This window comes from Corvus kubaryi, unplaced genomic scaffold, assembly GCF_017639235.1.
Source record: "Corvus kubaryi isolate FWS band 111438036 unplaced genomic scaffold, C.kubaryi_AGA036_p1.0 37392, whole genome shotgun sequence".
In the NCBI taxonomy this organism is placed as follows: Eukaryota; Metazoa; Chordata; class Aves; order Passeriformes; family Corvidae; genus Corvus; species Corvus kubaryi.
Genome location: NW_024581131.1, coordinates 4,244,073 through 4,379,970, shown reverse-complemented (window position 1 = coordinate 4,379,970; position 135,898 = coordinate 4,244,073). Strand labels below are relative to the sequence as shown.

Genomic DNA, 135,898 nt, shown 5'->3' with positions numbered 1-135,898 from the left:
ATTAACACTGTTCCCCCTTATTTTTATCCCCTTCAATCACTGGATTTATCCCATTTTCTTTCCCCTAGCCCACTCCCTCCTCCAGGGAAGGCACCACAGTTATAGCCTGGCCACTGACTGGCGCCATGGGGAAGTCAGTAAAGGCTGTGGCAGCTGGAGGTGATATTTAAGAGGCACGTGTGAGCCTGCAGACCCTTCCTCTTGGACACCTTTCATTTTGTCATTCCTTCATGACAGTTGACACAAGGCTGATCCAGCTTCCCAGCCATTGCTGTGCTTAATGCACTTGCTCACGCTGTCTCTCCAGCAGTATTTGCTCAGGTATGTACCATGTGCAGCATCACCCTTTGGACTTTGAGCCCTGTTCTCCTTCATCGCCTTCCCTGAATGACCGGCACCTCTATAGGTGTTTGCAAGCCCAACCCCAGAGGTGAGCTTACAAAGCAAGGCCTGGCCCCTTTGAAGAGGTTGGCAGCGTTCCCAGGGACGTCGGCAGGGTCAGAAGCCCATTTCCCGGGAACAAATCAGAGCTAGAGCCAAACCCATTTCCGCTGCGAATCACTCATCCGCTGGAGTATGGGGCCACGCTTTGATAATTCACGGCAGCGTGCACATCTGTGGGGAGGGTCAGAAAATAGGTGGGGGCTGTGTGATGCTCCCGGGGTTGATGAATGAGGCAGGAATGGTTTGGCTGAGCTTTTCAGGGAGGGATGGGCTGGGAATTGCTCTGGGAAGACCATGGTGGCCGTCACTGCTTGTGGGGTAGGGGAGAGGCTGCAGAACATATGTGGAGCTGTGCCCTGGCATGTGAAGAGCTGCAGGCTTTTCCCTGGGAGCCAACACTGTATCTCACTTTTCAGTGTGATTTATTTAGTTTCAGTGAGGGGACCAGCCCAGACTGATTTACAATTAGGCTGCACATCTACATTTCCAGGGCAGATGCTGGTCTGCTCTGTTAAACAACTTTCTGACCAAAAGGCCCTGTAAGAATAAGGGAGCTGGAGCCAACAAGGAGCAGAGCTGGATGTTAAGCAGAAATCATTAGGATATTTTTAATTTGGCCCCAAAATGAAACAGGGAATGGTCTTTATGCACAGGAAATGGGACACCACTTCAAAAAGAACAACAAAAAAAAAAAACAGGCAGCAAGTCAGGAGCATACAAGGAACATCTGGAAGAAGGCTCCTGGTGTGGAAAGGCTGCAGGACTTGGCATGTTTGTGCACACCTTGCTTCAAAAGTTCCAGTAAAAGAACCTGAATTTCCTTTTAAATGAAACTTGTGTTTGTAGATGCAGGGTCAGCAGCCCACTTTTTTCTCTGTTTTTCTGCTTTTGCTTTCATCTGAGTGATTTTTCTTGTGCATTTTTCCATCATTTTGAAATATTTAAAGCCTCCCTCAGCTGTCACCTCAGTAAACTTGCTTTAATGCTGGCCAAATTAGAAAACTGCTAGGAAAAAAAAAGAAAAGGAAAAAAAAAAGTGAAAATATTGCTCACAGTGGGGAAAGTTAGGTTCTAGCAGAACAGGAACCCTACTTTTGAACATACATCCATTGTATGAAGGCTCCACTTTTTTACCTAAGGTGGGGTAATTAAGTGGATAAAAGAATAAAAAGGAAGTCCAGTACATTAAAGTACCAGAATTTTAGGTCTCTGCCATTGTGACCATGCAGAAATTCTGTAAAGTAGATTTTAAAATTTAATTACACTCACTGAGACAGAAAGCAAAGGTGACTGCAACTGAATATAAAATGGGCAGCAGAGCCGAATCACGAGCAATCTCCTACAGGAACATTTCTCAGGAAAGAACAGAGAGCTGCAAGGAGCTCAGAGCAATCTGGTCCAGGAAACGTGGCAATTGCTTACAAATAAGTAGCACAGCCCTAATCCTAATGCATGCCATGATAGCTGGTCACTGCTGATACAAGTATATAGCGTTAGTTTTGCCTGAGGAAAGAAAAAATATTTATATTGCCCTATTTTTTAAATAACAAGGGTTAATACCTTAGGTGAAGAGCTGACAGCAGGGTGCTGATTTCATCTCAGCACCTGGGGAGAGGGGTAAGAGATTTGGTGCAGCCCTGCATCATACCCTGGCACCGAAGCTTGGGACAAGTGTCACAGGGTGGTGTGAGGATGTGTAGGTACTGGAAGGCTTTGATCATTAAGGGCTGTGAGCAAGCTGCAGCTAATGGGAGCTCTGGGTGATTGCAGCTCAGGTGCTGCTGCTGTCTCTCTCCAAGCTGGGGCTGGCAGCTGGGAGGAATCTGTCACTCCCTTTGGTTTGGGTTTAGTTGTGTTACCAGTGAGAGAAAGAGAAGGGATTTTTTTCTTGCAGCCCAGCACATCACTGTGGCTGTGCCTTGACAGTGTGTGAGCTCCCAAACACAACCACCACGGCTGCCTTTGATATAAAATCATCAGGCACCGACCCTTCCTTGCCCCCCAAATACAAGACATCTTCAGGAATCTGAAAAATGTGGGGATTTGTCTCTGTTCGTAGAAAGAGGGGGGAAATAACGCAGTGGGGCATGTGAAGCAGGGGAAGGTGATGGGAAATGGGCTGACATTCAGTCACAGGAGCCTCGTCCCACATGGCCATGTCCCTCTTCCCACGCTCGCCAGGGGTGCTGCCGCCACCCCCTGCTTTGCCCCAAATCCATTTCCAATCTACTAGGGGCATTTTTAAAAGCCTACGTGGCAATTTGGCATGGAGGTGTGGCTTCATGCCCCGCGCAGGAGAAGGGAACAGCACTGGCTGCTGAGGGGAATGTGTTTACATGTGTATGTGTGCTGTGTATAGGGATTTTTTTACAGGTGTAGGATGGGATGGCCACACTGAGCCTCATGGATGGGCTGGTGGTGCCAGCTCTTGCAGGCTGCATCAATGGCTTTGCCATGACACATGTCTCTGAAGTGAGTGCCTGCTCCAGAGGAGGGATTTGATCATCATTTCCGAGGATGAGGCATCATGTACCCTGCTCCTGGCAACATCGGGTTGCCTTAGCTACGTGAGTCATGGTAACAAAGCACAGCAGCCATGCAGGCACTGCCAGCAGCAGCCCATGTTTTAAGGTCAAGGATAAGGATGGAGAGGGATCACACTAAGGAAAAACGCAAAAAAAAAGGGTTTTTCTCAATTTAACTGTGCAGCAACTTTCCCCACATGCCCATTGGTGGGACCTGCTGGCCTTTTTGTGGGATTTAGCCGTGCATTTATCCTGCTGAGGTTTCCAGCTGGCCCCAACATTGCATCTCCCTCCCAAAAGATGCAGGAGCTCAAGCTGCAGCTATCAGCCATTGCAGGGTACTGGCATTCCTGCAGCTGTCTTGGGTTTATTCCCATTGTCCCTCTGTAATCCTGGAGCTGTGCATCTCCTCTCCCAGGGGTCTGTCCCTGGAGAAGAACGCTTAATTTTGCCAGCTTTAATGCAGGCTTCTCAGCAGCAGAGGGAAGTGGAGATTGAAGGCTGTAAAATTGCTTTTATTATAATGATTTCAACATGACATCTGTAGGGGAAAAAGCTGGTTTACAGGACTGACATTGTAATCCTGGCAGCTGAAGTCGATTAGTAACAGAGAAACATATGGTCTTGCATTGTAAATTGCTGCCCTCCATGTTTACATTAGGGTGTAGCTGTATCCACAGGCACTTTTAGCTGGAGCTCACTATAGTGACCACTGGGTCTCCTAGGAAACTTCTACTCAAAAAACCCTAAATAGCTGTAAACTAAAAGTGAGGGTTGTTACTGGGGAAGGTCTGTGATGAGTGGAGATTTTTCATGTTTTTCCCATTTTATTCCATTTTTTCACATCTTTATACTCCTTAAAATGTTTGGGGTTTGGGTTTTTTCGGTTTTTTTTATTAGACTGTTCCAGAGTATATCTGGGAAGTTTTTGGTTATAGTTCCTTATTATTCTCTTCCTTCAGAAATGTCTTGGGACAAACTGGTGCCATTGGGCCCCTCCAAACTCCTCTGGTGGGTGCCAGTCCCTCTGCAGGCAGCAGCTCCTGGAAGGGTGTGGAGCACATCAGGGCCAGCTGCTCATAATGGAGATGCCCCATGAGGGGGCTCAGTCTCCCTTGGGGGTGTTCAGGTCTTTCCATAAATGCAGAGGGAGCTCAGGTAAGTCGCTCCAAGGTGGCAAAGCTCAGGTGAAGAAGCTCTTCTCTTAGGGGCAGTTCACTTGGAAAGGTCTCAGCCATGGGGAGGAAGGCCACCAAGGCTGTTTGTTAGGTGATTACAGTAAATGATATGCAGCAGGGATGGAGCTTCTGGGTTAATTTAAACAAGGGCATCAGAGGAAGCCTCTTTGCTCAATCTGTGAGATTCTTTTTTTTTTGTACCATACACAATCCATGGATTAATCAGCAATAGCACGTAGCCCAGCTTGCTCAATTTACTAATATTTATATCTGACTAAGACTCTTTTTTCCTGAGAAGCTTGAAATGTCTCATCCCACTGACTCAGTGTGTTACCATTACATGTTGTAAACTGCTGCAGACAGTCATGGAGCAGTTGTGAGGGGCTGGGAAGAAAAGATGTCATTTCCCGTAAGCCAGTCCTTGGCTGTGCTCGGCAGCAGACAGCCAAATAAGGGTGGGAATGTGCCAAATCAAACCTGCTTAGGAGGACTCCAGGCCCTTAAGTTCTATACTGGGATTAAAAACTGGGGGGAGAGGGGCTGTTTTGCTCTCTCTTCCCAGCAGCCTGGGCATGACTGCGTGTGTCGTGTGTTCTCCACTCTGGGACAATGTGTACGTGTCTGGTCTGGTTACTAAAAATAAAAATGAGAAAAGAAGTCTTGTGTTATCTGGTCTTTTGAGGTGTTGGTCCCCCTCCTAACACATGTATCTTTGAGCCTCTTGGTCCAATTTCAAGCCCATTTGGCAGAAGTACAACAGGTAGAGAGTTGGTGCAAGGTCCTTGTGTAGCTTGACCTGGCTTGGAGGAGCCTGGATGCATCTTCATGCAGGTGAGGAAGGTGTTGACCCCACAGGCTGGGTTTGGTCCAGGACTGCTGTTTAGATGCTGGTAGACCTCGATACAGCCGGTTCTCACAATCATCTTCACAAAGCAGCTTGCTGAGCATCATGGTGGATCCATGAATACCCTGAGATGTCAGTGGGGAGGAGAGAGTCCCATAGCCTGGCTGCCGTGGGACCCACGGTGACTCAGTACTTCCACTTCTGCCAAGGGACTGGAAAGCCCAGCCAGTGGCTTGCCAAGCACTGCCCTGAACTATGAGGTAATTTACTGACCCCTCTGAATGCCATCAACATTTTCCCATGTCCAGTGAGCTCAGGAGATGGTTTACACTACAGCTCAGAATTTTAAAATGATGGGACATTTCCCCGCTGAAGCATTCAACTTCCCATACCAAGTCTGTTGGGACAAATATTTGGGATATCTTTATTTTTCAGCAGCAGTAACAAATGTCTGAGACCTCAGCCTGGGCTGACACTGATGAGCTCTTTGCATAGGAAGGCCCTGGTGGTTTCAGCTCATGCCATTCAGCCTGACATTGCCTGCCTGCTGCCAGCCAGATTTTATTACCCTGCTGTGCTACAGCAGTGGCTTTTAACAGAGATTGCAAAGGGCCAAGCCTTGCAGAAAATGCTGACATACATACTGAAGGTCACTGCTCCACATTACCTGTCCTTTCGAAGTCTGCCAAGATCCGGGAAGTGACTGTTACCCGGCTTTGTCCCGTCTTTATGCGTGTGTGGAGGCTGTGGCAGGTCCAGCGCTGACAAGTGCCGGGATGTCCTGTGGCACACAGGCGTCAGCGTGACCTGTGTCCTCACGTGGCTGTCCTGACAGCACAGGATTGAGCTCCCAGCTCGGCGCATCCTGCTGCCCCCACATTCGGATTTTTGTCTTTTTTTTAAACTGTGTATAAACTTTTAGAGTAAACACTGAAAAGGATCACAGGACTGCCTAACCACAACATGAGCAAACTTTAGGGAGTTGGGGGGAATATAAGGTCATGGTACTGTCCAGCTCTGGGATGTTTCCTGTCTCCAGGAGGGCTGGGAAGCCATCACAAACTCCTCCAGTGCATCATTCCCAGCAGTGGCCAGGGCTGGGCTGTGGGAAGTAGCTGAAGGGGAAAGAGCATCCCTTCCCTCCTGGACAGCTGGGGTGTGTGCGGCAGGCCAGGTGGTAGAGCTGTGTTTCACCTTGTGCTTTGGCTGCCAATTTTTCTTTCTGAAGCCAGGACGCTGCACTGTGGCAGGTGTGAAGGGAAGCAGATTGATGAGGGTTTAGGATTTTTTTCTGTCTGTCCTCTCCCGAGGCTTTTACCTCCTTGCCAGTGTTTCCACTGCTGTGATCTTTACGTGCTACCATTACCCTGCTGCTCCCCCACTAAACCTGTGCCCAGGGCCAGGTCTCTGCTGGTGCAGCCAGTGGGAGCTGAGGATGCCCTGTTGCCTGGCTGGCAGTGCTCAGGAAGGCTGGAGGAAATGGGTGTCTGATATGGTGGATTAAAATGCCAAAAATACTCTCTAGGCATCAGCTTCAGGTCTTTCAGTAAAATCTGAAAGCCATGGGAGAGAAAAAAAAAATCCTAAAACCATGGGATAGAATGGGGAACAGGAATCAGCAATGTGTATATTTCCAGTTCTGACTGGTTTTCCCAGGTCTAACCTGTTGCTGATTTGTTTCCCCACTCCAACCACCAAATAAAAGGGTTTGGGGTGAGTTCAGCAGTCCTGAGCTGTGGACGTCAGTGCTTATAAACTCCATGTGCCTCCCAATTTGTACCTGTCCTTTTCCTCGTGGCTCATGCAGTGGGGGATAGCAGCAGTCTGCTTGCTCCTCAAGTTAGTATTTGCCAATGGGGCTAAAATGTAAAAGTCAAACTTTCTTCTTTCCTGCTGGTTACTCAGCCCACCTCATGCTCAAACACCTGGCCCCACCTGGGCAAATATTTGCAATGAGTAGCTCACGGCGTGTCCCACCATGCTGAGAGCTGGGGCTGGGGCTGGGCAAGCATCAGTGATGCTGTCATTCTCCTCCTGGTGGCCCCTGTGCCGCTTGGCTGAGCCGGGAGGTGTGAAAGGGAAATCCTAAGCCTTAAAAAGCTGAGGATTGGATATTTCTTTTCTGCTCTGTTAGAGAAACTACAATTTGGTGGCAGGGAGAAATGGGTTTGAAGAAACCTCCGTGTGTTTTGTGGAGGGAGCAAAAAGGCAGCGTTTTAGGAGATGGGTTTGAGCCTGGTGGCCTGGTGGCCCAGGGCAGTGTGGGAGCCCAGTGACTGCAGCCTTTACGAGTGGAAAAAAAGATGAAGCGAGAAAGTTTGTGATAAAGCAGGGAGGCAGTTAAGAGGAGGAAATGAGGGTGCTTGGCACTTAACCTTGGCCAGGCTCTGCTCCCAGGGACAAGCCAAAAATAGATTTCCCTGGAGGCAGGACAGCCAGCACCCAGGGTAAAGCTCCTGAATGATGAGCTAGGGGGAGGCAGTCATGGCACAGAGGATCAAGAGGGAGCAGGACAGAGATGTTATGCTCAGCCAAGAGCATTCTGCTGCTTTACTGTGGGCAGCTTTGTTCTCCATTCCCAGGGGTTTTCCCTGGAACCTGGATCCCATACTTTCTCCTTTGCACGTCCTCTGTCAGCTCAGTGGGGCTCTCCAGTGTCTGGTACAGCTGCAGGGGGGGAAGTTATTTGCATTGATCTGAAAACTCAGGACCTTTCTAATGCTGTGTGATAGCTTAAAACACAGAAACCCCTTTCCTGTGGGGTAATCACTGAGAGCTGGCCGGGGCAAATATCACAAAAGTTTAGCTATTAATCCCAAATTACCGGTGTCCTTTAGAAGAGGGGTCTTTTCTTCCGCCAAGGACGGTGGCCCTGACTGCCGTTTACCACCCACGACGGGTTTATCTGAGCTTCTCTGGAGGTGTTGTAACCAGGGTTGCTACAGCAGGGATAAACTGCTTTAAATTCCTTGTTTCCTCAGTCCATTTATCGACTACCAGACATTTGAAGTGTGGAGCCATGCTGGCCTTTGGAGCCCGGAAATTACCTCCAAACGAAGCAAAACGAGTTAACAGGCTTGGCAGGCAGCCAGGATGACTAAGTCATTCTTCCAGCCTTACTGGAGCAGGAGTCAGGCATGGAACCGGACACATTTCCCATAATTGGAAAGCCTTGGTGAGAACTGCAGGATCCGTGGCTGCAGCAGAAGCCCTGGTGGGCTGTGAGTGGCCGGAGGGGCCACGGGCAGGGCGGCTCCAGAAGGGAGGTGTGTGGCCATGACTGTGCCTGCTGTGCAAGAGCAGTAAGCAAAGGACACAAATAGCAAATCACACATTTGGCCAAAATACTGGAAAACGAGGCTGGAGTTTCCAACACAGACACTGCCAGCCCCCTGTCATTGCCAAGGCCTTCTAAAAGCCTGTTTGGACTCCCACAGGCACATCTCCAGCCTTAACTTTCCTCATGAGACCTTGAAGTGAGAAGCTATGTGAGAGCAGGAGGAAAAATGTTTGATTTCAGTGAGTTCATCTCCTTTCTTCCTGCCATGAAGGACAGGACTTATCTGTGGCCACTCCAGCAATGTGTGACAACAGCCGAGCGCGCTGTGGGAGCCGTGTGGGTGCTGCAGCACCCACAGCTCATTTAACCACCCATTTAACCACCCTGTCAGCGCCACTTGGCCCATGGCACCACTGAAACCCATCATCACCACTGGATGCTGCCGGGAAATGGGCACTGGAAGAAGAAAAGCAGCACCCCCTGGGCTGGTGCCCTGGGCGGAGGTGTCCATGGCACTGGGATTTTTGGCTCTGGCTGGCCTCTGAGCACACTTCTTTGCAGCACACTCAGCCTACAGCCTCTCCCACGGCTGATAAAGAGCTCGACCTTTATCTTTGGTGACTCACAGCTGCTCCTGTTTCACTTGCCTGTCAAGGGCTGGTTGCCTCCTCCATGGGCAAACTCTTTGAGTGTTGACCAGGGGCAGGGGAAGCACAATCACACCTGCGCCCAGAAATCCCCTTTAGCCACAGCTATTCCACCACTTATGGCCCTTTGGTGCCTCACTCGCTGCATCTGCTGCTCCTCTCGTGGTGTGAAGCCAGGCTGTAATGATGATGGTTGCTCACAGATGAGGATGAGGATGGCCTGCCCCAAGGGAAGGGCAGCTGCCTAGCGCTGCTGGCACCCAGCACCCTGTTCCCCAGCCTGAACTGCAGGAAGGCGGGTTTATTTTCATTCTCCACAAGCAGTTGCTGCATGTCATCTTGGATCAAGTGATTTCTCATCCAGCAGTAATGAGGGAAGAAAGGAGGAAAAGGCCTTCATCTCGTGAGAAAGCTGGGTACTGGGATGGAGAAGCAGCTGTCCCCGTGGGAGCAGACTGCATTTCTCTGGGAGATAACAGGTTGTGGGTCACTGTAAAAGAGTCCCCTCCACAAACCAGGCTGTGATGGATGATTGCTGGGCAATGAGCTTTTGTCAAGCGTCTGGGACCCCAGGGCAAAGGAAGTGGGAAGGCAGGGAGGAGGTTTGTGCTTGTAGGGGGCTGGCAGGGAGCCTGCAGCGGAATCTTAGCCCCGACCTTCAAAGGGAGGAGGCTGCTGGCTCAGTGCTGACTGTCCCAGCTCCCACCCGGGTGTTTAAAAGGGCAGGTTTAACTTCTCCCTGGGTAAAGGCGACCTTGTTCTCCCATCTGGCACGGGGCTAGGGCGGCTGGCCGGCAGCAGGGGTGACTCAGCCTGCCCACGCAGCAGCCGCCAGCCAGCTCCAGCTATATCTGCCAGCAGGTGAACTGATCCTTGCTCACAAGGCCCTTGGACCTTGCCCCCTTTCCCTTTTCTTCCCTTTTCTTTTGCCCTTGCCCTCCGTGGAGCCACACTCTGAGAAGTGGCCATAGGGCAGCCCTGGCCACCTGCCTGCCTGCGGCCGCTGGTCTGTGGGCACCGATGGCCTTGGGCAGCCCGGCCATGCCCAGCCAGCAGCTCGGTGGTCCTGGGGCCACCTGGCCCTGCAAGCCAAGGGCAAGCCTGGCAGCGGTGGTTGGGGCAGAGGGAGCGCTGAGGGCGCAGTGCAGCCGCAGAGCCGCCAGCTTTTTGTCTTAATGATTTTTTATCTCTGTCAAGAGGAAGTCATAAAGCGATTACGTTTTATTGAAACACGATGAGGAAGGACATCCCAGCACATGGAACCAAGTCAAGGCCAAAGCTCCGGCTTCCTGGCTGCCAGAGAGAGCAATAAAACAGAGAGACTCAGCTGGCATCTAGGGCCCTGCAATTATCCCTGCTTCCCAAGGCAGATTTCTACCATGTGCCTCCATTTTTCCCTCTCCAGTCATGCTTTAGGACAGACAGACAAGGTGGTGTCTACAGGAAAAATGAACACGTGAGCTGGGTGGGTCAGTCCCACCTTGGTGCTCACTGCGTGGGGTCATAGGGAAGGTGTTCCTATCACAGGGCAGCTGCCTACTGCTTGGCATAAAATAAAAAAATGAAATAAAATAAAATAAAATATGAAACCAATTGTGGCTCTGCTTTAGCTTTCAGACACTCATCCCATCCCTGCAGCTCCTCCTGCCAACAAGCACCCACTACTTTATCCAGGAGGCGTTTCTGGCTGGTGCAGTATGTGGGGAGGGCTTGGTTTGGCTTCGGAGGGCTTTTTGGGGTTGGGTTTTTGTCGGGTTTTTTTGTTTTGTTTTAAGCTATTTGCTGCCCCTTTGATCTGCTGGCTCTGACACAAAAGAAAAAAAAAAGAAAAATGAAAAAAAAAAAAAAAGAAAAGCTGATTGCAGCTTGCCTGGGGGTGCGGGGGCAAGATCTACAACTGCCAGCAGCGTGGCTGGGAGGCATCTGGCTTCCATCTGCTCCCGCCAGTCAGCCCCCATGAAGACCTCCCAGCCCAGGGGGATGAGGGAGGAGCCCCCCGAAAACACTACTGCACCCCATACCCAGAGATCTCCCTTTGTGCCACTGACAAACTCGAAGGGGGTCGGTCCCCCCTCCCCTGCACCACCACCCCCTTTAATTAAAAATTGAAATCATGTAATTGCCTCTTCATTAAAGCCAATTAAAGCCCGGCTGACAAGGGAGGAGGCGGCACATTTTGCAACTTGCCGCGGAGATGAGAAAGCGCACACCGCAATTACGGTGTCTGTTTGCTCTGCCTTCCCCCAACGTCTTCATCAGGGCTGGCTTTGAAATCGGACCCGCAGTGGGATGGTGCTGGCGGGTGCCTCGCACCCAGCAAACCCCGCGTACTGGTCGGGCTGGGTGCCGGGAGAGGCTGCCGCACATCGCGGTGGGAAAGGGAGGTCGGGCTGCCTCCTCTCCTTCCTCTGTCTCCTCTGTCTCCTCCTGCCCGGCACCCGCAGAGGACGCCAGGTGTGGAGGAAGGAGATGCTCAGGGGGATGAGGGGTGGAGAACAAGACTGAGGGGCAGCATTCCTTGTGCCAAGCTGTGCCAGGGGCTTGCTGGAGCTGGATGACTACTGCAGCTCTGTATTTTGGTCTCCATCTCCCAGGGATGTTTCACAGTCATGGCCGGCTCTTTGCCAGGGCCAGGAGCACCCACAAAGGTGATCCCCACTGCTGCTTGGTTTGGGAATGGTGCTGACCTCACGCTGCGAGGTGGGGCGAATGTTCAGAGTGCTGCTCCTTCGCTGTCCCCAGCCATAACAGCAATCAGTTCCCAGGGGTTCTGTCCCAGGGTATTTATTTGCAGCCTCTTCGGCCTCACTGGGGGAAAGGGACCGAAACACCTGTTCCCCAGAAGGCACAAGATAAAGCTGGGAGTGGAGGGAATGAGGGCTCTGTCCCCTCTTCTCCTTGGCTGGGAGATCCCAACACCAGCCAAACCATCTTTGTGACCGCAGGAGTTTCCAGCCAAAGCAGCTCCGCCAAGTCTCCGAGTGCAGAGCAGAACACCCGTGGAATGCTGCAGTGCTGCTGCTCCAGATGCCGGCTCCGTGATTTACCCTCGTGCTGCGCGCCTCTGAAACGCCTGAGCAAGCAGCCCTTGCAAACGCTTTGTTGCACACATGCACTTGCCTACGTTTTGACCTGAACTGTGCTTATTTAACCTCTGTCTTTTTTTTTGGTGTAATAACAGTCCAGTGTTCTTTGTAGGCAATCTGTCTTCAAAGATCTCCTTTTTGATCTTTTCATAGGCTAAGCAACAATTCATCCTATATAAATCTCAGATTGAAAGTACATAATTTGTTTTTCCCTGCTTTTTTGAAGCGGTAAGAGATGAAACGGCTCAGGGGAATGTCAGCAGCAGTTATATCTTAATTGTTTTTTCTCTGCATCAAAACGCCTTGAACTATTCCCTTGTGTGCAGGAGCTCTGCATGACCTCTACAGCAAGTGCTGTAACTCCCCATGCAAGTTATATCCCATTGCCGACTTCAGCAGTTGGCTTTGGTAGGAGCTCCAATACTCACTTTTCACCCAACCTTCCTTCTCTCATGCTCTTTCCGTTCAGGCAAATCAAAGAGTTTGGAATGTGCCTTAAGTCAGGAGCATGAAAAGGAAAAAGGAAGACCAGATAGTTGGGTTAAGTAAAAAAAAGCAAAAAAAAAAACCCAACCTCCGTCTGAGTGTGACCTTAACAGAGCTGATCAAATAGACATTAATGCTGCAAACACCTAAGCAAGTTCTCCTTTATCCCTAAAAGGTGGATTTGAAAACCAGAGTGAATTTACTTTGTAGAAAGATCAGTTTAACAGCTCACTATTTGTGAGTGCAAATTATTTGCATCAATGATAGACCAGACCATCCATTGCTGTTTGGTTTCTGCCCCAAACAGGGGCAAATTATTATTTTTTTTGTTCCACCCTTTGGGTCATGATGAATAATGAGTAAATTCATTTTCTTACTGTTTCCATTCTCTTCAGCCCTTTTTCTCAACCTGGGGTGGGTCTAGTATGGGTTATATCCACCTTGCAGATGCTGGGGGCAAGCAGGGACACAGGGGTGAGCCAGCAAGAGGCCACAGCATCAGTGGCGATGCTCTTTTGGGAAAGGAAGCTTTGCTGGGAGGGATCCTTTTTGCAGTGGGGGACTGTTACCAGGGAAGCTCACAGAAGGCAGGAGGCTGTGAGGAGCAGAGCTGGCAACTGCAGCACAGGCTCACTGGGTTGTATTAACCTGGTTTGGCATCCCCACACGGTGTCCAAATTCCCACGGTAAAATCCGGAGGGTAAGGCAGCTTGTGCAAGAGGCGAGCACTGCTGGGTGGAGCGAGCGTTTTCGCTTGTGTAATGGTGAGGTGAACAAGCAGAGAGGAAAGCCAGTCTGGAAACAAAAGCTGGCACTTGACAAACTGCTCAGTCTTCATTCACATGATGCCTCATTAACAGTGCACAGGCTTGGATTTTTTTTTTTTTTTTTCCCCCCTTTTCTTTTTCTTGGATGCTTGTCAAAACCAGAGTGACTTAGGGCATCTATTGTTTAGGATTCATGGCCCTGGACTGTGAGAGGCTGGTGGTATTTAGGACAGCAATATGAGCAAATGGAAAAAAAAATCTTCCTGCTATTAGTGTGATGACTGTAAACCATTTGGGACAGGGAGAATGAAGGTTCTTCCATGCACAGGTCGCAGCTACTGCAACAGAGCTGTTTGCACACAGATTTGTAGTGAAAAACATGGAAAACAAAGGTAAAAACTGTGAGGACTTCAGCTCCAGGGGAGGAGTCCTGAACAGATATTGACACAGCTCCCCATGGACTATAATTGGGGAATAATATAGGTATCTATCCTTGAGAGGAGGCAGACGATAAAGAAGCATGAATGCAGCACTCTTTTTTTTTTATACATTGCCATTTATCATAGACTCAGAATGGTTTGGGTTTGAAGGGACTTTAAGGACCATCTCATTCCAAGCCCCTGCCATGAGCACTAGACCAGGTTACTCAGAGCCCCATCCAACCTGGCCTTGAACACTGCCAGGGATGGGACATCCACAATTTCTCTGGGCAACCTGTTGCAATGCCTCAGCACCCTCACAGTAAGGAATTTTCTCCTTATAGCTAATCTAAACCTGCTCTTTCAGTTTGAAGCCACTGTCCCTTGTTCTGAGTATATGTCTTGTAAATAGTCCCTCTGCATCTTTCCTGTAGGCTCAACTGGAAAGGCTGTTTGCTGAGCTAGAACTGTGTCCAGCAGGGCTGGAGCAAAGATGCTTCAGAAAGAGGTGCACATTTCAAGCACAATTTCATGAGGTTGTGGTACCTCAGTGCAACGTCAGGCAGCCGGGCTGCGTGTCACATCTTGAACTCACCTCTGCATCACCGAGCTCACAGGGAGCAAGCAATTTCCTTGTGCTGAACTAGTCTGACCTCTTCTTATATGTCCCTCTGCAGTGTGGGGCTCCTCTGGACTGCGCTGTGCTGAGCTGGCTTCCCAGCAAGACCTCATTTGCTTGAGGAACTGCCGGCAAGGCAGCATTTAACTGAGCATGAATCTATTACAAGTCTCCTTTATTTTAAAACAGGAAAAGCTTGTTTAATGAGGAGAGTGGAAACATACAGAGACCATCTTAATTTTTCCACTTACCACAACTCCTAACCAAATAACAAACCCCAAATAACTGAACATACTGAAATTGAACTGAGAGCTGTTATCCCAAATACCAAACTTTCAGGAAGGTACTGATGCTGTGCTTGAAGACTCCTGAGAAACCACAGGCTGTCCCTGAGTTTCAGCTGGCAGCAGACTATTTGCCATTTGTTCCTGTATCAGATAGGGCAGCAGGACAGTACCTCCAAGGCTCTCTTCCTAGACAACCCAGGCACTGAGAGGCTGTTAATCATGCTGCATCCTGAGCAGGCAACATGCCAGATGAATTTCTCTTGGAGTGTTTCCACCAGCTGCTTCAACTTTCAGGCCCAGAACTGGCATTTTTTCCTCCGTCAAATGAGAAGCCACCAACATGAAGGCTGCATCACCAAAGCATGTTCCCATGGACTGAACTTCAGGGTTTTTATCAGGGTGCTGAGATGGCAATCAGGCATGGATGCACATAGACTTTTCACTATCACTTCACCATTTAAAAAAATTCCCACTAGCTCTGCATGGGGAGTTCGTGTATTTGTCTCAAGGCCCAGTCTTCAAAACACACCAATATTAAAAAAAACCCCCTTCCATTCAAACAATAACTTGTGGGTTTTTTGCACACCCACACTCCTTGTATTTACCATCCAGCCTGGATTTATCTGGCCATGACATTCTGCCCACCACCTCATCAGTTCTTCATACTCTGTTCTGTTAGAGGAAGGAGCTGTACAGGTACCAGTTTGTTTCCTGTAGACAAAGTCTGTAAGTGAAAACAGAGAAGTCTAAGAATTGCTCATCTCTGCCCTTATCAGTGAGATCTTCAAGGGGAAGAGCACGGCTGGGTTTTGACAAGATCTGTTTTCTGTTAGGCTGTGTCAACCAGCATTAACTCTGCTTGAATGAATCCCAGCTCAGTTTTCCCATCGCTTTCCCTAGGATGAACATCTTGCTAGGCAGCTTCATTACCCACCCATCTCATTTGGCTCCCTAGATGCTGGCACATTTGCTCCACATGTTCTGGAATTTCCCGTTTTCTCAAAATTAAAGTCAGCCTTTCAGGATTCATGCACATAAATTACTTTGGTGTGCTAATTTGCAGATGTTTATCTCCAGGTAGCAGCACTCCCCTTTAACCATATAGTGGAAAGTACTGCTTGAGGATGGGGAACTATTATTCAGTTTCTTCCAATATAAAGAGAAACAAACCAGGTCAAATCTCGCTATTTGAAGTCCCTGACACTGTGCTGAGCCAGTCTGTGCATGGGTAAGCTCCATTCGTTATTCCGGCCCTCGCAAGACATGTCTTCACACTGCTCTCCTTGCCTGCCATAGTCAGAGCAGCAGGTTACAAAATCTCATTTTTAAAATAAAGCCCAGAACCTATCCCTATTTCTGCCTTCTTTCCTCATTCCTGCCTTAACACTATGGCACCTGAGCATTAGTGTTACATTTTCTGACTCTGAGGTCAGATGTGGGAGTACCTTCCCATTCATAAACCTGTTTGGCCCCCAGCACCTCATTCAATCCCTGACCAAAGTGCACGGATCATGTGGAATCTTGTAATGATGCTGCCTCCCTAAAAACCCCAACTCCTACAAAAGATGCCAGACTGTTTGCTTGCAAATTGAGCAAGTTTGTTCTGATTTACATCAAAGAACTGTGCACTGCAGTATTTACAAGGGCTCCTGTTTTGGCTTTTGGCAAAGGCAGATGTTGAGCCAGGAGCTGTATGGCCAAACAGCTGGAATGTGCTGTGTTAAACACTCCACCATTCACAACGAGATGTGCATTTCTCCTGGGAAGCATTAGGGACCAGACAGGCACCACCAATCATGTTTCACAACTTTAATAGAATATTCTATCTATTCTGTACAAATTGAAAACACTGTATTAAGTTACAAATGTGTAAGGTAAGGCTGGAGCACTCTACATGCCTGGTCACAGTGTTGATACAGCTGCTATTCAACTGCTGCCAGAGGTTGGCAATGGATGCTGAAACTAGAAATGTGTACCTTAAGTGCCACACAACAACAAAAGGTAGTTTTGAAGACTTCAGAACTTTAAATAAAACAAATTGTGGAATGGAATAATTTCAGTGTTGCAAGTAAGACACCCAAACTTCAGATTTATTGAACTGATTCACTCTGATAAGTTTCCGTGTTCATAGTGAAAGGTCCTTTCATGCTGGACACTAAGCAATAAGACTACTGGAAATTGTCTGGTTCTTTGGCTGCAACCCACTTCCACCAACAGCAACAGTTTGGCCTTTGCATTTTGATCTTCATCCAGAAGAGTTGTCATTTTGATGTGAGTTTGTTTCTTCTGTCTAGACTACTACATTGAGACCACTTTGAATTACCTGTTTTACAAGTACCCATATTGTATGCAAAAGAGGAAGATTTTTCAAGTATATTAAAAACTATTAAAAAGCACTAATTCTGTCAAAGTACTTACAAACATGAATAAATAAATAGTAAGATGAACAACTAAGTCTCAAATATGACACCCTCTTCAATGAAGTAAAATTACTTCAACTCAACTGGTTGTACTGAGATAATAAATATGACATTTAAAGCTGCTCAAGCACTAGTTCAATTTGTAGGTTGCGAGAAACATTAAAAAAGGGGGGAGGGAACTAGCAAAAAAGTCATATTGCTCTATCTGTTTCAGCTACCATACATGTAATCCATTTACTTTAGCTTCTCAGCACATTGCTATTCCACGATTTTCAATGTTTAACAAGAAAATGGATAATCCTCACATGGTAGTCTGGACTATTCCCCTATGCATAGGGCAAAAGGCTCTAAAGGCCTATTGACATACTGAGCTACAGTGTACCAACGGCTGTAGAGTGTGCTTTATTTAAACCTCAGATTTCCCAAATGCATTGAAGTTGCCACTGTACATGTTAAGCAATAAAGTTAGTGAAAATCATGCATTTTAAAACAAATTAATTTTAAGCATTGTTAATAAGATTGTGCTGCAGCAATAAAATATCCTGAACTGCAGGCCAGGTATCCAACTATTTGTTACAAGTTGTTCAAATATCACTTCCAAGTGGTATTTCCTTATTACTGTTGTTTGCATTCAGCAGGTTGGCTGGACTCTTTCTGTATAAAAGGAAAAAAAGAAAATAACCAGTTAAAAATCAAATTGGCATAAAAGAAAACACTCCAACAAATAAACAGAAACTGGCTATGCAGTTCTGAATTAACTAGGTATCACTAGCACGTACAAAAATGCTACATGCAAACTCAAGCTACATTATAAAGGTCCAACAGAGTCACCACATTTACTGGGTTTCCCCTTGCCCCCAGCTGCTTGGTACCCCATAATTTTTAATCTTCTTTTGTGCTGTTAACACTGCATCCTGTAGACCAAGGTTCACACAAACAAGAAAGCAAACCACCACCTACTCCCCCCAACCACAGGCTCTATTTGACTTCCAGCCCTCTTAAACAATTTTAACAACCAGCTGCCACCTCCTCCAGCTCTGAGGAGGGAGGAAGGCAGGCTGCTTATTCTGTAGCACGTCTGAGTTTTTCCTTAGGAGCCTTGCCCTTTCTGCTAAGGTGATAAAAATGTAATTAATGTGTTGATTTCTGCTAGGTTCTGCATCACCAGCAGGTAACTATTCAACAATTTAACACTGGGCAAGAACTCCATATGTTAATCTGAATATGTAAAAGTAGAAACACCTTCATTAAGTAGTAAAACAACTTCCCCTTTGGCAAAAGGAAGTGTATTTGGGAATGAGAACAAGTACTCAAACAGCTAAAAACTTCAGATTTACACTGCACTTCTTGCTTTTTTTGCAATGTAAAACAGCATTCTTAGAAAGCAGAATTTATTCAGTGAATTTCCACTTTGCTTCTCCCCTTACCATTCTTAATATAGTTTATTATACACAAACAGCAGTAACAGAATCCTGCTGAACTCTAATAAAGAAAAATATAGGTATAAAACACAACACCCAGAACATCACTCATGCAAAGTAAGATGTTTCTTAGTTACTATCCTAAAGAGGAGGTTTATGTGTTATAAAAGATGTACTCATGCCAAAGTTCAGTATACATCAAGTAACCAAGAGCTAAGACAACTGACGCATTTTGCCTCTAGTGAGGAAGAATAGGTGCAACTAATTTAAACTTCCTTATCATGAAGTTTGCCCTTGATAATCTGCACTAAATCCAGGATATTTTTCTGTTCCTCACCTAAACTGCTTTAGGGTCAGAGTGGTCACTATCATTCCCACTGCAAGTCAGGATTAGGGCCAAATGCACAGATATGTCTGAGACCATTCAGATTTCCTCCTTGTGGTATTCCTCCCCCAGCAACCTGGCTAACTTTACCTTTGTTCTCTCTCATCTGCCTGAAGTTCCAAGTAACACTGATGTGAATTAAACTGCACTAATTGGGGACTAAATACAGGAAAAGGGATATGTTTGCACAGAACACAAAATTAGCATTCTTGCTCTTGAATTAAAATTTAACTGCCACTGGTAGTACATTGCATGCTATTCGTTTTTTTAGGGGCAGGCAAAACCGAGCAGCATGTTACCAAAAGTTTTCTAAAGGTCTGTATTTTTCTTTTAACTGCTTGGTATTTAAACATGCCCAGAGCAGTGTGAAGCATCACTTCCTCTCCCTCCCTGCATTCTGGATAAGAGCCACGATAAAATAACAAACTATTTAAAATGCTATTTAAAATGCACTTAAAAATCTTTCCATCTCCCTCCTTCCTTCCTAGTCACCTGGTATATTTAGATCAAGGCACACATAGGTTGACCACTGCAACCATTTCCGCCAAATTTTAATGATCAACCAAAACACTTGTTATATTTTCTAATAAACTTCATTATCTTTTCCTTATTTCTGTAAACACTTAAAACATATTTATTGCATGTAACTGTTTATCCTGTAAAAACTGAGTCACAGAGATCACAAAGTTCCTTTTTAAGGACCTTCCAGTGTTGATTACTGCTCTCAGATAAAAAAAAAATAAATACAGTTTGAGGGGTTCCCGGATCTGAGTCAGCTACTGGAGGATTTTGAGACAAATATGGCTATTTTATGCTATTTTTAGCTTACACTTGAGGGTGTATCTGTGTTGGCCAAACAAAATGTTTAAGCAGGCCCTAAGTATCAAGGCAGTATTTCAGACCCAGACTCCAACATAACCCATATTCTCCCACCATTCTAACACACAGCACGGCCCTTTCTGAGGAAGCCAGCACATGAGCTCCACGCTGCCTACAGCTACCTTCAGCCTCATGCAAAGCATCTCACAGCCTAATCCCAGAGGACACCAGCACAAAGAGACCACAACTCCCTTCCAGTTACAGCTGCTCCAGCAGGCACAATGCACACTGAAACTCATCTCTGGCCTCTGCTAGCTCTGGTATCAGGGGGCCAGACCCCAAGCTGTGAGTGTGATGGAGAACTGACATCCACACTCCCTCAGGCTGGGCTTTAAAGCCTGAGCCTGATCTCCCTGCAGAGCCCAGACTTGGTGACACTGGGTCAGCCAATCACTATCACTGATCTGCCTTAGCCCCTGTGCCATTTATCACCCCATCCCGGCAAGATTTCCATTCATACTCTACTTCCCTAAATTAATTCCCCATGGTATCTTAGAAAGGTAGTGAAGTGCATCAGCCAGGCAATAAAGACCAAAGAGACTTCAACTGGCAAAGACAAGGAGGAATTGCATCTTATTTTAAAATAAATTTAACAGTAAACACACATACTGAAGATCACTACCAGGGCTACAGAGACGAGAATTCTTCTTGTTGTGAACAGATTCTCTACAGTAACCATAAACAGACTTAAGTTCATCTTAAAATTGGTAGAATTTTAAAATTTTTATAACTTTAAAGTATTTCATATTTACTTATTCTGTGCAAGGAGTTTAAACTACTCTGGGCCTTTAATTTCAGTTTGAGATGCCATTCTAGTGGATATGAACAAGCTGAGTGAGACTCCCCCTATTTTTTCTCTTTTGCTAACAAAAATCAATATAAAGCTTTTTGTTACTGCCACTCATTTATTGCATCACTTGCTCAGAATTAAAAATTTCCCCTAAAATTTGCAAGAACAGAGGGCTAAAACAGAAGAAAAACAGGTCTGAGTTAATACTGCTTTCATGACTTTCCTACACAAACCCCACCATGCCTACTCATCCAGTTAAACTGGTATCCTAGAGGATGGGGATGCAAGTCCAAAATACCAATACCACTTATTTTAGCGATTTTGTTTTTCAAAACAGAGCCTGCTGAAGAAAACACTGAATTTCTATTAGTATTCAGTGTTTATACACACTAGGCAAGATACATTCCTAGGTGATTCAAAGAGCAATCAAGTCTCTATCTCCTTACTTTTCCAATTCAGTTTTTGGAAAGCTTCCCATCTGCTAAAGTAGCCATGCAGGAACAGGCATCAAGATCTCATCTGACCCCCCAAGAACTCTGCTGCCAACAGCGGGAACAAAGCAGGCAGCAGGCACTAAACCTGATGTCCTTTCCAGTGGAGAAGGTAGAAAGCCTTTCTGAAACATCTTTAATGAAATAGTCCAATCATAGGACCTAAAGCTGAACCTTATCTTTATTTCCTATTCTATGTTACTGAATGAGAAAAAGCAAGGATATCAAATATATACACAGGATGTAAACCCAGAGCTAACTGGAGTTAAGTAAGCAACCCTAACCCTAACCTAAACTGCCTTCTTCCACAACTGGTTCTGGAAATGAATTTGCTGCTGACAGGTCCTGCCACTATAACTCAGAAGACAAAGCTCCTTGAAGCCCATGCAGTCTCACACACAGCAGCTCTTTTGCTCATAATTCAAACCAGCACTCTGCATTACCCTGTCAGCTACTCCTCAATTTAAGCACAGCCTCAGCAAGGTGAAATAAAGGCAGCTAAAGGAATGTGACATGCAAGCACATAGAAAAATACAGTAGACAAAACAAACTACATTGTCCAGTTTTGTAGCAACTTCTGAAGCTACTTCAAATCATCTGACTGCTCAGTCATCCAAAGCCACAACTTATATATGGCACAAGTGCTTTGTGTAAGAGATGATAATGATCTGGTTGTATCTGAACAACTCAAATGTACTTAAAACTCACAGGAAGGAAGGAGGAAAAGTTAACAAAGCAGAAAGTGTTGACATGCAGCAAATGTACTACAACAATAAAGGAGGAGGTAGTATGGAAATGACTGAAAAGGAGAAACCGGATTTGAAAGGAAAACAGACCAATTATTTTTGTGTACGTGAAAAAGAAAACTATTCTAGGTAAGAATAGCAGGGGGTGGGAACTAAAAGGCAAAGAAAGGCAAGGAACAAGGAGAAACAGGACCAGAAAATGGCATGAGCAGGAGAAAGAATAGAAAACAGGACTGGGGTATGAATGTCAAAGGACAAAATAAAAGAATTCCAAGTTGACTTGAAAAACTGGAGCCAGTGGCTGACAATTTTTAACCATAGGGAGGGAACACAGCTGTGTGAGAGACTGCAGCAGGACAACAGACAAGCCACTGTGACAAACGGATGTTCTGCTACTGCAGGTGAACCACCCGCACCAAAAACCAACACAGAAGCACAGCTCCATTTTGAGTTTAACAAAGGCAAAGAAGGGCATTATCTATGCAGAGGGAATGAGCTGGAAGGATTATAGCTTCTAAATAATTAAAATAAAAGGACAGAAGCCTAAATGTGGGGGGGGTTGGGGGAAGGGCAGGTGGGGGAAAGAAGTATGGAGGCTGTTGCAGGCATTGTTCTCTGTGAGGAATGGGATGGAAGGTGAAAGATGACAGTATCCAACAAAGAACTTTTTCTTTCTTCTTTTAAATAAAGAGACAGATGAGCAGAAGAACAATATCTGTGCAGAATCATGAGATCAAGAAAAGGCTTCTAAGAGTGACTGCCTGCCTTTATCAGGCAGCATAAATAAGATGCTGGAAAAGTCATACTAAGTAAGCTGATGTTACAAGATTTTAAGAAGAGCAGAGAAGATATTAAAGAAATAATTTGCAAGTGCATTAGAAACAGTAAAGAGATGCAACATCAAACCAGAAACAAAGAAAAATGAAGTCTGACAAGTCTCAGTATCTTTTATCATGTGTATATGAAATACAGTTTGATTGCTATAAAGGCAAAACAGAAAGTGTGCCAGGAAGGCAGAGTGTCATTCTGAAAAATCTACTTTAATTATATTATTTAAAGGCACTCATCTCTACACCCATTTCTTCCTATTTTTTACTAATAAAACCTAAACTCTGAAGTAACCATTCCCCCATTTCTTTTCCCCATACAAGGAAAAAAAAACAAAACAAAACAGAAAACCCTAGAAAACAAACCACATTGCATGACTACAAATGGGACTCTTGGAAGTTACGTATGAATGGAATTCCACCTTACCTAGAAATGTATGAATGATAAACAGACTTATATTACACCTAAATGGGAAAAAATTGAAAGGAACTGTCAGCATGGATGAAAAGTGAAATGTACAAAATAACACAGGAGGCAACAACCATAACCTTCCAAGATAACTTAAACTTTTTTTCCCTACAGAATTCCAGATCCTCTAGAAGCATATTTGATACTTCACACAAACATATGTTGATATAGAACTAGCACTGTTTCTCAGCTGTCCAACTTTTTCCCATAACAGGTACACCACTGCATCTTGATCCTACAGAGCAGTCAGAATATTGATTTCTGCCCATCTAACCCTGTTTGATCGATCTTTGTACAAGACAGACTTTCTTTAGTATACAGAATTTATCATTAAAGAAAACCAAACTTGATGCTTGATAGTGACAAAAAGCATTTACTAATGATACAATGATGTGCATAAAACTACACCAGAAGAATGACATGTCAAGCTGCTGTTAAGACTTTCATCCAAAGATCAAGCAGTTTTGCATGCCTTTCATTTGTTCATCTGTCTTTATAAAAAATTGAAAGCTGATGTTTTAAGAACTAAATGAACACAAGTCTGTCATCACTATCCCAGCTTCACCAAATATAAGTGTTTACCATGACTGAAGAACTGCGAAATACCTGTCAGAAGGAACACTAACCCTTCAAGGCTGAATTTTAAGCCAGGTATCATAAAATTTAAAATTCAAAGTTGAGGACTGATTTTTTTTTTTGATTTCTAACCAAGTACAGACGTGGAGTCTAACCTGCAGCCATCAGGACAACGATAAAGAACAATTCTAAGGAAAAGAAAATAAACAAACAAGCTAGTTGAGATTTGTCAGACTAATTCTAACTTGAAGTCCAGCCAAAGAACATATGAATATGACCTTTCTAAAGGAAAACTATATATCAGCACTACACAGAGATGCCATTAAGATGCAGAGGCACACAGTTTGGAAATTATCTTAGTGCAGGTTGTTGGAAGTCAAAACCTACATTTTCTCAACTGACAGAAACATTAACTTCTTTTTTAAGAGCAATTTGAGTGCTGAAGATAATGAAAACACTGCAGAGTCAGAAGTTAGGGTGTTTTTGGGAGTTTCAAAATATTTATTGATCTCTTCACAAACTATTATACCCTTAGCTACACTGCTCATAATTATAGTCTGTGTTATGACTAAGCATACAAAGTCCTTACCTTAGGATCACTCTCTGCATCTTCCTCCTCTTCTCCCTCCTCTTCCCCCTCCAACTCCTATGACAAAATAGAGATAAACTAACAGAAATTAAAACAGGTTAAAAGTGCAACTTTTTGTAATGGATAAAAAGCAAAGTAGCAGATTAAGTTATCACTGTATTCCAGAGTGTTTCAGATGTCAACATCGGGCTGATTTAAAAGAATTCCAAGTTTTAAATGCAAAATCTTCAAAAGATTATATAAAGGTTTCACTATGTCTTAAGGCAACCTTCCTATGTAAGCTGCTGCTGCAGTCCCACAGCAATTTTAAAACTTCTACCTAACAAATTATTTGGAATTTTATTCTGGTAATAGGTATATATGTCTGATTTTGTTCTTTGTTTCGGTCTCCCTCCAAAGAGTGTTTATTTAGATTACTGTGGACAGGCTATGCATTTCTGTGCAGGATTTTTGCACTCAGTTTTACACACAACCACATCCAAGTGATAACATCTGGCACTGGAGACTGATGAAAAATACACATACACACTTCTATCAATACCCAGCTTAAAAAATAAAAATATGAAAATGTTTAGCCACTTAACAGCCTAAGCACAGAGAAAAAAGAGACTGCATGCTGAAGGCTGCTAGCTCACATCAGATCAGCAGCTTGACAACTTCTGATGTACTCTGGTGTGGTGAACCTGACAGCCAGGGCTGTACCTTTGACAAATTAGCGAGAACAGCACAGTAAAAGCAGTTAAGCAAAAAATGCAAAGGATATTAGTTCATTTAAGTGTGGTAACATTTAGAGATTTTGTGCAAAGCCTTTCACAGTGTGTTTGTATTCAAGCAACACTACTGCAAACAGACCAGAGCTCTTAGTATACGAGAAATTCCAGCCTAAATTGAGCTTTTATACTGAGCAGTTACACACTTCCCCTTTTTACTTTATATTTAGTAAGACCCAGTCTTCAAGCTTATGACAACTAAAAGCTGACAGCTGAATTCCACTACCACCTAAGGAACAGATACTGTGCAGCACTCTAGAAAAAAACCCTTGTCTATAATTTTTGACTCATCAGAAAGCAGCTTTCAAAATACTAGAAAAAACATGGATAAATGCTCTTGCAGAAAGTACTTTTCTGAAGAGGAAAAACCAGCCACACTTTTGCAAGTCAAGAATGCTGAACTCTTTTGTAAAGAAGTACCATGCACAAGGGCATTTATGAACAACTGTTTTCTGCTCCATATAGGAACTATTCCTGGCGCTGGAATGGAATAGGTAATCAGTTATCTATAAAAAATACAGTGTGCATCTCACCTCCTCTTCACCTTCTTCATCTTCTTCAAACTGAAAAACAAACCCAAGGTTTAATTAGCTCTGCTGGTATTTGCATAAAAACTTCTGCAGTAATATGTGTAGCATGTTCAAACACTAACTGAAACAAAACCCCTTCCAGGTGTAGATTAACAACTTACAGCAAGTTGAATGGTTCTTTCCTGTCCCCAAGTAACAGGAATCTCTTCAGGGTTTTTTTTGTTATTCTCATGTTATTAATACTTCCCACTAGTCTAATCAGCAAAGGAGGAGAATTTTTCTGTCTATGTGCTGACTACTAAACAAAATGCTAATTGCATACATACGTTATCATCATCCTCTATAGCTTCCCCAGTGAAATACAGCACAGCACGAGGGACTATCCTTTCACGGAAGAAGTGTCCAATTTCAAAATCTGCTGCTAAAGTGAATTCTGAGTCTTCATCCTGTAAGGCAAGTCAGTTTGAGTTTTCTATTGCAAATGTGATGTGCTACACAGAAGCAGATGAAAATATTTCAACCTAACAGGTTTGGGAAAACATCACCCTGTCATTATCAACCTTGAGGTCACAGGTACTTTCAGTATACTTAAGTTTGTAACAATAAAATCTGAAGTCTAAATCTAGATTTGCAGAATTGAGATTTTCTGTACAAGTTTCCTACTTTCTATATACACATTACTGTCCTGCTCAGGCACCTTCTATTAAAAGCTCAAAGACTTGGCTGGCTCTGGCATCTGACATTACAGAACTGTTCAGAATGCTCCAGACTGATTTTTAAAGAAGTCAGGTACCAGCCATGCAGGAGTGCTGCGTGGGCAGGGAAAATAATGACCTTGCCAACAGCAACCACTGGAGATGTCTTGGATCAGCAAGTCGGCTAACAGTGAACTGTCAACGGATTACTTGGAGAAGTCGACAGTATCCTTTCACTTTATCAAGGTGAAGCCCAGTTTAGTCAAAAGCAAAAATAACAATAATAATACACAGTACTTGATAAAAGAACTCTATAGTCACTATACAGTGACTTGGCAAAAAGGATGTGGCAAAGCGCAATTGTGCCATTTCAAAAACTTACCAATGACTCTCCATCACCAGATACTGCAAAAAGAAAAGACAACAAATTTAAGAAAAGCCTGTATAGTATCACCCACCTCAACATTCAAGATGACAAAACACAGTATAAAGACCTTCTCATACCAGAAAACACTGAGGTTATAAAGGCTTCACAAGGTAACTATTAAAACTATAATGACAATTCAGATTAGTATTAAGTTAAACCTAGAAACTGTACTTTTAAGAATTTCATATGTTGTAGTTAGAGCACCAAAGCTGCCATTTGTACATCAAAGATTTTTGCACAGGAAATACTCTTTCTACAAGGATGGGCTCAGAGGGCATGTGGATCAACATATTTAGTTTCTATATAAATACTGTAATTACAGTAACTTCATGTGGCTACAGCACTACAAATCGTCTCCTCTCCCCCAAAACAGTTATTAGCACCAAGCAGATGAACATTTTGACAAGAATCTGCAAAGCATCGTTGAGAGGAGGCTCAGTACCATAACCAGCAAGGAACAGGGTGGGTGTTTTGTTTGTTTAAAGACAAAACCAACCAACTAACCAATAATAAAAAAAACAAATCAATGCAAAAAACCCCAACACAAATCAAAATGTATTTCCCTTCTCTACACTACCATGGGATCTACTGTAAAAGTGATCATTTGGTTTAGTCTGTTCTCAAGTTGAAAATGCAAGTGTCAACTGCCAGCAGATGTCAGTGTCTTATCTCATACAATTAATTCCGAAGTGTACCCTTTAAGTATTTAAAGGAACAATATAACAACAGGAGACAAATCTCCATCCCTTCCTCAAAGCACCAACAAAATTTAAAGGGTATTTCTGTACCAAACCACCTCCAACTTTGGAAATACATATCATCCTGTGTTTCTTACCCCATGTACATGAGGATTTGCAGTGGTAATTAGGAGGGACAGCTAGTTCATAACAGCCCACAACAGAATCAAGAACCACTCTGTTCAGTACAACTCTGGAATCACACAATGGTTTGGGCTGGAAGGGACCTTAAGGATGACTTAGTTTCAACCCCTCTGCCATGAGCAGGGAGATGTTTCATGAGACCAGGTTGCTGAAAACCTGGTCTCATGAAACCATCCAGTCTTGAACACTTCCAAGAATGGGGTATACGTAACTTCTCTGGGCAAGCTGTTCCAGTGTCTCACCACTTCCACAGTCAAGAATTTCTTCCTATTATCTAACCTAAGCCTGCCCTCTTTTGGGATAAAGCCATTCCTCTTGTCCTGTCACTACATGCCCTTGCAAAAAGTCCCTCACCACCTTTCTTGTAGGGCCCCTTTAGTCCACAAAATAAACTACTTCCTTCATCTATGTTCGCAGAAGAGGATGATGAAAGATGTACCAAGAAAAAAAAAAATGGTTTTGGAATCCATCTGAATTGTTTAATATGTGAGTACACATCTAACATCAGACAAGGAAAATGACAAAATTCCATGTGGAGTATCAGGAAACCCTAATTAATCACAGAAGAAACTACAGGAAGTTCTGTCACTTGACACAGAGGTTTCGATCAAACTGCTATGCTGTAACTTGACCAACAGTGGAATACATTTCTTTTGCATGTTAGAAACTGATCAAACTGATGCATGGAGCCATCCTGTGGTAAAACGTGTTAACTTCTTTAAGAGAGTCTACATGAGACTCTTTTCATACTATGAATCCTGTTTACCCTGCACACCTACTGGCCAAATTCTACAGAATAACATCAGAACAAAATAATCTGGATGGGCAAGAGTTTGCAATCCTCCTCTAGTAAGCAGACAGTTTACAATGCAGCAGCATAAATAGTTTGAATGTTTAAGCCACATAAATACAAATACATATAAGCAAAACACAACCTATTTTAAGGATCCTAAATTCTTAATTTCTAAGCTTACCCTTTATTGGGCTGAAGAAGTTAAAAAATGAATCGTTAGGTACTTGTTTAGTAATTGTCCGAACTGTGCCTCGGCCCTTGTGTTTCTGTTTCTTCTTGATTGTTTTAACCGTGACATTTTTTCCTTTTTTCCAGTCAATAGTACACCTAGAGACAGCATGTGAGAAACAGCATTTTAACACAAGGCACCACGGAAAAGAAGGAACTGAGCAGCAGAGCAGCAACATCAAGGCCAAGATGGCTTATCACTCTCTAGATAAAGCTACTTGACAAGATATGAAGTGGATCATAGGCCTACAGATGATGGATATTTGGACATATCAAATATTTCCCTAAATGAAAATGCTATACAAGTTTGTCTCGGCAGAGTAATCACTGCCCCCACTCTACTCATAATTCAATACCTCTTTGGCCCAACAACTGGACTTCTGCCACCAAGGACAGGATTAAACTGTTTCAGAAAAAATCACACCAGTCAGACCATTAGGAAACAATGCATTACATCCTCTCACTACAGGTCAAGGAAGTGTCCAGTTACCCTAAAAATGCGTGTCCAAAGAGTGGCCAGGGAGAGCAGTGTCTGAGCTCTCCAAAGAGCAGTGCTTAGATTGATTTGGCAGCCAAGCACATCAAGCTGAAAAGAGCCTAATCTCAGTTCCATTCTGCTGCTGTACAAACTGACACTCAATAAAAAAAGTCTGTCTCCATTCAACTAAGTTTTACCCAAAACTGCACATAGCAAAGAGTGAGGGGCAAACACAGCTAATTCACCTGTAATGGAAATAACAGTGTCACAGTAACCCTTAAGTGCCTCAAAAATATCTTGTCCTATAGACAGCTGGCCAGTCACCAGTTTTACACTTAACCTGTGTAACAAGTCACAGAAACATTTTCCTGCTCTACTTGTACGATATCTAACACCTTCATCAGGAAACATCAACTGAAATCAAAGTTCTGACAAATCAGCAACCTAAGAAAGCGTTCCTTTGTAATACTTTAACAGAAAATATTTTGCTATAATGAATTAAGTTTTCTTCAAAATGGAGTAGTCTGTTATTTAGGCACAACTTTCACTAAACATCCAAGCAGACTTTTTGCCTCACTGCAGGTGAATGCTCAATTCAATGTAGCACTAAAAGTCAAGAAGTTTTGAGGTTGTCAGCATGCATTCAAAAAACCAAGTATTTGGCATTTCTTAAGCGTGAGTTAGAAAACCCCCAAAAAACCCACCAAAACACATCCTTGAAGGAATAGAAAAAAAACCCCAAAACCCAAATAATCACCAACAGAAAAGAATACTTAGATGCTGAGAAAAATAGAGTACAAAAGCCATTTTTCATTTGTGCCAGCTCTGCTCTGGTGTGGCATTGAAATTTGGTTATAGAGCAAAGTTCACGGATGGGAAGAGAAAGGGTTAGATTAGATGGAATGATTCTTTCACTCCCAATAAACTCTAATGTGGTGTTCAACTGAGACTTTCAGGACAGACATGAGAATTTACCATCCACAGCTGTTTTCTGAACATGTTTTGCAAAAACAGTAAAAATAAAATTCAAAAAATTTGCTGCATTAGCCACAGCTGCCAGAATCAAACTGCATGGTCTTTATGTTCCAGCCCCAAAACAAGCTGAAAGAGTACATGATACATATGACCTATTCCTGCCTGATAATAATAAATCAATTCCTGCTGGAATAAAAATTGCTGAGGAGATGATAAGAATCCAAGAGAGTCTAAGGCCACTTACCAGACTAAGGAGGGGAGTAGTCTGAAAAGTAATGACTAAAAATAATTTACCCAGTTATCTGGAAATAAAAGGTTTGTTACCTCAATTAGAAAGCTGTTAAATTTGAAAGGTGTCCAATTTAAAATGTACACTATGTTAAAATACATCTCCATCTATGCATCTGTTACTTCTGCATGCTGAGGCTAACATCATCACTATCCCTACAAACATTCCCAGTTTTGAAGTCAGTAACAATTTTATCTTCACTAATTATTATCACAGTAAGCAAAAAAAAAACCCACATTTTTACTTCAGAAGCTTTTTTGAGTTTCAGTTTTCCTTACCCCTCACAATCAACTATTTCAGGTCCTTCAAATGAAAAGGGATCTGTCTTGTCTGGCTCCGACTTCATCTTGTATGTTTTCGTCAGGACTGAGTTAGAGAAGTAGTCATTGGGCCCAAAGTGGAACTCTAATGAGAAAGACTGGAAGAAATTTTATGTTACCACTAACTTTCATCTATGAAATAGTGCATCAGCATAATTATCATTAATCAAACTCTGAAAATACAAAAAAAAAAAAAAAGATAATTTGATGATTTGATGGCAAACATATTTCAAACTACAGCAGAAGCAGGAAATTAAGAATGTCAATGAATTTCAAATGTAGCAAGAAGCTACAACAACCTTGGCTTAGATTTAAACAGGTAATTAGTACATTTCATTCACCTTCACATATAGAACTGCTGTCTTAAAAGCAACCTTAGAAATAAGTATTTTGAGAGAAGTCTTGATTTCATTTCCTATGGAAGCCTCTCATCATCCTTGCACTAGGGATGAAGAAGTTGTTATTCTGAAGTCATTTTAACATTAGAACAATACCAAGTGGTTCCACTGGTCCCCCAAGTCTGATCAATACCATGATCTTAAGAGAGTGAATCAGATTTTATATCCAATTAAAGCACAATTTAGATTGCAGGAGTCTATTTAAATAGTACACTCCACCAGGAACCAGAGGTGTTTTTTCCATTTGGTAATAGGAAATTCTGCAAAAGAACACTGACTTCATAAACTGAATCCTATAACCAACATGTCTCAACAGGTTACAGCCTGAAGCAGGTGTTTCTATTTACGTTTGAACTTCCTCTGGCACCCAAAAATTGTCTGCAGAGATTCAGTTTCTTACATGGAGAACAAAAGGCTCCAGTTACAGAAAACCACAGCATCCACAATGCATCAATTTTCAGATCTGTAAAGCTTTCTAAACTGCTTGCACCATGCTCTCTTTGCACTCAGGACCAACTATGAACTTTTTAAAGTAAACCAAAACTCAAGCTGTCTTGGAACAGGGAAAACAATAAAGGATAAAGGTTTTTGGCAGCATTGATTTAGTGACTTGAAGGGGAAAAAGCCAGCGGGTCAGTTCAGCACACTGGAAGGACTGAAAGCCAAAGCTCCCAACATCACTGCCCAGCCACAGCATGTGTAACAGTTACCTTAAATATTTTTACTCCCCCAGTAATATGCCTCAAGAATTAGCCCTAATCTGCACACAAAACAGACTACATAGCTGCCAAAAGACTGGCCCTGAATATACTTCCCCAGGCATTCTTCACACTCAGGCCAGAAAACTGTCTGTTATCACCAAGGAGGATGCCTTGCCATCCTCTTTTTCAAGGCTATTCATGCGCAGACAAGATAAATAACTCGGGACAACAGCTTGTTCATCAAAGATATTTATCTCTCACTCATCTCCCAAAGGCCCCTTAATCTTCCTAAGACTCCATGAATCTCCTCACATGACTCAAATCTGCAAAGAGAGTGGTCAAGGAGTGATGGAGACCAATGGCAACAGCAGCCTTCCCCACCCCCGTGCTCGCTGTTTAAAGACAGGAAGCCACTGGCACCCAGCACTACACTGGAATATCTGTGTTTGACTTCATATTGCCTATTTCAGCTTTACTCCCCTTTAAAGCAATTCAAGACAGCTGCATGGTTTGGAGGCTGCCTTCAGCAAAGACTAATCTCTCTCTGGCAAACATGCTCAGGGGAAGAGTTACAAACTTAGCTTATCCACTACCAGTGACGAACACCATACCCAAATAATCCCATAAACCATCACTGGGGCTATAAATAACCAACCAGTGGCACTACTTTGCATGCAGGATCCCAAGGGCTAGCAAGACAAAAATATCTGTACAGACTGCATTTCAGCATTTCATTGTATACCTGCTAATTAAGAAACAAGAGGCTTCAAGCTTCACATAGTATTTGAAGTCTTGTAATGACCTTTCCAGCACTCTTTATTTGGACACCTCTGGGGTTTTTTTTATCAGCTATGTTCTCAGGAAGTTCAAAAAAAGAAAACTTCTCTTTTTTAAGCTATTTAAGTTATACCCAGATGCACCATCCAGATCTGAATATGCTAGCTAAGAATCCTGATGTCCAAATACATACGTAAATAGAAATTATAATTATAAAATACATGTAAGTTTATCCATATGATTATAAATAAGTAAAAGCAAATAGCAATGGAATCACTTATGCTTCACGCAGATAAAAGTTTCTATGTGCAGGCCATAACAAACAGGACTTTGAAGCACTTTAACTTAAGTCAGGTAAATCCACTTTTGGAGTACCATAACTACAGTTAATTGTTTTGGGTGAACAGTAAATCAGAAAATTCCTAATTATCATGTATTTCTTTAGCAGCAAAACCTAATTCCTAGCAGAATTAGTGCATCTGTGACACTCTGGTTATGTGAAGTTCTTACAGTACAAAGCTACCACTGCTGCCCCAATTTTCTACAGAGAATTGCAGATAAGACAGTCACACAGCTGCAGAACAGGTTTTACTCAAGCAGTTAGGAACACATCCTTTGTCTCCAAATACAGAAGGGACATGGAATTTGTCAGCCTTCCATTTCTGGATTTAATGTAGCACTGGAATGGAACCATTGACAGAAAAATGCTGTCAAAAGGTTACGAACAGTGCAAGACCAGATAAATCCCTTGTTTCAATAGTTCTCCAACTTAAGGTACTGTAAAACAAAGCTGAATGAGAGCATAAAAATGATAGGCAAAAAAACCTATCCCCATCTCATCCAGATGCCACTGAATAGATATGCTTCAAGATAAAAACAGCCAGCTTCTTAGAATACCTTACTTTGTGCTTAGACAATTCATTTTCTTCATAAAACTCATATCCTCTCCTTAAGCCCCAGCAGTATTTAGAAACTTAATTCTCAGTTTTCCTCAGCCATACTACTTTCTTGCCTATTATCAGCTTGAGTTTCTGGACTAGTAGAAGAAAACAGTAAGGACTAAAAAACAAAACACAAAAAACCCCAAACCAACTTTTTATTAACCTTTAAAAGCTATTCTGAGAAAGTACGTCCATCTTTCTTATGGGACTGTTCAATGAAGCTTGTCTTGCATTTATATCAGACATTGTCAGAAGACCATAACTCCGTAAGGCAAAACAAAAAATACCAAATATAAGAAAAAAGCCACAATGATAAAATTTAAAGAAAGTATGTGTAGGCTCCAATTCCATCATTCTCCCTGCCTCCCCATCAAAGACAATTGAAGGAATAAGTATAGTCTGCATAAATTGAATAAGCAGCAGAACAACTTCTTTTCAACAACCACAGAGTCTGTTTCTGTACATTGAACTTAAACAAGAAAACAATTTCCAAAATTAAAGTTGTACTTTAAGAAATACTCATTAGATACACTTTTAAAATTCTATCTATTTTCTATTCTTTTCAACAGGTACAGTATTCATAATAATTGTCTTTGATTAGTATTACCAAGTCACATCTCCTCATTTGATAAAATATTTGATACCCAGAATTTTACCCACAATTCATTTTCAAATCAAAAACAGCGATGTAATTGTATTACTAAGAGCAGCTACACTTGAATTTGAGAGAGAAAAAGAAAGCAAAAAACTAGACAGAATTGGGCCAGAATTTTAATCTACAACCTACAGTAATGTCAGAGCTGTCCAGGCTAAGAATGAAAGAGCAAAGAGTCAGGAAAGCTGAAGATAAATCTTTACAAGGCAAAGCATGAAAATACTACTTTAGAAAGAAAGCTCACACACACAATACAGCCAAAGAGAGCTGAATGAATATTTTGGAATGCTGTTCACTTCATTACTACAATCTTCATGAGAAACAAGCCAAGAAAACTCACCATAGGCTGTCCTGGTTCAGAAAACTTAACTTTAATATCCTGCAGATGTTTCAAGATAGGTTCATCATATTCCTAAGCAAAAAAGAAGTAAAATCCAATTCAGCAGGCAATATTTAGAACAACAGCCTCTTCCCAAGCAAAAACCAAAGTCTGTAACTAATTCAACAATTTCAGCTGAAGTAAAGATCTGGATCTAAATTTCTTAATCATAGCTGCAAACACTATGTGCCAAATTCTCAATCATTAGGCCTTGTCTTCAGTAAACAATGCTGCCAGGATGTATTACTGAAAATACAGTAACTTCATTCAGGGTATTTATTGCCAGTGAGATTCACAGGAAGACACACTCCAGGGAATTCCTCTTTAACAGCATTAAAAGCAATTAATACAAGTGCAGGCATAACTACCTAAGCTATTTAACATTAATTCAACCAATCCATGGGTATTCCTATAACATCCTTGCAAAAATAATCCTTTATGGACTAAACTAAAAATGCTTGTCCATCATTAGCCTTTCAAGCATCTACAGGGATTCCAAAGCCTCAGAAGATTTGGTGTTTCACATACATTCCATGAGAATCGATTGACTACTAATGGGAAAAGCAGCAATTAATTTAACACAACAGAAGTTGCTCATTTCAGAGCAGAAACTTACTTGTACTAATTCACTTAGCATATCTACATTCCTAAAGATAGTAAACCAGAAGTCTGGAATTCCTTTGACATTTGTCTCTTCTGCTTTTTCGTCTATTACCACTGCATTTTTCAGGTCTCCCTGGGAAAGAAATACAGAAACAGCCAAGAAATTAAATTGTGACTTTTTAGTATATTCAATAAACAGAGACAGCAGTAGAAAACAATTGCCATCTCTGAAACTGTGCTTAAGGAACATTTGAAATCTACTTTTTTTGCCTCTGTAAATCAAGTTAAGAGATACAAGATTTATTTACGCAACTAAACATATACACATTTAATTTGGATTTACTTTCAATTCATTTGAAATTCTTCTATATGAAGACTAAGTAGATCAAGTGTCTGCTTCACTGATTTGACAAACAGAAATAATTAAAACACTTTCTATCTTTCTATAAAGAGAAAAAAATATAAATGCCTATTTTTCTATTAATCGCCTTTTTGTAGCTCCAGAAGCCATCTACAGCATTTAATCTAAAAATTTAAAATTTAACACTGCCCTCTGAAATGCTGTTTCAGCTTCCCAATTTTGCAGAATACTTGTAAAGTTGTCTTTCATGGGTATTTTTCATTATTATGCTGTGTCCGATTATTACTCTTTTGGGAAATAGGATGCCCTCCACATAACTCATGTCAAATGTTATAAAACAGAAGAATGACTCAGTCATTTCTCAATCCCAAACAACCCTGGAAATTGGGAGTGTCAATTAGTTGTATTGCACCTTTCCTTTTACACCACTAGATAGCAGCAGATATTTAAGATGGTTTTGGCAGTTACTTGGGTTATGACAAGCCAAGAATATGAAGCTGCAGTTTACTTCCCATCCAGACATTTTTCTGGTTTTATTGTGTGGAATTTGGCCTGTCAATGCTGTATTTACGCAGAGCCTAAGGAACGGTTTTTTCTCATGCACATGGAGTACTGTGTCATGCTAAATCTCAGGAGATCAGTAAAAACAAAGAGAACAATTCACTTTGAATACAGAACAGCATCCAAAAAAAAAAAAAAAAAACAACAAAAAAACAACACAAAAAACCAGAAGAAATCAGGCTAAGGAAAAAAGCAAAGAAAACCTGACAGAATGGCAAACAGTTTTCTAAGTAGGTCGCTTTCCTGAGACAAAGCCTGAGCACACATCTCCAGAAATGATGCTGGGAAAGTAACAGGCAGCCTACAGACTATATTATGCCTCCTAAATCTAGACAGCTCCTACTCAGTAGACAAGTAGGAATCCACCAGCCAGCACACATTATATTAGCTCTGTGACTGTGTGCCAAGTGTCTCACCTGTATTCATGAAAATGAAAGCTAATGATGTCCCCCAAAATAATGGGGACAGGCAGAGAAACAACCAGCCTTTTATTATCTTGGGGTTTCATGTAGCACTGGAATGGAACCCATTAGCAGGAAGATGCTGTTAACAGGTTACGAACAGTGCCAACAAAGGCAACTCCTCGATTCCCTCAAGCCACAGATTTTTTGAAAAAAGACTGAACTAAAAGTTTAGAAGCTTTCACTGGACATAACAGTGTCTTCATCACAAGAACATATCACTGACACAAAAGTCTTTCAATGGCAAGAACAGGAATTTAACTCTGACAACCTGATATATCCATAGTTTATGACCCAGCTTGTACTCACAGCCAGTTTTTCTTCTTCCTCATTTTCACTGTGCCATTCTGACTCTGCATCTGTGGGTTCAGCTTCCCCATTAATAAACTCTCTTCTCTGTGTTAAAAAAAAACAAAGAATGTAATTGAAGATGCAAAACTATGTATATGCAACCAGAACTGACAGGAACAAAGAAAAATTATATACATAGTTTTCCCACCTTATCAAAAAGAGGTTGATAGAGTGCTGCGTATTTTCTCTCTAAATCATGTACTTCTTCATAGAATTTAGCTTCTATATGGGCACATTTCACCTGGAGCTTTTTCAAGGCATCAATTCTTCTTATCACTGCTTTTGGAAAACTAAAAACCAACATTATTTAAGGTTTAAAGTTAGTTGCCTCACCATTATTTCACATATTACTGCAAAATAAGCTGCTTACAACTATGTGCAATTTTTAAATAAAAGGCTTATGTCAAATATACATGTTTCTCCAAAACCTACTTCAAAAAGTTGAAAGAATCCTCTCCTACCCAAGTTGTTCTCAAAGGTGTTATCTTCTGTTCCATTTCCTGGGACCACTACCCTCCCCCGTGTAGTTCAGAGATCAGAAATGAATACCTTGTTTACACCTAAACTCTGAGACTAGATTTGTGTTGATCCATCTATGAAAACTAAGAACTGTGCATTCTACAGGGAAAGCTTTGAATCACAGGTCACACTCTGAAAGAACACACTGCCCATCTGCACTTTAGATTATTGAACACTTAGATGCAATTATGTAAAAAGAACACTTGATAGAACTTATGTCTTTTCTAAAAAAAGGTCTACAGCCAGCTATTCTTAGTCAAGAAATAAAAGCATAAGTATTTATTAAAGGCAATATTTAAGTCTACTTTACAGTCAATATAAAACTAAGCTTCAAACTAGGGATATACAGGTCCTGAGCTTTCCATTACATCCTGGACAGCAATCTTACAGAAATCACCAATCAATGCAGCACATGCCCTGTCAGAGTAAGGGTCAGAGAGGGAAACAAAGGAGGGGAGGGGAGTTATTCCTATCCAAAACAATAATGGCCACAGAAAATACTGAACTGCACAAAATTTTGTTTGCAAGTTTGCATAAGCTAAAACTTCACTCTTCCTTCCAAAAGTAAGCCACTGTGAATCATGGGTTAAATAAACCATTTTTCTTAGTGAAGCATTTATTCTAATTTCCTACCTCAATTACACAGTAATAATATTCTATTATGCTTTCAGTCTTGCAAGAATTTTATCATGCTCAGTACTTACGTTTCAATGTAACTTGAAGGAGTAAGTGATGTGTTGTCAAGACGTTCCTGAAGAGCTGCAAGGACCTGTGGATTTTGCATCACTTGGTCTGCCAGCTTTTCTATGAAGACAGAAAACCACATTCAAACAAATCTGCATAGATTTATAGCACGTTTGTCATACTGTGTCTTACAGCAGTCACAGGAAAAATACTCATTATTTTCACACTTCAAATAACACCACTGTAGTTAACTAATAACACAAACAATTACTTCAGGACCAGATTTCAGGAATATAAAGTTGGATAATGATAGAAAAAGCATTTTTCTCTTTGCAAATCTATCTGTTGCTTTTACAAGCAAGTAGTACATTGCCAACACAAGCAAATTTCCTGTTTTCCCTTTATGTGAGAAAGTGCAAACCGGAGTTTCTCTATCCTCCCTCTATATTAGCTGTACCTTAAAACCCACATATAAATTTGCAAGAGGAGAACCACTGAATTCCACTTCCAAGACATATCTTCCAGTTAGCGTGACTCCCGAAAACCCTGCCAGCTACTTTGTGTACTGGACAATAAAGCAGCATAGCACTGTAACCTTGGCAACTACTGATTTTTTACATCATTATGATTTTACAATCTGTAAGACTCCCCAGTCATCACAACACTTCACAGAAGACTATTTTTCAGGAGGTCAAATCTAAAATGCTTCTGGTTAGGAGTGAAAAAACCCTTACTAATAACCACACATGGTGTCATGGTGGGAAGACCTTTGCTTTTCACATCTTTCCCTTCTTTCTCAGTGCTCTTCTCCCCAGACGTTAAGAGGCTGATAAATTGCATAGAACTAACATTGTGAAGCTTTTATATGCTTGTGTGTTGCTTTGTTTTTCTCATTTATTTGGGGTTTTGTTGTTGTTTTTTATCAATCCAACTTCACTGTAAGAAGTATTCAATGGTGCCTAACAGTTCTCATGTGATTTCCAATTGCCAGTTACAAAGCATTTCTTAAAAAAAAAGAAATAGGTAATGAAGGAGACCTAAAGAACATCCAGTGACCACATTTCACTATAATTCACAAATTTGAGTATTTGGAGAAACAATGGAACTGTAGCTTTTCTGCACACAGAAGTATTAATTTGAAAAACACTATTCAACAGTCATCTGTAACCTTGCTACTGGAGAACAAAAACTTCCAAGAGGACATATTATAAAGATGCATTTTCTGAGAAACAAGACACTAAAAAACTAGCATCCAAAGAGAACAGTTCATTTTGATAATTATGACAAATACACATTGTTACAAGCCAGCCTTTGCAGGCCTTATTCCAACTGTCTAGTGGGACATTTTGTGCAATGGTAAAGCACCACAGTCACAACACATGCAAAAATACAGCCTTCACTCTGGTTTTGGCTGCAATAAATATGGAAAACATCAGAAAGTGAACAGCCTAAAAACCATTGTTTTGCTTACAGCTGTGAATAAATGTTCAGCTTTAACTGCAAAGGCTTATTCCACTTCTGTAACGTTACCTACTACTACGCATTTCTTACCTTTTTTGTTGCTTGCATTTTTAGCAGCCTCCAGGGAATCTGAAGCAGTATCTTCTGTTTTACTAAAAGAATTCAAAAGGTAACATATTAAAATAGCATCACATTACAAAAATGTTAACATTTAAGAAGAAGTTATTCTGAATTTTCAATTTACTACATACATGTTATATAGACAAGTATGCCAATAAAAGACATATTTATGTCTTCAAGCTTGTGAAAACTCAAAGGTTTGGATATGAAACTAGATCTCCAAAGATGAATAGGATGCAATGGCAAGGAAAGGTAAGGCCAAAAAAAAAGAAACAAACCAACCTCAAAACAAAACATAACAAGCCCACAACAAAAACCTTTGAGAGATAAATTCATCTCATTAGGTCAATGGGTGGCCATTCATGTGTATGATTCAGTCTGTGAATCATGTGGCCATTCACTCTGCACAGGAAAATGTTATTATTCACAAATGAGAATATGAGACACTTTTAGTGTGACGAAGAAAAACCTAAGAAAGTACGCAGGTATGAAAGGAAGACGAACAAAGAGGTAAAAGCTCTGTTTCCAACTTCTCTAACAAGCTGTTTTGATTAAAAAATTCTCTTCTACTCTAAAAGAGAGTAGAGATGTCCTCCCCATCTCCCTGCCACAATGTCTTCCATCACACTTCATGTGCTGGAGGGAGAGGGCCCAGCATGAGTCAACAGCCAGCCAGCTTTCCCTGTGCTCCCTGCCAGTTTAGAGGTCACAAAATGAACACTGGATATTGCTGAAATTAACCCTAACTCACACACAAAACCAGAAGAGATATCACATATACAAACGGGTATTATCAGGTACCGGACAGACCAGCTTATCCAGCACTGCAAGACTCAGAAGAGCAGCAGCACATACGGACTTGCAGCAGCTGCATAAAAATACTGTATGTTCAAAAAATACTACATAAACTAGAAAAAAACGGTGCCTTTTGCATGCTTAAATTACACAGATTAGAGAAAGACTGAGGCTCTTCAGTTCTTTAGAGCATTTAGAAAAACATTACCATTTTATTCTTATCCAAGTTTAGTAAGCCACTCTTCACAGGTTAAAACAAAAACAAACAAAAACCTCTCTTGCAGAAGACCAGATATACAGCTGGCTCTAACTACCTTGATTTAATTTCAGGAAAACAGTCCAACATACCTGTTATCTGCCATCTGTGTGCCTGTATCCACCTGCAAGTTGAAAAGTAGTGTTTAAAAATACTTGAACAGTAATTTGTTTACCTCAACAGAAGATGAAAATAGAACAGGTCATTGTTTAAAACCTCAATACAAATTAACAGCTGCTGGTTTTGCTAAGAAATTCATTATGCATAATCCCTCACAGTAAACTAAATAGCTACCACAATACCCAACTCAAACTAAAAAGTTTTTGAACAGTCTGTCAGGTGGTTTAACCCTCCTAGAACTTATTTCTTCTGTTAAATACTCCAGATACTAATGCATTTCTGCACAGTCGTGGGTCTTCGGTCTGAAGATAAGTGCCACAGTTTCCTAGATTAGCTCTGCATTCTATCAAAAAAATAAGCCAAAGAGGAAGACAGAAATGTATTGTTTTCTAATTCCTTGACAGTATCACAGTAAATAATGAATTTTTCATCTCTGCCTATATAGCATACTTGAGCTATAAACAGTGGAAGTTCAAATGAATTACAATAACTTCCAAATGACTCTTTTATCACCGAAGCAGAAAAATATGTTTCACTTGTCTGTCTAATCAAGGTTATTTTTGTGAGTAGCTGCTTCTGATGCTCTACAATGTGCCTAAAACTGTTGCTAGATAAAGAGAAAAAAAACATTGAAGAGAAGAAAATTATTCATCAAGAGAAGGGGTTTTGACAGTAGCTAGGAAGGCATAAGCCCCTGTATAAAGATTTGCCTTGAATTTATTTATCAGGAGTCAGAAAGCCAAGAGGAAAGAGAGAAGTTAAAATCTCATTATTAACAATGATTGGAACCAAGTTTAGCACAGCTACCCCAACCCCCAATATCTAAATTAGCTCTCCTGAGAAACCAGAGGGAGCCAGATTGTCTAACTTATTCTGCTGTTCTTTGTTTTCTGGGTTGAAACAGCCAAGCCCGTACATGTATTTGAGTAACACAAATTGGGGGTTTTTACCCCCATTTTAAACAGCTGATCACCAATTCCAGTAATCACTCCCTACCATTCAGAAGCACAGGCAGTATTTTCCACTACCAAGCTTTCACGAAAGAAGACGTTAGTCTGCAAGTCAAATTCAGAACAAAAAGTAGCTTCAATCACTTGTCAGAGTTGACAGGTCTGATTTCTCTGGTTCTGTGAAGGCCAAACAGTCTGATCTCAGGCCCGGTTTCCAATAGAGGGCTACCAAAGAAGAACCTAAGTGCTAATGCCAACTTGAGCGGCAGCCCAGAGATTGCATGCACTCTCCCATCTGGAAAATGCTGAATCCTGCTCTAAGCTGCAAAAGCAACACTTTCACAACCATTTCAAACAGAGGTGAAAAGCTTTGGTAATTTTTGACAGCACTAACAGCGTACTTCAGGTTATTCCACAGGAAGTTGTTCACATCTCCCAAATAAGCCTAGGAGCCCACCCTACAGTTTAAGCCCAGGAACAAACAAAAGAGGCTTCTGGCAGAGTAGGTGTTCCACCAGCTCAAGCAGATTTACCTCCAAACTCTTCCTCTTGCCCTAAACGTAACAAGAGAAAGTGGCAATGCCAGCAATCACCTGCTAGAGCAAAACAGAAGATTTTTACAATGTTACAGGTGAAGAAATAAAGGAGCACAAATGAACCTTTCCTTCCTTGGCAACAGAAGACGGGGGAAAAAAAGATACAATTAAAAAGGTAAAACAGAGCAAATTGGCCTAATATCAGAGCTCAGCCAACAAGTTACATGATCCTAGTCACTATTAGAGGAGGCAACAGCAAGCAACTAAAAATGAGGACTCGCATTACTTAAAAATTATCCTCAAAGACTTGTGGCTTCCAACCTAGGCCCAGAGACAGAGCTAATGGAAAAGACTCTGCTCCACATATAAATTTTTGTGCTCAGCTGGTTGTGCTGTATTTCCTGCAGGGAACTACTTCTCAAGCCTGCTGATGGAAGACAAGATCCTCGTTCGTGTTTGGAAAACATGGAATAATGTTTTAATAGCAGTTGAATTCATCTCCACTGGAACAGACATGAATTGGGCATGTTCTGACAAAAGCCATTCACCCAAGTAACAAGAAACAACAAAAAAAAGAAAAAAGAAAAAAAGACACCATTCCCTGATGCAAATACATACTTCAAGTCTTGTTTCACTCCCTAGAGTTGTGCCTTTGGCAACTGGAAAGTAAAAAGAAGTATATAAATAAAGAAATAGAAGAAACTTCCTTAGAAGACAGCTTGTGATTCCCAGTTGCATTCCAGCTGTCTTGCACTGACTTCAGTGCCACGGAGTCACCAACAAAACTGTTCAAGACAAGCTGGTGAGGGCAGCAGAGGGGAGACAAAGGTAATTTTAGAGATAAAGGGCACACCAGTTGAAGAAGAACAGTACCAAAGTACTGAGCCTTCCTGTCCATCATCTTCGTTACCTTCCAAGCAAGTGAGCTCAGTTTTCAGCCAATAAAGACATGAAAAAGCAACCAGAACCCAAGGAAATAACAGCAGAAGGCATCATTATTATTACCACCAGTAAGAAGCCAAATTAGTGCCTCATTTCTTCTGGACAGTTCTCCGTTTTCAAATGACTCATGCAGATGAAGCTTTGGGGATAGAGGAGAGCAGATCAAGCCCCTGTCCCGCTGCTGTTGTTGCTACTGCTGCAACTTGTCTGGCACAACTATCAGACACCATCGTCATTTAAAACTGCAGGAAACTGTAAACTCAATGCACACTAGGATAGAAACAGTGCATTAAAAGGACGATATCCTGAAGGACACAAAGAAAAAATCTAGACACTGGCAAGACGTACTCAGAAGTGTACACAGAATAAATCTTCTCTGCCTTGCACAAACCTTCTAAACACAACTAAAATACAAAACAGGAAACTGAAAGGCTCCCGCCCACAGCTGTTAAGTGTTCTTCGTAACTACAACAAATCAGAAGGGAAAGTTGCAACTTCCGTTTCAGAGGCACTGGGATGTAACCCCGTGGGAAGCCACAAACGTAACAGTCTGATACTTTCTGTAATGATAGTAAGAAGCGATCATAACAAAATAGTTAAGGAAGAAGCTAATTAACCTGTTCGACAAGTCCCGAACATCAGCAATACTTAGGCTCACCTCGGAAGTTTTCTTATAGGAACACTATTTTGTTAAGAGAGGACCTCATAAAAATTTTCCTAGCGATTCTGTTTTCACCTGTAACTCCCACAATCGCTTCTCTACCTTTATATTTTGAAGCTTCGTGAGCAGATGTTACGGGAAGGGAGCCTAGCAAATCCTACGGGCACCAGTATTATGTGTAGTAAACAATCGCAGCAGCAGAGAAAATTTCAAACAAGCCCTCAACTGGGAGACAAGGAACTCGAAACGCAAACCCGAGCCCCTCGACTCGCCCGCCACGCTGCGGGAACACAACACCGTGGCTGAGGCCAGGCAAACGCATCGCACCCTAGCCAAGCGACGAAAGCCTTGACTCAACCCGAGCACGGCGGCGTGAGAGCGCCGGGGGCACCGCTGGCCACCAACAGCCCTCCCGCCCGCCTCCTCCCCCGCTCCCCCGGGAGGGCGGGGACAGGGCGGGCGCGCTGCCAGAAAAGCGCGGCCATACATGCGGCCGGAACCCCCGCGTTCCCCGCCGCCAGGCATGGAGCAAAGCGGGACCCCTTCCGCGGGCCCGAACTTCTCGAACCGGCCTTAAAAAGGGGCCGCGGCGGGCCGCGCGCAAACCCCTTCGGTTGGGCGGCTGCGGCCGCCGCCGTGCTCCGCCCCTGAGCGGGCCCAGACAGAATCCCCAGTCCCGCGCCGCAACGGCGGCGCCCGGTTCATTCCGTCCGCCGTCCCCGCCGGGTGCCGGGGACGCAGGGCCCAGAGCCCGGGGCCCCCCGCCCTCACCTGCCCGCGCCCCTCACGCCGCAGAGGCCGCAGCGCCGCCGGGCTCCTCGCAGCCTCCTCGCTCGGGCAGCGCCGCCGCCAACAAAGCCGCGTCCCATTGGCCGCGGCGCCGGCCCCTCCCTCAGCAAGGGCGCCGCTGATTGGCCCCGGCAGCGCCGCGGCCGCCACGCCGCACGCGGGCCATGTTGACTGTCCGGCGGCGCGGCGCTCGGCCAATCAGAGAGCGCGGGCGGGGGGCGCGCGGGGCCTCGAGCGCGCGCGGGGCGAGCTCGTGATGAGGGGCGGGGCGGGGCTGAGGGGGGGCGGCGCGTGCCCGCGACCTTAAAGTGACAGCAACACCCCTTTCCTCCTCGGTCCTCCAACTTCCATCAAAAAGTTATCTTCAGTAATCTGCAGGAACTTCCTGGACTATGTGTGCCGGGCCGTGCTGTCCCTCCAACAAATATCAGGGTGGCTGGAGCCCCACAGGAGAACCAGGGCCTGTGACCACGAGGCTGTTTCCAGCTGCCTCATCAACCTCCTCCTCCTGGTCTGGGCGCCGGTCCCAAACACCCACAACAGGGTCACCGTATCCGCCCTTAATTCTCATCCTAAACTCTCAACTCATTCATCTCTCCCTGGGTAGAGCTCAAGCAACTCCACCACCTCGCCTCTCTGACCTGTCCTCGAAAGTACACAGCCATCCATGACAACATTCCAGCCATGTGGGCTATCCCATCGTATCTCAGCGATCACACTGAGATCCCTCCATGCCTCAGTAGTTGCAATTTGTCACTAAGATTATTCATGCTGGGAGATTAGCCATGCAGTTTCTGAGGCACCGTGCCTGGCCTGTGAAACGTGGTGCTACTTTACAGCTCCTCTGCAGCGAAGGTGGATGCGGCAGTGCCCATCTTCTGCTCGGACACAATTCCCTGTTAAAGCAAGCCAAGAAAATCCCACTGTCAGCCCACGTTGTGCGTGCATGGCAGTCTGCAAGCATTGGTGTGAGGAACTGGGCAATTTCAGCACCTGGAGCCACTTCCAGAGTTTCAGTCATCTTTCACTCAATAGGAAAAAAATCTCTAACCCTTTTCTCCTGTCAGGGAATTCCCTTGTTCTAAAAAAAGGTTTTCTCCAGGTCTGCAGCTCGGATTTCTGTAACAACTAGTGTTTGGAAGCAATGAGAGCAACACTTTATAAATTAACGACTAGTCAATATATTAATGTTGGATTAAGTCATTTGTGATAGGAATTTAAGTTACAGGAATAACTAAGGAATCTTTGACTAAATAGATACCAATACTGTAATTAAAAATGAAACAATTTTGAAAAAACTGCAGGAATGTCATAGCCAGTTGCACAAACAAGCAGATTTCGTGGGCCAGAGGACATGTTCAGTGGAAGGTTCCCCTTTACTTTGCTTCCAGCTCCCTTTCCCTGTTTCTCCAACCCAGTCCTTTCTGTAACATCAGCAGGTTAACAGCCTTCTCATATTTCCATTAATCCTTAATTTTGGGGCAACTTTATTCATGGTAGTGGCTATGCCTGATTCTCAGTGTTCCAAAGAAGAGCATAATGAACTCTGAAAGAAGGGTTTATTTGAAGGTATTCCTACTCCACACTTTTGTGCTTGCTGCTGGCTCAGACCTATCAAGTATTTTTTAAGATTTTTCTGTCAATCACCATTTTGTTAAAAGCCACTCAGATGCTGAGTAAAAACTCCAAACTTTGTCTCCTACAAAGATGTAAGAGAGGTTTTGCCTGACTGTGAGATCTAGCTGCACCTTTCTGTGTTTGTATATCAAGGTAAACACACATTTCAATTACCTTACACCTCTGGATTTTTAGTATCCCTCTCCCAAGGCATTAAATCTCCCATGATCAATGAAGGATTTTCGCTGACTGCTGTCTAACCTCTTGTAGCACAGTGTTACACTTCAGGACTGTGGATAAAGCACAATCTGTGGAGTCATCTTGCTGTCAGGTGCTGCTACCCTGCAGAGAGCTGCAAACAGATATCTGCTGAATCACCCTGGCTCGATTTAAGCACCCAGCCTCACATACAAGAGCTTGGAGAACCAAAACCGAGGAAAGGGATTGTGCCAGAGCTGCCAGACAGATGCACTTGACACTGGAGAGCAAGCTTAAGCTGAGATCTGTAACTAGCATTAAACTGTCTGTGTCTTCTGCCCTTGGGTGGGTATTAATGGAAACTGCTCTCACTGGGTGAAATGCCAGACATTCACAGCCTAATGTGACATGTAAGACTTAGTCTGGCAATGACTTTTCCTGCAGGGGAGGAAGAAGTTTGATCATTGCTAAGCAGAGTCTTGGTACTAAATAGCTGATGTGCTTCTTAATTAATCTGTTCTGTCTCAAGGCACATTAAGTACTATGCATGTGGTACATATAGAAATTGCCTTGTGAAATCACAGAGTGGAGTAAAATTCCTTCCCATATTTGTGTGGTAGAAGTTGTGTAATTAAAGAGGCAGCTAAAGTTGGCCCAACAACTACCACCAGCTGAAAATGCTTAAACTTACCTTCAACTTCTTTTTCTACATTTTAAGCTATGTCCTGTATGTGGCAGGGAATTGCTTATTTGCATGCTTAAAATGCATCCGTGCCTTTGTGCAACAGCAGACAGCAAATAAAAATGTTAGGATAAACAGGTCAAAGAGAGTATCACAAATGTAATCAGCACTCATCAGTTGAAAGTCTTCGAAAAGATTGGTGGCATCAAGTTCACACTGAACAAGTCACAGATTTTTCTACCAGGATCTGAACAAAATGAGTGATGGGAGGAGTTTGTTCTCTTGAGTGGCGCAGTATTCACATTTGACATTAATGGCAATATTCACATCAGAAAGGCTGAAAGGCACACTCTGAGCAAGAGACAATTAAAATTTGCTGCTGCCAAGTTTGGCCTTCAGCCAAGGGTACAATTAAAAACAGAAACACCACTCTTTTATCTTCCCTTGCCATCTCTGAATAAATTCTTTGATAGGTGGGAAATTAAAAGCTCCACATTGTATAAGCAAGATGAGGTCTCTGTTCCAGGAAACTAAAATATTTTAAAATTCTAAGATTTTGCTATGAGGATTTTCATTTTCATAATGCTTAGAAAATCCTATTTCAGGCTGGCTTCTCTGAGAGTGTGTATGCATATACGACCTTAAAAAAAACCAAACAAAACCAACAAAAAATTGAAATACTGTGTAGTCTGTCCCTTTTTCTGGCTGAGTGAGACAGATGACTAAGACACTGCAGACCATTGCTATTGCATTCCCTTCTCCTGCTTGCCAGGTCTCTCTCACAAAGCAAATGCAATGGAATTCACTTAAGTGGCACCTTGAGGGACTTCCAGGGAATAGGTATTGTCTGTGCAATTCAGTAATCCCACAGATCAATTGGCACACCCACACTGACAAAGTCATCTTAAGCAGTGTGCATCCAAGCCTGGCTGCAGCATTCTTTGTTTGCTACCAAGTTTTCCTTCACCAGGATTTTATGCATACTGAATTTAAAAAAAATACTGAGGGAGGGAGGGGGAGAGGGAGGGAGGGAGGAAGCAGTGTGTGCATGTGGGAAGCATACAGAAAGACTGGAAAATAACCTTTGGAAAATGTGAGTCTGAAATGCTCCCAAGATCCATGCAAGGAGAGTTGTCCCAGAAAGAAAATGAAACATTTAGGAAGGAAAAAGGGCATTAAAAAAAATTCGTTTACATTGATATAGTAGGTAAGTAATGGAATTGGATTAGGTTCTACTAAAAACATAGCAGGAAGAGAAAGAAACAACATGGGGGGGCAAAAGGCAGGATGTTATCATGGAGATGCCATAAGCTACAGTCCAGGACAGCAACGGATCAACAGCATCTTCTCCATAGTTAAATACTAACTAACCTTAAGTAAGTGCTAACCCAGACCACCAAAAAGAATTTCTGTATGCAAATTCCTGTCACTATTTGACATTAGGTAGCAGCTTCAGAAGCAGCATAGGCACGTCCCAGCCTTTCAAAGATACCATGAATGCACATGCATCTTCAGGGAGCATGCTGGGAAGAAAATGATGAGCTGAAAATTCTGAAGGGAGTTAGGATCTAAAATGCTGCAAAAAATGTAATTGAACCTTTTCTCTTCCCAAACCAAAGGATGAAGAAGTTGCCCTCATGGCTGTGGCTGGCTGCTTAAAGTATCATTGTGCAGTTTAAACATGCATTTACATAACTGATTAGAAATTAGCAGAATAATCAAATACTGAATGCAAAATTAATTGAATTAGTAATAGCAAGCTAAAGGAAAAGCTCTGTAAACCACATTTCAAAAAGATGGTTGTGGAATAAAGAGAAGGTCAGTATTCTCCCCCACTGCAGAGAGTTCACATACAAATTGTACTTCACAACAGATTTTATTTTCTGCACACAAGATGCATGTGCTTTACTGACCTTAACATTATGTATGTTTTCAAAGGCAAATACAGGCAAATTAGAAAAAAAAACCCCTACTAGACCTTTCTGTTACTCCAAATAATGGGTTCATTCTTCAGAAGGAGGAATATAAATACAAAAATATGAAGGAAAAGCAAAGATGTTTTAACTCTTCATTAAGGAAAGGAACAGTCTGATGATTGTAGCAGGAACCTAAGAGTTGAGAGAGCAGAGGTGTCATTTCTGCAAGTCACCTTGAGAATATTCAATGAATATCATTCTGCAAATCAGACACTTGGTTGTTCTGGGCAGCTGCAAAGTAGGTGAGATATTTTTTAGGATTTCATGAACTTTAGTTCATTTAGTAGCTTCTGCCAGTGAAATGCATTGTTAGGCAACAAAGAGCTCTCCCTGCAGATATAATATGACCATACTACATTAGAAAGGTTATTATCTCAGGGTTAAATCATCATGTTAAAAACATCAGTCTTGAATACAGAGCCACGTCTAGCTGTATTCCCTAACTGCAACTAATCCACAACTGTATTTCAGTTGGAAACCCTCTGTTAATTCCCCATGGCTCTGAACTGGTAATTAGGTACGGAGTACTTTGGGTAATCAGGTACTTTGGCAGGGCTCCTGTTTCCTTGAAGGGATAGCTCCAAGAATACACCACCTCTGCCATCAGCCCTTCATGTCTTTCCCACCTGTTTGTTCAATGCAGGTGCATTTGCCTTGTACTTACCCACTTGACTGCAACTGCAGGTTGATGATCTGTTCCCTTTTTCAACAAAGGGACTGTTAACTTCTACTATGCAAAGTGTTCTGGGTATACTTATGTGAGTTTTTAATAACAGCAGCTAGAATAAGTATCATAGTGGAACTACCCACTTTTCCTGCTTATGTAAAGATACTAAAGTCATCTGGAAAATACTGTTCTTACTGTGGGGCAAATTACTCAGCTCCCACTTAGCAGTAAATTTTTCTGACTGTAACACTGGCTCTTAGATAGAGATCAGTTCGCAGGACAAATTAACCAAAGCCTGAACAGCTAGAATGAACAGGAATCCTTATGTGGATTTGCTGACTGAGCAGCACCTTCACAAACAGAACTGGCAACCACTGTTGCTACTGTTGAGAAGAAACTTCTTACAGGTTGGCTTTTTTCTAATGATGGATTTTTATTGCATTTCCAGATGACATTATTAACCCACGTAAACAGGAATTTTGCTTTGCACGTAATAGAAAGTGTAAACAGAAATTTGAGCATCAGTATATGCTCACTTCTTCAATGGGAGCCCAGCACTCGCCTTCTAAATAAAAAGTCCCGTTGTTTTCAATTTGCACTTCCATTCTGAACCATTTGTAGATACTCCTTGTGTAGCTTTTCTTGGGTTTCATAAAGTTTCTTTAGCTTCTTAATTTGTCCTTTGCTAAGTTCTTTGCCTTCTGTATCATGGGTGGGAAATCCCTGAAATATTAAGAAAGAAAGAGTATTTAAGATAAATTCTTGGACTGCTTTTGTTCTTTATGAAATCATGTTTTAATAAGAAAGGGAGATAATGTAATAATGACAGGCTGTCAGGAAGGGATGTATCTTGGCTAATTTTAGTCACCTAGAAGTTTGACAGCTAACTTGGACTATTTCTGTGTGTTCCCTTCTTAGTTAAAGAAGGGGCATAAGGGTGTATTTATCTTCTGTCCTGTACCATGTAAGGGAAGCTTAGACCACTAACTTCTAGATGGTTTTAGTTAAGAGAATAATGACTAATTCCTGAACAGATGGTTAAAATAATCTTTTAATCATACCAGCAGATTGAATTGAAGGCTTAAAGCAAAAGCAGTAAGAGATTTATGCTCTTGATGGAGAAAGTATGATCAGCATTTTTATGGACATTCTCTTTGGCTTGAAGGGGTATTTTCCAGTATTTATGCTCTCCATTCTGATTTGCCCCCAGGGCCTGAATTTGTGCAGGTGAAGGGGAGAGGCAGAAGCAGGATCAATGCCCCAAATCAGGTATTGAAGAAACAGTGCTTTTATGTTTTCCAAGTAACACTTTTATCTCCAAAGGGAGCAATCAAGAGCAAAGTTATGCATACAGCCCCTTCAGAAATCCTTTGCCAGGAGTGAGCAAAACAGTGGGCAGAAGTGAACAGGAAACACAGGACCTCTCCAAAAAACATCAGTTTTGGCTGAGTCGGGGAGTTTGTACTTGGAAATGAATACCCTGCCTTGCACCAGAGTAACAAATCTGTGAATGAGCATCATTCACATTCCTACCCACAATATATACTTTGCTTTGCAATCAGAGGAGCCAAAGGAAGTGTACAATGAATGTACAAAGGAATGTAGAAGGAAAATACCCTTGAAATGATGGTTAACAGAGACCTTACTCCACAGTGCACAATAAAATTCATATATCACCTTTTCTTTCTCTCCTTCCCTCCTCTCGCCACATTAATAGCACTGCACTGGAGGTTTGGAACAAGATTGCTATAAATATATACAAATAAGTATGTACAACTGGGGAAGGAAAACTTCTTCCTATATGAAGAAAAGTCTCTTACATGTTCATCAAACATGGAGTATTTGTCAACTTCCAATTTAAACATTTCATGTGGTGAAATCTTCATTTTTTCCAGTTTTGCTGCCTGTAATATAAAACATGCATTAACAGCACAGTTAATTACTGACAACCTGTCACATATGCAAAAGGAGAAATAGATTATAATTTCAAAATCAAAGAGCACTTAATTCATAATTGTTTATTATGTGAAAAGAAACTTGGAGTGAGGTGTTTTTCACTAGGAAGGAAGTTCCTCACTTCTTCTACTGAAGACTCAGTAGGTCTTAGCTGTGCTTGTCTGGGGGAAAAAATGGTTTAAACCTGTAGAGAACCACTTTATAAAATAGATACATTGCAGAAACTCAAAATAATTTGCTTGTATACTCCAAAAACTACATCTGATTCTTGCCAATTTGGTTCCTTAGTCGACACAAAGTGAATAGTTGCTACGAGTAAAGAATATTCAGCAATTAACTCACTGCAAAAGGAACTACCTTTATCAACCTTCCTGCTGGGAAGCAAAGGTTTCTATGCAGGTCACAGAAGAATCAGATGCAGTAACTGCACCGAAAATAAACTGAACTCTCCCTTATCTGTAAACAAGCACATCTCAGAATCTTTTCCATGTAATTTTTGCCTAAGGCAAGGGAATCACCTTTTTGAAAGAATGAAAAAGGTACTTGGAATTTGTGGATGATAAATGCTATTCATCTTGTTTTATCTCCGTACATGGTGCTCTCTAAAAGCTTTCTTCCTCTTTTAACACAGGATGTATTTCCTGTACTGTTAAAGTCATCAGCATAGCAAACAATATTTTCTCTTATGAGTTTACCTCCTCTGTCTGCCTACTCCCCATCCAAAGCCCAAAACCTTTGAGCTATCTGAATTCCGGCCATAGAAGTAAAACATTTCACTGCCCAATCATAAGGAACAGGGGATTTCTAACATAGAAAAAGAAAAAACAAAGGAGAAAAAGAAACCCTTTTACATATACCTATGATACTAGAAAGGAAATAAAATAATAAATGACACAAGCAAAATCTTCTCTAACGGTAACAAGCACGTAAGATATGACTTTGTCAATTAAGGAAGTAATACTGTTTATAGACTGAAATTAAGTGCTACAAGTTCTTCTGTAGTAAGTTATTGCAGGCTTTAGTTGTGTTTTCAAAAATGGTTTCTCTATAAGAATTGAAAGTCCAAATCTGAACTGCAAGCCAACGTCATTCTGAGCAGGAAATTGTACACAAAAAAAAGAAATGGAGACCTGGTTAAGGCTGGGCAGAGAGCCTGTGTTCTAACGTGTTCTTTCCTGCATGTGACTATTGCTACCTACCACCTTCCTTCAGAATGAGGCTACTTACTTCCTGCTGTTGTTTTTTCCTTGCTGCTTCTTCTTTCTTCCTTTTTTTCTCTTCTTCTATCTGTGAGAGGCAGTGTTAGTGAGTAAAAGGTAATGCACTATTTCATTTAGTTGTTTTCTACAAACCTGAGCCAGCTCCCCTGGATATCTAATTACAGACAGAACTGGCAGCATGACCTGCAGCAAACCCACCATGCCTTATAATTAGGATTGTCTGATACTTCCCACTGTATGACTTCGATTTCATTTGCTTTTATTCACAGCTAAACCAGTTTTAACTGTTCAGAATGCATTTTGCATGCAAAGTGGATACCTATAAAAGAATACCTAAAAGAAATTGTCCTGTCATTTTAGGGGGAAAAATGTTTTGCAAACGAGTTTTTAAAAAAGACTGTATTTCAGTGATATTTTAAGCTCTTGCCTCAAACTGTGAAGACATCACACTTTCTCAAGCAGCAGTTGTATCACTTGATGTTCCTAGGGAAACAACTATCCAAATTTAGCCAACTTGCTAAAAATCCCATCTTGCACTTGCCCAGGAGAGACCTGTCAGTTCTCCAAGGGTTCTGCCAGTGCTGAACATAACACTGTTTCCAGGGAAAAGGGACTCTGGCTGCAGGTCCTACCCAGCAGCTATAAGCAAACTGCCTTCAAATGTCATTCTGATGAAAACACCTGGAGTTGGCTAAAACAACTTTTTACTTCTCCCTTTTCTAAAAAACATCAACATGGAATGAGAAATGTTGGAAAATCTTCCAAGTGTTTCTAGTCATGATAGAATTTTACTATTTGGTAAAACTGAAGACAGACATATGAAGTGTTACTCTTAAATATCACAAAGTCAAACATTAATGCTAGGAAGTGCCAAAAGCAGGGTTTCTGTACAGACCTTGGACATGTGAATTAGAATTCACAAGCTTTCTATAGTAACATGAATTCTTTCCCCCACATCCTGAATGTCTCACTAATCCACACTATATTAATTAAGATTTAGCCAGTACATTTTTTCCTCACATATGAGATGAATACAAACTAGTTCTGTGGAAAATGTTGACTTCATTTGTACAAACAAAAGAAGTCTGAATTAGCTTCTCATTGGAATTGTTCGTCCAGAGAGAAAAGACAGTTTGAATGCAATACTTAACATCCCTTAATTATATACAGATCTTAAAAAGCAAACATAAAAAATCTTAGAGGTATTCTCTAGGTCCCATACAAAGTTTTCAAGAAGCTGTTTTGAAAAATTCTTTTTTTCAACACACTTAAATTTTTGTATCAATTCTCTTATGCCATTTTCCTTGTTGCTAGGCTGCTATTATTTTTCTTATGTATTATCAAAGAAATGTAGAAGTATCCATAGCTAACACATTACTCTTAATTTTAAAAATATAGGATGCTTAAAATAGTAACCTTTTTCTTTTCTTCTCTTTCTTTCAATAATGTGTCCTTATCCACTAATTTAACCACGGTTGGAAGTCCTAAAGAAAGCAAAATGAGATGGATTAGTTTCTTAATTAGTCAAAGGTAAATGTGTTCACCCTGTGATAACTGTTTGCTTTTTGCATGCTGAACGCAACTACCACTCAGTGACTACTCAAAAGTGACTAAGAAGTTAGGTGCTATATGAAAAGATGAAAAATATTGCAGTGCATGTTTTTTTATTCTGTACATGCATACATCCAGTTCTACATTATATATTCATACATATATACACCATTATATATGGTACATATTATGTGCCATTATATATAGTATATATGAAATACATACATGGTGCACAGTTGATAGGCTACAGCTTTGCAGTGCTTAAATTTATTGAATTATTCCAGATTAGTTTTGACAGTTTGTTTTCCCACTTCTCAGGAAAACAGCAGGGTTATAAAAACAGCTGCTACAAAGTTTCAAGAGATAACTGAGTACCTTCATGATCTTCAAGTCGAACTCCAAGTTCAGGCAGGATGTCATCCCGAAGAGCGTCACTCAACTGCAGCACTTCAGTTACTACAGAGCATGAAAAATGCTTTTAGGGAAGTCAGATGTGGCCGAGGTACACTTTTATGCAGCTACATAGTTACTTCAGTGCAATTAAGAAATTGCCACTCTCTCACACACAGAGAGAAAGGTCTTTAAAGTGATAACTAAAGTAAATCCTGCCTTATTTCAGCTATACAGAGAAGCAGCATGTTTCTTTGCAGGGACTTGAAAATCACAAATTTCTTCTAAGATATCCTCACTGTTCCTGAAGGGGAACAGAAAGAAAATCCAAGGCAATTCAGAAATGATGCAGAAGTTCTGCCAGGGTATGGTGGAAGGGTACATGACTCAGGAAGATCCTAATGGTTGCTGTAGGATGTGCAATAAGAAAGGTTAAAAACCTAGTTTTAGAAAAACCACAAATTAACATATCCTGTGCTAAACCTAACAGTGCCCTTTGAAGGACTGTGACTTTGTTGATTTGATAACTACACACACATTTGTCAGAGGAACTGTAATCCCAACATCCTCTTTTTATTTCAAACAATCTAGTTGCAGCAGAATGGAGAATTTTGGTTTGCCTTTCTGCATGGTTATCAGGACATCATGGCTAATATTTTTTTCCCTTGCAAACTTATCAAAGAACCATTGAAGACAGCAAATGGTTAAGAACTTAAGATTTAGCTGAAATATATGCAATCAGCTCTTAAGGGGAAAACAAATCTTCATACAGGTAATTTTTTGGATGAGAAATTGTATCAGCTGAGAAGCAGCAGAACAGTTAAGAGGAACTAAATGCATCAAGGAGACCCAGAATGCTGTTGTGAATTCAGTGGCATTTTTTATAGGCAGTCTGATATTTGGAAGGAACACTTAACCAAGTGTGACAAGACAGATACTTGGGTTAGATGTGCTTGTAATAAACAAGTGTTCTCCCTTTCAGCAATTCTTAGCTGGTTAAACCTAAGAAGTACTCAGGGTCTCAAAGGTATTATTTCAGGCAGTGGAAGTTTCCATCCAGGCAGTTTCCTAACCACTGCACATTCTGCTAGATACAAGTACCATCCCTGAGCCTTCATCTCTTCCACAATTCTCAGAGAGCTGCAAGTGAACAGAGCACTGACTATCCTAAAAGTATAAAAAGGAACACCCTGTTTCAGTGCATGGTTGTGTTCTGTGGCTCTCTCTTTGCATAGGAAACCACTGCAGTGTACAGAACCTCTTTTGTCTGCCATAAAAAGAGTTGTTGTTTCTCCTGATCCAGAGCAGTTACACACAGTGAACCACAGTCATGTTTGATGCAACTCTAAATAAGCCATTAAGATAAACCAGGGGTAAGATTACCTCACTGGCTGTTGACACTAAAAGGTGTTGGCTCTAACCTAGGCAAAGGAATTACACATATCATATCAAGACATATCATATCAGAAACACCTACTGCTTATTCACTAAAACACATCTGCACAATTACAGATGTTTATTTATCTAAAATCAAGAATAATTGGAAGCTGAAGAAGAAGAAATCCACCAATGAGAAACGTATAATGAAACATATTATTTATGAGAGGACACATCCTCTGATCAATCCTGTCATCCAAAGGAATCAGCATGGCGCTTCTTAAGGCTGAAATGTGCCTGCTCTTTGCATGTGGTACCTCCAGAGCAAAGATGTTTAGGATTGGGAAGGGCGTTGTTTATGGGCTGCCTCAAGACACTAGGAGGCTAGTCTCACTGAGGACAGTGACCAGGAAACCAGCAGGAAAATGCCTTATCACCAGTGCCCATGAACATCCCAGCAGATGGGCACTCCTTTGGCCTGTGACTATTTCCCAGACATCTCTTCATATATTCTGTGAATTTCAAGCCAAAGAGTATCAGATGTGAAACAGATGTTGAGATGTTGTGAATGGGAACACTGTGATGGGGAGGAAAAAGAGAGCTTGAAAAGCATCTGGAGAATGCTGAATGTAAAGACTGGCAGCAAAAGACAAGAGCAGGCAATGCTACAATGAGAGAGCTTGTCCCAATTCTGGCCAGCTAATGACATATTTGGAAGAGGGCAGAAGGTGCAGAGGGCACTGTGTCCTAGAAGCAGCTTAGAACAAGATGCCATATGCCACCAGCACCACTGGCAGGAAATGAAGATGCAGGCAGAGTTCAGACATGGACACCTTTACCATGGGGTAGTCAATTTAAGCAGGTCTCCTGAGGCTGGTAATCAAAACCTGAAGGACTTGCTCTTGTTTAAATATCTGAATAACAATATGTTGCTAATAAGAATTCTTCCCAAGCACTGGGAGCTGCACTGGGCCACAGATCATCTCCACTGTGCATCCTTGCAGAGACAAGTATACAGGAGTCTTTAGTTGGTCAGCTACCCAAGTGAAATGTCATGATGTGCAAGACAGAGATGCTCTGACCAACCAGTCATTGACACATTTGGCAGAGGTTTTCTGCATTTCTTTCCCCTGTGCAGCCAGCACAGTGTTTTGCTTTGTCTGTTGACCATCACTGCTAGGTAGGTTCATAAATTAAGACTCAGATGCAAATGATCAGTGCAGATGTCCAGTTTGAAAAGTAATAACCTTATAAAATAGGCAATTTATTTTACTAATGTGTTTGAATGCTACCCATTCTGGATGATGGTAACATTTTTGCAGAGTATATATATTTCAATTCTTACTAAAAAACACAGCCTTAAAAATGGCTATTCTGTGAAATGTTTTGTAGGTACATTTTCAAAGTACATGTATATGGATGGGGACATTTGTAATACTCTGCAGGTTTTACAGAGCCACATACTTTTTATTTAACCTCTGAGAATACTTAAAGCAATACAGATTATTTTAACTAATATTTAACACAACTCTGCCAGCACAGGCTGTGATGGGGAAACTCCCTTTGCCTAGAGCCATGCAGAGGCAATATCCCCAGCCACTAATCAGAACAACTTTTACAGTAATTTAATGCTTCCTGCAGGCAAGAATTTAATGGGTAAAGGGAAACAAATCTGTAGCATGTCAGGGCAGGTCCTGCCAACCACCACTCAGCTTCCATATATCAAATAGTTTAAAAGAAACGTGCCTCCCTGGTCAAATTGCAGAGTGCTGTATGCCCCAATCAAGCAGCAACTAGATCCAGTTTAATTCTTACTGTCCAGTATATTCCAGGCAAAAAATCACTGCCTTCCAAGCAGGAAATTCAAGTGCCAGTAAACAGTCTAGAGCCAAGTGCATTCTAAAAAAGATCTACAAGAAGCCCCATGATATTTAAACCTTACCACTGCTAAAAGCAAGGATCAATTTAGCTCAACCATCAGAAAGCAAGGAAAAAAGAAGCTTCATATAAAACAAGTATTTATGTTAAATACCAAAAGACTAAAGCTCACATTTTTTGGCTGAGGATATATACACGAACCTCTTGAATTAATTCAAGTTACAGAAAATATTTACTTATTTACTAATAAGCCTATTTCTCAGCATCAATTAGGCCTATAAGAGTCTGACAATAATAGCAGAGTAGCCACATTAGGAAATACAGTTTTGTGCTTTTAATGTAAACTTATTAGCTTCAGGACTCCAAACAGTAGCAGAATGAGAGTCCAGAGTTTTTTCCAGCTGAATAGGTTACCAGACACTACAAGTAATTTTATGCATCTATGTAATATATGGGTTACTTATATGTAAAAAAATTTAAAATGCCCTGTTTTGCCTTCAAGTACAAATCCCAGTGTCAAAGTTTTAAGAAAACAAGAATTAAACACATATTGAAGACATGCAAAATTCCACAGGGAACAGCAAAAAAACAGTGGAGCTCCTCCATTAGGAAATACCAGTAAAATCAAAGAAAGCTTAATGGAACAACCTTTTTAACACTCTATAGTTCTGCTGCCAACACACACAGCATGATCAAAGCTTTTCAGAGGGATTAAAAAAAGCACCTGAAACAACTTCTAGCCAACTCCCAGATGAATTCTCCAAAGAGAGCACTCCAATTACCATCAGGGGAGCTAAGATTCCAACTATGCTAACAAATAACAGTGAACATCTTGGGCTATTTAAACGCAGACACTATTATTGTGTAGCAATCTACACTTTTAAGAGAATGCAAACTCCCAAGGGAGGAGATCATGGGTACTTTCATATCTAGAAAGCAGGAGTGCCCTAACCTAGAAAAACAGCAGCTACACCTCGTCATTCCAGAACTTTTAGATTCTTTAGGAAATTAAAATTAGCTTAGTAGCCTGTAAAAGAGTCCCAAATTAAAGAGGGAGGCAGCAGAGATCCAAAAATTCAAATTCAAAGATGCCTTACTTTTATTCCCTAAGCAAGGAGAGACTGTCAGCTGCCTCACACCCACACCTCCATCGTCTCCCCCAGTTTGGTTCCTATGACCTACAAGTCTCAGTACAGGAAAACAGTACAGGAAAAAGTGAACTCTCACCTTTCTTCTCTCTGGCGATTTGTCGCACTCCTTCTCTGAACTCAGAAAGAACTTGGAGGTATGGCATCACTGTAGACTCAATCTGCAGGATCATTATTTCACCAGTTAGCTAATCATCATTTAGATATAAAACATGTCCCTTCCCACTTCATATTTATGTACTGTTGGATAGAACTTGACCCTCAGGGCAGATCTGTATCAATAAAAATTGTCATTGCTCTATTGATGTCAAAGGATAGACAATAATTTGCATTAGCTGTCAATTTTCCTTTTGTGCAGATAAAATCAGCTTGCAAAGTTCAGCCTCTCCCCATCCCTTTTTCACCTCTTTTCAGTTAGATCCATCATTTCCATAGGGTTATGCTACGGTCCAGCTAACTAACTATAATGCAGTGCAGGGATAAAAACAGCACTCAGATGAATTTGCTCCTTCATGTACTGTGTTGTCTTAGGCCCAGCTCTTTATAATAATAATACCATTATACCATGATAATAATACCAGGCGAAACTGATGTTAGGACACAGATCTGCTCCTGAGATTTCAGTTTATGCTAATTTCCTGTATTTCCAATACAGTGCAAATGTCTATAATCCTCACACAATTGCCTCTCCCACAAAAAGTGGGGAAAGATTACTGTTGAATTATTTCAGGTGTAAGTAAACACTGGTCATGAAATCTCAGAGAAAAAGTCCTGTGAATCTGGTCTCAATGGCAGTGAATAGCAGCAGCAAGCAGTTAGTGAACAGCTACAAAAACAACAGATCAGAGCATCTGCCAACACTTCTCTGGAAACCCAAGAAGAAAAGCCAGGCCCTCAGGGGAAAGGCTAAATTAAAAGTTTCATTACTCTGGAGGGCGAGGGAGAGAAAAAAAGTTGCAAACTTTTCTCCTCTACAATTTCCGCGTCTTTCCTGTCTGTTAAATCTCCATGACAAATTTCTGTGCAATTAAGGGACAAGATAGTCTGTCATGCTCTAAAAGTGCCCCTATGAAAAGAACTGGGGAGGTCTGTTAAAACATTTTATAAATGTGAACACTGTGCAATCAGCTTCATAATCAGAAGCCGTGCTGACAAGTTTGGCCCAAGGAACAGACTCTGGAAAGCGAGGAACAGTCTCATCTCCACTCTCTCTCTGCACTGAAACTACCTCTTCACGCAAATAAAGTGGTGTTGGGAAAGCAGGCACTGTCATTGCTTTATCAGTCATTTCAAGATGAAAGGTTTTTATTTCCAGAATAACTAATTTGAGAGAAATGCTGAATTCATTTGGAAAATGATATTATGGAACTGAGGTTTTCTGACTTCAAATCTCTTATATCCACTTTTCAAGTAAATTACTGACCCATGGTAACTAAGCTAGTTGTTCTTTCAGAGCTTTTGAAAAGGATTATGCCTTTTTTGGCAATATTGACCCTATTGGTTCTTTCATCTCCAATCTAAAAAAAGAAACAACTGGCCTCACCCACAGACTTCTGTAATGAGAAGTTTTTGAACCTTGGAAGTTCACCTCTTTTAATTTTTGCTAAGAAAAATAAGTATCTGCATGGAGGACTGAAAGACAGTATAATATTTAATGAAACAGCCAAAACACTTGTGATATTATGCATTTTTATATTATAATGCTTAACACCAGTAATGACCTGGATGATAAAAACAAAAGCTTCTTCTGTGTAAGAGATGTTAGCACAAGATTCTTCTAACAACTGTGCTACCAGTGTTGCAAAACGTGGAATATGTAAAATTTCCTTCAGAAAGGATGTTCTTTAATGTTTGATCTTTGTATCCTTTCAAGCCTAATCAACAAGAAGGGAGATTTAAGCCCTGAAACAGAGAGCAGCTAACAAGCAAGCTCTAAGTGATGCCCAGGTGTCAGAAAAACAAACTACTTGTTGGTAGAATTGCCTTGTTAAGGTTTAGGACTGGACATGCTACAATGATCTCAGACCTTAGGGGAGGCTAACAAAACTTGGGAAGAAGGATGGACCACTGACAGTGGACACTAAGAATGCCACAAAGAATTTATGGGCCACATGGACACTTGGCAGAACTCCCGAGAAAAGGGAAAAACTCATAAAGCCAACTCATCAACTGTGCTGGAATCAGCTCCCACGGGGTAAAAGGTAATTCCAACCACCAGCTCAGGGACCACCAACCCAAGAAACCCACTGGCTCAAAAGAACAGAAAGACTGAGCATGCAGACTAATTAGCATGGGAAGCAAGAAAATTATTAACCAAGAGAGGATAAAATACTAATTAATAAGAGAATTATGTAACTTGTAGCCAATAAACACTAGTTCCTTTGTTTGCTAAAATGTTTAAGTAGTAAAAAGTTTTGATAGTTGGTGTGCTTGATTTGTGGAATACCACTGAGTACCCAGGCCTGCACAACTCTGAAACAAATAATCCATGTCTCTCTTGAGTGTGTAATCACTGGCTTGTTGCACATGGATAACAACTCCAATTTTTGTGGACAACAACATGTGTTAGCACGGGATTTTTATTTTTTCTGCACAAAATTCTTCTCACTCCACCACCCTTGGCAGTGTTATTTTCAAGGAGTGAAAGGACTTCGCTTCAAGCTATCACCAATCCTTCCACAAAGCATATGTATTGGAAACACTGCTTGAAGTGCTAAATACAAATTTAATTTTCATTTTCCCTAAAAAGGTAGGTGTTAGAGTGCTTCCTTTCTTCTGAAATTCAAAATAATTCTGAGCCAAATTAAAAATCACTGTTGATGGGCTTTGTAGGCAATACTGAACATCTTCCTTATTATATAATTAATAAGAATTTCCACAGCACACTAATGTAAGTATTTGCATGGGCAATTATCAGATGAGTGTTCATTCCCATTCTTCAACCACAAGCAAGCTTGCCAATTCCTTTGATGAATAAAAAGTTGAGCTTTTTTGTTACACCAGAAATGTTTCATTTAGTCCTTTTAAGGAGGAGCAGAAAGGTGCATGGTCACACCTTTAAATGCAGAAAAATACTTGAAAAACAGCACTGATGTGGCCACAAGAGATTTTTGGCACGAACAAAGTGTTGATGGCTTTCACATGGAGTTATTTCTCCTGCCTGCACCAGAAAATGTTCCAGTTATTCCAGAGCCCATCAGCACTTTCATCAGGTGCCTCTCAGGTATTTCCAGAAAAATTCTGCATCGCAGCAGAACTGCTGGGTGACTAAAGCAAAACAGCCTTTGAAAGCCACATAAAAACTGTGGCTGCAAATGAGAGCAGAAGAAGAGATTGAAATGTGGATAAAACTCCAGCTGCCTCCAGGCTGGTTTTTGGTGTACCACAAAGAAGTTTAATCTGTATAATTATATTTTTGAAACTACTTAGCATACAAATACTTGTAATGAGCCTTTAGACTGCAGCATGTGCTGCCTGTAGTTCACATGTGGTTTATGAAACAGACTCATCATTCAGAAGACAAGATAATTCTTTTTCTGGTTGCTATACAATTTGTCTGTCATTAAATCAAACAACCTACAAAAACCCCAACTCTTGTAAAAGAAAAATCCTGCTTCCTAAGCCAATTAATTACATCAGATTGAAAAGCTAAAAGCAAAAAGAACGTAATTCAGCTACATATCAGTAATGTCATCACTTTAACCTAAGCTTTCAAAGGACACAGTAATTTTGTGTAGTGTATTTTGTCCTTCACTTACATTTATGTTTTGACTATTCCCTCCAACAGGAAAACCAATTGCTTCATCACTTTCTATGGCACCGAAAATCTGGTCAGGTAAAAAGAAAAGATTGTATACATCAATTCTCAGGTATGTGAAAACTAAGTAAAATCACATATACTAGGCCTTTGAATAGTTCTCATTTAAGCCAGAATTCACAACTCCAACAAGATGATGTTTTGATTTGTAATTGATACACCATACAAAGCATTGGCTTTCAGATTTATCTTTAATGCAGTCAGAATTCTCATTCTGACTTCATTTTTTTTCTACTATCTAATTTTCCTTGCATGTATCCTTAGGGGCTCTCCACTATTCAACAGAACATTAGCTGAAAACATGAACGTAACATGGAGGACTCAAAATTGTTCCTGGTGCAGCACAGGCTGCAGTTTGGGGTTGTTTTGGCTGGGGGATGTGTGGAAGATCTCTAGTCTCCTCTAAGATTTAAACAAAGACTGTACAGATCCCTCCATCCTTGAAAATACAAGTTATAACTGCACAGTGCAATAACAGCATTACTCCTTGCTGTTACATACCTTTAGCATTTGAGTGAGATAGGAGCTGATGTTTTCTAAAAGCAGTCTGTTTGGCATCTGTCTGGAAGATTTCTTTGCAGCAATGTAGGAATTACTCTGGCTGACTAGCGAGCGCATTTCTTCTAAGACAGAGCGGGTGTCAATATTGTCACACAGTGCTTCATGAATTGCTTCCTTCTTCTCGTAAAAACTAAGAAGAAAAAGATTTTTTAACTACTCATGCCAAAAAACCTGAAACATACTCTGAAGAGTCCCTGCTAGAAGAGAAAGGGGATGTAAAAGTAAGGTAATTTTTTGTTGGTCATAGTTTATATTGGAAGGAAAAACAGATGAACAAGAAAAAAGGCATTATCGTGACACTGCTGTTTTGCTGCTATGGACAAAGGCAGGCAGGATAATCTAATTGGCAACAACTATCCAAACAAATTACATCAAACACTTTTTCAGCAACTGGCCTTTTCATGCAAGTTTAGTTTTTAAAGCAGTATAAATTGCTTATTTAGTATCTTCTTGTGCTTTTTTTTTTTTACAGTTTTGCACTCCTATCCCTGTGTACCAACCAAGCCCTCTGTTTAGTATCATTCCAGGAAGGAGCACCAATTAACTTACCACAACGTGAATTGTTATGAAGATATTACAAGTAGATAAAAGGAATAAAATCATGCAAACCTTTGTCATGTTAGTGACATGGTAGTAGGTATAATAAATAATACTGTATATTAGGTACCATTTCATCACACAAAGGCCTTCTGGTTTCAAGCAGTGTACTTTTTCCAAGAAAAAAGAAAGTGTAGAAGAAAGGAGACAAAACCAAATATCCACGAAGCATGTCTTCTATTCCTCCCACTTCTTTATCCCTCCCTTTTGACCTCTCTATTTCTTACTATTTCCCCCCTTTTTAAAAAAGGGGCTATGTTTACCAATCTCAAGTTGAAGATAAAATTTTCAGAGGATATCACTACACAGAAACATCTACACTTAGTCCTCCAATAGTAACATTTGTGACCACAATAGTGAACTGAACTTTAATACTGTAATGTAAGATGCTTCTATTTTAAATTTCAGAAAAAACAGAAGTCATATAGGAAGCTGTTTGCATTAAAAATAATAATGGTAGTTATAAAAGCAAAATTGATATCACTGTCTCAACAACATATTTTCAAACACTGGCAGTCTGATCCGTTGTGGTTTTAGTCAGGTCATTTAACTTCTGCTTGTCTCAGATTGCTCACTACACTTTGAAATGTGCAAAATTCTGTTTTTCCTGTTGTAACCACTGGGAATTATTGGTCACTTCTCAGAGAGAAGACAAGATTTCAAGTAGTGAAGAAAATGACAGCTATCTAACAGAAAAGTTCTCTTTCCTTTCACAAACATGGCAATGAGGCATGCCAGTGTACTTAACATAAACAAAAGGGAAATCAACCATTTCATCTATACCTCATAAAGCTGCCCCAAGATTAAACTGATTGCTTTTAAAGACTTGGGATATTAAGCGGAAATTCTACAGACATAAATATCACTATACACATTGTAAACGATTTCGTAAAGAAAAAAGAAATAAACATGGAGCTACTCAATGGCTATTCAGAGAGAAGGAGGAATGCTCCACTCACTTTTTGTTCAGCTCTACCTCTTGGTTTTCCCATTTCTGAAACTGGCCTGTCACATCAGTGGGAGCTCGTAGAATATCCTTCACATTTAAAAAGAATTCCTGTAAAAGAAGAATAGAGCCAGAAATCAGTTTCAATTACACATAACCAATACTTACTATGAAAGGGCATTATTTCTTAATGAGACCCCTAAACTTTATGGGTTCAACAATGTTTCAGCCAGGATCTACTGAAAGTCTGTCAAGACAATAAAACCCACACATTTCGAATAACTTTGTAAATCACAGTTGGACTGCAATTCATTTTTATCTCTTGCTCTGTTACTACATAATACCCTACAACATTCTAACACCAAACTGCTCATACAAAAAAACCTCTTAAAAAAGTTTAGGCAACAGTTCTTATGGCAGATTTTAAAGTGTGTTGCTAGCAATGGAAGCTGAAGAATAAAATGGCTTTATAGCAAGCATCTGTTTTAAATGGGCATCCAACTCAGTAAAAAGTCATTTTAACCTAATCTGTGGCCCAAACCAAACATTTTACATAAAAAGCAGAATAGCTTCAGCTGGAGAGACCAATATCAACAATCTCAAAATGCTGTACAGTGTCCTTGTGGGAAATGTGAGTTTAAATTATGGCTCCAAACTAACCAGGGACAGGAACTCTGCCTGACCTCTCACATACCTGCAAGGCATAGAGGCAAATGCTCAATGTTTGTGGTGAGGAGAGGAAGTGGGAACAATACTCATTCTTCCCCTTTGGCTACATTTGTGTAGAGTCTGACCTGGTAGAAATGTTACAAAGTCTCTGTTGAACTGAGTTCCATGAGCAAGTTCAACTGAGAAACTGATCTTGTGTGTAAGTGCCAAGCTACTCAGAGATGTCAAAACTTGGAGAGAACACCCAGCTGCAGAGAAATGTAACAGTCCACAGAATTTACAAGACTTGAGTGTTCAATGGTAGCTAAATAAACACTGTGACATCCCACCTGATGAATTCAGAAGGCAAGTACAGTCTGGGAATATGGCCTACATATCCTTGGAGTTCTATTCCTTGAAACATATATGGCAACACAAAGTTTAGAGAGCTGGAGAAGGAATGGAAAACTTACTTACATTCATAAACTTCTCATACTGAATAGCTGACTCCATGGTATTATTTGAATAATCCAGTGTATCCTTCCAAGAGTGCATGAGGAAAGCCAGCCGTAACTGTCGTGCTAGTAGGAATTTCAAAATAAAGAAGGAAAGTTATCATAAGCTAAAGCATTTTCATGGACTCCAATACTACAGTGGCTCAGAACATAATCTTTAAAGTTCTTACTATCAGTACATCTACCAAAAAAGCAAACCCACTATTATCCATACAGATAAATACCAACAAGGATCAAAAGAACAAGGAAGCTGTTCTAAAGTTATCGAAGAAGAAAGATGCCTGAAGTTACCCTGAATAAAAAAAATTATCACAGTCACCACTAAAAGTACATCAAAAGCATTCCTATTCCAAAATAATTTTTACCTGTATGTTTCTTCAGTGCATCTTTTATGGTAATGAAATTCTTCAAAGATTTGGACATTTTACAGCCAGCAATTGTTAAGTGACCAGTATGCAGAAAATACCGAACCCAGTGATCATTTTCAAAATACGCCTGCAGGAAAAAACCAAAACCCAAAGACCCAACACTGTTTACATCTGTATCATGAAGCAAGAAAACTTAGAGAATAAAATCCTGAAAACCAAAACTTGTGCTTACACAAAACACACATCAAGTTTTAAAAACTGAATTATGGACTTGTGTAAGTTGCAGTCAAAGCAAAGCATGTTGCTTTATCACTGCAGAAAGGTCACTTCATTCACCTCAGACTGTGCCAGTTCATTGTCATGGTGAGGAAACCTGAGATCAAAGCCTCCTCCATGAATGTCCATCGACTCTCCCAAAAGGGATCCAGCCATCGCAGAGCATTCAATGTGCCAACCTGGACGACCCTGTTAACAAAAAGGCATTACTTGGTTACTAGTAACTGTCTTCCTCTTCTGCCTCTGTCTGATGCCCTCAGTTACACACCTGAGGAAATGGGATATGCTGTTACTAGGAGAAAAAGATTCTCAGCCACAGCTTCCCAAAAGGAAAGTGTTGCATTTAAAAACCAGCCTGGCAATACATCTGTAATGTCGTGATTATCTTGCTTAATCTTCTTTTAAAAGCTACATTAATATTTTTGACCACAAGGGGAAAAAAAAGGAAACAGAATTTACTGCAGATAAAGCCTGTCAATAAATAGAGGACAAACAACCAGTAACAGCCATGCTGAGCCTGCATGCAAACTTCTGCTTAAAAAGTATCAGACTGATAGACACATTCTAGATTATTAAATGAACATTACCCACAGAATCTTACGACTGAATACAGGATCTCCACAATTTATACATTGTTAAAATGACATGAGGCCAAAAAACTTGTGTAACTGTGCTATTTAAATAAGTGTAGAAAATCCAAATCCTGATTATAATGTCCTTACCTTTCCCCATGGAGAGTCCCATGAGGGCTCTCCTGGCTTGGAGGACTTCCATAAGGCAAAATCATTTGGAGAACGCTTCTCACCTAAGCGATCAGCTGAGATGCTCAGGTCACCTTTCAAAAGAGAAAATGTAAATGTATACATTTTACACCAGCATTACTGATTTGCCTTGCTGTATCTCACATAAAGAGAATCTTAAAAAAAAATTTAAAAAAACCCAAAACAAACAAACCACAAAAAAAAAAAGTTAAAAAACCCCAAAACACAAACCCCCAAATCACTGAACCCACAAAAATCCTCATTATTAACTTTGATAATCCTTTGTGTTTTGGTTACTGCTTGGCTGACAAGTATCTGACAAGTATCAGTTGCACTGCTTTCTAAATTTTGACATGAGATTCGTCTACATTCTCTCAGCAGGCACAACTCCAATATTGCAGTTACAGAAAAAGAAATACAGAAAGAAAAAGCCCCATACTCAGAGATAAGTAAGACTGCAGATTCAATTCCTTCCAAAGTTAGATGGATCTAAATTGAGACTATGATTGTCTTCATCTGCACACACAATCACAGTCTCATACAATATTTCTTCCCCTAATCTCAGTTGTTGCACAGAATGGTTGGTACTTGTTCAATAGCTACATTTACTGTTGTGTTACCATCAGAGATGTGCTATCATTATTTGCTGTTAGCTCCTCATGATAATTTAGGTGGCCCTTTTGTTGTAACATCTTGAAACACAAGGAATTTACCATTTCTGCACTACTGTCCAAGACTAAAAGTGGTCAACAATACTCCCTACAGCATAAAAATCCAAGACAAGACTGTCAAAGTTAAACTTCTCAATTAGTTCTGCTGTATAGGTTATTTGCAATCTCAACTGCCTAGAATATAGTACATTATACACTTCAAATCTAGATGTATTTTGCTTTTATTTACATTAATTGCAACTTTCAAAGCTTAGCATTTCTGCTGCTTGTAACAGTGAAAATTACATTATCTGTCAGAGTAACAAAAATCATCACAAATGAGTCAAAGGAGCGAAGCTGACCAAGCAATCACTTGGTACCTGCATACTCTTGGTTAGTTACATTAATCACTCAGCATCAGCTCCTGTTTGCAAAAGGACACAACTATTCAACAAAAGTGACTGGTTATGTGGTGGAAATTATATATTCATGTTCCACAAATATGGTAGTTTAAGCTAGCACCTTTTATTTCACATAGAAGATTTCAGCTATAAGAATTTGAATAAAGGAAAAAAACCCCATACCCATTTAAAGCACCATCTCTCAGATACTGCTAAATTCACCTACTGTATGAGTGTCCTGACTTCACCTGCTATGGGTATTATATTAAAACCTTTCAATATTCTTTTTATAGACTTTCTGCATGATGTGCTAAAATTGTACAACTCTAGGAGAAGATAACTAATGAATCTCATTTACTGAGCATTTTAAGTTAATCTTCTGCTATAGCTCAATTTAAAAAAATCTATATTTGGATTTAGTTCAACACAACAAGTTTACAAAGTAAAAAAAGAGTTCTCAGTATGGAAGAAGAACCCAAATATTTGTCATGAAATAACCCAGCCTGATGTGGAGGACTTTTGCCTGGCATGTGGAAGACCCAACTTCAAGTCTTTGCTCTTACTTTGAGCCTGATGAAGGGGCAAAAAACTGAGCTATGGCCAAATGACTGAGCTATTCACAATTCTGACCCAAAAAACCCCACAAACAAATAAAGAGCAACCCAAAACCACCCTAGGATTAATAATATTTCTTCGTATTTTCCAATTTAGAACTTTCAGGAAAGTACTGGCTCAAGCTACAAAACTTTGGCAAAGAAATTGGTAAAGGAAGTGCAGCAGGTAAATCATTAAGCTCTGACTGTGACTGATCCAAACATCAGTGAAATCAATTGAAGAGACCAGCACATCATCAGTTTCTTCAGCAACTTAAGCCAATCTTTACCTTCACCCTCCTGAAGAGCCTTCTGATCACCTACAGCTTCAGGCACCAACTTAGCATAGGAGTGTTTTTCACTGGCATCAAACTTCATAGTATCAAAGTATACAGATCCATTGGACACATACCTGAAAAGTTAAAGATCATTATTTAGCTATTTTTCTTCCACAACTTAACTGAATTTTATCCCCAATATCACTGTCATAAGTTCTCTAGTAACTCCACTCACAGTATGGTACTGCTCAGTATTGTAAAGATGACTTTGGTGAGTCCAATTTTTAAGGCCTTACCATATGAAGACTTTGGAGAAATTATTAGAAGTTACAATAAAATTGATCAAAGAGAAAGCAACAGCTATTGTTAAGTTTTTAAGAGGTGAGATACCAGGTACAAGTCACAAGAATTACCATTTTTTAAAGTTTATGTTATTTACAACCGACTTCTAACTGTCAAGTGTCAATGTTTGACAATTTTTGATGAAGACCAGGAATCAAACACAGTTCAAGCAGATGGGACTTTGACTTTATTTTAATGAACAAGGATTTCACCCTACAGGACATCATAAGAAGCACATCAGGTGAGAAATAACAGCTCTTTTGCAAAGAAATCTGAAATGTCTTTATTTGATGAAAAACTGCTTCTAGCAAAGACTACTATCATATATGAAAACAGAGAAAACAGCTCACAGTTAAGTGCTGAAAGCAATTATTCTGGCACCCAGCAGCTAACTTACCCATAACCATTATCCACAATCTTCTTCACAAAATCCACAATTTCTGGCACATATTCACTAACCCGTGTTAAAACATCTGGAGGTAAAACCTAGAGATAAAAAGTAGAATTATATATACACATATATGTATATATACACACATGCAAATATGCACTAAATATATGTGTTATTTATTGGTTACAGATTTGCTCAAAAGCAAGTGATAATAAAATCTAACACTCCTACCTCAAGCTTTCTGCTCTGAAACAATGTGCTGTGGCCACTTTTTCCTCAGCTTTTAAGGGGATGGCAGCACTTCTGACAGAAGAGGCAATAAGTCCCTCTGATTTGCAGGTAAATAAATCAACCTTCACTGACCTGAACCACTGCCTGTGACACAGCATTTCATCTGTAACAGACAAATCTCTTCTTGATGGTTATCATCACATAATTTCTTAGTGGCTGAAGCCTCTTAAGTAGTCAGACTAAATGCTGAGGTTGGCAGGGATCTCTTGTGCAGCCAACAGATTCCAGCTCAAATTTCTGGATCAGTCTATGATTATTTGCCCATGTTACACCACGGGGATGGCATGGAGAGCACACATCAAACCTGATCACCAAGTAAGTGATGTGCAACAACCACAACGGATTTAAGATTGTGGGGATGAAAACAGAGCAGGTGCTAATTTAACATCTACCTATTCAAATTAAAGGAAATACTTTATCAGTGAGGTTAAAATATGAGGTTCTTGAAAGCTATTAAGCAGCTAAATTGTATTCTGAGTACTGTAGGGCATAGAACATACATTTTTAGAACAGAAAACAGTTCATTTACTTACGTTGAGTGCTTCCATATCTTTATGAAATTCCCCTTCCCAGAATTTGGGGAGCTTTGAGAATATGGAATTGTCAGTCACCTGACTGCCAAATTTTGTGTCCAACCAGTCAGACAGCAAATCTTTGGCTTCTTCCAACAGTGTCTAGAAAACAATAATGATAAGAGCAACTGATCAAAGACTTGCCCTGTTTAAATTCTGCAGGAAGATCTTATTCTGAACAGAGAGAGGTCTGCTTAAGGAATAAGACCTTTGCAATGAGACACTTAGTTATGAGTACAGAGTACTCCATGTTTCTACCACATTTTCATCATACTGCCCTTCATAAATATAGATGTAAAAAACAGAGCAAGGAAGATAAACTGATATGTGATATCTGTTTTGATGCTGATCACTTAAACAGGCAGCTGGAACTTATGCTGTAAACATCAGACAGGACCTGCAGTTATATCACATCATCTGTTCCCCCACTGCTATTGGATAATCTAACAGAAGCCTTATTATGCACATTGCTAAAAAGTGTCCTAAAGACTAATTTGAACATCAGCAAGGATACCTTTTAGTCTTATATTAAAAGATTACAATTTCTTACACTGAGATATAATGTAGAAGGTGTGATTGCTTAGAGTTTAGTTGTTTTTAAAATTCCATTAGGTCAGTATATACTCTTATAAAGGCACTTCTTACTAGAATAGATGGGCCTTTTAAAAAGACCCCATAATTTAGAGACAGAGTCTTCTCAAGAAGGGAGCACATACCCATGCATACCCCACAGTACTTACCACAAATAATCTGAAAGCAAGAGAAATGAAAATGGACATGGAAATCATTTACTAAAAGACACTAGTTACATTGACTGACTTGGTTACTGGGACAGAACCAAAGCCCAATAAAGTCAACATGATTATTTGTCACTAAATGTAATTGTCTTTAATAAAAGTAATCCTGATCAAAACTTTGTGGGAGGTACTTTCTTTCCTGATCAGAGACAGAAACACTTGTGTAGAAAACTGCCATCAGTATTGGAGTGTTGGAAATGCATGCTCAGTAACCTATAATGAAACTAATTCCTCAAGACAAAAAAGTCAAAGAGAAAGTCTAAGTACATGCAAGAGCAAAATCCTCACTGGAAAGGTAAAAACTGAACAATTATCACAGTGGGAGGAAAAAAAAAGTAATTGCTAAAAACAGCATCCAAAAACTCTGTAGCTGAATTGAAGAATCAAATTTTCTGTACTGAATGTGAAGTACTAAAACATTCTCAGCTGCACTCTTCCTCTTTTTATGAATAAAAGGTTCCATAATGTTTCAGGGAATCACTACAAGCTACATACTATCTTTAAACCTCCTAACAATTAAAAGCCAAATATAAAACATAAAGAGGAGCTCAAACATACCTCATGACATCTGTTGATCTCTTCAGCAGGGAACTTTGCTTGCACAGCTTCTTGCAGAGGGTCAAAAGCAGACTTCACTGCATTTTGGATTCTTTCCAACATTTGCTTTTTATCTGGGTCTGTTGTTTCATTTAGTTTAGCTGAAAAGGGCTACAATTAAAAATAAAAAAATTAGAAAGCCAGCTGCAGTACAGTAGCACTATGCTCCATACACAGAATATTATCTTAGCCACACAGTACCTTGCTAGTGATGGATAGGACATTATGCCATAGAAAAAGCTTTGACTTCAACTACTGAAACATGAAACATGCTCCTCATCAGAAATAAAGGTGCAATCACAAGATTTTAGTTTGCATCCAAATTAATTTTTTCAGAAAGACTTCATAAATTACTACATTATCATCACAATTACTGTTGTTTTCATTTTCTGTGCAGCTGATCACCTTAATTACACAGCTGATTACCATGAATTTGAAAAGGACAAGCTTTAATGTGAAACAGAGAGAGATTAAATGCAATGTTTAGAGACTATGTCAGGCAAAGATAGTTGGGCAAAATTTCCAGGCCTCCTATTCCCAGGCCTGTATTCAATTCATTAAAATGATAATCTCTTTGTGATATGTAGTTCTAAAAATTACCAGAGAATCACCTTCCCTCACCTTCAGTCCTGAATACACAATTTATTAAATCCTTAAAGCTTTCGAGCCTTTTCCTTCCAAGGTCATCAATGGTACAAAAGGGAAACCTCCCAAGCTTTAAAAGATTATGGATATACCATTGTTTAAAAACTCTTATAAAGGATTATTTTTAAAGTTTGAATTCTAACACACAAACCTCCAAATGCTGTTTGAGCAATACATGCACTCACAAATAAGTGCTAAGATCACAGAAATCAGGAATGTCTTTTAAAGAATTTGTCAATTCTAAAACAATGTAAAAATCAAAGTGATGTGCAGTTCAAATAACAATTCTACTGTGTGTGGCACCAAAATTAAAACAAGCAGAAAGTTTACAGAGGTAGCAAAATCTGAGGGATTTTTTAGATGCTTTCGTACATTATTGAATGAGAACCTAAAACACAAGCAGAGATTACCACACCCACCTCTGAGGCAGTTCTAACATCTTGAAGTAGCTGATCTGGGGTTGATTTGTTCTCTCTATATCTTTCAAAAAGGTAATTTTGTCTTGCTCTCTTGATGATCTGCAAAACAGAAACAGGGAAATATTTTTGTGAAGTGACACGTAGTTATACAGAGAGCAGATAAAATCTATTATGTACAAAAGGCATTTCAGAATCTCTATAAATTCAACAAGCTACAAGAATTACATATAAGAAGACAAATTAAACACACCATACACAGTTGATCGACTGCCTCAACAGAGTCAATTAATTATCTCAACAGGCAAATAAAATAAATTATCTTTGTAAATACTTAGACTTCATTATTTGTGACAATATACATTAATATACAACAATATAGGGTTTGCTACCATAGGAGTGCTAAAAAATTGAGAAAAACAATGCCTTTGTGTACAAAATGTACATCTCAGTTAATAAGTGTAAGATTTATCTTGGCTTATCAAGTGGCAATTACATGTGACTCTCTGACTTCCATTCTAAAAGTAGAGTATTTTAGATGGCAATTTAAAAAAACCCCTTACCTTATCATCAATATCTGTAATATTCATACAATAGAAAACGTCGTATTTAAAATAATCCCTCAAGATTCTTCTCAGGATATCAAATGAGATGTAGGACCTAAAATCAAAAAGATACAGGGGTGTTTTTAGTGAACACTTGTATCATATATCTGTATCAAATAATTTTAACCTCAGTCTGTAACTGTGCAGCAGTTTTACTTTGCCCCCATCTACTAGTTTTTAATCCCACAATGATAAAATACTGTAACATGCTTTTAATCTTAAATTGCAAGCATTGAGTTGAAAGAGACCATTTTCTAGTAAAACACTCCTCTAAAGAATACCTTTTACTAATAGTCTTTTGCTTCCACTAGGCATTGTTATCACCTATGTCAAAGTAAGGAATGCAGTACCTGGCATGTCCCATGTGAGAAGCATCATAAACTGTTGGACCACAGCAATACCACAAGACCTTTCTTCCATTCTGAGGCTGAAATATTTCCTAAATTGAAAGGGAAGGTACAGTGGTCAGAAGAAATTAAAGACATGACCTTCGGCCAGTAACACCCCATTTGGAGATTAAAACATGAAAACATGGATTATAATTACAAAAAACAAATAGTTATTCCATTCTCAATTTTACTGTAAGTAAAGACCACCACTAGCTTTATCCTGTAAGAGAGATAATGGGGTGTGGCTGCTTATGTTCTATGCATTCTTATCAATCAAGGTATCAGGTTACAAGGATTTGGACTAGGCAGGGCACTATTCAAACTGTTAGTAAAAGCTTTCTTTTGCACTGAAAAGGATTACACACTATAATCAGTTCACAGATACTTGAATACTACATCCCGTGATACATTGATATTCTTAATATTTCCTCTTTCCCAAAGGACTTTCAAACAAGACCACAAGAAGTTTTACACTTTTTATATTTCAACTATAATTGGTGAGACTTTTTTTCCACAGGCAATATCTGAATAAAGAAACTGTGATTTTATTCTGCTCACACTGCCAACACTTATGTGTATTACAGTTGAATGTCTGGCTATTTTGCATGACAACTTGAAACTGGGGACTGAATATTATGCAATATGCACAGAGTCACACACGTGTAGTGTACATGTACTTAGTTTACGTAGTATTACACCTGCCCAGCAAATGCACTTGACTGGCACAGAGTTTCCGCCCCTGCTTGTTAACATTCCACAGAATACAACCCAGAGACCTGACTATTGACAGGGCAAACACTTCAGAAACAAGCATTTGATGACTGCTCTATTTATGTTTCTAGGGAAATCTCCACTTTCATTTACTCACCTTACTGCGAGTCAGGCTGTTGTAGAGGCAGAGCCTAGAATGCTTTGTCCCCTCAGGGGGAGACCAGGGGGGCTGCACACGTTTGCCTTTACCTAGGAGAAAAAGTAGTTTAAAGAAAACTGAAAAGACACTTTCCACAAACATATTTGCAATATAGCATTTTCTCCTCACCACATCATTATTTCAGAAGAAAAAAACCCCACATCTAAATGGAGAAAGCAGCTTCAATCCTAGTAATCCAGCTACTCCTGTTAGAGCCTCCTACAAAGCCACCAAAACCAAAGTAAATTATTTCAATCTAGCTTATTTTCTACTCTCTAACTTGCCATTCCAATTAGCTTTTGATCCAAGTAGCAGTGAGGAAGAGGGTACAAAAGTAAGAGCATGCAATTCAGGCAAAGTATTACCAAGAGTTTTGAAATTCAATGAATCATTAATGAAGTGTTATGGCAGTCCTGGGCTTTCTGCAACACCACTGATTTTACTGTGATGGCACATCACAGATCTCACACAGAATTTGCAAAATATCTCCAGAGTCCAGAGGTGGTGTCTACAGCCAATATTGACAGAGTATGTGCACTCAGGGTGAGAGGGAGAGGAGACAGAAAGGCTTAGAAACAACCTCAGCTTTTTATCATGCATTTTTACTACGTACACAAGGCATTTCTGAACACACTAGTTTACCACAAATATGCTCCACTTCAGCAAGAACCTACATTTTGCCATTAAGGAAAGTAGATAAAGCCCAGGGTAATATTAGTGACAACATTATTGCATTTGTTTTCTCCTAAATTTTTAAGGAGCAACACAGTTGTTAAACTCATGGGGTTTTTTCAAAGAGAAGTATGGGCATGAGTTGTAGTTTGCTGTGCACTGGGCTGCTTACAGCTGTAATGAAGTTAAACCAATTATCACATTAACTAGGAATGAAAGCAAACCAGGACATTCAAAAATACAGCAAGTTTGCCAGCTTAATACACACAGCACTGTCTTTAGGAATTCTCATGGTATGCATTTTAACTGCAATTAAAAACTATACAAACTATTTGCTTTGACAAAAAAATTGCCTTTCTGATCCTGTGTCTCAGGGTGCTCTTCATTAACTCTGTTTCTCTCAATATCTTTATATGCATATTTTGGCTGAAAACCTTCAAGTAACGTAAACATTCACGGTATAAAAAAATTAATCTCTTCATCTTGCTTTTTTAAGTAACTGCCTAAATAAGAAAAAAATACATTAACTGTAGTACTCTGCCTCACAAAGGGACTGCATTTAATCTCCATGCTATGAAGCCATGGAAATATGTGTCCATTCTAAACATTTCATTGCATGAGGTACTCCTAAACAGAAGTTTAAACCTCAAGTTCAAGAGCAGTCTCTCCATAACAGGTCATACACCAAGGTATGGATTTGTTTACTCTTTGATTTACAAAGATTACTCTGGCATGCTTAATTGTGGCCAACGCTTCCCTCGGGGAAAGAAGCCTGTGTGGGTTAGTCTAATAAAAGATAAATCTGTAAAGCTTTCTTCAGTTACAACCACACGAACATAAGGAAAAACCCAGATACTGCATCCCATATTTCTCAGCTTCCAAGTTAGGTGTCACTTTTTATCCACTATACAGATGCCAAGGGCATAGTAAAAGGCTGGTAAAATATTGGTTAGTCTGTTCAAATACACCTCTGCCAGCCTACAGCCTTTTCCCTGATTGAACTGAAGTTCATTTGCTCTAATCCACCATGGAGTTTTCTGGTACACCAAAAAGAACAACAATTAAGTATTCAAGGTCTAAGAAGTATGGCAGATTCGTGTGTTACTTTCATAGTGAACACTGCAGAACACCATTCCAGGACTCCTGAAACACAGGCACCAATCATGCAGATATAACCCTTCAGAAAGAGAGACTTAACAGTAAAGATTTCATGGTCAGGAAAATGGAAACCTTTTCTCTTATGGCTCCACCCTGATCCATGGAAATCTACAGACAATCTGTAGTTAGTGGATAAATCTACTACAGAGCCAGGGGTGCAGCTGAGATCCCTTCTCTGCTGGAAGGAAATAATAACCAGCACTAACACTTGCAGGCACACACAACACACACAGGACCTACAGCAGTCTGATTTTAACTGCTGGTCTGCTAGGAACTGAGAACACAAATGGTAAGAAGTTGTGAGAAGATGGCATTGGAGTAATACTAGTCAACAACCATCAGCAAGAATGACAGACATGCATACATTTGTAAGTATTGCAAGCACTATACAACAGCTCTGTGTTGTTATTATTCATTATTTCATGACTCCCTGAGCAAGGATCTCACTGTAAAATTAGACTAGCTCATTGGGAAACACCTCAGGAGAGTGACACAGCTCCCAAAAATGCCTGCCCATGCTTACACAATGACCTAGATTAACCAGTTAATACTTCCTCAAATCATCAGCACGCCAAATTTATGAGGGTTAAAAAAGAACCTCAAATATTCTTTGTGAAGTTCAGGGTTAATAACAATCGTAAGAGGAAGTATTCAGTTTATTTTATGGTGAATTTGTACATTATACAACAACTATTTCGTTAACCTTGAAAGGCAAAAAGTGGACTGAGCAAATCTTGGTGTTTCCAGGAAAAAGCCCAAACCCACACTTTTTTTTACAAACCAGAAGAGAGCCAGCTTTTTAAAGAAAATACACATAATTGAATTCTGTACACTGAGGAATTTTAACATTAAAAAAAAATTGATAACAGCTTTTACATCCAAATAGGTCAGGATCTATCAATTACACAATAACTGTATGCAAGAATAATGTTATGACTTTGAATACAAATCGATACCGTAAATTTTAAGGCGTGCAAGAGAGTATGAAAGGGAACTTCTGGGAATTCTCAGCAATAAAAACCAATACAATGTCAGCTAGTCTATAACCTGCCCACCAGTTTCATATTACTCACTTGTTTGAAGTTTACAAGGCTCATTTTTTTCACTGCTGCCATCATAGATTGCTTCTATGTGTCTGTACCACCGGACAACATGGATATACTGGTCCACAGGTGGCCCCGAAAACTTTCTGAACACCTCCACATCTGCATGTGAAAATGTGAACCCCTGGATATAACTACGAGTGCTCAGGTACTCGTTCAGAGCCTTCACCCTGGCTTCCTCTTCACTAATGCTCAGAATAAAACTGTAGCTGGAAGCTGTAAAGAGAGGCACAGGACATTTGGTCAGCATTAAAAGAAGGAGATCCCATGACCAAAATATATCCTTATAATATACATCTCCCCCGTAAATTAGATCTGGCAACTGGTAAGAAATTTGAGAAAATTGTATTTAATACAACCTACCACATAACTATGTATTTCCTATTGACAGGATTATGTTCATGCTGCCATAAGTTTTTGAAGACATCTTTCAAAGAGTAATAAGGACAAGAACACAGGTCTTTTTCATGAGGAAATATAACCTACTATAATCGGAGAAAGCCCTTCACATAGAGCAAACCTAATCCGTCACTGTTTTCCATGCTGCTAAAACACTCATCCCGCCAATATTTAACTATGATTCATTTTATACACCGTGGAAAGGCTGTGAATTTGTCTACTGAACTTGAGCATGTAGTTACATCTTTGCAGGGCTGTTGCCTGCAAGCAGGCTCCCAGCACCATGCTTAGTTCCTCCTACTTGCTCTAGAAACTCAAAACTTCAGCTGCTGCTGTATATTCCCATACTTCTCCCATGCCCCTTTCTCTCCTCAGGCACACAAATAATATTTAAAATTAGTAAGATCTACAAACATGAACAGAAAGGATATCAGATCATGCTCCTCTCTCACAACTTTTTAATTCCATGATTTCTTTGGTATATAGGCAAGGCAGGTTCAGTTATGTCTCATCTTGACAAACATGGGGACACAGAGGAAGCACCAACAAGGCTCTGGGAGTTGGTGGGGATGCTCACAGTAAGAGCACGCCCTGTGCAAGCCAGTGGGTACAAAGCACTATGAGGTTATGGCACTGGGCTAGCACTGCATTAGGCAAAGCCAGCATTCACATTTTCCTACAATGATTCAATGTTTGTAGTTCCATTCATGTTCAAAGTACTGTAATAAACATGAACATGACATCCTGCTTAGGCAGTCAGCCAGCAAGGTAATTTGAGCCAAGGTCAGTAAAGTGAGAGAGGCAGCAGGAGAGCACCTGTCCCTGCTCCCAAACCCCAACAGAGACCACAGCCAGAAGAGTCACTTCTCACACTGGCATGAATATCTCCTGCACAAGGAGTTCCCAAAGCATGGAGGTGCTCACAGAACACTGCTTTTGGAAAGGCAGGAATGAAAGGAGATGAGGGAGTAAAGGCTAGGAGAGGATGTGAGGGACTGCACAATTGAAAAGGTTTTCCAAATATCATCAGTTAAAACTTTATGAGCCACTTTCTATATGTAAATCAATTATTAAAATATCCAACAGCAACTGAGGATGACAGGGAAGTGGCAGCTAGAGATCAGGCATGTTTGTATTCAACTCTTTGGGGTATAAATGAGATAGAGTGGCACATCAGGAGAACTAATAAAAAAAGTCAACGATTTAAAAAAAAATTTAAAAAATCAAAGTTCACAAAAGATATTTAAATTTTATACACAAAAGCAAAGACAGATTCATGCAAAGTATAAATCCTTCTCAAGGCCTATCCATGTAATTGCTCAATACAAATAAGGGATACCAAGGAAATAATGGTTCATAACTTGACCTTACGGGCTTGCCTTACACAGCTGAATGGGATTCAGCTTCAGCCCACACAGTTCATTTTACTATAATCTTTTCAGGCTTCTAAATATTTACCGATGTTTATCATCACAGAACTTCACATGTTTATACACACAAAATAGTTTGAAATAGTTATGTTCATTAACTGTGGAAACCTAAGACATAAGTCTTCCTTGAATATGAATTTTGTATACATGAATCATATGAAGGAGAAGGAAAAAAAAAAAAGGTATTACCAGAATGATCTGGGCAGAAATGAAACTGTATCTCAAAGAAAAGATCTTTTGCAAGGAAAAGCAACCCTCAATTTGCAGAGTATTATTATGGTTATTATGACCATTATTCACACATCAGGCTGCTAATGGGAAGTAAGTCAGTGTATCTGAAACAATATAAGTGCTTTCCAACCACATCTGCAAACCAATCTAAAAGGGAAGTTGGCCAAACTTACACACAAATACAATAAATATGACAGCACTCATACCAGCTAATTTTGGCAAGGAGAGATGGCAAACACCACCTGTGAATGTCAGTGCCAGCTCAGTGCTGATTAGCTTAACAACCAAAAACTTTTTGAGCAATCTTGGCACGGACATTAATATCTGAAGTTGTAATGTTTGGCAGGCCCCATTCCCAGTGTCCCACACGGGGACTCAGCCTGTGCTGAGCAAATGACTATGATAACACTGTCTTTTGGAAGGCAGTGCAGCAATGCACCACTTTTTTTCAAGCAAAAAGAATCAGTGACAGCTATCTACATAAAAGTCTGCTCCAATTTAATGGATATCACGACTAAAAGAAGAATAGTAAATCTACAGAATCTAGCTTTCTGTGATTTCCATTCTGCATCCTCAGTTCCCCCCCCTTCTTGAAATGCCTTCAATTTATTAAACACTCCCACTGAAATATTTCCTGGTACCTCCTAAGTGCTGCATCCCATCTTCCCATACACTTCAGTATCCCCATTTTCCTGCACAGCTCCAGCCCGTCTTTGCTCAGCCTGCCAATGGTCTGCAAGACACAGCTGCCCACTGTCAAATTAATTGATTAATTAATACCAGTCAATGGATTCAGAAAGTATTAAGGGAAAAGGGCCAATGGATATATGTACATCTGACCTGTTTCCCTTGTTGCTTTAGGAAAACAGGCTAAGGAATTGCCCTTCTCTCTGACTGCAATTTTTTTCCACTCCCAAACCAGAAAGACTACAGTTGTTCCTAATCAATTGCATTAGGAAGTGTCTCCTTGGCAGCAGAAACATGGGATTACTACAGAGCTGTTGCATAACACTGAATTTTAACTCATGTGAACAGAATGATCCATAGATATCGTATCACACAAGAGGAAACACGCACTGAGCACGAGTATTGGAGAGGTAGCAAAGTAACCTTGGAAAACCAGAAGAATTAAAGTTAACAACGTAACATTAAAAAGTTGTTTCAAAAAAATTCCACTGTAGACATTAATTAATCCAGTTCTCTTACAATAACTGCTGGTGTACAATCTCTCTGGGTGATATAATTGTCATACGTTCTTCTTTCCATGCACAGAGTGCTTCAGAGACTACTAAAGGACACTGGGAACTTGTCTGAGAGACTGCAGCAACACACAGACTCAAAGGCACAGGACTGCTTCTACCTTTTTATTTGCACATAAAATAACTTTTGAAGTTTAATCAAGACACATAACCCTACAATATCAAATTTCATGGAAAATTTTCACTTTTATTAACTTGAAAATGAAAACCTCTGTTCCTTGAAGGTGTTGACAGCAAAGTAAGCACAGAAAAGCCATAAAGTAGGCAGTAAGCTAGCTGACACAAAACCAGGGAGTTACTTTGCTTCAGGGAAAAATTATATTTCCTGGGCTTCCCTGAACCTGCTAACCTTGTCAGTCATAATTAGATGACAATGTAAATGTTCTGGGAATTCTGCAGAGGCATTCTCCAAAAAGAAATCTTACCCATTTCTGAACATTTTGAAATGTAATTTCTCTTCCAACTTTGTTCTCACAAATTTAAGGCAACCCAGAAAACACAAATGTAACATTATTAATACAGCTCCAAACTGGCCATTTATCATCCTGGCTGGCCACTCTGGTACCTTTGAAAGGAATCCCAACTATCTGCTCAGCCAAGATGAATTCCCCTTTTCCATAAACACTTCACAAGAACCAAACCAATGCTGTGACTCCAGCTAATGCCAAACACTGCATACAGAGAAACAGAAAAACAAAGGACTTATCAAGACTCACATATGAGGAGCAAGAAGCTTATTTAGATGAGCTGGGATTTTTAAGACTGGAGTATCCCACACCAAGGAAGAGCTTGTCAATCCTAGTGACTTGAGTCCTGAAAGTTTCACTTCCACTTTTCCTGAACCGAAACTAAATGTAACAACTGCAATTTCAGTAAAAAAAGCCCCACCCTAACAAAGAGTAACTAAAGAGTTTCTTAAAGTGCACCTGAACTGAGCCTTTGTTGGGTTTTTTTCCCCCAAGATACTGAAAAGACTTCTGAAAAAGCCAATCCCTTGACAACAAGAAATGTTTCACTTTAGCGGGAATACTACTTGTGATGAATAAAGAGCAAAGTAACATTCGGTAACAAAAAAAGAGGGGAGCAAAAATATTTGTATTTACAGATCCTTAACTGGAATGACAGAAATTTCCAACCCTTTACATACCGTAATAGTATTTCATACTTGCATGACTGGTATTCCAAGTTTCCATTTCCTACAGTAGTGCCAAAAATTATAGTGCTACCCCAGCCCTCCTTCCATATGGAAGCGAGCAGTACAACCCATCATTAAAACACGACCACAGAAAATGTCCGTTGAAGTCCAAAAGTTCAGGCATGAGTTCAGGGGAGAACACTGATGGCTTGGGAAAGGCAGTACGGGAGACACAGAGACAGGTGAAAAGCACGGACAGCGCGCTGGGCAGAGCACGGACCGAGCGCACCCAGCCTCTCCCGGCACCCAGCGAGCCGGGGAACAGCTGTTCCCAGACTTGGTAACGAGCAGCTCCGAATTTTTTCCACAAATCGCCGAATGCCAACATCAGCCTTTCCACGCGCGGCACACCGCGAGCCGCATCCCGCGGGACGCGCACCCACCGGGGCTCTGCGGCGCCGGGGGCCCCCGGGCGCGCCCGAAGGATCCCAGGGGACGCTCAGAGGAGGCGAGCCGGGCCGCCCCCGCCCCGCTACCGCCGTGACAGCGGCGGGGCCGCGACCCCGGCCCCCGCCGAGCCGTGACAACCCCGGCCGTCCCCCGGCCCGGCCCCGTGGGGGGCCCGCGGCGCCGCTCGCCAACCTACCGTGCTCGGCGCTGGCGGCTGCTGCCATCCCGGTGCTGCTGCTGCCTCTGCCTGCCCTCGCTCCCGAGCTGATGCAACAGCGCGTCCGGAAGCCTCGCCCCGCCCGCTCTACGCTACTTCCGACGGGCCGCGTCACCCGGGCAACGGGCAGCGCCTCACGGCCCGGCCCGGCCGGGGCTGAGCGCCCGGAGCGCCACGGCCGGCCCGGGACAGCAGCGCCGTGCCAAGCAGGCCCGGCTCCCGGGGCCGCCGCTCGCCCGCCTTCCCTTACACAGCTCCAAGGACGGAGACGCCGCCGCCGCCAGAACAAAGTCCCAGAGCCAGCTTCCGTCTCAATCACGCTTTTATTGCTGTGCTCCAAACATAACGGTGCTGAGCAGTCGGATACAAAACAAAATCGTTTCATAAACCAAAGCATAACAGTACTCTCAAAAACAGCAGTGGACTCTTGGTCCCCACCACTCAGGTTAGGACAGCATAGCACCGCCACACTAAGGGATGCACGAGCTCCTGGCTCCCAAGTGGGCATATAGCACCAGAGGTTAGTACTTCACAACTGAAAGGGAGGAAGGTCATGAGAACCTGTAAACAACCCAGGCATTACAGCCCTTCTGGCTCTTTGCATGAAGTGAGGAGGGTGTCAACTCCATACATTCATTTAAAGGAAATTTGAAGACACATGTATGTAAACAGGAATATTTTTACAAAACCCCATAAACCCCATAAATATTAATCTTCAGCTTCTACTTAACTTATTATGTTATTACTTTTTAAAGTCTCTTGTACATTGTAATAAGCCTTGGCATCTATATGCCTCAACGCATCAAGTAAGTTAATAATACATTGTTTCTTTCCCAGTGTGTTTTTCCAGATGAGAAGCATCTGATAGGATTGTTCTTCTCTGTTATCAGGAAATCTAGAAATAATTGTATCAATAGCATTTTTCTGTAGACAAGTTTTCATAAGCTGCTTCCACTGATGTGGAGGTACTTCCTTTATGAAGACATCAAAGGTATCTCTCAGTTCTGCAAGAAGAAACACACGACACACATTAGCTTGGATGGGTTTCCATAGCTCACATACGTGCTTTCCCCTTAATTTTCAGCCAATACCTGCACAGACCAAACAGCAGCAGCAAGGCAGGGTTTGGCACCTAAGAAGCAGCAGGACAAACAAAGTTTTCTACTAAGAGGTCTTGGAAGCAGCTAAAGGTATTGGTGCACATGTCTCAGAAGTGGTCTCCTAAGGCAAGACACCATCCAGCAAAGGTGGTTTTGAGGAAGGCTTCATTGGCTGGCACATTCCCTTGGCAGGGCTACTGAAGAGGAAGTTTTAACCACTTCACTATGCTGCTGGCATAGGTTTGCCACACCAAGACCACCACGAGCAAAACCCATCACTTGAACATCCAGCACAACAATTTGCTGAGTACAGGTGCACGTATGGATGTTTGATGTGATCTTCCACGTGAGGGGACATCTGACAGAGAGATCTCCCGCTCTGACCTACAGCTCACTCAGTAAAGCAGAGTACACTGCTGCAATGCAGACTTGTTTTAAAACATTTTTAAAAAAAATTGTACCATTCTTACTCTTGAAATCATGACTGCACTATACTCCCCATGCAGAAAAGTTATGCTCCAAAGTAGAACAGTTCACCACAGGGATTACAGCTTCTCTCAAATGCAGCAATAATCCTGATTTTACAATAAACTGAAAGCCTTCTAGCTCTAAGCAGTATTCCTTAGCCTCTTTTTACTGTTCCTTGAGTAGACTAAAGTCAACAGGAAAAAAAGCCACATTCCAAGTACTGCCAATTTATGGAACACTTACCCTTTTGAGAGATCTTTAACAATTATCTGACACTTTGGTTCTTGTACCTGTAATAAAAAGTTGGACCATTACTCCAACAAATCAGGGTGCTTCACTCACAACTATTTTTTACCTATTTGACAGCTTGCTTTTACAGCACACACACCAGAATGGGGAGGGGGGCAAATTTCAGAGCAGATCTCAAAGTATTTGAGTAAAGAAAATTGCATGGTAAGACAAACACACTACTGGCTCCAAGGCAACATTTGCTGCTATCATGAAAGAGTAGCTTCTGTCAGATGAAAGTGGCAGAGTAAATTAAATGAAGAATTGAAGGTTTTTTTCCCCCCAAGCTCTCAATTCCCATACTTTCTATTACATCTTTAAGGCAAAGTTTCCTCTATTGTTTTGCCTGAAAGCTCTAGGAATAGCTAAGAACTCAACTAAAGAGATAAGTATATTAGGGAAAATACAATTATAATTTCACACATTAACACTTATCTTACAATTTGCTGGAGTTCCACTCAGAACAGTAGGTGGGGCATTCTGCTGAAAAGCAGAATTCTGAACAGGTTTTGCTGGCAATGAGGACAAAATCCTCCTCAACCACACTGTCATAACAGCACTTCCAGCCCCTGCACAGGATGGTGCCCTGCTCAGAAACCACACTATTTTCCACTATTTTCTTCTGGAGGAAGAAAAGGAAATACTTGAAGTCACCAGATGTCAGAGAAATAAAAGGAGAACTGATAATTTGGCAAAATTACAGCCTTTACAGAATTAGACTTGAAATGGTTTCAGAGCCTGGCTCTCCACCTCACTGGCTGTTCTGCTCCCCCTGGAGTGCAGGGCAAGGCTCACAAGTTACCTCCACAACAACTGCAGGAATCTTTTCCTTCTGTTCTCACTGATACAGATCACTGCTTGCTCCTCTCTAGGTACAGAAGATATGCACCCCTCCTAAGACAGCAGGGGATTAAATTGCCTTGCTGCACCTGAGCTGACTTAACAGCACCAGGGGCCCCAAGCCTATTGCTGTATCAAGGCTGATGCTCTCAGAACTATTGCATGTCAGCTCCATGTAAATGCACTACCCTGGGCTTGCTTTGGCTGGATTGACTTTCCTGGCAGATTCACAAGCTATAATCAGTTGAAAGAAGCCCAAGAGTACCCACGTACATTGTATAGCTTTTGTGAGGGGACAAAGAGGGAAACCACTGAGGAAGGCTGCTTCATTTTTAACACTGTCAATTCATTATACAGGCATAGCCAGGGAGTACAGCACGACCTCAGCATGAACAGCACAAACACAAAGCAGAGTAGCATGTCTAGCTTAACAGCTAGTGCTACAGCTGGCAAGCTTTAGGAATATTTTTTTACATGTGGAAAATGAGGGTGAGGAGCTACTGTTCTGCCCCTGAGACTTGTGTCGTTTAAGGTACAGTCCCTTTGTAAGCATAAGCCAGCATACTTTCTGCTTGCACAGGGTCAGGGACCCACAGGTGACACCACCATGTGACCAACATGCATAAGCAGGGATGTGAGGGAGAACCACCCCATATATCACACATGTAGTTGTACATCGTTCTCACTGAGAACACTTTCTGTTTAAGGGTATAAACACATTAAAGAAGTTGATCTTATTTATGCAGGATAATTCTTAAACAGGAAAACCAAATGACTGAAAGAGCAGAGCATGGCTGACACGTTTTTTCAAAATCCAGCATCAGCTATTCAAGTGGGTTTTTCTTAGAAGAGTATGAATCATAGGTTCTTTGGAAGGGAAAGTGTGTTGGTGCCAAACTGTCCAGGCTCAGGACTACATCAGGGTAACTCTCCTTAGCAATTAAGCTCTCACAGCAGCCTGAGCACTGCAAGTGCAGACTTTGCACCTGCCTGTGTCTCTCTTACATGAGAGACAAGTGGTCTGTGCACCAATTTGTAACTGCATCATTCTACAACCATTTTATTCAAATTAAAGAGATGTTATATTTGCCTATTCCTATGCTACAGCATTTTGACCAGTTTTTTTGTCATTTTTCTTCATCAGCTTCTACAAATAGATGAAGTGCTGCAAAGCTGGCCAGGGTGTGAAGGGAGACACAACCCAACAAACAAACTGGGGTGTTTCACATATTTGAGCCACTTATAGACCTTAAAAAAGATACGAGCAGAGTTAGGGTGATACTTTGAACATATCTTTCAATTATGTTTCTTCAGTCTTCAAGTATTTTTGACATAATTAAAATGCATTTAATTACTCAAAATGTTTAATTAGTAACATTTGACAAGAGCTCACACACTGGGTGGGAAGTGCATTGGTGAGGGGCAAGAGAAGCTCCAGGGAGAAAAAAAGTGCTGTACACACATTGTAAGAACAGTCTGGATGTTTCTCCTAGACCCTCATCAAGACAAACATTTGTTGTGTCATTAACTGTAAAACTAAGACTGAGCTCATTTTTGCCTCGCAGTGCTGGTAGGAGTGTAGCTTCTAATTAGAGAAGCTAAAGCCAGCTTGTATTTACCTCATCCAGTTTTGTATTTCTCTTGCAAAATGCTAGACTAGCAATAGTTTTTTGTCAGACTCAAACAGAAAGGTTCTGAAATAGTGTTTGACTACAGGATGCCAGGGTATGCCCAGCTTTAAGGTGCAACATGTGCCAGCAGCCAGTCTCAGCTGGATAAACCCTTTTTAGGGATATACTTTGGAACGGGCACAGTCTGAGGCCCAAATCCCCATCTCACAGGACTGCTTAGGACCAAGAATTTAGACTGTCAGGTCCTGGTCTGTAGCTTGTGACATGAGCCCAAGGCCAGGAAGATTCAATCACAGGAGTAGTCTTATGAACAAATAATTTGTAATCAAAATGCAATGGGAGCTCAAACACCACTATGGAGGTAAACCATAGCTGACATCAGTTGGGGAATACACGTGTGAAGCAGCAAAAAAGATATTAATTGGATCAAGGTACCACTTGGAGACAGTCTGAAGTGAAAGCTTGCCACTAGTCCAAGTTTTTTCCCCACTTCCAAAGCATCCTGGTCACAGGCTCTGAAATGTTTCCAAGTATTGAAAAGGCCAACTGCAGCAGACACATGCAGCTATTGAATGCATCAGGCACTTGCTAATCAATATCTGACCTTGTATGAATCACAACTTGTTGCATCACAGGAACACATCCTAGCAGTGGTCTACAGTGAGACAAGCATTGAGGGCTGTGTATCAGGTACAATTAGGCTGTGAGCAATTAGACTGAGATGAAACACTTGATCTATCACATACTTACTAGACCTCCCTCTGCATCTTTATCAGTTGAGGCAGCTGAAAACCAAAATAAGTGTCTAAGAAACTTAAAGGAATTGCAGCAACTTAAACATGGCTGAATTCACACAAGACTTATATGCAATAGAAACCTTTGGAGCAGAAGTCAAAGCTTTTACAAGCCATTTAGTTTCTTTGACCTGTCATACATTTCACCACAATACTACCCTCTTTCACCATCAACAAAAAATGCTGTGCCTTCATAGAGAGGAGAGTGCTGCTTAGTAAAATGCAGACCATAGGATGCAGTTTGGTTTAAGTCACTCTTGCAACCTCCTCCACTCCAGCTTTTATGATTCTCAGCATTTTTGTGGGCTATCGCAATACAGAAAAAAAGGCAGAAGTTGTCTTTACTGCACTACAATCAGTAAGACATGATTTAAACAAACTTAGCATTTAAAATGCAGAATATTTTTCAGTATTATTTTAACTACACTAGTAACAAAAATACTTTGATACACAGTAGTGAAAATAGAGGTTTCCAAGGAAAACAGCTCCGTTTCCACTTAATAATAAATTCACACAGGACTTACCAACCTAACATTCACATTAAGAGGTTCAAATTACTGAAGTGCAACAATTTGTAGGGAAAAAAATCTCCACAGCCAAACACAGTGAAAGTAATTAGTGATCTAATTAGTTGCTACTTTTTGCCCCATGCATCTGAACCCACACACAGGTTTTTCCTCTTTGCCAATACAAGGCAAGCAGATTGGAAAAGTAATTTTTAAGGACCTCATTATAATCTTGCTTTGAAGCAAAAGCATCTGTCAGCAAGATAAGAAAGCTCAAAGTTAAGGTTTACGCATTTTATTTACCAAACAAACTACTCTTCATTTTACTAGACTTGTTAAATTCAATTCCATACTAAATGAACTAGAACTTAAACAGGTTCCCCTGTAAGGCAGCACAAAACCCAGGGATAGCCCTAGTGCATGCTTTGCCTAGTTCTGGAAAGCAAATTTCATGAATAATAATCAAGCAGTTACCTTTATCACACTTCAGCTTTTTCAGAATGAAAGCCAGTAGCAAAAACAAACCAAATACCATGGGAATAACCAAAACAAGAACTCCCTTCCCTGCAAAGGGAGGAAAAAAAAATAAAATTAGTACTGAAACAGTCCCCCAAAAAGATATTCCTTGCTGTCCTAGGGAAATACCTAAGCCCAGAACTAAAATGACAACCCAGATAGCTTGTCCTGGAAAAGGCACTGGGACTCTCAGCTGCCCTGAACATAGGAGTAACTTGTTTGCACTGCACATTGTTATCCCAAAGGCAGCAGGGAATTCTGCATAGAGCTGCAATACAACTTCTACAAGGTTTTCTGGAGAGACACTTAAGGGGAAACAAGCATGCAAAAGATGGTAGCAAGCTTTGGGTGCTGTAGCAGGGAAAGTGTGAGTTCCCTCTTCCTCTGGCCTGGCAGAAGAGGAAGCTACTCCAGGCACAGATTCTCATGCATAGAAAACATCTTTGCACTATCCATAACTTTCACCCGTGTCACCGTTGCAACTTTAAGAACCCTGGCAACACATGTATCTTTTCACCAAGCGAAAGTTAAGGTGGTTTGTCCCTTCAGAGCTTGTCTTTAGCAAGTAACTCCCAGATTAAAATGCAGCTGCTGTTAAATATGTTACAGCAGTTGAAACCAGTGTTTTACAAAGTGCTCTGGTATTATTAGCCCGAAGCCACAGATCCAACAAACCAAGATGAGTGGGATTTGCATACCAGACCTTGGCTGGGTAATCCACATCCTGGGTCTGTAGTATCGCTGCAATTCGGTGTGATTTCTTCCCTGTCCGGTTGCCTGAAGTAGATGGTAACACAAGGTTGTATCTAGATTTCCAGAGCAACATGTAGCTCTGTCCAGGGCTGATTCTTTTTCAGACAGAGCTTAGAGTCATAAATGGAACATGCATAAACTTGGATAGAAGTGTACCTTTAAGCCATCCAAGATAATACTACAAGATAAAATAAAAGCAAAGCAGATAAAATTTATGTATGCTAGCTTCTAAGTGGGGGAGGAAAAAAAAACCCCACAGAGTAGAAGCATTATTCACGCACAGTTAGTTCCTTCAACAGGCAGTTCTACATCCTAAAATTTTGAGCTGGGTGCTAGAAAGCTCATTCAAGTGTGTTTCTGGGGAAATACCAACCTGAAGACACAAAATATGCAAGTTTACAGCCATAAGCAACAAGCCAAATGATACCCAAGTCCACATCTTTCTAGGTCTCAACTTTACAGATCTTGATACCTGAAATTTAAATGCATGAATAATGCCATTTGGCTTCAGAGCAATTATTTACAGCCTGATGGCATGCATGAGCTATTGGCACAGATTGGGCCACAGCTCTAACATTCCCTAGAAGGAAAACAGTCACTTATTCTCAAACTTACATTTGACTGTGTCTCCGACATATTTCACAGCCCTCATCAGCACAGAAATACCCTCGCTTGCACCGGCATTCAGCATTCTGTGTCAGAGTACAGGGTCTCACAATCATCTGACCTAAAAATAAAAGTTAGCAAGTGCAAAAGTTATACTCAGGCCATAAAGGCAATTTATTTTTAAGTTCAATATGCCCAGTGTGGACCAGGTTTTCCACATTAAAAAGGGGGAAATGGTTACGGTTTCATCAGAGTTGTGCTTGGTACCCTCTTTGCAGTGTCTGCAATGCAAGCATTCCTCCAAGCCATTCTCATGGGCAGTAAAACCTTCTCCTTCCTTACAAGAGTCACATTTTCCTCTCGAATGCGAAGCACTGCAGTGATTAGCGACAAAAGTACCTGTGGAAGAAGAGAACTGTCAGCAGCAGCAATCTCAGGGGAATTTTTAACAGACAAAGTGAATCAGGGGAGGGGGGAAAGCAGAGGTTAAATGATTTACTAAGAAGCTGTTTGTTAAAAACGACACATACAGTTTGCTCAACACTTATTATGCCTACCAAAGCAGGATGAGAAGATAGAAAACTATTGATAAAGGGAAGGAATCTTGACCAAAGATCCTGTTTTCAAACCTAAAACTAACTTAAACCAGCCTTGAAGTTTGGACTTGGGCCAGAGATATAAAGAGCATGTACAGGGAAGCAAGGTGAAAAGTTCAGGAGGAAGACTCTTACTTTATCTGGGAGACCCCTGCAATGTGGATGTTACATAACTTTTGGGCTCATTGTAATACTAGGCAAGGCTGGGTAATGAATATGCATAGGCATATTGGGAAACCCAGTGAATATGGGGTTTGTAACCTGATATGTACTAAATTGAAAGCAGCTGTTGGTATGCACGATTTTGGAGCAGCTGTGCATCCTAGCGCCGGAATAAACATACATACTTTGCTACTTATTCCAGTAATGGAGTCTTTTCTGCATCCCATTTTGGCAAGCCAGCACCACATATCAAAAGGTCTAAAATAGGATATTACAACAAAAATTTCTGGGAAGAGTTCAACCCTTCCTTGCAAATCAATCCCATGCCACATGAACCAAACAGCACAGGAGAGTCAGGATGCACATTCACAATTTGCCACTCAGACAAGGAGCGGTGCAAAACGAGGCATCCAGCAAGGCCTCTGCTGGGACACACAGGCATGAGGATCACCCATTGCAGTCACTCAGGGAGGGAGCCACATGGATAGCACCATTGCTGAAGAAATTACTTCAATTCTCCCTGGCAAGCACAGGGAGGATTGCTTTCAATAAACTCTTTTCTCCTTTGAATTCCACCTAAATGCACCAATAAGCTTCTGATACTAAGGACAGGTTTCTTCTTGGTGCAAAACCTGTTAACTGCACACACTGAGCAAGGAGGGGAGAGCAAAACCAAACTAAAGTTTTGGCTATGGACACAGAAATATCAGAATTCCCCTAGGCCCATTCTTTATGTTAATTAAATCACTTGACTTCGAAGGTTTTTCTCCTAAACCACAAGCAAAGTCTTCTTGGCTTGATGCCAAATCTCAATCATCACTTAAGCATTAAGGGGTTCTCACTTCAAAATGGGGCCAAGTCTTTACAGCTCCAACCAGGCTTACACTTTCATGGATGCAATGTAAAAAAACAATATCTATGAGCTGTAACTGCTCAAAGTCTTACCTGCTGGACAAAATACACAGCAGCGATCCTCATGCAAGTACTCTGTTTCCCCACAGTTCTCTGCTCGGGCTCTAAGCATTGTCACTAGCGCCACCTACAGCAGAGGCAAGCAGGCATTTGAGGGATTCATCCTCCTAGGACACGGTAATTATCTAGGGGAGATTAACTTGTGAAGACTTGGAAACACATTCTGAAGTTTACAGGAAGCCACAGAGGAAATCCAAACTAATTTCTGCTAAGTGCTGCTCACAGCAGTAATTGCCATCACAAAGCTGGGGTTAAGGCAGCACCGTGCAGCTGCTGATGGGTTTTGGGCAACTATTGCCGCACATCCTTGCCTCCATATAAACTTCTGTTTTCTTTCTGCTAGTTCACTGCAGTTGAACTGCAGACGACAAAGTTTCTGCGGTGTGCAAGGGATTAGTTTCTCCCTTCTCCCATCTTTTTAATTCATTGGAATCAGTGCTAGTCTTGCCCCCGCAAAATTGAGGAAATGCCCCACAGATTCATCCAGCATTTTTCACTGGCTCTAATCTTAAGCAGAAGACAAGCTGAGTCATCAGCAATGCTACAGAAGCATTGGGAATAGGTTTTTTTGTTTTTTTTTTTTTTTTTTTTTTTTAAACAGGAAGAAACGTGCGGGCCGTGCACTCCGGGCAGGGCTCCCGCGTAGCCAGCACCGGTAGCTCAGGTGCTTCCACAGAGCCGAGCGCAGGCTCAGTCCCGGGACACCCAAGTCCATCCCTCACAAGACTCACACGGGAGAACAAAAGCGGGAGGAGTGGAAGGGATGGCCGCCGAGCTCCCCGTCACTAATTGCCACCAGCGGGCAACTTCTAAGCTAAAACCAAGAGGGTCCCGCTCTTTCAACTCTCTCCCCGGTGGACTGGAAGTCTTCCCCGTAACTACGGGGAGTTGAGAAAACTCCCAGCTTCACAGTTAAATGGCATGAGGACTATTAAAGAACTCACTTCTGACTTGTAATTTTTTTTTTTTTCTTTTAGAGGAGAGAAAGAAGGGTGGCAGCGAGTGCGCTAGGAAGTGATTCGGGGACACGCTACTTGCTCCCATCCTGTCAGGTCGCTGCGCTCACGCCCACGGCACCAAGTCCCTCGAAATATCAAACACGAACAAAAAGTTCGGACAAGTTACTAAAGACTCTAGAAGAAGAGAAGGGTAGAAAAACTCAAAGGGCTCTTTCACACCAGAGACGGAGGGAGACTTTTTCCCCCCCTCAAAAGGTGGGGTTTAAGCTCTGGCTGCGGACAGCTGCCGGCTGCCACTCGCGGTGGGCAAGCCCGTACCTGCAGATGGCAGCCCCGGCCAGGGTCCCCCCCGGCACTCACCAGCAGCAGCCCCGGCCAGTCCCCCCCGGCACTCACCAGCAGCAGCCCCGCCACTCGCCCGAGTCCCATGACGGCGCCCAGCTCCGCACCACTCGCTCTACCCAGCGCTCCCGTCCCGCAGCTTTTTACAATGCTCGTGGGAGGGCGGGGCACGGGCGGTTTCCGGAATTTTTTACCAACCCTATCAGAAACCGCGTTAATAAATCAATCCCCCGATTCTCATCTTCAGTCAAACGTCGTATGCTGAAGGGCTGCCCGATCACAAAAAGCAGAGGGAAAGGGTAGAAGGAGAATTTTTCTGACATTGTGCAAACGAAGTGCATAACTGGGTTTTCTAAAGCCCTAAAAGGGTCCTCAGCTTTCTCCTCAGCAGTTATTCCTCCCAGAGAAATAACATTTCTGGCCATGATTTTCCTCAAGAATACTTTTCATTTCCCATGCGCATGTAACTGGCATGTAGGAATATTCACCTCCAGATGTTGAAATTGGATTAGAATTAATACAAGGCTGTTCCTTTTTGGATTACTTTTTCATGCCCTGTGGCAGCAGCCCTAAATATTGAAACTCTTCTCTGCTGATGCTTCATCATTTTGTGTAGCTTGACACAGTTTCTTTCACTGAACAGCTGCTCTTGTGGTAACTGTTTATTTTACTTACCTGCAGTAACAAGTCCCAGTGAAATACTTGTGGATGCATAGTTCGGTAAAACAGAAACAATCCAAACAATTTCAAGCACTCACATTCACACCTACTGAAGTCTTCCTGCTCAGCGCTGCTCCTCTTTGGTTCAGATGGGCTTGGGTTGTTTGGGTTTTTATCTGTTGTTTGGTAACCATTTCCCAAAGCCGGGATACAGTTGCACACAAGGGATGTAAATAGCCCTACAGAAGTGGAGAGGCTCCTATCCATAACTCAAACATATGGTCCCAAAGCAGGGTAAGTGTGATGAGGAAGGCTGTGCTGACAGGCCAGAGATGTGCTGACTTGCTGAAGCATTCAAAGGAGATTGGTGGATGTGTTTGCACTACTTTAGGAGCAAACACTTTGAGGGTGCACACGGGACTTGGCACAGCCTGGCAGGCACAGGTGACCCCCTCTCACTAAGTTTTACACCACATGTGGCACAGGTCAGACTTCCTCAGACAGAGTGACTAGGGTGTTGTCCTTTAAAAAGGCACCCAATCTGGATCAATAATGTTCATATTCTTCAAGGACGTTTCCTCAAGGGTGAAGAACACTTTGTTTTTCTGGAGACTTTTGCTAATAAAACAGCTGTTTGTGATCAGTTTCCTGAATGCTGGCTTCCAGATGCCAGCTCTTGCCCTTCCTGTTCACATCAGAGAGCTGAGGTTCTCTCCATGGAACAATCTATTCACTATCATCAAGTCACCTCCTTGATATAAAGGTTTCCTAAGTCCAAGACAAGTTTGTACGTTTGCATGTACAACAGTGAAAATCAAGGGAACCATTTCTCCTTCTGAAGAAGTTACTGTAATTAGAAGACACAATTTCAGCCAGAGGGGTTTCAAAACTGCTATTGCTGTTCTATCTTATGGCCTGTGTCTGAGATTCTTGGAGGTCATTTCCTGTAGCTTTTCCCCTATAGAGTGATTTACTTGTAAAATACTGTCAGACACAAACCCAAAAATAATTTTTCAGATAGACTGCCACTGAAAGTTGTGTGTAGTTTTATTTCAACATATCAAGCACAAACAGGTTTCCCCTAACTGGGGAATATGACAAGGAATGTACTTAAAAATTTGGAAACATTTACATTGAAAGATAGCCCAGACTGGCACCACCACTAAGTATTTTAAGGCTGTATATATAGCAGTACTTACCACTTGGAACTACTTCAGGCCAGAAAAGAAAGGCTTAGTATTATCTGCAGTCTACAGAAAATATTGCAAATCTTTAAAAAATGGTGTAAAATAGGAAGACTATTAACAGGGTTGAACAACGCAGTGGCAAAACCCTCCCTCTTTCCTGACCTTTGACAATAAACGTGCCTAAGACCGAACACACGTAGACCCACATCGCTCCCATCCTTCTCACCTATGCTGGGGCAGTGGATTTCTCTCTACAATGCTAGTGTGTGATATTATAAAACAGCCATATAGCAAATAATAACAGTAATAGTAAGTGACCAGGTTTTACAAACAGGCATGTCTGACATCACACTCGATGGGCCAGACCCAGGACGCCAGTCAGCCCCATAACCAAATGATGAACTTTCACTGAATGCTTCCCATTTCCTAAAGAAGAATGGCTATAGGAAGTTGTGCATATTTACAGTTTCCGTGGAATGGAAAATAAAACACATCCTGAGGTCCCATTCTGACAAAACAGATCATGACTTAATATCCCAGAGCTAGATTTTTTGGACCAGCTGCTCTCCCTCATGTAATTAAAGGCAGCCGGACAGGCAACCGTGAACATCAGTTCCTCCCCAACTGCTCTCCCTTACTCCTGGAGTTATGACCCAGGCCACCATGACTTTTCCAAAATGTTGAGGTGATTACCATTTTGGGGTTACCAATACTGCTGGGTAATTATTAATTGCATCAGAAAATGACAAAACATAGGAAACAAATTGCACAATTAAAGCTACATTTGGCTTCAGCATTAAGGCCCATACAGGTTAAGAGGTCCTTGAAGATGTACATGTAAAAGGCAAAAATGACATAATCTGCAGGAACGAAGTTTTGCAGGTTCCTAGGTCCCTTTTTAACCTCGTTTTTCCACTTCCTTCCACCTCTGCCATGTTGGTTCTAAAGTGCTTTGGTGCCTCGCTGGGCTCCTTGCGCGAGTGGCCCCCTCCTGCAGCCAGTGATCATTATTGCTGCCAAACGTATTGTTTTTATTTGAAGACATAATTAATGAAGAGTTGACATGTAAGAAAGATGCAGAGGAGAAACCAAAAGCGAGAGTCCAGGAGGAAGCTTTCAGAAGAGGCCTTCCTGTGGAAGGACTTTTTGTTCAGAGCACTGAGGTTTCTGCAAAAGAAAGCAATGTGATTACTTGTGTGTTGGAGAGAGGTGTGCATTCACATGTGTGTGCATATCCAGAACTTCCACACCAGGAGGGATCCCTGTACTTCAGTGACATCCTCATGGGTAGAGCAGTGTGCCCCCACAGACTCTACCTCCCTCTTTCTAACAGGAAGGCTAGTGCTTCTGGCTGCAGCTGGTTGGCATGGGAAGGGCACAAACTCCAAGAAATCTCTTCATCCAGCACTCACTCATAAACCTATGAGTTTAACCTTTGCCCTAACCTTCCCAAATACAAGGGCCTGCCCTGGACACCCCCAGGAGCTGCAGTGAAGCTAAAACCAGTGACTCTGGCATCCAGAAACGGTGGGCCTCATATGTGATCCCACCTCACTGAAGACTTAGGACGGTTGGATAATACTCCTTACACAGAGAGGAATCAGCTGGGCTCCCTGGAGCAGGTGTAGCAGTTAATACCTACCCACAGGAGTCTGCAGAGCAAAGCCCTCTGTCAGCAGCAGGTGTGGTTGCTGCTTCCCTCAGATGGCAACAAGCAATTTATACAAAACAATGGAGTTTAGTGCTTTTCACCATGGAGCCCAGTTTTTCAGACCATACCCCTGCATCTCTACAGCAAACTGAAGAAGTTCCTGACATGCTCTACCAGAAGAGAGACCTCAAACGTTCTTGCCTGGCAGAGATTTATTCTTAGCCAGGACCTGGCCCAGCCCCTCTCAACTTCTACAGCTGTTTTTCAGTCAGGAGTACCTTGAATTGTGTAACATCCTGAGGTGATGCTTTTTGCCCACAAAGAGAGTCTTAAGAGGAAGAGATTTCCTCCTCACTGTTTCAAGTAGAGCATGGGTTTGTCTTTCTGGTGTGTTAAGTGGTTATTTTAACTGCAACAACTTGAACTGCAACAACTCCTGAGCTCATAGAGACACTCCAAAGGGCACAGTGAGGAGTTAAATGCCACAAGTTATCTTTAGCCCATTAAAGTCACTGATTTCATGACAGAAAATGGTTACCTGTGTATGTCCTGCTGGGCTTTCTGTAGTGATAAGACAGCTGAGTGAATTTCTTTCAGGTGATTCATTTCTTTCCCACATTGAGCGCACAGGCTTTCAAACCCTGTGGAAAAGTATTGAAGAACAATTATGTTTTGCAACACCATTCCGACGGTGTGATGAAACACAACACAGCAAGTGGGTACCTGTGATCTAATTGTCACTGCTGGGGGGACACTTTCAGAAGGAAACATGGGGAGGAGGAGACAGGGAACAAAATCTTCCATTCAGAAGACTCAGACCACTGTAACAGGTTCTTTGACTCTGGCTCAGGGTGCTTCTCAGTCAGCTCTAAGGAAACAATGCTTCCCAGCTGAGGGGAGGAGAGAAGAGTACTCACACCTGCCCCACTCTCTCAAACATTCAAGGTCACCTCGAACAAAGCCAGAAAAAAGAGAAAGAAACAAAGCCTGTTTCCTATCTGTTGACTGGAATGTCAGTGTATTTTTCCAATTCTGCCAGAAGCTGGGAAGTCCTTGTCTAAGGCAGAAACAGAAGCAGCACATACAGAGAATAGAAAAGCAGAACATTCTCTGTGCTGCCTGTGGGCTGTTGGCCCATGCTATTAATTAGGCCAGGAAACGTCCCAGGGCTGGTTCAAGGAATAAAGTACCAAGGGCAGAACATTAAAGCCTGATCCAGTGATACCCAAATACTTGCCATCATCATCTGAGAGCTCCTGCACTGACTCTGGCGTTGAACAGCTGCTCTCTGTGTTCTGGCTGTGGTTGGACGGCTGGTCACTGGTTTTGCGGCGCCTGCAGTCTTTGGCAGATCTCTGTATAAAAGAGGGATTAAAAGAGACTCAGTCTCCATCAAATTGAAGACTCGTGTGTTTGCTTGAAACAAAACAATTCAGGGAAATACGTGCGAGATTGTGAAGTTTGATTGCTTTCTCAGCGACTCCTAGTAGCTGGACTCTGGCAGCTACTTAAAGATATTACACATGCTCCTCATACAGAAGCATTTCCTCAAATGAAAACATTCTTAAGACACCTATGCAAATTATTCTTCTTCTAGCTTTAACTGACACATACTGTGGATGAACCTTATAGTTCCTTTGCTGGGTTGCATACCCAGCTCAACCAGGTATGTAAGAGAAAGGTTGAAAAGAAGAAAGAATTAGAATCAAATTCCTCAGCGAAGATTTTTCAGTAGGTGAATGAAGGATCTAAACATCACAGAACTTTTATGCCTAATTTCTTGATGCACTTTGGAAAGTTTCTCCCTCCCTCTCAGCTGAGTAAACAAAACACAATGATTCAAACTTCTCACTAGAGGGTCTGAAAAGCAGTTACCAACCTCAACTGCCCCACTGAATCAGAGATGATCAGATATGGGGTATTATAAAAGAAAACTCTATGTACATAATAAGATGCAAGTTTTTCAGCATAATATAGGTTATTCTTAGCTAGTTTAGGAGCTCTGTATTTGCAAAATGTATTATGAATGCTATGTATCACTCTAAAGATGAAAGTAGTGAAATAGGGAAGTACCTCTGTTTAAGAGAAAGGATGGAAAGACATTTCTTGTCTGAGTGAGTGATAAAGGTTGATGGCAAGACTGAAACTGAAGTCATGGGATCTCAGTTGAGTACTCCAAAACCCATGGGAAGTTTTCTGCTTTGGAAACACTGAACAGTGAAGTTCAGCTCCGTCATGTGCAAAACTCAGTGTAAGAGTCTGCCACTAACATTAGGTGGAAGAAAAATGCCAAAATGGATAGAATACATCAATCGATAATTATAATTAATTGGATTTAATGATGGTATAATACTGCAGGTCTATGGTCACAAGCTGTATTTGCCTAAAACAAACCTTTCAGCTGTGCTTACAGGAAAATGCTGTAGAAAAGGGCTGCAAACAAACAATCATAAAGAATACTATATTCCCCAAAACATGCTTTTTACCTTGTGCCGTGTAATTTGATTGTTTATGCATGTTGCTTTGTGGTTTGACATCCTCGTGGATAAGTGTCTTTCCATTGTCTGAAGTATTCCATCCTTCTCAAATTGGGCAATGTCGTTCAAAGGATCCCAAGGTCTTAGACTTTTGAGACCAAAGGAAAAAAATCATCAGAAAAGCAAGAATCCCACATTAGGTGTGTTAAGACCAATACAATAATTCCACATGCATCAGTGTAGATACAAAAATGCTGCTAGCGAGGATTTTCTTGCTATTTTCTAAGTCCTTGAGATACTTTTCTCTCTCACAGAAGAGGTAGCAGAGTATGTAAACAACCAAACACCTGCAACCTTGAAAAGTCTTGTTTATGGTATAGTAGAAAATATTTTCACAATGGATGTTTTAGGATTTTAGCCAATCACCCCAAGGGGTGGCTGATCCTTTGTCCAATTAGACTATGGAGAAAAAAGTCTATAAAAGAGTTTGTAAAATAATTAAATAAATCAATCTTGCTGCACAATTCCTGCCTGCTGGATCTTCTCTCCTCCTTCTCCCTATGGCTGCGGGGCACAGTGATATACCCTAGGGCCCAGGCCTGCGGTAATACTTGGTGCTGCCTGACGTGATCTGCACTCTCTGACGTGTCCTGCTGCTGCGAGCCAAGCCGAATTCCTGTAGAGGTACGCTGTTCCTTTACCCCCCGGGACCGGGAGGTCCGACAGGACTGAGAAATGGCAAACAGCGGCTCACAGAACGACGCTGTCGTACTGGTCTGGAAAGGTGTGTTTAGCATATTGCACACCTCCATTCCTGAAAACTCAGTTCGGGAATTATTAGACTGGACTACTTTAAAAGGGATTTCCATGGACAGAAATACTGCCCTGGACTTTGCCTTATGGCAGGAACTTGGCTGTCCGACACGAGCTCCCGTCTGGGGACCCATCAGCGTTAGAATTATACCAAACCTGGCGTTCGTTATTTATTCTGCTGACCGACCTTGACTATAGCAGCAGAGCTGGCTCACCTATTTTGGTGATAAGTGACGGAGGAATGTCCGAGGAGGACCCTGCTGACCGGGCTTCTGGGGCAAATGATGGTGGATTTGGAAAACCCCCCCCGGCTCCACAGGCAGAGCTTGCGCCGGCTCACCCTGCACAATCGCAGGACTCCGCGGCCCGCAGGGACCCCGCGCCGGCAGAGGCAGGGGTGTCGGGGCAGCAGGAGGGCATGCAGTATGCCTTGCTGCTCAGCTCGGCGGCGGCCACGGCTTTTCCAGGGCCGCGAATTAGTGGCTTAGTGAATTGGACCCCCAGAGCGGCTCCTAGCCCGGTTGCGTATGCACCTGGATCTAACTTCTTAGCGGGCGTAGCGCCAGGCGTGAGTGCGCCGAGACTGCCTGGGTGTGGTCCGCTGCCCTCCTTGGCGCTGGACTGTTCTGCATCGCTGCAGAACCGAGCCATCGACCTTTTAATACAGCACCTGCCTTTGCTGACAGTTACCGAACATATCCCGAAAGCTGGAGGACCTGCTCAGCTTGCTAGAGCAGCTGCTGCGGATGCCAGAGGCACCCTGCCATAAAGGGTGCGCTGGACCCGCGCTGCCCGCACCGCCCGCGCCGCCCGCGGGAGACACAGCTCCAAACCAGGAAGCGGCGCGGCCAGCGGCGAACCCAGAAGTAGCACTACCGCGGGAAAACCTGGAAGCGGTGGCGGCGCCGAACGTGGCCGGGGAGCGAGAAACAGCAGCGGTTTCGGAAGCAGCGCCGAACGTGGCCGGGGAGCGAGAAACAGCAGCGGTTTCGGAAGCAGCGCCGAGCGTGGCCGCGGAGCAAGGGCCAGCGGCGGCGCTGGACGCGGCTGCAGCGCATGGGCCAGAGATGGCGCCGAACGCTGCCACAGAGCAAGAGACAAGCGCAGCGCCGGGCGCAGCTGTTGCCCCAGAGACGGCGGCAGCAGCTCCAGCACCGGTTCGGTCAGGACTGGCCGAGACAGCATCCCATAAAGAGGCTGCTGTTCAAAGTGCAGTGCAGCCAACTGCAGTCGGTGCTGTCTGTTCTGGCTCTAGCAAACTTGGCCAAAGTTCGGCCCCTCTCCGTCCATCTCTGTTCACTCCCAGCACCTCAGAGTTGCCTTTGCCTGATGACTCATCATCGGGAAGCGAGGCAGATGACGTTCTGGCCCCAGGTCGTCAGGCGGCTGTAACCGCGCGGCGAAGAAAAAACGCTGCGCCGGTCTCGCCCTTGGACCTTTCAGGAGTGCACAGTAACAGTGCGTCCGACCCACGACAGTCGCTTCTTAGAGTCAGTTAAGATGCGAGTATTGGAGGAGGGTGACTGGAGGTTATTGGAAACACTTGGAATGCCAAATAGATCTGAGGATTCTGGGCATAACCGGGAAGCTGTTAAACTTCATCCACAGGCTGTGCCAGAAGTTCAGGATGGTAGTGATTCCCCACAAGGGGAGATCCATGCTTTCCCAGTGTATAAGGCTCTGCCAAATTCAGGCGAACGTGATAAGCATGAGGTAATTGCTTGGAAAGTTGCCCAGGACCTGCAATCCAAGGTCGCACCATGTGGGCTAGGCTCTGCTGAGGTTATACAGATAATAAGGGTGATAAATACTGATTTGCTTTCTCCATTTGATATCAGACACTTAGGTCAAATTCTATTTCAACCTGTACAATTTACAGTTTTTGAGAAAACCTGGAGAAAACTGGCCGACAAGGCTGCATTAGGGAATATGCAGCTCCCTGCTGCTGATCCTAGACAGACAGCAGGAGTGGATGCTTTGATGGGGACTGGTCCCTTCTCTGATCCCAGCCTACAGGGTAACTTGCCCTCTAGCATCCTGCAGCAAGCACAACAGGTCAGCATGGCTGCCCTGTTGAAAACCATAGAGTTGTCTGTGCCCAGAAAGCGATATACTGAAATAGTTCAAGGGAAATCAGAGTCATTCCTCCCTTTTGTAGAGAAAGTCGCTGCTTCTCGAGAAGCAGGTTAAGGATGACGGGTTAAGACAGATGTTGTTAAGGCAGTTAGTGAGAGACAAAGCAAATGAGGAGTGCAGAAAAATCATAGATGCCTTACCAGGGGATCCTGAGGTAACAGACATGGTCGAAGCCTGCGCTAAGGTGGGATCTGGGAACCAGAAAAGGCCTGCTTTGGCTGCGTTCCTGCAGCCTGTTCACACATCTTCTGGTCGTGAACCAAAGCAACCAAAACAGGCGAAAAAACAGAAGCGGCCTAAGCCAAACCAGAAAGAGAACACACCGATCCCCCAGTGCAAAAGGTGTGGCAGGCCAGGGCATTGCTCGGGCTACTGTAGATCCCAGACTCGTGCCGATGGTCGGCCGTTGCCGGGAAACTTCCGCTGGGGTGCAAGGAGGGGGAATTGCTCTCCAATGCAGTCGCTCCCCCAGAGAGTGGCACAGGTACAGGCACAGGCCTACCCAGCCACCCTAGAGACGGCACCCAGGGATCAGGCGGCACCCAGGGATCAGACGGGTTTGACGTCCACACCGCAGCCCCAGTCGTCTTAGACTCTAGCGGCATTTATAAGGTTCCCTTGGACGCATATGGACCCTTAGCCCAGGGATCCAGTGCGATGCTGGTGGGAAAACCTGACGTTGCCCATCAAGGAATCTTAGTGCACTCAGGAGTTATTGACGCTGACTTTAAAGGTCAGATTTGTGCTATGGTCTCCACGCAAAAACCCCCTGTAACTATTCCTGAAAAGACCTGCCTTGCTAAATTGGTGCCTTTTAAGTCTTGTGTCCCCAGGATAGAACAAACTCACGAAGATAGCGGCAGTGGATCTACGGGACTTCCGCAGGCCTTCTGGACTGCAGACATCTCTGACCAAAGGCCACAGATGACATGTACCCTGGTCCTGCCGAACGCCCGTCCATCCCGGACTCAGCTTCGAGGTTTGATTGATACGGGTGCTGATGTAACTATCATATCCTTCTCTGCGTGGCCTCCCTCATGGCCTTTAGCTCCTGTGGGATCAGCCATCGCAGGATTAGGAGGATCCACACAGAGCTATTTAAGTGAACGGCCTGTGGTGCTGAAGGACTCAGAGGGGCACACAGCTACAATTAGGCCTTATGTTACTACCACTTCCCTTAACCTTTGGGGACGGGATGTGTTGGCAGCTTGGGGCGTACGGATTGGGACAAATTTTTAGCAGGAGTCACTGTGCGTAGGGGCGCACAGTATCCTACACTGCCTTTGAGGTGGTTGATTAACACACCAATCTGAGTCAGACTCTGCTGAGTTAGTTGAATTAAGGGCTGTTATCTTGGCTTCTCAATGATTCTCACAGGAACCTTTGAATTTGGTTACTGAAGCCGACTAGCAAAAGCTTTGTATACAATTAATCACCTTACAGTACCACAAAATTCAAATAATCCTGTTATTCTGAATAATTTTCTCTCATTGCAGTCTGCAGGCGAGAGACAACTGCCCCGGGTAAAAGTCTGGGTACGGAATTTACTCACTAACCAGTGGGAAGGCCCTCATGAGCTTATTGTTTGGGGTCGTGGGTATGCTTGCGTTTCCACAGATACTGGGGTACGGTGGCTACCTGCAAAATGCGTTCACCCTGACCTACGGCACCAGAGGCAGAACAGGCAACCTCCAAATGATGACCAGAACGCCAACCATCCAAATGGTGACCAGAATGTAGATCATCAGCCTAATGACTCTTCTGATGATGACCAGGATGTCAACCATCAGGCAGATGGTCCTTCTACAAGCAGAGACTGGGATGATCCTTCCACAAGCAGAGACTGAACTTTAAATTTCTTGTTATGGAGTCAGATAGTTAAAGCCCTAAAGACATATTTAGAATTAATAACTGATGTAAATTTCTATTTAGGATTAATAGTAGAGTTGTTATCTTATCAAACAAAAAGGGGGAATTGTAGATGCAAAAATGCTGCTAGCGAGGATTTTCTTGCTATTTTCTAAGTCCGTGAGAGACTTTTCTCTCTCACAGAAGAGGTAGCAGAGTTATGTAAACAACCAAGCCACCTGCAACCTTGAAAAGTCTTGTTTATGGTATAGTAGAAAATATTTTGACAATGGATGTTTTAGGATTTTAGCCAATCACCCCAAGGGGTGGCTGATCCTTTGTCCAATTAGACTATGAAGAAAAAAGTCTATAAAAGAGTTTGTAAAATAATTAAATAAATCAATCTTGCTGCACAATTCCTGCCTGCTGGATCTTCTCTCCTCCTTCTCCCTATGGCTGCGGGGCACAGTGATATACCCCAGGGCCCAGGCCTTCGGTAATACATCAGGGTAGGCAATTGTCCCTGAGGGTAACCAGAGTTTCCAGATGCAGTGACAGGACTAACAGATACTTCCCTGCACATTCACAGTTCCTTGCAATAAGTAAGGGGGTTCAGTCTCCAGAGGCTTCACCCTTCTTGCCCGGGGGAGGAGAGCACAGTTGTTAACTCTGAGCAGTGCAGAAAATCACTTCTAAATGACTCCACACTTAATTGCAGCAATAGGGATTTACATCAACAGCACAGTGGATTTTCCATTGCCAAGCCATCGTTTCCAGCTGTTTCCAACTAGTATCATGAATATGTACTCTAGAGATGACATGGAGCTGGAAAGAGGGCAAGCTCCAGACATAGTTTTGGGGAACAGCAGGGCTCCAGTTACACATCTGTAGCCCTGCATGCATCCCTGGGGACTCGGGCAGCGAGGTCTGTTGGGAACCCCAAGCCCAGCACTCACTCCTCGTATTTGTAGCGCCATTCGTTGGTCCCAGCATCGTGCTGGAACAGCAGCGGTTTCCATTCCGTGCCGCTTTCCCTCCGCTCCCGGGCAGCATTCCTCTGCTCCTCTTCCAGCACAAACTTTTCCTGCGTTGCCTTGTGTTGGTCACCTTTGTTTATTGCACTGGTAACGTGCTGCCAAAGCCTAGGAATAAACCAGGAAGGAAGTTGAACTACATTAGAACCGACAGTATTTTGCCAGATGGAACTTTAGAGCAGAAACTTGTTGGGTCTGTGGAACTGTATCAGGATTGCTCAGCCACTGTTTTAGCTTGTAAGTTAAAGGAACTGAGAATGGCAACAGTGAATGCTGTATTAGTGACCTGCTGAAGTAATCTTCTCTTAGATAACATCACCCACAGTAATCATTCCTTGGTGCCGTCTGTGTGTGTCATAAGGAAGTTGTGTTCAACTCATTGAGATCTGTGGCCGCTTTAGAGGTGATTGATGGAGAATCTGTTCTGTTTCTCATCTTTTCAGGCATTTCTGTTTAGAAGCCTTTGTGTCAATGTCTATCCCCAAAACAAAGGCTTTATATTTAAAGTTCAGAAGCTCTGGAAAATGAATTCATGTGCACATCTTGCAATTTCACATACAATGTTGTACTCCTATGCAGGATTAGCAACCAGGTCTGTAGGAAGCGAATTCAATCCACAAGCAACAAGCATGTCCTCATGCTCACAAGCTGCAAGCACCAACACAGGTTTTCACTCATATGTGTTTGCAGCTGCCAAAGGATACCCGATCTGTCATGTAATCTACTCTCACTATCTGCCCTGGGGACAGGATCTGCCTTTATCCAGAGAAAAATCAATACCTTTTTTTTTACTGTAGCAAGCTGTGATCAGCCTCTCCATAGTTCCTCTAATCAGGGCACTTTAATCATCATTTCAGATTGGAAATACTTCTGAGACTAGCAGCTAGCCCTCCTAAAACATTACTGTATGCTTTAGTGCTTAGAATGTGCACAGGAGATCCAGGCTGTTCCAGTATTCCCAGCTCCTCAAAACACCCATCCGCGATTTAAAAGATGAATTAATTACTGCATTTAATTTGGAGCTTGCGGTGAAGCTCTTAATTTAAAAGTGATCTTGAAGCTTTCATTATATTTCTATCACCGTACATTAACATAGCACTTCCAAAAATGCAGCCTCTTAGATAATTCACTGAATGGAAAGCAATGCCTTCCTTCCCTTTGATTTTTAACAAGTCACTCCTATATTTCTCAATATGAACCTTTTCTCCCAGAAACAAAGGAAGGAAACTCATTGATGGGGATGCAGGAGGGAGGAGCAAAATCACAGCCTCAGAAAACACCGTGGTGGTGTAAAGCCTGTCCTAAGGAATGCAGCAGTGTAGTGAGTGAGTCCTCTAATTCCAAGAACCTTCGAGGGACAGCACCGAACTGTCTGACAAGGGCAAATTACTCCATCAAGCGCTGCATGTGTCAGACAATGAGACCCTCTACAGTGAGCTGCATGATGGTATGAGCTTCAGAGATTCTCCAGCAATTGCAAAAATAGGTGATTTTCAGCACTGCAGGAAAGACTAAGCAATTCAGGCAGAATATAACCTGGATTAGATGGGAATTTATTCATGCAACTGTCAGCAGAATAAGGAGCTTGGAATGTCTGTTATGGATCTCTGTAACTCTCCTTTTCGCCTCCTTCCTTTGGATACATGTAGAATTATTTATCTCTGACAAATAGTGAGTCAGCAAAGTGAGTCAGCTCTGGTGGCTAACTCTGGTAAACACAGAACTGGAGATTCTTTGCCAACAAGACCAAGATTCTCCTTTAAAAGAATCTTCTTCTGTAGATGAATAGATAAACGCACTGTGGTCTGCCCTGCTCTGCAGAGTTAACAAATCTTCTCTGTAAATTACAAATACAGACTTTATTGCCCATAATGCCCACTGCTGTCCAGAACAAACTAAAGCTTCATGTGTTTTTATTATCATGCAATCTCTTTCTTTACCTTTATAAAAAGGGGAATCTTTTTAGTGCGATGTGATCCAACACCAAAATCAGATGTTCACGGAGAAGTGGACAATGTAATGCAGAGCCAGGCAGCAACTGCATGTGTTGGCTCAGGATGTCAGCTGGGGCTGGCTGAGTACAGTGCTGAGGAAGCACACCTAGGTTGTTTAAAGCCACATCCACATAACTTTGCTCAAAACATAATGCTCTTGGTCAACAGTTGTTCAGTGTGCATTAATCATTCCTTTATTTTCCTAAATGTATTGGGTTTGCACAACCTGCTATTTGGCAACAGGGATGCTACGGAGGTAGTTTGCCATCAATGGTAATTGATGAGTATTTTCTCTCAGTCCTTAACTCACGAACCTTTCATTAAATTTTCTCTCCTCTGTCCAGCTGCAGAGGGGAATGAGTGAGCAACTTCCAAGGGTACCTGGTACCTGACCAGGGTCAAATCAGGACACTGAATCATGAGTCAGAACTACATTTCTGGTAACCTAGATCACTGTACAAAGCCCAGTGCAGACTTCATTGGAGATCTCAGCTGAGATTATGAGGCAGGGTTAAATATCTCTTTAATTACATTAATTCATAAAATCCTGTTATGTGGTTCAAAGTACTGCTCTGCAGATGCCAGGACTTCCCACAATTTCTACATCTACTTTAAGAGCTTGTGGTTGAAATAACCCTTCTTAACAAGATATCCAACCTCAGGACAACATCCTGCCCTTTCATTAAATACTCCAGCAGTTACAGTGATCTCTGGAGTCCAGGTGGAACTGTTATTTTAAGCAGATAAAATGTAGCCTCCACTATTTCTCAGCCCAGGTCTATTTCAGAGCTGTACTTCATGGCAATACTCCAGTCAATAGCCTGGAAAGAAACAGGTAAATGGCTGGGTAATATGTGCTGACAAAGCAGGTCACTGCCTTTCTAGGACTGTGCTGAGGAATTGGAGGAGCCCTGCTGATCAGAACCTTGCTCCCAGCAGAGAAGCAGCAGTGAGATGTTCCCCAAGCTCCCTACCTCTCTGACTCAAAGTCTGTCTGCTCCTCAAACAGCACAATGTGGCGCTTCAGTCTCTGCCTTCTCACTTCGCTGGTCGGGTTCCAGAACATTTCTGTGTTCCCATTTTTCAATTCATTTATATGCACTTCCCCATCCTGAGAAGGAAAATTAAATGGAAAGGTTAATGACAATCAGAAACCCAAGGCAGAAATTAATCCTGACAAATCAAAGCTGCTCCTGGATGTTGATAAGGGATACCCGTTGGTTAGGAGGCTTCTTTCCTCTATCCAATAAAATCTCACTGCCTGAAAGTTTCTGAAATGAATGAGGCAAGGCATTGCCAGAAACAGTGGCTGAATTGATCATTAATCAGAGTAGAAAGGGACCTGGTTCCTTCTGTTAAGTCTTGTCCCCAGACCTGAGTGCCCACAGAAGCCGTAAGATGCTCTTCGTCCACCACTGTTTCTCCCAGCTACCACCCAGCATATATAAACAAGATACCCAGATCCTTTTTCAATATTTCTTCTGTTCCTCAATGCTGAAATTTCACACAGAGCCTACTGAAATTCCATCTCCTAGAAAGGAAAGCTAAAGGTGAGATCTCTTCCAATTTTTTTTTTTTTTTTTTTTTTTTGTGTGTATGTTTCAGGTTTTTCTATTCTTGCTCCGAAATTTCATTTAGCACTTCAAAATGCCAACGGTCTTCAATCCTTACTCCTTGCCAATTTAATTGGCAACCAACTACCAGCCGATCTGAGGCTGGCTAGACATTATTGCTGTGTCCCTGCTCTGCTAATCTGCTTCCCAGCCTTGCTCACAGAGCAGCAATGCCATGGAGCCAGAGAAGGAAGTTTACAGAGTGAAGAGCCTGACACTGACTGCGAGTGGAATGAATCTGATGGTCACAGCTGCTGAGCAGTGCATTGGTGCCATTCAGCTGCCTGGTCACCGTATGAGTATCAGGTAAGTCTTATTCAGGTCATGGCTATTGGCTTTGCCTGTAGCTGCCTAACTTCTTTGCATCCCATCAGCTCCATTTCTCCCCCTGCCCTGTTCCCTGAACTGTCGCTCAAAGTCATCACATCTTCAGCTGTGAAATGCCTTTAACCCTGAGAAACTCTCACTCCTCCTCAAAGTCTCCCTCAGGACTTCCTCTGTCATGTCCCAGTATGCTAGTTCTAGGACTGATCCCAGGTCCCCAAGAGACCCCCAGTGTGGATAGGACGAGGCAGGCAGGCATTATCAAGCACCACTACATGCATCTCAAAGAAGCACGTATACAAGCACTCAGCTGCTGTTGTGATCCTAGGACTGAAAAGCATTGTGATTTGCTTCCCTTCTTTATTCAGGTGGGTTTTCAGGTCCTGAGGCAGAGGATTTACCTTTCAGATGCAAGGATTTCTGTCAGGAAACTGGATGGTGTCAGAGAAAAGCCAGGAGAGCAGGCCAATACTCCCAGTGGGGACGGAAGAGAACCAACACCATCCTTACTGCTGCATGGCAGCTCCTCTGTTCACAGCACACAGCTGCAAGCACTGACTTAGGGAGCCACCCTTCCAAAGCCATTTAGCTTCTTTTATACATCACTACAGTTTTGTGCACCACAAACAACCACAACAAAGAACCAGGGAGAAGTGTATAAGCAGAAGGCTGGGAGCTGAGCACACAAAATCATGTGGCTCAGCAGGGCCCCTGGATTAGGGGCTCTCATGAGTGGTGTTGGCAGGACCCACTGCAGACAAGGTACTCCACAGCCCAGCACAACTCACCACTGACAGGGCTCATCCTGCAGGACAGGGAGCTCAGAAAGGAGCAAATCCCTTGTACATGTAGAAAGGACAAATCTCCCAATTTCAAAATGGTCATTAGCTTTTTATGTAAAATGACAGATTGCCTGATAGGATGAGTCCAATACCAAGGCTACACTGTGGTTAGGACTTCAGTATAGAAAGGGCTTTATCCAGGCACATTTCACGTGGCCTACTCTAAATACCTCCTTCAGGATGAGACAAACCTTGTCTCAGAAGTGGCAATTTCTATAGACTGGAAAGGGAGCACAGGCCAACTGTAATGATGGTGTAGACATCCAAATGTTGCTGAGGGAAATGCCTAGGTGTCCAGCCCAAAGCTAGGGCTCACTGCTTTTGTTTCAGGTACCGGGAGTTCCAAACAAAATTAGACTACATCATTCACTGTGCAACTTTATTCTTGCTGGATTTTGGCTTGAGGGTGGCTTTGAGTGAATCGCTTGTGTATACTGGGTGCACAAAGGTGCCAGGTGCTCTGCTGGCTGTTCTGAGCTGCCCAGACAGACAGCACCCTCACCAAATCTCTGTCTCTGTCCTTCAACTGATTAACAGGGTAGCAACTGTCTTCTACCATAAAGGTTTGCTGTGAAAATAATGAATTCAAGACCCTCTAAGTTCTTCCCTGATCCTGATCTAACTGGGGAAATACTGAACACACCAGACAAAAGTAAGCCTCATGATCTTGGCAATCACACCTAATACACACTCTATCTCCTGCCATCAGTGCTTGTCCTAAGCCTCAGACCCTAAATACAGAACCATTGGCTTTGATGGAGACGTTCCTAATTCCCAGCTTCGCCGCAGGCTCTGGGAGTGCATCATTACTCATAGTGTACGATGGTTGTGACAGCTGAAGCATAAATGATGTGGGGAAGTACTTGAGAGGTGTGGCCCAGGCTGTCTCACCTGCATGCCCTGGGGCTGGCAGGACTGACTGAGCTGCCAGTCCTCCCCCGAACCCTGCAGCTATGGGCACATAACCAGTCAGCAACTTCAATTAACAAATGTTACCCAGTGTCCAGTGAGACTTGCTAGCAGTTCTTCTCCACATTTAATCTTCCCCGAGATCTGATTAATGCTCGTGCTGCCACCAAAGAAGGGCTGCCAGGGGAGAAGAGAAAGAGAAAATGTAGTCAAACTGAGGACTGGAAGGGAGCCAAACAGTGATGCAATAGGAAGGAAGAAAGTGCTTGACTTCCACTATTTCTGTGGTTAAAGCACAACTGAACATGGATTTTAACTTTCACATTGTGTCCTCTTGTAATACCACAAACACTGTAGTTGCAGATAGAGAGATAAGCCTTGAGGTGTATTAACACTCAGGAGTGCAAGACCTCATCTTTATTAGAAATATCCTTATTTATTGTCAGCCAGACATCAGGATAAGTGTATGTGGGCAACTCCTTCCCACTGTCCAGAATCATATTACAGTTTGCAGCCTTGTCCCAAGAAAAGGAGCAGCACTAGTGGTGACTCTTCCTGCTTATAGGACAGCAAAAGCAGTGTGGCAGTGTGTGAAGAAGCTCTTGTTAGCAGCAAAAAAAAACCCCACAAACCAGAGTCAAGGAAAAAATCCCAGAACAATGGAAAATTCCACCCATCTCCTGGATGCCAAACACAGAAAACACCAGTGAGAATGTGAGCAGCTCTTCTATTCACAAGAACACATCTCTTCAGACATTTTAGCAGGCACTTTCCAATAACATTTGTGCAGAGAAACTTTTTTTCTCTGTGTGTGTGTGTGTGTGTGTATGTGTGTATTAAATAACAATATAAACCCAAATTTCACACAACACCCATGGATAAAATAATTGCACTTATCTCAAGCATCAATCTGTGCAACCCAGCACAGATTGGTACATAGCCAAATTGTACTGATACATAGCCAAATTAAAAACAAAGTTACGGTGTTTACCTTCTCACAATTCTACTAAAAATAGCAAGGAAATGATGGAAGCAGAGTATGTAATTAAGTCATGGGGACTTGCTGAGACACATTTGTATGACGTATACTGTTTTCAAGCCAAAAAGGAAGCACTTTAAGCTCTGAAGTGTTTGCAGGTTTGAGATGCAATTCCCCCAAATCAGGGAAATATCTCACTGGCCATAACCCAGTATACCAGGCCTATGGGAAGAACAGGTTTTAAAGACAAGCATGTACAAATGTCAGAGAAGTACATGGAGCAAGAGTTCCCTTTGTAAGGGCAAATAAAGACAGAAAAATATAATTGCCCTCAAAAAACTCACAGCTTGCAAAAGATTCCCCTAATTCCAGTGATCTCTCACATTTTTATTGGCTAAGGCTGCAGCTCTGAAGTCCTGCAGTCTCTTAGTTCTCGTTCTTTCATTTTATGCTCAGGCAAGAAACTGTTGGAGCAGAAGGGAAACGGATGCTCCTTAAAAAGCAACTTAACTGCCCAAGAAAAGTTACAAGTTGCCACTTTCCCTCCCAAATTTTAACACATCTAATAACAGGAATGCTCAAAGATGTCTCCCATTTTGTCTGCAGACCACAAACTTGCATCATCAGGCTTTCTAGGGGAGGGACCAGCTACATGAACAAGTCAGTGCAAGACTTGACAGTGTGACAGGCACTTAGAGTTACCTGCCTGACAATGGGCTCTCACCTTGCCATCAGGGCAAGGTCCTGTAGCCCTGAGAAACACAAGGTGCAGCTCACCATAACACCTGCAAGGTAAGAGTACAGGTGTGATGGCTGCTGGAGAGCTACCCCAAAGACCCACGCCCTAACTTGTCTCAAAATACTTTGTACACTCACTGTATTTCACAAGCAAAACTAATGGTCCCTGCCAAAATAGAAGCCATGCAGTTGTTGCCAAAATTTTGGAACAAAATTAGGCCAGTAGCCACTGGTAGTGAAAAAGTCATGCAAAACTAAGGCTTTCTGAGGTCATTTTGAATTGCACAAGGCAGAACTGACTACAGGGTGATACCTTCTCTCCAGGCAGGTCCCACCCTGGTGCTGACATATATTGCTGGTATAGAACTGATCTGGTGTGTATGGTCAAACCCTGCCTGGGATGCAGGGTCAAGCCTGAGACCCACTCAAAATGGGGGCCACAATGTCTCTTACCTTTAGTTTGAATTCCAGTTCTGCCCTGTGGTTAGTTTTCTCACAGTCAATGGTAACTTTCCCTCCAAGCTCCATTGTCATGGTACCATATAAAAGTCCTGAAAGAGAAAAAACAGGCTTAAGAGAGGCCCCAATGGAAGAAACCTGCTGTCTCAAGTCAACCTGGGTCTTGCCAACACACTGTGAAATTCATTACTTGGCTTAAAGTTTTGAAAAGACAGAACTGGAGGTTTCTAGGAAATGGCTGTTTACTATAAGCATGAAGGATCTCCCCCTCAGCCCATATTCCCCATTTATAACACCAGCTAGGAAATAGCTTGACTGACAGGTGCTGTTAGTGCACCTGTGGCAAGCTGAAAGCGGGCCAGGAAAGATAAGGAAAGTTGTGCCTAGCAACCTCATTCATACTAGTGCTTAAACAGACCCAGCCAGCTCTCTCAGGGTGACTGAAGAAGAGAGAAGCTGTAATAGATTCACCAGAATCTGGGAGACTAGAGGTCATGCAGGGGACTTCTCAGAGATGTTTACCATTTGCTGAAGAGGTCATTTGCAGAAAAAGAAAAATTTGTAAGAAAAAGATTTAAGCACAGGAATACTTCCCAGAGGGCATGATATTATGAGGTTACTGTTCTCAGGGACCCAGGCCCTTCTAAACATAAGCTTAAAAGTCAATGTGCCAAGTTAAAAAATATTTAAACCCCAAAATTGGATTCAACTGCTGATTTTATCTCTGTGGTGCAATGCTTCCTGAGAAGCAGTGAATCAGCAGCCATGCCTCAACCTCAGCACACACTGGCTCCACAGAGCAAAGCCACACAGCAGCAGGTGTCAGCCTCACTGAGGCAGCTCATACACTGAGAAATACAATGATTAGAGTAACAAAGAAATGGCAAGAGAAGTCAGGAATTTCCTTTATTTTCAAAAAGCCAGAAAATGTATCAAACAATTTCAGTGTTAACACAAGAAAAACTTGTTATCCTCAGAAGCTCAGAAATGTAGTCTTATTCTTTCCATCTTCACTTTATCTGCAGTGCATGTACCCAGTATTTTTCTGTTTCTGCATAGCGTGAAAACTAACATTGATGGACATAATTCTCTCCTGGGCTACGCACAGATAAACCAGAAAGACTTCAGCGAGGATTATCCATCTCCTGCTGAGCACTATGACTGGTGTGGAGCTCTTCAGAGTTACCAGTCCCTGTGGTGTCAGCTACTTGAGAGGGGAGAGCCAGTGCAAAGTTAGACAGGAAGAGACCATTTTGTTACTCTTTCTGTTTGCTTCCTATTTGAAGAGTCCTACCTTACCTTTACAGTGGGCATATGGCATAGTGATTATATAGTCTTCCCCTCTGTTTAGAAACATAAGCTTTGCTTTCCCATCCAGCAGCGCAGAAAGTGAATTGCCTAGAATTTAAAAAAACAAATACATACACCTTAAAAAATGCACATTATACTTGGTCCCTCCTCCTACTTTAGAAAAAGCATTTCCATTTAAATGTAGGTTGCTAATGAAAGAAGAGATGTGAAATGCTCGTAATTCAGGACCCTGCAAACCATGCACAGCTGGAGGCAGACAGTTGTAACAAACTCTTCTGTACTGCTCTTACTTGCTCTGGCACTTAGCCCCTCTTGCAGAAATAGCAGTAGATTAAACAGGTCATTAGTTGGGAGCGAAGCAATTTCTCAGGTCCTCCTGTTCTCACAACTTTTCTAGTTGTGGATGATCCCAAATAACAAATGAAATTGCCAGCAGTACAGCAAAGACTATCTAAAAGTGTGTCAGCAAACACTCTTAGCAGAGGATAGTAATTAAAAAATGTTTGTCTACACAAAAAAACTATTTCAAATAGCAATGCTGTTTCAGAGCCTGGAGTTGTGCTGTTTCCATTGATATCAAAAGAGTGGAGGGCATTTTGAAGCTCTGGGGTTCAACTCTCAAGAGTCTGGCAGCCAGATAAAGGCTTAAATGTATTCAGAGGCTTTTGCGTTTGTTGGCTGGGGTGTTCACAGAGCTATAAAGTGACTCATCCATGAGCCAGTGCTTACTGACAAGCCCACGCATTCTTATGAGCCTTTGCCTTATGAAAAACATATTTTTAAAGCTCTCAATCTTTCTATCTGATTTTTTATTTAACATCAGAGTGGTGTCACACTGAAATGGTGGAAATGGGGAAGACTCAGGAGAGCCAAGACAAGGAATCAGGCTATCCTGGCGATAGATTTGTCAACCATTTCTTTGTTCCTAACCCTCAATACACCCAGAAATGATTGAAAAGCAAACCAAAATGGATGCCACAACATTACCTGGCAGAGGCCTAGACTCAATGCCTTACCATAGAACTTGGACCTAGCTAGAATGCTGCCAGTAATGCAGAATCCATCCTTCCTATTGCTGACGTGAAAAGCTGACACTGGTGGGTGATGGGACACCTAGGATAAAAACAGGCAAAGGTCATTTAGAGCAGTCTGCACAGGCCAAGCAGAGGAGGGGGGTGCACACTAAAGGGGGGGAACATGATACATGACACCATTACGTATGAGAGCTTTATACATCTAATCTTTCTTCCCCACCCTGTATTTTCTTGAGCTTGTGCGTGTGAGATCACTTTTAGGCCAACAGGTAGAGTGTAAGGTTTTCAAGACAATACATGAACAGTGCAGAACTTTAGTGCAGCATTTGAATAACCTCCATGAAATGCATGCAGTGGCTGAAATAAAAATTTTACCAAAGCTAGAATTATCTGATTAAATAGGGCAAAATGTATGTGAAACAGGGAGTCCCTCTACAAAAGACAACACAGTTCTCAGATCCCTTTATTAACACTGTAAAACTCAAAGTATAATTTGTCAGGCCAGTTAACTTATGAGCTCTGTCCTCCATTTAATCACAAAGACATAGAGATAAGCCCTCTATTTACTCCTATTAAAATCATCATAGAAAGTTTAGCAATAAAAGATGGAAGGAATTTGTTGTATGTTTTATGCCCTTTTTGACAGAGGCAACACAACCCCCATTTATTAACAAGAAGAAAACAGTAGGGGAGATCCCATGGAAAAGGTCTTTATTGAAGAAGCTGATATTATATATGGGAGACCTGCTTTTATACTCTTGAGTGCCCAGCAAACCTCGCAAAATTTCCTTGCATCTGAAAAGAAAATAGATCAGCAGCCGTGCAGTTACCCCATGTTCTGCTCTGACTGTTTACACAGAGCTCCAGGTTCCTCTCCTAGGGTGAGACGAGTAGTGTGTTTCTATGCATAGAGGTGCAAGCAGGTTGGTGTTTGCAACACCTGAGCATCCAAAGCAACTTACCTGTTCTGCTATGTAAAATGTGTGACTGTTCGTCTGAGGGTGAAACCAACAGCAGCGAAATGTCTCTCCCAGAATAGGGTTGTATGGCTTTTTTATTCCCTGAAAAACCAAGTAATCAAAACCTGCTACAAATGAAGATTTGCAATCCAATGCTACAGATGGCCACAAAACAATATAATAATTTTTCCTCTAATGTTTTAGACAAAGTCAATCACAAGAATAAAAACTGAAGAATTAGTCACATATCCTTCTAATCTAATCTAATCTAATCTAATCTAATTTTTAATCTGAGCCATGGATTAATCTGCTATTCTCACCAATTTAATATTTAACACTGCCCAGTCAAAGCCTAACAAGATGATTGAACTTTATTACTGCTGCTACTCTACATAGCATGTCTCCACATCAGTGCATACTGATGTGGGGACATGGCACAGTGGTGCTAATCGGCCTGAAAAGAGAAAGGAGACCTGCTCTCAGCAAAGGGAAGAATCTTGCATCCCAGGGCCTGTTACTTGTTGATGACCAGTTTTGCTTTCTAACTTTCCACTGCAAAGGCTCTGAGGTTGATTGCCACTATTTTGCATTCATTAAATAGGGAAAAAATAACCAAATGCTCTGAAACCAAATGCAACCCCAGTTTTAAAAGTAATGGTCAAAGTCTTCTGAGCAATAAAAGAGGTAAAGTCTCAAAGGAGAGGCAATAGAGTAGTTAAACAAAACCATAGCAGAAGATTTCAATGTCCATTACAATCCCAACTTCATGCTTCACTTTACCTTTGGCTTCTTATAGAAGCCGGACAGATACCACCTCAAAACTTGCTTCATTCGAGTGTAGGCATCATCTTCAAGGACGGCCCTGCAGAAGAGAGCATAAAATGTTCTTTATACTGGTCACACATCACATTAATTTCTTACCAGTATAACACCAATTTCAATTGTATTTCCCCACAACTGAAGGGAAGTAACCTCTGTGCTGCTGCCAGTGAAAACGGTGTCTCCCAGTCACACAACACAAAATGTTAAAAAGTGGCACCCCTTGTCCCGCACTTCCGCAAAAAGACTAATAAAATTACTGGAGTGTATCAGGTTTGATTGAACATTTGAGTGGGTTAATATGGGATTGCCACTCACACTAGCATTGTAGCACAGCTAGTAGAACAGTGAGTCATAAAAACAAACTTATACCACCAAAATAAAATACTTTTTTTTTTCCTTGGTTTTTCTCTTTCATAAAAGGTCTTTAAAGCTGATATGCTACATGAGCTCTATTGGTACTTTGAGATCGCATGCAATACTTCAGGTTGGAAGGGACTTCAAAAGGTCATCTCAGCCAGTTCCTCAAACAATGCTCAAAGATGAAGCAGGAAGTAAACAAAACCACAGGCAATTCCTGGTATTTCCAACCACTTACTCAGATCTAAAAATCAACTTTGGTAAGTTATTGCAAAATTCATTCAGAAGGATCATCCAAACCACAAATTGAACAAATTTTTCACAAAACCTCCAAACTTCTTGAAGTGTTCTTACATCTCAGCACTGAGAAGAACTATTTCTTTAACTTCAGATGGTATAAATACGACAAACAAGGCTTGAAAATACCATGATTCTGTAATTATCCAGAGAAAATGGAATAAAAATGAGGAACTAGTGCTGCTATTAGAATACACTGGTTTTACAATCCACCAGGCATATCTCATTGAGAAGGCAGGTCCTATCTGAAAGCGTAACATCTCCTATTTTCTACTCTGCTGCTCCCAGCAGGCATCTCTCATCAACGGTTTTAAAAGATGCTTTGTATTTCTTTATCAACCATCATATTGCTCTGGGGAGCAGAAGCGCTTGACAATTTTGGTTGCTCTCGGTCCTTTTCCCTGTGCACATGAGTACACTGGGAAGTGGCACAGCTCTGTCCTGCAAAACTCCAAGGCATTGGCTGAATTCCAATCAGTTCCAGCCAACAGTGACAAACATGTCCATGTGCAAAGGTGGGATTGTCTGGAGTTTAACCTTTTCCTCCTTGGCCCTCACTGGCAGCAGTCTATCTGTAAAGAGTCACTGCAGCTGGTGCCTGGCTTAATCTGTGTTGAAGCCAGCGACCTCAGTATTATTTGGCAGCCTTTCTGGCACACAAAGAAATATTTTCACAAATATAAGGAAAGTGCCCAGGTGAGGCACACCCAGAGTGCTGCTTACTGGGAGAGCAGGTCGGCATGGTAGTAGTAGTCGGAGAGTTTGTTAAGGAATGAGCGTGGCTCCAGGATGAAGGTGGGCAGCACCACCCGTGACAGGTCCATGCCGGGCCGCAGCTGCTTCAGCAGGATCCACATCAGGCTCTTGTTCTCCTCAGAGACGGTTTCTGTCTGAGATGACTCCCCTGTCTACAGAGGCAAAGGGAACTTCAGGGCAGAAACAGGAAAACCATTCCTTGTGGGTGCATTTCTCTGGGGGGTCCGAGCTCACCCATGCACGCCAGGCCCTGGCACGAGGGCGAATGCTCTCCTACACCACTGCAGAGAGACATCAGCGATGTCTCAGTAGGAATGAATCCCCAAAGCAATGAAGTGAGTGGTGCAGGAAGCCCCGCGTGTCTGTGAAAGTTGGCATGAGGCAGAGAGCACAGCTCTGTTGTGCTCCTTCCTGAGCCACTGCCTTGTGATGGGCCAACATGGACCAACACCAGCCAAGGGGACTTTGCTCTGCCGGCCCTCAGGAGGTGTGGACATGCCCAGGGCTGTTACAGCATCCCCATGGCCTGGTGGATGCACAGAAGTGTTGTGGTGACCCAGCCCACTGCGGAGCTGGGGCAGCGTGATGCCAATCAATCCCAGCCCATCCCCTGGATTGAGTTTCCCAAAGAGGCAGACTCAGAGGGTGGGTTGATTTTGATTGATTTTGTAGATAACCTGAGGCTTGTAGTGGAAAGACAAGTGGAAGATCCGAAAACAAGAGAGCATATTATAATGAAAATCACAAGAACTAATGCCAATGATGCTTGTAAAAGAGTGATTTTGGGTCTTCCATTCGAACCTCCACTGACCTTAAGTCAAATGACTCGTGCTTGCACAACATTGGTGCCAATTCATCAGCCAAATTTAAGAACAGGGAAAAACTTAATAGGAACAGCAGCCGCTGCAGATGCAACAGCATCTCAGGGCAATAGAGATGCTAACTGGGTGTGCCACAGGTGTGGCAAACCAGGGCACTTGGCCCAAAACTGCCAAGCCCCGGCTCCAATTAATCAGGGTTTCCAAGCTGTCTCCCCAGGGCAAGTATCATCACCTGCCACCGATGGGATGCAGCCAAAAAATTGACAGGACTGCATGGAGTGGCAGAGCCATGCAGGGGAACAAATCATAAAACTGCCACCAGAAAAATGGTTACCACGACCACTGCAACCCAAATGGACTTGGTGACACCCCAGAGAATTGTCATGAGTTGCGAGAATCTGAGAGACTGTATATTATTTGTGTTAAAAGATGTTGTATATTCACCAGCTGACATTTGTGTTACACCAGAAATTGTTCAAGTGGGGCCACAAGGGTTCTTTACTGTCAACATCCAGTGTGTTAACCCTCCCTATTTTCTTGCTGCTAACCAAGTTGTAGCCCAAGCTATTCTCATGCCCAGTAGTCCACCACAGGACTACAACCCCTCTGTCTTCTGGGCTGAGGTAGCTGGGAACGACAAACCCATGCTTAATTGCAGACTGTCTTGCCAAGGCTCAGACATCAGCCTGGCAGGAATGATGGACACAGGAGCAGACGTGACAGTCATTTCTTCCCACAATTGGCTGTCACACTGGGAGCTGCAGCTGGCAGAAGGTATCGCGACGGGTGTGGCGGGATCTGTATCTGCCCAGAGAAGCAGGGCAGTTGGCCAAATTGAGGATCCAGAGAGACAGATTGCATCAGTCCATCCTTTTGTAATTGACTCTGGATTTACATTGTGGGGCAGAGATCTCATGTCCCAGTGAGGGGCTCAAGTTGAAATTCCATCTCAACCCCAAAATTTTTAGTAAAGGCCACTGCGGAGGGCCCCCTCCAGAAATTAAATTGGATCTCTGACAAACATATCTGGATGGATCAGTGGCCTTTGAAAAATGACAAATTAAAGGTGCTCACCGCACTTGTGGAGGAGCACTTGAAAAAAGGAAATATCGAACCATGTAACAGCCCTTGGAACTCCCTGGTATTTGTAATCAAAAAGCCAGGGAAAGACAAGTGGCACCTCCCACAGGACTTGCAGAAAATAAATGCAGTCACAGAGGACATGGAACCCCTGCAGCCTGGAATGCGTTCACCCTCCATGCTCCCCAGGCAGTGGAAGGTAGCAGTCATTGATATTAAAGACTGTTTCTTCCAGATCCCACTACACCCAGACGATGCACCCCAGTTTGCCTTCTCGGTCCCTTCCATCACCTGAAAGGTTCCCATGCAGCACTACCAGTGGCGAGTTCTGCCACAAGGCATGAAAAACTCCCCCACCATCTGCCAGTGGTATGTCGCTCACATTCTGTCCCCTATCAGAAAGTTAGCAGCAAAGGCAATAGTGCTCCACTATGTGGACGATGTTTTGGTGTGTGCTCCTAACCAATCCTATTTAGACTGGACATTGGGGAAGGTAATCGAGGCCTTAGAGGAAAATGAATTTGAAATCCAGGCTGAAAAGGTCCAGAAAACCTCTCCATTTCAATACCTTGGACTGAAAATCCATGAACAGACTGTGGTTCCCCAACAAGTCAAAATTAATGATAACCCTAAGACCTTGCAGGAACTCCATCAGCTCTGCGGGTCCATAAATTGGGTGATGCCGCTCCTAGGGCTGACGACAGAAGATATCACTCCTCCGTTCAACCTTCTGCAAGGGAAAGATGACCTCACATCACCCAGGCATCTAACAGAGGAGGCGAGACAGTCCATCTGTAAGGTACAGGAAGCACTGTCGTCCTGGCAGGCACACTGCTGCGCCCCAGCTCTGCCTTTTCAATTTATTGTGTTAGGGGAAATGCCATACCTTCAAGGGCTGGTATTTCAGTGGGATGAGGTGCAGAGTGATCCCCTGTTAATCATCGAGTGGGTTTTCCTCTCACACCAGCCATCCAAAAGTATCACAATGCCACAGGACCTCATGGCTCAGTTGGATGAAAGCTGGATCCCGCCTCCGCACCCTTGCAGGGTCTGACTTTACATGCATCTACCTACCACTGACAACCGATTCACTTGATAACCTCCTTCAAAACAACAAGCACCTCCAATAGGCCCTAGACAGCTACACAGGCCAAATTTCTATACACCATCCAAAACACAGACTGTTTACTTTGGTCTTCAAACTGATTCCAAAAGAAATTCAAAGCAGAAAACTATTAAATGCCTTGACAATCTTTTCAGATGGCTCTGGTCGTTCCTGCAAGTCTGTCATCACATGGAAGGATCCCTGCACTCAGAAGTGGGAGTCTGATGTGCAGGTAGTTGAAGGATCCCCACGAGTGGCAGAACTTGCAGCCATGGTCAGAGCATTTGAGCAGTTCAGTGAATCATTTAATTTGATAACTGATTCGGCCTATGTAGCAGGTGTAGTTTCCAGTGCAGAGAGAACCTTACTAAAGGAGGTTGCAAACCCAAAAATTCACAATTTGCTTTCGAAATTGATTCAACTGATCTCCCACCGAAAGCACCCATTCTATGACATGCATATGAGATCACACACTGACCTGCCAGGATTTATTGCTGAAGGGAACAGGAGAGCAGATGCCCTAGCTATGCCCATCGAGTTAGTGAATCTGCCTAACAGATTCCAGCAAGCCCAGTTGAGCCATGCAATGTTCCATCAGAATGTTCCAGCTCTCATCCGGATGTTCCACCTCACTAGAGACCAAGCGAAAGCCATTGTGGCGACATGCCCCAACTGCCAAAAACATCAGCTTCCATCATTAGGTGAAGTGGTTAACCCCCGAGGTCTAGGCAGTTGTGAGGTATGGCAAACAGATGTCACCCACTTCCCCCAGTTTGGCTGCCAGAAATATATTCATGTTTCTGTGGATACCTTTTCTGGAGCAACCTTTGCCTCAGCCCACCGTGGGGAGAGGGCCAAAGATGTCATCAACCACCTAGTACAGGCTTTCGCTGTGTTGGGGACACCAAATAAAATAAAAACTGACAATGGCCCAGCGTACACCTCTGCAGAGTTAAAAACATTCATGAGTCAATGGGGTGTGGATCACATCACTGGCATCCCTCACTTGCTCACAGGCCAAGCCATAGTAGAAAGAAAGCATCAAACACTAAAAAGACTGCTGGAACAACAAAAAGGCGGCAATGAGATCACTGCCCCCATCATAAGACTTTCCAAAGAGTTGTTCACTTTGAACTTTTTAAACTGTTCCTATGAGGAACCTGATCCTCCTATCCTGAGACACCTCACAAACTCTGCCAAACATAAACTCACTGAGAGACCTGAGGTCCTAATAAAAGACCCTGATACTTTACAAATACGTGGCCTGTACCCCCTAGTCACCCGGGGTAGAGGCTACGGATGTGTTTCCACCCCAGAGAGTCCAAGATGGATCCCTGGGAAGTGGATCAAACCCTTTTTGAGACCACCTGTGGATGCCAAGCAAACAAAAGAAGCTGCCACAGCCTGGAAAAGAAGAAAAACCAAGCCACGTGGAAAAAAGACTCCTCCTCCAGGCCTGAAAAACGAACCCTCCACCTCCCAGTCTCCTTAAAATGTGTCTGCCTTCCCAAAATGACCCCTCAGATTTGTTTTGAAAGAGGGGGAGTCCAAGGGAGTAATTGTTATTTAAGTTAATTGTATTTGTATTCATTTTATTTGTGTTACACTTTTCCTAAAGTTACCAACCTTGACTGCATGATGACATCCTACCTGCTGCTGTCCCACCTGCTGCTGCAGCTCCTCCTGTGCACCGGGAGCTCCAGTAGCTGGATTCCTTCCATGATCAAGGACATTGTATGGGGTTTCTTTATGGAGTTGGTAATTTTATTAGCCCTTCCCGTTTTTAAGTGTTTGGTTTTGAAATCCCTTAAGCCTTCCCCCTCATTTCAAGGTAATAAAAAAGGAGGAGATGTTGCAGTGACCCATCCCACTGTGGGGCTGGGGCAGCGTGATGCCAATCAATCCCAGCCCATTCCCTGGATCAAGTTTCCCGAAGAGGCAGACTCAGAAGGTGGGTCGAGGGGCGGCTCAGAAGCCTAAGCTGCACCCCCCCGGGCGGTGCCCGGGTACAAGCCGCCTCCCCCGGTTCAAGAAAATTCTCGGTTACTCGGTTGTTCACTGGTTCTCTGGTGTAACTCCTGCCTCTCGGTTTACCCCAGTGGTTCTTGTTAAATTGTATCCTCCCCTGGCGTGTAACTCATTGGTTGTTTTCCCCTTCCACCATGGTTTTCAAATTCCCTATAAAACTGAGGACAAGCCTCAGGGGAGGCTCCCATCACATTCCATCCCTTCGGAGCTTGTTCAGGTTGCGAAACTTTAACAATGAACCTGTTAGGAGTCAGACCAGAACAGCCTCTCTCTTCCTTTGTCTCTGAGCTAACGTGAGCCAATACCATCTGCTCCTGCCGTGTTCCCTCTGCAAAGAAGCCAGCTAGCTAACTCAGCCAGCAGCTCTTTTCCTGATGCCGAAGTTGCTTCAGCGACGCGCAGAAGTAATGCAGCTGGACTCTCTCTGACCTGGGGCACGCCAGAGCTCGTGCCTCGAGCACAAGTACTGCGTTACAGAAGAAGCTCCTCTCAATCCCATTCTCTGCAAATGAGAGACTGTAAGATTCACTAGGATATATGCAAAAAAACGTAGGAGGTAAACAAGTAATCAACAGAGAATAGAAGCAGTCCTCCAAGTTCTAGACAACACAAACTGGTGTATCAATATGGCAAAGGCCCACTGCCAGGTGAGAGGCACAAAAACTCCAGCACCTGCCAGTGCTGCTCAGAGCCCTTTGCAGCAGAAGTGTAGGTAAAAAAAGCCAGGGATCATGCTGTGGGGTTTCAGCCCTGTGTAGTTCCTATGCATTCAATGGGTCCACGAGATGTGCAAGAGGGAGGAATGGGCCTTTCAAGCCACCAGAGAAGGTAAATTAAACTAAATTTTCAAATACAAATGCCATTTTAATGTATCCTAGGCTTCATAGTTTAACAGGGAAAGAGAATACTTAGACATTCTACTGATTTTAGGCAAGAGATTTCTATGAGAAAAAGGGCACAGATCCACTTTTGGAATGGACTTTGGTTTGGGAGAGGGCATAGCATATCACAACAGGATTTTCAGGTGGTGTAAATCACTAAACATTCATTTTCACCACCTGAGCATTGCCACCATGTTGGCTCCCAATCAGCCCTACAGTCACAGCGAATTTACCAGTCCTACAGGGCTTTCAGGCTGACGGAATTTCAAACTGAGGAACAACAAAGCTCTGTTACTTTAATTGCTTTTCCATTTTTGTACCATTCTTCTTTTGACAGTCTGATGCAATACACGCCTTGAACCTCCAAGGAGAAATGGAATACCACAGCATCATCTAGGGCTTACAATGCACATGGGTCTGTCAGAACTCTCTTTATTTATCCAGGTTCTCAAGTGTGCATGTATTGTCAATATATATTAATGCCACGTTGAAATTGCTAGACAAAGTGTTACTCAGAATGAATCACTGCACAAGGGATGAGCAAAAACAGGAAGAAAAGAAGGTGCAGGAAGATGTGAACAACCTCAAATAATTTCAAATAACCCTTTTTATAACTTGTTAAAACTAAAAGCTTGGAAAAAATGGGGGATTCTTCTGTTATCAATCTACCTACTGAAGTGTCTATTTTGTGTTCTGGGCAACTTTTGCAATCTCAAAGTTCTTCTGACACTTTTCTCTGCCTTCACATTCCAACCACAAACAAGGCAAAACTGCAACTGGCCAAATGCACAAACGCCTTCCAAAAGCACAGATGTGCACCTACCCACGTGCATATCTTTCAGATGAGCCCTCAAAGCCAAGCTGAAAATTTAACAGTGCCAGCTTGTGATCATTGTCCTGTGACACCCAAATTGCACACCCACGGGCAGTTTCAATTTAAGAGGACGACTGACAGACTGACATGACTATTGGCATGTGTTTACCTTGATACATCTCCACCCAGAGGAGCTACATCATTGCACAAAACCTCTTTTTGTTTACATTCCTTTCACCAGTGAATTCAGACTCAAAAACCAGTCCTACCTGTATGGCCAGGTGATGATAGCCCCATCTCTTGAAGAAATCTTACAAAACACCTAACGGCCAAGGTGACATGGCAATTCTTTTTGGAAACCCATTGGATGCTACTAGTGCCTGAGCAGACACACTACAGAGAGCCTTATTTAATGCTACACATAGTGTCACTCTACAACAGAAATGCAGTCTTTTCCACTTGCTTTGTAGTGCATTTTTTTCTTATTTTAATGTAAAACTGCAGAGATCTCTCTCTTTCTCTCACACACACCCACATACACACATCAGTGTAGCCTGTAAGGTTTGTGTATCAGCCTGCCATACCAATGCTTCTAGGACAAGCTTTTCATGTGGAAAAAGGTCATTTCAGAATAAGTAGCTGATAAAAATTAAGTTTGCTTTCATTTTGCTGCTGCTTAGTTGCACATTTATATTCAAAATCCCCCATTTGAACCCATTTATAATTTGCTGTGTGGCTGCAAGGGGATTTGAGAGGAAAAATGCACAAAAGAGAAGTTGGGTGTAATTAGGATATATTTGACTATATTTTTTTTGGTCAATATTAGTAGTACACTTTCAGGAAAACATTGAAAGAAGAGCGTAAGAGGCTTGTGAAGGGTCTGGAGCACGAGTCCTGTGAGGAGCAGCTGAGGGAACTTAGGTGGTTTGGCCTGAAGAAAATGAGGCTGAGGGAAGACCTTATCACTCTAGAACTACCTCAAAGGAGGTTGCAGAGAGGTGAGCGTTGGTGTCTTCTCAAGTGATAGGAGAAGAGGAAGTGGCCTCAAGTTACACCAGGGGAAGTTTAGATTGGATATTAGCAAAAATTTCTCCACTGAAAGAATCGTCAGGCATTGGAACTGGCCTGGAACAGATGGTGATGGAGTCACCATAACTGAAGGAACTTAAAAGCCATGTAGATGTAGAGGGACATGGTTTAGTGGTGGACTTGGCAGTGCTGGGTTAGTAGTTGAACGTGTTGATCTAAAGGGTCTTTTACAATCTAAATGATTCTGAGTCTGTGACTCTAAGAAAAAAAATAGCTTTCTAGCAGTGCATTTCTTTGAAGCAAAGACAAAACATCAGCTTCCTTGTTCAAAGCCATGGGCAAGTGAGTGCTCAGAGCAGAGTTCCTCTGCTGCCTGCTCAGACTGATTCTCACACAGCACACTTGGTTCCCCCAGCTCTCTATCACTGCCTTCCTCGGAGGTGTCACAGTGACATCCAGCTAACAAGGCTCTTATGTGGAACAGAAATGCATCCTCCTGCTGTTAAATGTCATGAGAAATGGCTTTCTGATAAGCAACCGACATTTAGCAATCAAGTGGCTCAAATGCTCCATTCAGACACAAAAAAAAGGATGTTCCATGCATAATAAAAAAAGGAAAGTGTCGTATTTTGTATCACACAAGGGCTGAGTACCCTAATTGTCCAGGACACATGCTCAGGATAATAATCCCCCCTCCCGCTGGCTCCACAAATGTGCCAGTGCTGTGCAGATCTTTAATGCAGTAACTGGTTAAAGCAATCACTGATGCTGGAAACACACCAAAGCACAGTAACAGAGCTGCTGTTCATAATGCAGAATTATTAAAGCACATGATAACACAATGTAATTTAGCAGAAAACTGTGCTTTGATTTATCTGTAAAACACCAGAACTCATGAAGTTGGCTGTTACCTGCCACACAGCTAAAAGGCTGAATGACAAATACTACGAACAGATACATTTTAACAGGAACAGGCAGCAATCAAGATTTTTTTTTCTTACCTCCCCAAATTCTTCATAGACCTGCTCAATATAAGTGGTCCCCTTCCTTCCTGGAGAGACCTCTCCCTGTATTTCTGACTGATCACTCTCGCTTTCATTTGTCTTCCGGCTGTTCTCATGTGCTTCATTCTCTGACTCCTCTATGTTGTCCCTCTCCGACTTGTCTGAAAAAGCATCATTTTCCAAATAGTGGTTGTTCTCCAGGGCTGATTCATTCAACCTGCAACAGACAGTTCATTACTTGCTTCAGTTTGATTTACAAAGCCACATTGCTTAAGGCTATTTAAACACAGTAAAAACACTCCCAGGACTCAGAACAGGGTGTGCAGCCCAGGACAGTCTCAGACATTGATTTCCTGAATAACAAGGGTTTTATCACAGAACGAATGAGGTATTTCCCATCAAAACCTTCCCCTCCAAACTGCACTTTTCAAAACATGCCACACAGCTCCACTCCATTTACCCACCCTTACACAGCACTGCTGCTGGCTCCGGATGGGAGCCCACAGACTGGAGGGATACAGAGCAAGGGCACTCCAACAACTCTACACTGCTGATTAGAGAACTGAAGTATCCATCAGGAGAGATTTTTCCCTTTACAGAAGCCAATCAGTGGATTGCAGCACATATGAAAAATATGACATTATGGGATACCTTTTCTTTTCAGTGCTATTGCTATTTTATTTCAACAGAGGATGGTCTTAAGTCAGCCCTACACTAGAAAAGACAAATTCAAAAATCAATAGAAGCAAGTCTTTTCACACACACATACCCCTCCCTCATCCACCAGACTAACCTGTGGAATGTGCTTCCCCCAGATGATGCTGTGTGGAAGAACTGAGTTGAAAGCATGGACTGGACAATTACATTTAAGAAGAATGCCCAAGTTATACCAGCATCTAAGGGAAAGCATGGAAGGTGTAACAAGCTTCATGCTCAGTGACCCAGACTTTACAGAATGCCAAAAATTCTCTCTCAAGTAACCTATAGCATCTCCATTTGAAAAAGCAGATGTGATTCATTTGGCAGATGGCAAACACGATTAAATGGGCCAGAGGTCAGGTGCTGAAAACTATTCACTAAATGCACTTTTTTCAAGTGATATTTATCACAGGAAACAGTTTTCTTTATTCATACATGTCTGCACACACATCACCTCTTCCATGGCTGGCCTAACTCTCACTTGCTGAGCTTTTCAGCTTGTCTTTCCTCTGAAAATTTCTTAACTGAGACCTCATGAAAAATCGCTCTTGGATAGAGCAATAAAAAAAGATTCCCACCTATACAAAGGGTTTCAGAGGATCTAAACAGGCCCTGAGCCTTGAAGAGTTTTGTTACTTCCTGTAGTCCATCTTTCTCTCCAAGATTGCTCAGTCCATGGGATGTTCTCTCAAGGCTCTCCATGATGGGCATTTTGCCAGACCATTCTGGGCATGTTCCAATTTTTACTACAGATGAATGCGGAAAGTTCCCACCCTCATTATTCTCTATTTTTAAAAGATAATTAGGTATTGATAGGTAGAGCCAGATTAAAGTTAAAAAAAAAAAAAACTAACAGAAGAATCAGAACACAGGACTGGCATCAGCTTTTCAGAAGATCTCAAATTCCAACTATGCACTGAAATAAGCTCATGATTTTTAGCTTGCCAAGTAAACCACATTGTGACAGCCACAGCTCAGTTTCTGGCAGAGCCCAGTTCCTAGAGTTCTTTTGGAAGTGTCATCTTACATCTTTCTGTGCTTTTAGAAAATCTTTCTTTTAATTCCATTTGTAAGTATATGTATGTCTGTAGAAAATCTTTCTTTTAATTCCATTTGTAAATATATGTATGTCTGCATATGGGGGGTGTAGGGTATGCCCACTCACTGCTCTGGTGGGACATCTGCTGAAATAAGGAGATTGAGCAATCTCCCAGCAGAACTCCCCTGGAAAGGCAACCACTTTTTCAGTTACGGCAAGAAGAAGACAAACCCAGAATCCTCTGGGAGACCCTATGCAGATCCTTTGTAGCCCATTGGCCTTTACCCTCTGACACCCACCCCCTGTATCCCTATAAAGCAAGCCCCCTGCCCCTGCGAGGGCAAAGAGATGCTCGTCCCTGGCTCCCCTTCGCCAACTAAGAAGCTGCCTCGTGCGGAACAGCTACACGAGCCTCTCGTCTCTCCCTGGTCTGGCCTGGAGGCTGCCCTGCAGAGCTGAGCTGAAATCACGAGCTGACAATCACTAAAGAGCTGACAGCTTCTGCACGGGCCCTCCTAGCCAGCAGCTGACAGAAGACACCGGGCCTCAGGAAGATGATCTCTTTTGGGACCATCTCTCCAGACTGGTCACAGCTTCCTCAGTCAGAGCTACTGACCCCACATCAGCTGCCGTAACTGGCACCTGAACAGCCATTGGATCCCGGACATCCAATGGACTCCTGGCCTGAGCTGCATCTTGACCACGCCAAGACAGAACCAGCCGTTCATGCGCTGCTCCTCTGAAAAAAGGACCTATGTTGTAGCAGGGCCATTTGTAAGAGGACAGTTTGAGACCCTCGCCTCTCATCTGGGACAGAAACCCCTGAGGATTGAACTGGCCGGACCACCCCCCCATCAGACTTTTTTTGGACTTCAACAGGAGACAGCCTCACCAGAAGACGGGATTTGTAAGTTTAGAATCGGGCTCTCCTCTCTTTCTTGCGCGCAATACTTTTAAGCACTTTTTGGGTTGTTTTTCTCTTTTCTCTGCTGAAGGAGGAACTTAAATGGGAAATAGGCAAGCTAAACCCAGCCTTTCCCAATCTGAGAGAGACCTATACCCCTTTCTTCTAACCCTTCTCTTAAAAGCCGACTTTAAATTCTCTAAAGGTGTTTTTTCTAAGAAAAATCTTAAATCTTTCACTAATTGGGTATCTCAAAATTTTCCTGATGCCACCAAAGACTCTGTCCTTTCTGATCCGTTCTGGGACAAAGTGGGGAAGAAGCTCTATTCATTTCAAGCGGCAGGAGACCTCTCTGTTTCATGACTCATTCCTTTATTTCGTTTAATGTTTAAAAGGTGTCGCACGACTAACCCACTTCAGCCAAACCCGACCTCTGCCCTTCCCCCCTCCCATTCCCCCTCTCCGCCTCCGGCACCAGTCAGTCAGAGTGCGGAGCCCGCCTGCCCCCCCAGCCCTGGCCAGGCTGGGGCGCCGGCCCCCCCACTACCCTACCCTGATCCCCTATTTCCAGCAGTTCTCCCATACCCAAATCCCCCCGCTCGCCCCCTCGGTCCCGCTGCCACCCCCCAGGCAGCGCGCACGGGACCCATCCCAGACCCATCCCCCCTCCCTGGGATGGATGGCTCTGAGCCCCCCCCAGCTCGATCTCCCTGTGCCCCTGATATTTTGCAATCCTTTGGGGGCAACATCATCCCCCCCCTTGCACCGGGTGGCGGTGCCTCTGACCTCACCCCCCCATCCTGCGGCATCCCTCCTCCCCGCCGCGTCCCTGCTCCCCGCGGCCTCGCCCTCCGCTCCACCCCAGCACCACCGCAGCGGCCCCATCTCAGCAAGCCGCCCCGCCGCCTCTGCCCCTCCCTGCACCCACGGAGCAGGCATCGTACAACACGCCACCACCCCCGCATGATCCTGCGCCCAGGGGCACGGAACAGGCGTCACGCCCCGCGCCAGAATCTGCCCCTATCGCCGCTGGCGGGACGCAGCTATTGTGCAAAAAGTATCCGTGCTGCCGCCCCAGGCTGCTGCCTGTGGAGCAGAATCTCCCTTCCCCCTCCCCCTGCCACCAATGGCTCTGCCACCCTGGCAAACGCCAGCAGACCCCCCCTCTCCCCCCCCCAGCTGCATTTTATACAATACCTGCTACTAATCCCTCCCTTCCTACACCCCTCCCTCTCCCTACCACAGGTTCTTGCGCAATCCTCATCTCCGCTCCTGTCCTAAAGCTCACTGCTTCCCCACACCCTCCTACAGCCCATGCCACCTCCGCACAGAATTGCGAAACCAGCACCACCTGCAACCTGACCCCCCCCAAAATGACCTGCTGCTGCACAGCCTCTTCACCCCCATGCTGCCACAACAGATCCCATTCCCATCCCTCAAAACACCCTCCCTCCCCCGCTACTCCTGCCCTGGCTAAAGCAAAGCTGGCATTTCAAAAATGTCACGCTATGCCCCCTGTAGCCCAGCCCCGCCCTGCAACAGCCGACTCCTCATTTTCAGACGACAGTAGCAGCAGCTCTGATTCTGAATCTGAGGACCGCTGGGCACAGACACACAGGAAGGTGAACCGGGAGGGAGACTGGGAGGTAGCCCAGAAAATCTCAGCCCTCCCAGTCATTATAGGGAAAGGGAGGAGGGGTGGTCCATCAACTGCAAAAACATGGGAACCTATCCCATACAAAGAAGTCAAAGAGCTTTGCAAGGCAGCAAAAGAACATGGGAGAGGGTCACATTTCTTTAGAAACTTATTGGAAGCCACCTTCTCCGCCTATACATTAGTACCACATGATATTAAAAGCATTATTAATTGCATCCTTTCCCCTACTGAATATATGCTATGGAAAAGGCATTGGAAGAGACATTTAAAAACATTGTCTGATACTTATGCTAAAGATGCAAATCAGACAGATTGGACAATAGAACAACTGGCTGGAGAAGGTGACCTCCAAAAACCCTCAGATCAAGCTACAACCTTATCTGAAGTAGCATTACAAGACATAGCTATTGCAGCAAAGACATCGCTGCTCCTTACTCCGGATGATTCTGTTCCTACACAATATTTCTCTAACATCAAACAGTCAGCAAATGAAAGCTTCATTCAGTTTGTTGATCGTTTAAAAACTAGCTTAGAGAAACAGATAGAGAGCCCAGATGGATGAAAAGAACTTTTGGGTAAACTTGCCATGGCAAATGCTAATGAACGATGTAAGAATATCTTGAGGGCCCTACCCATGGACACAGAACCAACAATAGAACAAATGATTGAGACCTGTTCCAGACTGTTGGGGTTTTAGGAGCTCTCCTGGTTTTTCTTCTGTTAAAGGAATTTTGCCCATACATGTTGCTAGGGGAGCAAATGGTTGGGTACTTCAGAAAAACAGAAGAGCTGGCTACTCTTTTGTTTTCACCTGAGTTTGTGGTGGCAGTTGGTCTCGGCGTTCGGACAGAGAGGGAGGCTGTTTTCTTCGGCTGCTTTTCCTTCTGCTGGAGAAGCCCTGGGATCCCAAAGCCCGCCTTCCCTGCCCCGCTAGGAGCTGGGCTGTGGCTGCCCTGCCCCGCTGTTGCTTCAAGCCTTCGCTACATTGCAGCCCTGCTCGTCCTGCCTGCTCAGACCTCTGGGGGGTTCCCCATTTGGATACATCTCGTCTGCTGCCGGGGATTTGTGCTCATCCCTGCTGTTCCAGCCTGCCGTTCCAGCCTGCTGTTCCCGAGGGTCCGGCCGGACACCAGGATCAGCTGCCCAGGGGTTTGTGAAGCCTTTGTTCCATCCCTTCCCGGGATCCCAGGGCGCCGGTGCCGCGTGCTCCCCGAGCTCGCTCCGGAGCGCCCCCTGCAGCCGCGGGGGAACCATCGCACCCGCCCTGCTCACCGGGAGCCGCCAGCGCCCCTGCCGGCTGCGAGCGGAACTGCACCCGAGGGGAAAGGGCCCAACAGCCGAGAAGGCTGGCACTGGGTTTGTGATTGTTTGCTGTTACTGCCACAGTTATTGCTGTTTGTTTGACTGGTTATACACATATAGATAGATAATAGTAAAGAACTGTTATTCCTATTTCCCACATCTTTGCCTAAAAGCCCCTTGATTTCAAAATTATAATAACTCTAAGGGAAGGGGGGTTGCATCTGCCATTCCAAAGGGGGCTCCTGCCTTCCTTAGCAGACACCTGTCTTTCAAACCAAGAAAGATCTTGGCGCCCAATGTGGGGCTCGAGGGCATTAAGAGAGAGAGGTGAAAAAGGAATAACAGTTCCTGGATAACTTAATTTTTGTGTGCTGGATATTGGAACCTTGTTAGGCAGCACTATGTGATCTAGTTTACCCTGGTTTGGGTGGCAGGTGGTCATGGCTATATTCTTCCCCTTTGCAGCTCCTTACCTAAACAGGGGTCCTCTGACTAAGGCTGCCATTGCTGTTATCCAGTTTGCATTATGGGTCGAGAAGGTGAGAAATTCACGGGTTTTTAACTTCCTCCGTAATGTGGGTACATGGATAAAGGGCTATCACACACTGAGTGCATGTTTTTGGGGTTATGTTAAAAATGGTACCTTGTGTGAGGAAATGACACCAGGGGAAGTTTTCTCCCAACCCCTCAACCAGTTCTTTGGGCCTACCCCACCAATTTTCAAAGGGTTTAGATTCCCTCTGAGTAGTAACCAACTGGTAGGCCTACTCTATTTAGCACTCAGGGATAAGTTGAGATTGGCTTGGATAACTACCCAGACACCGGCCCCAGAGACTAGAGATCCTGCCCCAGAGCCTGACACAGCCCCAGACACTAGAGATCCTGCCCCACAGCCTGACCCTGCCCCACAGCCTGATCCTGCCCAACAGCCCACCTCAGAAATGGACTACTCAAACTGGATGGGGGTACTGGTGAAGGGGACGCAGGAGATGCGCCAGGAGATATGCCATTGCTAAGGGAATACACCTCCTCAGCTAGTGAAAAACCTTTTCCCTGCCCCAAAGAGGGTGAGCCCGATGGTGCAGCAGTGGAACCCACGGATGTTACAACCATCCAGGTTTCAGTTGAACCACAAGGACAACCACAGCCAGCAGCAGTCGCCCCTGTGCAAAGGAGGAAGTGTAAGACCAAATCAGTACGACCAGTTAATGATGATGGGCAACCAGGGCCCTCACAACCAGCAGGAGAGCCAGAGCCAGAAATCATCACTGAGTCCCTGTCGTACGACAGCCTCCATGGTATGCGAAAAGACATTGTGCGAAGGGGGCGTGAGCCTTATACAACCTGGCTGCTTCGGGTTTGGGACCTTATGGGCACAAGTGTGCAACTGGATAGTGGTGAGGCAAGGTATCTGGGATCGTTGACCCAGGACCCAGGTGTGGACCAGATATTTGTGAGGGAGCCAGGGCCCCTTTCTCTCTGGGAGCGGCTCTTAACAAGTGTGAGAGAAAGGTTCATTCACAAAGAAAGAATGCAGGAGTATCATCACAGAATGCAGTGGAAGACACTCGAGCAAGGGATCCAGCAGCTAAGAGAGGTGGCAGTATTAGAGGTACTTTTTGGGAGGGATGGACAGCATGATAATGACCACGATAAGGTCAGGTGCACAGGACAGATGATGTGGAACCTGGCAAAGCTAGGGCCACAGCAATACACCACCTTCATTGCGACGATTGATGCTGACAATAACTGAGAAACAGTGGGCTCTGTCGCCAAAAAGCTCAGGAATTATGACAGTATGGTCAATGGTCTGCTGAAAGCTCATGTCTCTGCTGTGGTCCAGGACCTCAAAGAGGAGATGAGGAAGGAGATGAGGAAGGAGATGAGGGAGGAGATGAGGAAGATCAGTTGTGGCACCAGTGCGAGTCACAGGCGCCCAAGTCAGAGCCCGTCATCCCCCAGCTAGAGAGAGAGGGTACACCCCACGAGCTGAGCTGTGGTTTTTCCTGTGTGAGCATGGGGAAGACATGAGAAGGTGGGATGGGAAACCCACCTCTGTCCTGGCAGCGCGGGTGCGTGAACTCAAGGAGGGAGGCACTAACCGAGGGGGTTCCGCTAAGGTGAAGGTAGCCTCAGCCTC

General features: G+C 42.7%; 4 protein-coding genes and 2 non-coding genes across 11 annotated transcripts; all 6 read right to left on the bottom strand.

Annotated features, from left to right (window-relative positions):
* Positions 1 to 16,376: 16,376 nt before the first annotated feature.
* NAP1L4 (nucleosome assembly protein 1 like 4) lies at positions 16,377 to 44,666 on the bottom strand. Of its 4 annotated transcripts, none has more exons than XR_006017762.1 (15): positions 40,677 to 40,708; positions 39,504 to 39,565; positions 37,973 to 38,072; positions 36,898 to 37,039; positions 36,708 to 36,794; positions 35,029 to 35,148; positions 34,374 to 34,445; positions 30,520 to 30,659; positions 28,453 to 28,598; positions 26,553 to 26,575; positions 25,802 to 25,921; positions 25,479 to 25,508; positions 24,176 to 24,253; positions 22,969 to 23,006; positions 16,377 to 17,656 (listed from the first exon to the last, which is right to left on the bottom strand). XR_006017762.1 is itself a non-coding variant. In XM_042038369.1 (15 exons), exons 2-15 carry the CDS (start codon positions 40,688 to 40,690, stop codon positions 17,618 to 17,620), a joined length of 1,152 nt encoding a protein of 383 aa, XP_041894303.1. In that variant the 5' UTR covers positions 40,691 to 40,708; positions 44,565 to 44,666; the 3' UTR covers positions 16,377 to 17,617. The 4 variants fall into 4 exon arrangements, 2 of the variants coding, with proteins under 2 accessions (XP_041894303.1, XP_041894302.1); XM_042038369.1 differs by lacking the exon at positions 22,969 to 23,006 and adding an exon at positions 44,565 to 44,666 and having other exon boundaries at positions 24,176 to 24,232; XM_042038368.1 differs by having other exon boundaries at positions 24,176 to 24,232.
* On the bottom strand, positions 33,051 to 33,170 carry LOC121669638. Its single transcript, XR_006017827.1, has one exon. It is a non-coding gene; the product is annotated as a small nucleolar RNA SNORA54 (small nucleolar RNA).
* Positions 36,379 to 36,506, bottom strand: LOC121669639. Its single transcript, XR_006017828.1, has one exon. It is a non-coding gene; the product is annotated as a small nucleolar RNA SNORA54 (small nucleolar RNA).
* A 4,274-nt stretch (positions 44,667 to 48,940) lies between the features above and the next one.
* CARS1 (cysteinyl-tRNA synthetase 1) lies at positions 48,941 to 83,818 on the bottom strand. Of its 2 annotated transcripts, XM_042038536.1 has the most exons (23): positions 83,642 to 83,818; positions 78,512 to 78,757; positions 75,567 to 75,658; positions 74,660 to 74,748; positions 74,268 to 74,364; positions 73,708 to 73,806; positions 72,605 to 72,754; positions 71,211 to 71,351; positions 70,393 to 70,481; positions 69,666 to 69,787; positions 67,693 to 67,805; positions 67,031 to 67,159; positions 66,692 to 66,821; positions 66,289 to 66,392; positions 65,177 to 65,274; positions 63,561 to 63,750; positions 63,001 to 63,069; positions 59,322 to 59,403; positions 54,825 to 54,905; positions 54,315 to 54,382; positions 52,906 to 52,965; positions 51,543 to 51,626; positions 48,941 to 50,445 (listed from the first exon to the last, which is right to left on the bottom strand). In XM_042038536.1, exons 1-23 carry the CDS (start codon positions 83,667 to 83,669, stop codon positions 50,311 to 50,313), a joined length of 2,496 nt encoding a protein of 831 aa, XP_041894470.1. In that variant the 5' UTR covers positions 83,670 to 83,818; the 3' UTR covers positions 48,941 to 50,310. The 2 variants fall into 2 exon arrangements, with proteins under 2 accessions (XP_041894470.1, XP_041894469.1); XM_042038535.1 differs by lacking the exon at positions 78,512 to 78,757 and having other exon boundaries at positions 83,642 to 83,746.
* Positions 83,819 to 84,547: 729 nt separating this feature from the next.
* On the bottom strand, positions 84,548 to 95,776 carry LOC121669611 (tumor necrosis factor receptor superfamily member 23-like). 2 transcript variants are annotated; one of them, XM_042038773.1, is made up of 9 exons: positions 94,250 to 95,776; positions 92,868 to 92,961; positions 91,432 to 91,563; positions 91,174 to 91,285; positions 90,509 to 90,582; positions 89,764 to 89,853; positions 88,740 to 88,774; positions 85,474 to 85,520; positions 84,548 to 84,666 (listed from the first exon to the last, which is right to left on the bottom strand). In XM_042038773.1, exons 1-9 carry the CDS (start codon positions 94,280 to 94,282, stop codon positions 84,648 to 84,650), a joined length of 636 nt encoding a protein of 211 aa, XP_041894707.1. In that variant the 5' UTR covers positions 94,283 to 95,776; the 3' UTR covers positions 84,548 to 84,647. The 2 variants fall into 2 exon arrangements, with proteins under 2 accessions (XP_041894707.1, XP_041894708.1); XM_042038774.1 differs by lacking the exon at positions 88,740 to 88,774 and having other exon boundaries at positions 84,580 to 84,666.
* A 108-nt stretch (positions 95,777 to 95,884) lies between these two features.
* LOC121669609 (oxysterol-binding protein-related protein 5-like) lies at positions 95,885 to 128,400 on the bottom strand. The gene is made up of 14 exons (XM_042038761.1): positions 128,155 to 128,400; positions 119,363 to 119,547; positions 117,944 to 118,025; positions 117,167 to 117,265; positions 116,187 to 116,283; positions 115,159 to 115,257; positions 113,854 to 113,951; positions 111,771 to 111,860; positions 108,970 to 109,106; positions 105,924 to 106,109; positions 100,180 to 100,318; positions 98,931 to 99,048; positions 98,232 to 98,334; positions 95,885 to 97,209 (listed from the first exon to the last, which is right to left on the bottom strand). The coding sequence occupies exons 2-14, from the start codon at positions 119,494 to 119,496 to the stop codon at positions 97,074 to 97,076; spliced, it is 1,518 nt and encodes a 505-aa protein (XP_041894695.1). The 5' UTR covers positions 119,497 to 119,547; positions 128,155 to 128,400; the 3' UTR covers positions 95,885 to 97,073.
* Positions 128,401 to 135,898: the final 7,498 nt, after the last annotated feature.

Coding starts and splice junctions, on each gene's coding strand:
- NAP1L4 (XM_042038369.1), bottom strand. Junction 24,233..25,478: donor ATGAAGAAGGTGAAGAGGAG/GTGAGATGCACA, acceptor ATTTTGTCATAG/GAGTTGGAGGGGGAAGAGGA. Junction 17,657..24,175: donor ATGCAGAGAGTGATCCTAAG/GTAAGGACTTTG, acceptor CCTTTTATACAG/AAAGAGTCCAGCCAACCTGC.
- CARS1 (XM_042038536.1), bottom strand. CDS start 83,669: ATGGCAGCAGCCGCCAGCGCCGAGCACG. Junction 69,788..70,392: donor ATTGTGGATAATGGTTATGG/GTAAGTTAGCTG, acceptor TTAACTTTTCAG/GTATGTGTCCAATGGATCTG. Junction 65,275..66,288: donor AGTATGAGAAGTTTATGAAT/GTAAGTAAGTTT, acceptor CTTCTTTTACAG/GAATTCTTTTTAAATGTGAA.
- LOC121669611 (XM_042038773.1), bottom strand. CDS start 94,282: ATGGGACTCGGGCGAGTGGCGGGGCTGCTGCTG. Junction 89,854..90,508: donor ATGTGGATTACCCAGCCAAG/GTCTGGTATGCA, acceptor CTCCCTTTGCAG/GGAAGGGAGTTCTTGTTTTG. Junction 85,521..88,739: donor AAGATGCAGAGGGAGGTCTA/GTAAGTATGTGA, acceptor TTTTTATTACAG/GTACAAGAACCAAAGTGTCA.
- LOC121669609 (XM_042038761.1), bottom strand. CDS start 119,496: ATGTGGATCCTGCTGAAGCAGCTGCGGCCCGGCATGGACCTGTCACGG. Junction 116,284..117,166: donor CATTTTACATAGCAGAACAG/GTAAGTTGCTTT, acceptor TTTTTATCCTAG/GTGTCCCATCACCCACCAGT. Junction 97,210..98,231: donor GCCCAGCAGGACATACACAG/GTAACCATTTTC, acceptor TTTCTTTTGCAG/AAACCTCAGTGCTCTGAACA.